The sequence below is a fragment of the Lichenostomus cassidix genome, chromosome Z (assembly GCF_008360975.1).
Source record: "Lichenostomus cassidix isolate B80296 chromosome Z, HeHo_3.0, whole genome shotgun sequence".
NCBI classification, from domain to species: Eukaryota; Metazoa; Chordata; class Aves; order Passeriformes; family Meliphagidae; genus Lichenostomus; species Lichenostomus cassidix.
The window spans coordinates 29,811,074-29,955,252 of NC_139511.1; the positions used below are offsets into that span (position 1 = coordinate 29,811,074).

The 144,179-nt window shown below is 43.1% G+C and overlaps 1 protein-coding gene and 1 long non-coding RNA gene across 5 annotated transcripts; both read right to left on the reverse strand.

Moving 5' to 3' along the window:
* Window positions 1-15,282: 15,282 nt before the first annotated feature.
* LOC146424624 (uncharacterized) lies at window positions 15,283-22,375 on the reverse strand. 2 transcript variants are annotated; one of them, XR_014846976.1, is made up of 3 exons: window positions 21,943-22,375; window positions 21,609-21,695; window positions 15,283-15,359 (listed from the first exon to the last, which is right to left on the reverse strand). It is a non-coding gene; the product is annotated as an uncharacterized LOC146424624 (long non-coding RNA). The 2 variants fall into 2 exon arrangements; XR_014846977.1 differs by having other exon boundaries at window positions 21,888-22,375.
* Window positions 22,376-34,581: 12,206 nt separating this feature from the next.
* On the reverse strand, window positions 34,582-112,065 carry TRABD2A (TraB domain containing 2A). 3 transcript variants are annotated; one of them, XM_085042167.1, is made up of 7 exons: window positions 111,694-112,058; window positions 103,499-104,059; window positions 61,753-61,899; window positions 59,431-59,605; window positions 46,105-46,195; window positions 38,878-39,123; window positions 34,582-35,402 (listed from the first exon to the last, which is right to left on the reverse strand). In XM_085042167.1, the coding sequence occupies exons 1-7, from the start codon at window positions 111,814-111,816 to the stop codon at window positions 35,222-35,224; spliced, it is 1,524 nt and encodes a 507-aa protein (XP_084898293.1). In that variant the 5' UTR covers window positions 111,817-112,058; the 3' UTR covers window positions 34,582-35,221. The 3 variants fall into 3 exon arrangements, with proteins under 3 accessions (XP_084898293.1, XP_084898294.1, XP_084898295.1); XM_085042168.1 differs by lacking the exon at window positions 61,753-61,899 and having other exon boundaries at window positions 111,694-112,065; XM_085042169.1 differs by lacking the exon at window positions 38,878-39,123 and having other exon boundaries at window positions 111,694-112,065.
* Window positions 112,066-144,179: the final 32,114 nt, after the last annotated feature.

Below are 144,179 nucleotides of genomic sequence, written 5' to 3' on the forward strand. Positions count from 1 at the left end.
TAGTGGCTTAAAAATCAGAAATCAAGGCATCATTAGGCATTTATTGTTGTATATTACTTCAGATACATTGTTCAAAAAATGTTACTGTTTTTATAAATATGAAGAACTACATAATAGACATAAAATGTGTAGAAATAAATATTTACACTTAAATTACGCAGATGAAATCTCAGCTTCTACTAAGTCAGCAGTAAAATCTTGTCAATTGTAACACAGCTAAGACTTTGTGCATGGCAATGCAGCATCAAGTATTTTGACACAATAAGTATATGTTTAGAAGACACTGGCATTTTAAAGGAACCAAGGAGAATCCTTTTTCAAATAAACCTAAGTATTTAATTTCCTAAATATCACTAAAATATTTTGATACTTGATATCTGTAAAAATCTGCCTGACAGCATGTGCAATCAAACAGCGTAACCAATACCTTCGTGAACATCCTTGGTTTTTGTGAATATGCTCAAAAACTTCAATTGGGCCAGGATCTCTGCTCAAGACAAGCACTAAAGCAGCTGAGGAAGACTTGTCTTTATTCAGAGGTCCAAATCCAGCCTGGAGATTCTCTATGAATTGTTTTCCAAGATTCATTATTACAAACTCAGCAAGTGTGGAGGTGATCAGAGGAAATAATGGTACAGCCCTATACAAATGCAGAAAAGATTAGCAAACTGTACCTTAGTAGCAAATCCATTGCTTATTGAACAATACCTGACAAAATCAGATGCGCCCTATTTTTTCATCATGATACAAAGAGAAAAATAATCAAGAATTAAAAGCAAAAATCAATTATCTAGGATACTAATTAATAAATTTAGCATGTCTAGAAACCAGTGCCTCAGTATATACACAAGCAAAAGAAAGAGCTCTCTTCAATCTACTAATTCAAATAATATTATCTTTAACTGTCAATGCTTCAAGAAATTGAGGTCAGCTTCTAAAAGCTGAGATGTTGTCTTTTTCATGTGCTATCACAGGGTGGAACTACAAAAAAGCAGTCTTCTCAAGTAGTTTCACTGAAGCCACTGTTCCCACTACATTCACAAATATGGACTGTAAATGGCACGGTACAACTCGAAAAAGCCTGTAAAAAGCAGAAAGAACAGACAGAAACTACCCTTCAAATCTATGTTCCTCCACAACAGCTATGAATCCATAAGCTAGTCTGTGTCTACCTTACACCTGCCTTGAATTGGCTCATAGAGAGCCATGCCCTCACTTTTTCAGGACTCGTATTTCATGATTAGTTTCACAGAGAAGTACTGGAATTTTGGAACAGGTAGAATTCAAAAGGAACCATAACTTTTCTGCAATAAAGAACTTTACCACAATTAACTTCTGACACTTGATCAGTCTCAAGTCTCAGGAAGCTTTCGTCACATTTTTCTTTCTTTCTTCCTCAAGTTGCTCCATAGGAAAGGATCCCTAATCACAGTGTCCCCATTCTGGATGAACATGAATTCAGAAGAATCCTACATATGAAACTACCATTTTCTGTGCCATGATTGTCTAGTCCATACCATATCAATAATACCACATCTAGGTCATAAATATGACACAGATAAAAGAAACAGAGTTTTTGTGCTTCTAAGATAAAAGCCCTTGGAACTTCAAAGTGAACACACATATTTTGTTGCATTCACTGGGAACGCACTACAAGGATTAAAACAGTAATCAGAAGCCACGTACTGTATAAAAAGAAGTAAATAAGTCTTTGACCCTTCTCTGGGTCTCTTTGAAGTCTCTTTGACCCTTCTAGAGGATTGATCTAGGTAATGTCTTGAATCTCTTCTAACCTCAGTGCATCTGTGATAACAAATAGATCCTTTGCAGACTGACAGCCATGCCCATGTCACTGCTGGAGAAAGTTTTGTGTGTGTGTGTCTAGAGGTTACTACAGCATGCCTGATCAAATCAGGGCACAAACACTGACATGGTCTGAGTTTGGTAGAAGAAACAGGTAAGTGATGGAAGAAGGGAGGAGAAGCACTCCACAAACTGTTCTGCATTGCTTCTGTGGAGGTGGAAGAGGAATCTCAAACTGCACCAGCCAAGTGTGCGACAAGATCCCAGGCAGAGGACACAGAGAAATTTGCTTTAGGAAACAACTTACAGACAGAGCTGAGATGTTGTCTTTGAAATTGTTCAAAAATGCATCCAATGAAATGAGACACTGCCACTATTAAAAATCTACTTTTAAAACAGTGGCTTGAAAATCAGAGAAGGATCTTTCAAATCTGTCTTCCAGTTTCTTTTGTTACGTACTTTAATGAAGATGGGACTACAAATCCCATCCTTTTACATTTCATTCAGTGCACTTCATCTCAGTCATACCATGTAAATCAGATGGTGTCTTCAAGCCATGGCACATCCAGTTACACAAGGCATTGCTCTTGAGTAAAGAGAATAGCCAGTGAAAATCAAATAAAGAGAATTACAAATAAAAGGTTAGGAAGCATACGACTTTCAACAGGCAAAATAGAAGCCTATAAAACAAAGAGCATTATGAATAACATTCTATTTCCAAAAAGAATTTGAAAACAATATTTAAGTTAACTTCTCAAGTGAAGATACCATTTAAGCATGCCTAGAAATATGTTCTTAAGTTCCACTCAGATGTTGAAGTACTAATCTGAGTGTATTTTCCTCAGGCTGGACTCAGGCCTGCAAATGGCAAGTAACTTAAAATCATGCATGCCTTAGAGGATACTTTATCCTGGAAAAATACTCATTGTGGTCATACATATCAATATTTTCAAGTCTAAAGTCTAGAAAATTACTTTTCTCCCATGCCTACAAATACCACTGTAAACACTAGATATCTAATGTTAGACAGTTGTCTTTAACCCAAGCCTATTGCAAGGTAACCCAAGTCACCAGTCCCCTGGAGGCAGAATTCCATATGCCATTCCATATATCTAAATCCTTCTCTTTAGGGTTTCAAGGCACAGCATAAAGGTAGAGAGGAATTTGTCAGGAGCTCAGAAAGACCTCTGCAAACATTGTGTGGAGAGTTTGACTTTGCAGTGTTAGGAAAAGCTTCTCCAGACTACTGTTCCTTTCAAAAGTCTTAGTAGTTTTACTAAATAGGTCAAAGAAGAACAGATTAGTTTTAGATGAGTTCAGTAACTTAATTACAGCAAAATCCTTGAGTCATTCAGTAGACTATGTGAAACCATGATTCTTGATTTCATGTGCTAGATCACAGTCTAAACTAAAGATATCATAAGCCCCCCGTTCTCACTAGTGACAGCCTTATCTTTTCTCTGGAAGTGTATTAGATGCCAAACTCATACAAGAGCACTAGGGAGGCAAGATGGCAAGAAAAATAGTTTGTTTTAAAGTGGGGATAGCTTCAAGGCTGCATATTCTTATTTTTGTTTTGATGGTGATAAATCGCTACCTCACCAGAGGGGGAAAAAAGTGAAATATTAGGGAAAACAAGAGCAGAAGAACCTGGTCCCTTCAGGGAGTTATCATGTGACCTTTAAGAAAACTTATTTCATCAAATATTGCATGATTCTTAGCTTAAATTCATTCACCTCTCACTAAAAATGACCTGATTTCAAAAGATGATGAATAGTAATAAGTCATGGCAAAAGATGGTATGAGGAACTTGCAGAATTTCTGTCAGTGAAGTTTGCTAGTAGCATCTTAAGCAAATGCCTGTAGGGAGAGATCTAGGCATCTCAAACTCAGCTTTGGAACAGAAGGGGATGGGTACTCTAGGTCCAAGAGCATTTTCTAAGATTTATTTAAGCATCTTGACCTTAAAATACAATTTACATATATATATATATGTGTGTGTGTGTATATATATATATATATATACACTTGGAAAGAGAAGGAATTTTTATTTGTCACCTAAACTAAGACTTAATACAGAATATGCACTTGGAGCAAAGCATGAACATTTTTCCAGCTTCAATGACCTCATTAGTTTCTCATGATACATGTACAAATAGAATGAATGCTCATGTGAGGTATAGAACAAATAAGTTTGGCTTACATTTTGGGGTAAATTCATAAGATTCATGCTAATCCCATCTTCAAAGGAAATATTTTTAACATTTTTTCTAGAAATATTCTAGTTTGTAAGCATGGAAATTTTAGAGCAATTCAATAATATACTATCTTGGGGCATATAAAACATAGGTAATGCAAAATGCTATTTTCTTAGAAGAGATACCAAACAAACCTGCTAAAAATACTTCAAAGAAAAACTGATACACAGGATTTGTCTCTGGCAAACTTGCAATTCCAAAATGCATGACAGATCCTTGAGCGGTGACAACCCAGTGTTTTTTACCAGCAGCACTCATTTTCTACAACGTTCCTTCTGTCTCTTTTAGCCTTGTACTAATGTAAAAGAAGTATGTTTTTCACAATATTTTTTGCAGTTTTTCTGTAAATAGGAACTGAACACTGGAAAAAACTTTCTCCTCTCAAGGCTGAAGTGGTCAAGGACAGCTGGTCGTGTCACCTGCTATGTAAATGTTAACTCATGCTGAAGGAGAACTGACTCCACTTAAATTTCTCTCTCTCTCTTCTGTTCACCACAGGCAGAAACTCAGGATGTAGTCTGAGTTGGGCATCATGCACTTCTAAAACAAGGAAATAAACATAAAAACCCAGAGGACTCAGCAGCATTGTGTGCTTGAGAGCTGCAGAAGTTAATACCAAGAAAAGGTAGTAGCTAACATTTACTCTACAGGCACTATGCCAGCAGATCATGTAAACTGATTTCATTATCAAAAATCCTGAAGAATTCTACTTCTGAAGAACCCAAAAGTATGTAATATGTTGTGAAGGTTTTAAAAGTAATCAGCTGATGACCTTTACTTAAACAAAGTAATTTCTCAGCTCTGTTTTCTGAGTGGTGTGGAGATACCAAAGTTTTTTCAACTACTGAGGGACTAAATTCTCAAAACGTCAATTAAATGATGCCATACCACAGAAGCTGAGGAATGCCTTTTATGAAGAAATCTACATGGAACATGTGCAAATGTAAGTTATTTTCTGAGAATGGGGAAGGTACTCAATTCTTCAAGGCTCCCTTATTTAAAGAACGATAGAATGGCCTGGGTTGGAAGTGACCTTAAAAATCACCCAGTTTCAACCCCCCTGCCAAGGCCAGGAATCTGTTAGATCAGGCTGATCAAAGCCCCATCCAACCTGGCCTTGAGAGGGCAACTCCCAGGGATCCACAGCTTCTCTGGGAAACTTGTGCCAGTGACTCAACACCCTCACAGTAAAGAATTTCTTCCTAATATCTAGTCAAAGCCTACTCACTCTCAGTTCAAAACCATTACTCCTTGTCCTGTCACTGCTGAAACCCCACTGTAGAAGGTCATCAGTTTCATCAGGTAGTATCTACTTAGTGAAGGCACATTGGTCATCAACAATTACCTAATTTTTTTTTTTTTGTGCACTTGCATAGTTTCCAAGTGCATCTGCTCCATGATGGGTCCAGAAATACAGGTAAGATTTACTGGCCTGTAGTTCCCCATTCCATCCTTACATACCTTTGTTCTATTGTGGGTTAGGTTTTCCCTTTTCCAGTCAATGGGAACATCACCAGACTGCCACATCTTCTCAAATATGGTGGACAGCATCTTAGTCACTTCTTCTGCCATTTTCTTCAGGATCCATGGATGCAGCTCATCAACTCCTGTTGACTGGTGCACCTTCAGGTTCCTTAGATGGTCTCAAAACTGATCTTCTCCTGCAGCAGGTGGTTCTTCAGTGCCTTTATCTTCTGTGCCTTCTGCAGCTTGGGCAATGTGGCTGGAGAACTCAACGGTGGAGGCTGAATCAAAACATTCAGGGAGTACCCCGACCTTCTACATGTTTCTCATAAGCAGGTCTCCTGTTTCCTTCCAGAGAGGGCACATATTGTCCCTAGTCTTCCTTAAATCACCAAAGTACCTATAAAACATTTTATTGTTGCTCTTGATGTCCATGGCAAGCTTTAATTTTATCAGGGCTTTGGCTTTCCTAACCTGATCCCCGGCTGCTCAGACAGTATCTTCATATTTTTCTCAGGCCATTGTCCTTGTTTCAACCCTCTGTGTGCTTCCTTTTCATGTTTGAGTTTGCCCAGGATCTCCTCTTTCATTTGCATAGGCCTCATGATGTTTTCCTCCTTATTGGGATACATCGATCCTGAGCTTGGAGAAGGTGATCCTTGGCTATCAGCCAGCTTTCACTGGTCACCCTTCCCTCCAGGGAGTTATCCCATGGCACTTGACTAAGCAGATCCCTGAGGAGGTCAAAATCTGCTCTCCTGAACTCCAGGGTAAGGAGCTTGCTGTACACCTTCCTCACTGCCCTGAGAATCTCAAACTCCACCATTTCAAGGTCACTGCAGCCCAGCCAGCCCTTGGGCTTCACATTCCCAACCAGCTTCTGCTTGTTGGTGAGAACAAGGTCCCGCATAACACCACTCCTTGTTGGCTTCTCTGCCACTTGGAGAAAGAAGTTATTGTGTTCCAGAAACATCATGGATCGCTTATGAACTGCTGAGTTGTCCCTTGAACAGCTGTTGGGATGGTTCCAGTCCCCCAGGGGGATCAAAGCTTGTGAATGTGAGGCTGCTCCTATCTGTCTATGGAGGGACTTGTGTGCTTGGTGTTCCTGGTCAGGCAGCCTGTAGCAAGACCTTGCTATGATGTCGCCTGTCCCTGCCCTCCCTTTAATCCAGGCCCGTAATCTCCTCAGTGTTGAGGTGCGGCAGCCTGAGCAGGCTGATCCCGAGCCCCAGAGTCCAACAGTAAATGCTGTCCAGTCCCCCGATGAGGAGGAAGATGTGCTTTCCTGGGACTCTGCAGAGGCCGAGGTCTGAGCCACCACACGCCTCCCCCGGAAAGTTTTCTGTTAGTTTACTGGTTTAAAGTTCTGCTACCCCGCCTTTCCCCTCCCCTGTTGCCACCCCCTGCTAGAACCTTCTGTTGCTGCTGCTCCCCCATTGGTTGTTCTGTAACCCCTCCCCTGCTGAGTCTGATTTGCTCCTCCGCTTGCCCGTCAACTCTGTACCGGAGCCCATTGGCTCCGCCCCTGCTGTTCCACCCCTGGAAACCCCGTGTGTGTGTTTAAAACCCCCTGTTGCCCTGTGTGCTTGCTTTTGGTGCCTCGTGAGTGCTCAGGGCAAGACCTCTGTGCCTTGTCCTGGGTTCCTTACAGCTCCAAGCACCTCGCGGGTCACCTGACGCTCACGCTGCTGCCTCCCCCAATAAACCAGAGCTTTGGGAACCTGCGGCTCTCTGGGACTTTCTTTATTCTCGGGGGCCAGAAGCCAGTTACTCTCTCCCCGCTCTTGGGCTCACTCCTTGATCACGGACCGATGGCGGATTGACCTGGGGTCAACTGAGCTGGCCGGAGAGGCGGAGTAGGAGAGCAGGGCAGGCCAAAGCCAGGCCTTTGGTAAGGTCCGCAGGGCCTTCTAGGGGCCACGAAAGATCCCTACTACTACACCTCAGCTATTCCCAGGCAGAGCTCCATCCACTCCAGCAAGTCCTTGACAGAACAGAGAGCAACACTTCCTCTGCAGAAATAATCCCATCCAGGAGAAACATGAATCCAAAAATCAGCACATCAATCACTTATTCTGATTTCTGTCCCAGGAACTGCAAGTATGTCTCCTGACTTGATTGCTGCAGTACATTGATCATTTCTTCATTGTCCAGAGTGTTTCTCTGAAAATGTTTCTGAAAATTTTGTCTTCAATGGCCTGATTTTTGTACTTTTTTTGTCAGCATTGGTGCACACAATTATTTGAATCCTTTGATCTTCAAGCTCTACCGATGCACAACATCACTAGGGAAGATTTTTATTTCTATTGGTTGCTCTGACACTTGTGATCCTTGTTTTCCTTTCCTTCAATTCATGGCTCCAGCAAGTCTCACTTTACCCTAACAAAACTACAACAGATTATTTTCTGTTTGTGCACCTCTTAAGTGTCATAAAGGGATCACAGTGCAGAGTCTCACACCTTCCTAACTTGCTACTTCGATCTGGTGCTGTTGCAGGGCTCAAACTCAGCCCCATTAGAGGCTTAATTTGACAGAGCTGTCAATCCTTGACGGCTACAAAAGCACTGCACCTACTCCTTATTAGGAATTCTACAGATAGAGCAGAAGCCATTCTCCTAATGCCTGAACATAAAAACTTCCAACACTTGCCATAATGGGAGTGTCTATCTCCCAAAATAGACTCTTCATGTGCTGCATTCAGTACACTTTCATGTTCAGGTTCTTGAAGCCTGAATCTTACAAAAGACCTGCCTAATGTCTTTTCCATCATCTCTGCTGCTGCATAGTCTGTGGCCCTTTTCCCACAGTTTCTTCATTCAGCAACACGGTTTCCCAACATGGGCACACTTCCTGCAGCATAGGAAGCCTTTTCCCTCTGTTCCAGTCCCAGCAAGAGGCCTTAGGCACTTGTGGAAGGCAGCATCTACCCACCAGAGCTCTGAGTGGATACCAGCTCAGGTGCCACAGGTACCCCAGCAGCTGCTGGACACCACTGAGGACACATGTGCCTTTCTGAGCCAAGATGCTGAGCCCCATTCTGTGCAGCCTGCTCTGCAAACTGCCACGTTTGTTGGCTGCCTCTCAGCTCTTCCTCTGTTAGCTGGCCTCTCTCACCACCGTTTGTACAAAGTGCCTCAAATAAAGAACAGCCTGGCAAGCAGCAACTCTGAACTACATCCTTCATATGCATGCAAAATTTATGTCAATTGTGCTAAAAATTACACAGCATCAACAATAAAATTAAAAAGCAGTTACAATTCCATTTTAAAGAAAGTTAGAAATACACAGCATTGAGAATCAATCATAGCAATGGCATAGGAACAACCAATATGCAACATTTCTCAGAGTTACAAATTAAAAAGTGGCTTATGGACTACAGTTTGGCATAAATGGTCTGTAAAACCTTCACACAGAATGGATTTCAAAGAGTAAACCTCATGACAGGAACTTCTTTCCACTAGATTTAAATTTTCTGAGTAAAATAGATTTCATGGAATAAATAGGGGATTATGGCACTCATATACTGAAATTACCTAATCAAGTATTTTAGCATGGTTGATCTAGAACTTTTTTTATGTTTCCAAAAGAAATTATTCTTCTGAAAAGTACTTAGATAGGCAAGGCAAACTGTCCTGGGTAATCATAACAAATTCTTCTTACATGCTACACCATTTATGTTTTTGAAGTCTCTGGCTGATACTCTACATTTTAGATTCCAACAACATTTTGGGAGGAAGTACTTTTCTGCTATACCACTGCCAGTTCAAGTTATTAGATTAGAATGCTCATTTATAGAAGTCAGTCTTAGTTCAGAGAGGATTTTTCTTTTCTTTTTGCTGACTGCTGTGGTACAGGGAGAGGTCAGACATTAGGCACTCAAAAATTCTGGTCACGAAACTATTTTCATCTCTCCCCAGGGAAGTAGGTGAAGACAATGCAATGGACAAGAAGTTTCTTAGTGATGGTTTACAGGAAGAAACCAGAAATTTGATGTGATTTGTGTCTTCTGGATGCCATCTGCTGGGTAGGCAGGGAGAGTGCGGATTCTCTGTGGCCTGTCCAATAGATAACACCAGGAAAGGGATGCCATCATGTACTGTTTCTCTGCAGGTATGTCAGTATGCTTACTGCTGCTTCCAAAATTCTTCATTCTTCAGCTTTCATATGCCTGGCTTCTGTAGTTTCTCTTCCTCTGCCTCTTTGTCCTTCTCAGAAGGTCTTAAAAGTCTGTCACCTTTTTCTCTCACTGTAGTCGCGTCTACAAGATTGAGGATTGTCATCGTAATTAAAATCAAACAGCACTGCTATGTTGTCTTAAAATTAATATCCTTCCACCAAGACAGTTTCCAGAATCACAGTCTTAGGCTCTATTGTTTTCTCATTATTTCCCCATTATATGTTTGATAAAGCAGCAGTCTTTGTGTATAAAGCAGCAGTTTTCTTTCCCGCTACCTGCTCCCTGCTTCTTACTTTGCTGATTCAGATGGGGGCTATCCCCCCACTGATAAGGCCCTTAAACTGTATTTTCTCTTCAGTATCACACCTTTCTGTAGATGCCTATCTTATAAGGCATGTGTAAATCTTTGAGATTATTTTTTTTTCTAAAATAAAGCATTTTATGTCTAGAACATCAAGAAAAATGTGTCAGATTAATAGAGTGAGTCTTCATATTTATTAGCCAGTGATAATTACCTTGAGTTCCTTGTTTCACATTACCTCACAAACTGAGACCTCTTCTGTACAAAAAGCAGTTATCAGTCCTTGGGGGTCTTCCCTCCAACTTTTTTAGACTGCACCTCTGGTCTTGTCTCTTACACAAGTGATTACTCTAGCTTGTTCCATTGAGGGCTATTGAGAAGAGCTTGAAAGTCCCTGAACTTTTCATTTGGTTAAGCTATTGACAGCAGCCAATACTTTTGAAGAATTTGGACCATTTAAGGATGAGACCAGCAGTGTACTCTTCTCCAGATTACTCTGGAGAAGAATCATTAGAAAAGTAAAATATTAACTACAGTACAACATTAGGGACCAAGATCATAATTTTATTGCTCATTTAAAGGGTTGCTTGTTTTGCACCTTCTTACAAAGTATTTGCCTACAATTATATACACATGCCCTCAGAGATATGTAAAAATAGATCTGATTTTAAGGGGACTCCTTTGAATTTTTGCCTCTTTTTTCCTCCTGAGTTTTTCCCTTTTTGAATTTTCATGTGAAGAGATGCATGTTTGGACTTTCCTGCTCCTTTTTTTCCTTCAACTAACACTATTTCTTACAAGGTAAAGTAAGCTAAATTGGCTGCACCATTACGCTTCAGCCTTTCCAACTGATTAGTAATCATTCCTCTGATGATGCCAGAAAATGATTCATTTTTGACTATGAAGCTAGGTCACCCTTCTGAAATACTTATTTACCTATTGAGTTCTCATTAAAAGCATGCTCTCAATATTCTGTTCAGACCTGACATATCAGTGCACTCATCAGAAATCCTAGACAGTGGTCTTTTCAGTTATAGAGCAAAAGTAATATCCTTCCCTTTTCAAATGAAATAAAGAAAAGATGAATAAAAGACACTTACTAGAATTTTGCTTTTCCTTTTTCCAAAATAAGTATCTTGATTTCCATGCAAAATGCTATCTGCTACAATAAAATCTGGTATTTCTATTTCTCTTACTTTAGGTCTGATAGTTGCCTATCTAATGCTTCATTTTCAAGGGTATTACAGGGTTCCACAGAATGAAGAATATTTCTCTTTCAAGAATAAATACCTCTATTACAATTTACAGGGAAGATTGTACATACATTTGATTACCACTTGCAACAAAGTGTACAAATGTATGTACCACTTGTATATGCATTTGATTACCACTTGACAAAGTGGCCACAAAAATTTGTATTAATGGTATAAATACATTATAAGACCTATGGAAGATAGATTAAAAAAACTTTGAAAATAATTGCAAACTATTAAAAAGAAAAAGGACCAAAAAATTCAGGACCCCTCCTTCAAATTCACAAAAACCCCTAACACATTCTCACAGTTTCCATTTTATGTCCATAAGTCATGAAATCAGAAGGACTTATAATGTAGCTTTCATATTAAGTGGGTATTGTTCATGGATCACCTTCAGCGTGAAAAGGTTCTGAAAGAAGCCAAAGACACAAAGGCATGGGAGCTTTCAAATGTCCATAAAAAGAGAATTTAGACTGAAAATGAGAAGAGATTCTGAAATACTTGAATAGAAGGACGGTCACCAAAACCCTTCTGATTGTACAAAAGATTAGGGAAACTGAAATAACCTCCTGACTTTGATACAAATAACCACCACAGATAACAGCTTCTCATAAAAATAGTCATATGGGTATGTAGCCTTCTCAGTTTGCTTTTTTTTAAACAAAGCAGAGCTCCTGGGAAGGATGTGTGCTCTGTATTGTATATCAAACCTGCGGATATAGAGCTATGCAGCATCCCTTGTTGGACTGCAACTCCAAGTCAAGCCATCCAGTCTGCACAGCTGCCTGGGCTCTTGGTCCCAGAATTCAGTATGGGATTCTAACATTTCCAGTAAATTACAACTGTCTTCTTCAATTTCAGGGTACCACAGATTATCTTGAGTGTCAGGAATAACACAATTTGTTTCCATGTCAGCCAGATCTTCATAGAGCCTATCAGCTTCTTCTGTTCCAGCTTGTTCTGTTCTGAGTGTAAATTATCTGAATAAAATAAAACTGTGGAAAAACTATATAAAGAAGCAGAGTTCCAAAACATACTATAGTCTACTGGTTCATATTTTCAAAACTGGAAATATAGAAACACACTTATGAATATATTGATTTTTATGTGCCAAAACTTCATGCTTAAAATAAATGCCTAATTTTTCCAGTGTGCTTACACCCTTATCTCAATTTTCAGTTTAGTTTTTCAGCTCATTTAAAGCTCCAGTCCCTTTTCAATATAGGCTAAAAGATGCAATCAACTTACTCTAATTACAAGTAAATTGTGTTTCATGCTTCATTTTCTGTCAAATCACTCTCACAATGATGATATATTTCAGTTATTCTACCTCTTAGCTCATATATATACATACTTATTTGCATGCCAAATTAATTCTTCCTAACTGGCAACCCCTACAATCTTCTGGGACTAGATAATACTTAGTAGAAAGGAATTCCCCCCAAAAGTCTTGAGTTTCCAATTACAGAAGTCAAACAAAGCACAATAAAACTTTTGCTTATCAGAGAAGTGTAGAATGGAGAAACATCTTTGTGAGGCATGATTGTCTCTGAAACCTCTTCTGATAAATAGAGAAGTGACCTGATCATTTTAATGACAATGACTGGCTTAAATTTCTTTTAATTCCTTAAATTAATTTTCAGCATAATTCTTTTGCTGAAATTTATTTTTTTAAAAAAATTCTTTCTGGGCTGGAGTTTGTCTCTAGTGTGAAACTAATGGTGTCAGTGACAGATTCCTTTCCTGTCTGTTCCCTTGGAATTGAATGATCAAAATGTTATGTTTAATTTACCCTCCTACGGGACCTGAAAAGGGACAGAGAGGATAATTAGTGCTCTCTGTTATTATATCATTAATATATATCTGTTAACTCTTGACTGCCATGGGACCTCACTAGTCTATCCAATAAATCTCACTAAAGGGAGAATAAACAAATTTGGCCACCTATTCTATAATTAAGATGTAAAAGGTGCCTGTCAAAGCAGACTTCAAAGAAAAAAATGTGGATTTTAATGTTGTTTTGTTACTGCTTTTGTGAGAAAGGGCTGAATGAGCTTACAGTGCAGCTCCAGAAACAGGTGCTAAGGAAGAAATGGCATATGTTAGAATAAGTAAAAGCTGACAGGAAGCTGGGACATTTTCAGTCAGCATTGCTGCTGAAGATGCACTGTCAAATCCTTGCCATTGCTGCTACAAACATATTGCTATTAACAGCTCAAAAGCATTAACAACTTCCTGTACTGAAAAACAGATCAGCTACTTCTGTGACAAACAGATTAAATTTCTGCTTGTCATTTAAATTTTCAGAATTTTTAACAGGTCCTCTTAAGTCTTTAGACCTCAAGAGCTGCAGGGATTACAGTGTTGTAGGTAGTTCAGGCTATTCACAAAGGGAGCCTTGCTTTTTGACAGTCTGAGATCACAGCTGGGCAAAACTCAACTTGACTAATACAGTAATTTCATAATATGTGCTGAAAAATAATTTCCCTGCTAAATGTAAAGAGACATGGAGGACAGGGGGGTGATTTGTGACAGCCAGCATGGCTTCATCAAGGGCAAGTCCTGCCTGATCAGCCTAATGGCCTTTTATGATGGAGTGACTTCATCAGTGGACAAGGGAAGGGCTACAGATGTCACTTATCTGAATTTCTGTAGAGCCTTTGACACAGTCCCCCACAACATTCTTCTCTCTGAGCTGCAGAGAGATGGATTTGATGGGTAGACTGAGAAATTGGTTGGACAATTGCACCCAGACGGTAGTTGGTCAAATGCTCAGAGTCCTGATGGACATCAGTGACAAGTGATGACCCTCAGGGGTCTGTGCTGGGACCACTTAATATCTTAGTTAGTGACATAGACGAAGGGATTGAGTGTACCCTCAATAAATTTGCTGATGGCACCATGCTGAGTAGTGAGGTTGAAATTCTTGAAGCACAGGATGCCATCCAGGGCGATCTGGATGCTCAGCTAGTCATCCTGAAGCATTCTCTTCTCCAGGTTGAAGAATCCCAATTGCCTTAGCCTTTCCTCACAGAAGAGATGTTCTATCCCTCACCAGAGCAGAGCAGAGGGGCAGAATCCCCTCCCTTCCCTGCTGCCCACACTGCTCTGGATGCAGCCCAGGACACGTTTGGCTCTCTGGGCTGGCAGTGCACATAGCTGGGTCATGTCCAGCCTCTCACCCACCAGCACCCCAAGTCCTTCTCACAGGGCTGCTCTTGATCTGTTCATCCCCAGCTTGAATTCATACTGGGAGCTGCCCCAACCCAGATGCTACACCCTCAATTTGGTTTTATTAAACCTCATGAGATTTCCACTGCCCACTTCTCTTTACCTAGTAAATTACTGATTTTTTTGTCTCAAAGCTGTTCACTTGAAACAAGGAACATAATCTTCATTGTTGTTTTGTTGTTTAACTTTCTGGAACCTCTGAAGGTTCACTATGCAACAGGATGTAGTTGTACATCAAAGGAATAGCATCTACAGATCTAGTCATGCTGCAGACATCTAGGTAAGAATTTTATTCACATCCTTATGCTATAAACCTTAAGAGAAAAACCTATTGGGTCGGTAAAAAAACCAACAAACCAACCATCAAACCAACCCAACTTCTCCCCACAAAAAACGCCAACCAACCAAAAAACACAAAACCACAAAACCAAAACCAACCCAAGAAAAAAGCCCCAACCAACCAACCAGAAAAAAAAAAAAAGAAAAAACAAACCAAATCCCCTAGCCCACAAAACCCACTAAGCATGAAAACAGGGTGAATATGAAAGAACTACATAAGTCAATTAAGGACAGCTAGGAAGAAAAAAAATCAAGTCTTCATGATATTTTACATAGAATCTCAAAAAGTGGGTAAATAATTAAATCAGGCAAGTCATTTTTAACTATCAGTCTAAATCATAGATAGTCTCAAGATGACCACATTTCCTCAGTATTTCTTTTATTGTCTAGTTTAAGGTCCAAGTAAATCAAGGCAAGATATTTTACAATCCAAACTGCTCCAACTGTTTTCTATAATCTAGCAATCACAAACAAATCACACTTCAAAAAGACTTTTGACTTTCAGGGAAGTCCAAAGCAGCTAAATTCTGAAAGAAAAACAACAACAAAAAAATTCAAACTAAATACGTAGGGTTTCTTCACTGCTACAGTTCATTATTTTGCCATCAGGGTTGACAAAAAAGAAAAAAATAGCAGGGGCAAGAGGACTTGGCAAATCTTGAGAAGCTCACCAATGACCGATTTTCACTAGCTCCATAAAGGCAGATGCTGTGTGCTGCTATTTCCTTTTAGCTATGTTCTTTGGGCTCCTCAGAATGTCACTTCTTGTTTATTTTATACCAACATGTTTTTATGGGTAGGTATTTGCTGTTTGGATTATGGAGTGAATATACTTTGGGAGGAAGAGGATGGTTGTATTGCAGAAAAAAGTATTGATAATAAAAGCCAGTTTACAGCTCAGCAGAGGAGGCTGTAGTGGTTCAGTTGAACTGTCAGGGCTAAGCCTGGATGTGAATTAAATGTGGATAGTTTTATTTCTATCACTGCTAGTAAGTTGCCTGACAGATAATATACTACAAATATAACCTAAAATAAATTTTAATGACAGACTATGAGGGTGTGATGGAGCACCACATTAAAAAAGATACTGGCAATAATTTTTAAAACTTTGACATATAACAGGCTCTGAGGTAAAAAAAAAGATCTATGAGATACCCCAATTTTGTGCTCAGCTGTGAAACTTTAAGATCAACACATGTTAAACTAGAACTGAAATTTCATTTGTTGTATTGCAGTTTAATACCAATTTGACCAAAACTTCTGTGAGGTGCCACTAGCTCAGCCTGTAGACAATCTGCACAGCCTCATGTCAGAGCTAAGAGAGGAGACAGAATGGCTAAGAAGAATCAGGGACTCAGATGTTCCCCTGAACAGGTTAACTGGTGGAACCACATTCTACCACCCCTGAGATAAGTGCACCATCTGGCTGCATCACAGAAAGCAAAGGATCCTTCACCCTCTCAACATCCTGCAGAAAGAGGGCACCTAATACATGGTTGGGGAATGTCATAAGATTTCTTCTCAGGGTGGCAGGTGAGTCCCCTCCTGGCCTATCTCACCTGCCCAGGTGCCATTAAACAATAGGTATGAGGGTTTGTCCTAGGTTACAATAGAGATGTATTTAGTATTCTGTCACCACAAGCTGTGGGGCATTAGCTGTTATCTCCTGCTATGACTTACCCCTGATAACAGTCAATGGGCCATCAAGACCCCACCGGATGACTCATGGACTTATCTCATCCTATTGTGAGATGCTCCACCCAGGAGGGAGGAGCCAGGTGTTCCCACCTGGATATAACCTGGCCTTGGAACTGCCTAGTTAGCCCTGTCTGCTGGATTCCCAGAGCACAAGAGCTACCACTGGACCTTCAGCTGGAGACCAGACCTTCCACAGGATCACTGCTTCGACTGAACTACTTCAGTTGGACTGCTACTACCACCCTAACAGGGTATCAGGTTATATCCGACTTTGTCAGTATTTTTTCTTTGTATTATTTGACTTATTTTTAATTTTTCCTATTAATTTTAATATTGACTTGTGATCTCCTACTGGTTTGTTTTCAAACCAATACAGGCTGTGGAACTTGAGGGCCTGGCACATGGTAATCTGGATGATTGCCTGGATGCTTCTGGCTTGTATGGGCATATACTTCATTGGGTAAAAAATGGGCTGGGTGGCTTAATAATGAACTCAGCAATCCTGGGTTAAAAGTTGGATTTAATGATCTTAGAGGTCTTTTCCAACCTTATGAATCTATGTTTCTATAAATGAAGCTGAGAAATGTCTATAAAATAACTTGCTTCAGGTATGTTTTCTTCTTTTGAGTTTGGTCGCTATTTCCACTTTACCTTTTTTTTTTTTTACTTTTGATGTATCCTAAAATCATCTTTGGCCACATGATGCCCAGGCCTTTGTCTTGAACAGTCAGACTAATTTAAGTAGGTAATACAGGTAAAAACAGTTAAAGTAAAATGCATGAACAGAGATAGTCACTGTCCATGAGAGCACTGCTCTGTGTATGCCAGCGCTGATTTTCTTATTCTATGATGTTATGCTTTCCTAAGAGTTGTAAACAAATACAAACTCCTGATTACAACAGTGTCACACTTTTCTTGTTCTGTTCTCTCTAGTTCTACTATCCAGAAATACGGACAACTTCAGCTTATAAGATTGCTAATTAGTGTTTGAAGAATCAATGTCTGCTAATTTTGAAAGACCCCACTGTTTAATGTATACTCTTTGCGATATTTTGTCTCTGAAAGTTTTCACCAAACACAGATATATACACATACCACCTAACAGATAAACAGCTCTGAAATTAACATCAGATGGAACTCCCTGTGCCAAGAGGAAATCTTGCTACTCCCTGTGATGGACCACAAGGAGTGAAGAAGGCTCTCCACTACAGAAAGAATCATTTGGTTCAAATCAAATGGAGAATCAAATGGAATCATTTGGTTCAATCAAGTGATTGTGTAGCAGGTGAATACTATCAAAAAGACAAATCCCATTATGAGCACAGCAGTATTCTGATACTCTCTACATTTTAATTAATCACTCAATTTGTGAAAGAGGAACTTACAAAAGTTGACACAAACTATGCCTTTATCAACTGATAGCTGTATAAGCAAAAGTGAATATACAACATAGAGCCAATAAAGAATAAGGCTGTAAGGCTTAAAAAAAACAACAGAAGACTGCCAAAGACTATAGGTATCTGAAACATGGTATTTCAGTAAGAAAATAATACTTTTCTTGTTATTTCTGCATTAAAAATTATTTCTTTGACCTCCCAGAATTTCACTTCACAGAGTCCTTGTTTGACGTAAGGGTTTTCTTCAAACTGTTGCCTTACAAATACTACAAAATGATACTAGTAGTAATCAGTTTAATTTCCACCCACTGACCATGCAAAACAGAAAGCAAAAGCAGGCGGATAATGGTATGTACTTTTGAATGAGGAATAAATACTGGTTTAAAAGTGTTTTGTACAGTATTTTTCTGCAGAGTACCATTTGAAAAATGTCTGAACGGTATTCTAAGTAAGTTTGCTGATGATACTAAATTGGGAGGACCTGTTGACTCCCTCAAAGGCAGAGAGAGCCTGAAGGGAGACCTGGACAAATCAGAGGGCTGGGCAATCACCAACCATATGAAGTTTAACCAGAGGAAGTGCCAGATTCTGCACCTAAAATGGAGCAGTCCTGAATGTATGGACAGCCTGGGGAATGAGACACTGGAGAGCAGTGCTGCAGAAAGGGAGCTGGGGGAGGGTCCCCCTGGTTGCACAGCATTGCCAGCCAGGCAAGGGAGGGGATTGTCCTGCTCTGTTCTGCACTGGGGCAGCCTCAGCTCCAGTGCTGGAGACAGCTCTGGGTGACACAACATAAAAAAAGACATGAAGCCATTACAGACCATCCAAAGAAGGGCTGCAGAAATGGTGAAGGGCCTTGAGGGGAAGCCATATGAGGAGCAGCTGAGGTCACTTGGTCTGTTCAGCCTGGAGAAGAGGAGACTGAAAGAAGACCTTATTGCATTTACACATTTCTCATGAGGGGAAGAAGAGGGGCAGACATTGATCTCTTCTCTGTGGTGACAGTGACAGGAGCCGAGGGAATGGCCTGAAGTTTTGTCACGGAAGGTTTAGCTTGGAGGTCAGGAAAAGGTTCTTCATCCAGAGGATGGCTGGGCACAGGAACAGGCTCCCAGGGAAGTGATCAGAACATCAAGCCTGTCTAGTTTGAGAAGCCCTTGGGCAATCCTGTCAGACACATGGTGTGAATCGTGGGGTGTCCTGCACAGGGCTTGAGTTGAACTCAATAATCCTTGTGCTTCCCTTCCAGCTCAGGATATTCTATGATATTATGATTTTAAGTATTATACGAATTTTTGATGTACGTAAGTACAAAGGAATACATCTTTGTAACTTTAGCTTTCCTGAAAGTAATAACCTGCTGTGAAATCAGTGAAATTATTTCAATATCAATATGAATAAATTCATCAAAGCAGCACTATGTCCCAGATTGAGGCAAACCACTGAACAATCCTTCAGATTCCTTTTTTAGGAACTTATGCATTAGGTTTTTCAACTGTTTTATCGTAGGAACTTATTCAGCTTCAGAAAAAGGAGGAGTAACCAGGATGCCCAAAACAAAAGAGTGGTTTTTACAGATTTTCAAGAACCTAGCAGTTACGCATGGCCAGGATGGATATCTTGTGGTAAAAGATAACATACAGCCATGCACTTGAAGGCTGTTATTAAGAACTTGAAGTCTAGTAATAGAGATTGCTCTTGGGAATAATTACCATATGGAGCAGCAGGGAGGAAAGTTTTATGGATAGATACTTTATCATCACAGGTAATATATCAGATGGATTATATGCAGAACAAAGTTATTGCACTGAGTGAATTCCACTGTTTCCATTATTACAAAATTCTATTATCGAACAGACTAACTTTATGATAGAGTGGCAAACTTGTGAAGCCTATGGACAGGTGTGGGTATTTGCAGTCTATGCAATAGTGACGTTTTCTGGGAAAATTAAAAAAAAAACCAAAAATGCACTATACTTAAGTAGAACCCAATCTGTCAGTTAAGAGATGCCTAAAAAGTTGAGTGCAATCCCTATTTATATCCTTTTGTGTTGCTGCAGAGGTTAAGAACTGCACTGATCTGAGCATCAATGAGAATTACTTCAGCAAAAGGGGACTTAAAGTGTTGAGCATGACAAGCCATGGGAATGGGATGCACAGATACAGAGCAAAGATAGATCTGAGAAGAGTTCTATGCCCAAAAACATCCTAAGCTTGAGTTCAAATGCTCACATGTACAAGTGTGATGTTTCTTCCTAATATGTGAGACTAGTTTTTACAACTACAGTTTGGCAACTTTAGTCTGAATGAAATCATAAACTTAAGCTGAAGGTATTTACAAACTGTTCATCTAAGTGACAGCAATGATGCAGGTATTGATGTCTGGATAAATACATACCTCTATGTAAGACCAGAATGTTTTAAATTATCTATTTAAAGGTACAGCTAGCAAAAGTTAGCAGTTGCAAGCTCACAATCTTTGATTACCCTGCACTAATCCCATTTTGTTCATGCTGCAAGCCAGTGCCATACTCATGGGTACAAACTATCACCCTAAATGGGTACAAATGGTCATGAACTATAAATACAAACTTTCTAGAACAGCTGCATCCAAGAAAAATGCAGCAGTGCATTAATTGAACAATAACAAAAAAACATAGCTAAATCCATGTAATATTTGGGGTTATAACCACACTTAGATATGCCCCCAAGTAATCATAAACATATGCACGCTGGGATAAACCCATTCCCATTACATGGTTATAGACCCAAGTCCAACTAGTAATGTGCCTATTTTTGCCATTGAAAAGTGTTGGCAGAGTTGGTGCCTACAGAAATGAAACACACTGTTACGTAGGGTGGGTTTGTTCATGAAGAAACTCTGCACCTTTTTTGTCAACAGCCCAGTAACAATGCCTCTGACATGTCTGTCAATATTTATGAAATGAAGAAATACATTATAAGGCCATTTCCTTACAGAGCGTATAAAACAGCTTTCTTAGGGGTTATCCAAGTTTCAACAGATGCAGCCAGCAAGAAACATTTGTTTAGTTAATGAATAAAAAATAAAACCTGCATATTTCTAATTATATTATTAAAGCTTCCAAAGAATAGTAAAATAAGGCTCCTTGTAATTTTCATTTATTTGATTCCTTCAAAGTACAGAGGAGTAAAATCTACAGGCCTATGAAGCCTATAATCACTGTCAGACATAGGAGAAAACCAAGTAGGCTATTATTACTCAGAGGATAGTTCTGTAATACCTTCCTTATTAGGAATCAAATATTATCCAGTACTGTACAAGAACAAATAACCTTGAACACCTGAGCCCTTTTTTAGTGGTGCTCACACACATAATTTTACTAGCCCTTCCCTAGAACAGCTTGTACATAATTAGATCACCATAGGTGTGGCCTGAATGAAGCTTGCAATGCTGTTTTTGAGCAACGCTGGACATTAGTGGCATTAACCACAATCCCAGGTTTGTTATTGTCTACCTCTGCTTGGAAGACCCACTAAGGGGGGAAAAATCTGTGAGTTTCAGTGGAGTAAACACAACTAGAGAAAAAGTTTATTTTTAAAGCATTTATGTGATGTTCTTTAATGCAGCACAGAAGATGAGCTAGTTTTGATTTTCCTGAAAAAGAAGGCCAAATATTTGAAGAGTTGCCATAGGCCTACCTGTCTAAAATGTGTGCCAGCTTGTGGTGGGTTGACCCTGGCTGGATGCCAGACGTCCACCAAAGCTGCTCTATCACTTCCACTCCTCTATGGGACAAGGGAGTTAAAAATATAACAAAAAGCTCATGAGTTGAGATAAGGACAGGGAGAGATCACTTAGCAATTATTGTCAGGGAAGGAGCAGACTTGGCTTGGGGAAATTAGCTTAATATATTACCAGTCAAATCAGAGTAGAGTAATGAGAAATTAAACCAAAATCTTAAAACACCTTCACCTCACCTTTCCCTTCTTCCCAAGCTCAGCTTTTCTCACAAATTCTCTACCTCCTTCACACCACACCAGTGCTGCAGATGGACAGGGAATGGTGGCTGTGATCAATTCATCACACATTGTTTCTGCTGCTCTTTCCTTCTCAGGGGAAGAATTTCTCACACTCTTCACCTTCTCCAGCATGAAGCGTCTCCCATGGGAGACAGTCCTCCACAAACTTCTCCAGTGTGGGTCCTTCCCAAAGGCTGTAGTTCTTAATGAACTTTTCCAATGTGAGTCCGTTCCATGGGCGCAGTCCTCCGGGAAAAGGCTGCTCCAGGGTGAGTCCCCAGCAGGGTCACAAGTGCTGTCAACAAACCTGCTCCAGCATAGGCTCTTCTCTCCATGGGGCCACAGGTCCTGCCAGGAGCCTGCTTCAGCATCCAAGCAGCCACAGACTCCTCTGGGCATCCACCTGCCCTGCGCAGGGTTCTCCACAAGATGTAGGTGGATTTCTTCCAACAGCTCTTTTGCAAGGTCTCTGGATTCCAATGATAGATTGTGACATAAAAACAGTAGTGCAACTAAGAAACTGTGATACCAAAGCTCTTAACAGAACAAACAGAAAATGCCAGAGCTTTGAGCCAGTGACATCCAATTACCTTGTCCAGGTGTCTGAGCTGGGAACCTCCAGGTTGCCCAGTAATGTTTTCCAGTATGACAAAGACCCATGTCACTGAGTTTGTGTTACATATTTTGAATGTCAAGCAGTGCTAGTTACAAGAGCTGCTAGCCAATAAATACAATTTACCAAGACAGAGCTACACTTTTAGAAATATGTATTTTTAAAATAGGTTGAAGGAGGCTGTGTTCAAATGTCTCCAAAGCCAATACAGTATATTGCTGTCAGAGCACATCCTACATTATGTCTTTGCCCAATGTGATACTGCTTGTGGAGACTTTCATTTGAAAACAGTTCAGCTATTTCCAAAGACATACAAAGTTAGCAAGAGTCTGGTTAAAAATGAATGAGGACATAGTTCTTCATATGGGAACAAGTAGATCTGTGGAAACACTTGCCAAAGCACACTGCAAATGCTATTACAAGGGTCTGAGGGGAGATGGAAGAAGTTCATGGAACAGAAATCTGTAAGACTTTACCAAGTACACAGAAATTACATCTGGTTCAGAAAAAAGTGCCAAAGACAAGAGCTGTTGGCAGCTGGGAAAGTATTCAAACCCAGGCCTTCCTATGCTCCTGTGTATTCAATGTCCTTACCATAAAAGCAGTTTTGGGAGTAGCTGCAGAAGCTTTCCAGGTTTCTGCACCACACAGGGCTACCAAGAGCAGAACAGTACATTCCCTGCCCTTTCTACTTCTTACACAGCACTTCAATAATGTTTTAGTTTCAGTACCCTAGGCACAGACAGGTGGTACAAATTTCTGAGCAGGCTTCTTTATCCACTCCTCAACCCCTGAATACAGACAAAAAAGCTTAACTTGTCGGTTGAAAAAAACAGACTCTGAAGGGATCTATAATGTTACAGATGAGAGATACATTTAATCAGTCATAATAACTTTCACCATAAAAATAACATGCCTAATTATTGTACAAGGCTGTACCCCAGAGAGTACTGTTTCAGAAACTGAGATTCCCAGTGGTGAACACTGTAACTATAAGCAGAATCACAGAATGGTTCAGGTTGGAAAGGACCACCATGGATCACCCCGCTCAACCTACCTGCTCAAGCACAGTCAGCCCAGAGCACTTGGTGCAGGATTGCAACCAGATGGCTCTTGAATATCTGCAGTGAAGGAGACTCCACACCCTCTCTGGATGATCTGGATGATCTGCACGTGCACAGTCACCTGCATAGTAAAGATATTCTTCCTCAGTTCAGCTGGAACTTCCTGTGCATCAGTTTCTGCCCAGTGCCTCTTGTCCTATTGCATGACACCACCAAGAACATGGTTTCTTGCATCCTCCTGACACCCTTCCTTCAGGTACTTACAGGTCCTCTCTCAGTCATCTCTTCCCGCGGTTGAACAGGCTCAGCTTCCTCAGCCTTTCCTTGTAAGAGAGATACTCCAGTCCCTTAATCATCTAACCTACGTTAGCAAGTACAGAAAAGTTCCCACTAGGCAGCACCAAGTCATCCTCACTCAGATCATGATAAGGAGTATTCCTCAAGGGAGTCTCTATCACAGTTTTGAAAGAACCATTCCGACATTTGCCCTGAATTTTTAAGTCTGTAAATGAAGCAGATTCAACTGCAGATCTTTAAAGTATTATTAAATATTTCAACATTCAAGGGTTCCACATCTACAACTTGCCGTCCCTTCCTTATTCAGTCTTGTAGTTCTGTGTTATGCATAAATCTCAAAGCACTTGGTTTGTGTGTTTGGGAAACATACAAACCAGATTTTCTCTGAGCTTGCTGGTATTATTGACAGCACTAAATAGCTCCTTATTCATATATCTGTCAGCTGTGCTGCTCTCTCTCACAGAAGGATATCAGGGAGAGGTTCTTAGACATAATTACTTACAAATGAAACATATATTATCTGTTAAAGAAGAAAATAACAACACTTTGGCAACTTCAAATCTAAAACTTTAAATGTCTGTATAATATCTTTCTTCATAGCTGTACTGGGTTTTGCTTAATAGTGTTGATTTTCTACATAGTAGCTTGTATGCTTCTATGTTTTGGGTCTGTGCTAAAAATAGAGTGGATGACATACATGTGTTTTAGATACTGTTGAACAGTAATTGAACAACATAAATCCTATTATGTTTCTCATGGTGCTCAGCCAGTGAGCAGGAGGGGAGTGCACAAAAGGCTGGGAGAGGACACAGCTGGACAGCTGACCAAAACAATATTCCATATCATATGGCATCATGTTCAGCATATAAAGCTGAGGAGGAAAAAAAAAGAAGGGGCCAGGGGCATTTGGAGTTATGGCATTTGTCTTCCCAAGTAATCAGTACATGTGAAAAAACCCTGCCTTCCTGGAGATGGCTGAACATCTGTCTGTTGAAGCTTTGTTTGCACGCACAGTTTTCACTTTACCTACCAAACTGTCTTTGTCTCAATGCACAAATTTTGTCACTTTCACCCTTCCAACTCTCACCCCACCTCACTGCAGGGGACTGAGCAAGTGGCAGTCTGGCTCAGCTGCCTGCCAGGACAAACCCACAACAATACTTCAAACACTCTTGCAGTCAAACTTTGCAGTAGTTAAATGTCCAATCTATTTTCTCTCTTGAAACAGATAAAGTCTATGGCTGCAGATTTTTCTAACTCAGTCTGACTACAGAGAAGCCACACACAGCCCAATCCAAAGAAAGAAATTACCTGGAGAGATTTCTCTGAAGTCAGAGATCCTTGACAAAGAGGTCATTGTTTTTACCTCACTAAGGACCTCTCTCTGTGAGCAAAATTAATCAAAATAGTAAGCAAAAAGTACGCACTATGTAGATATGTTTTGCTTGCTAATTGCCAGACATTCAGGCCTTGAGCATTTCTGACAGAGAGCATGGATTTATCATCCAGACAGTCTGTGTTTGAAATGCTCTATAGCATTAAGAATCAAGATGCAGCATATTGATTCTACTGGAAGAATAACTGATATAAAAACCAAGAGTGATATAAATCCCAAAAGGAAGAGCAGCAAATTCAAAGAAACACAGCTGATACTTTTTGTCAGCACATCAGGAAGAAAGGGATTTTCCTCAAGAAAGGAAGTAGGACTGGAAGTGGCTTTCTCTCACAGGTGAAGAGGTAGAAATAGCATAGGATCTCCTACAGCAGGGTGATAGGTATGCAGCCAGCCTGATGTTTACTTAACGGTTATTGGATGGAATTCAGAACTCCTGTGGTTTGATTTTCTCTGAAAGAGTCATGATTAAAGCACTTTGAAGGATTTGGATATGGCTAAGACTTCAAGGTATCCCTCAAAAGAACAAGAGCAGTCATCTGTCTGGGGTTCGGAGGAACTGGCTGCCAGGACTGTATGTCCACTGGCCATTGATTCTTCCAAATACATGATATTGTATAGAGCTGAATATGGTGAGATAGACTTCTCATCCTTCATACAGATGATGACTCTAATGGTTTTATTCTCTAAGTGTACTTTTTTCTCACATAATTTTATCAGTCCCATCCTAGCACTTACATATATATTTAAGAATGTAACACCCCTATGTGGGAAGGAAGCATTCCTAGGCCCATTCTTAAGAAAAGAGACAGCAAGGCACAAATAGAGTAAAACTACTCATCTAAAATAGGTAAATAATGCCTGGTTGAGCAGACATTCGAACAAGGTACTTCAATTACTTCAATTTACCACTTCAATGTTTTAACCTCTTTTTTTTTTTTTTTTTTTTTTTTTGCTTTAGAGAGTACAAGATGACAGACAATAGACAAATACATTAATGGCAAAAGGAAGGGTAAGAACAATCTCGGTTCTCTATTGGATGTGGAAAGGAATTTAGTGACCTCAGACGGGGCGAAGGTGAATGTATTTAACGCCTTCTTTGCCTCAGTCTTTATTGGAAAGACAGTTTGTCCTCAGGACAACCGTCCTCCTGCACCAGTAGATGGTGACAGGGAGCAGGATGGTCCCCCTGTTATCCAGGAGGAAGCAGTCAGAGAACTGCTGAGCTGACTGGATGCTCAAAATTCTGTGGGGCCAGATGGGATCAATCTCAGGGTGATGAGGGAGCTGGCAGAAGAGCTTGCAAAGCTGCTCTCCATTACTTATGAACAATACTGGCTCACTGGTGAGGTTCCAGATGACTGCAAGCTGGCCAGTGTGACGCCCATTTACAAGAAGGATAAGAAGGAGGATCCTGGAAATTATAGCCCAGTCAGTCCAACCTTGGTACCCGGTAAGGTAACAGTTCATTTTGAGTGCCATAACACAGCACTTACAGGATGGCAGGGAATTAGACCCAGCCAGCATGGGATTAGGAGGGGTAGGTCATGTTTGACCAACCTAATCTCCTTCTATGACCAGGTGACCAGCCTGGTGGATGCAGGAAAGGCTGTAGATGTGGCGTATTTGGACTTCAGCAAGGCCTTTGGCACTGTTTCCCACAGCAAACTCCTGGAAAAGCTGGCAGCTCATGGCTTGGACAGGTGCATTCTTTGTTGGGTTAAGAACTGGCTGCACAGCCAGCCCCAGAGAGTGGAGGTGAGTGGTGCCACATCCAGCTGGGGGCTGCTCACTAGTGGTGTTCCCCAAGGAACTGTGCTGTGGCTGGTTTCCTTTAATATTTGTATTGACAACATGGATGAGGGTATTGAATCTACTATTAATAAATTTGCAGATGACACTAAGCTGGGAGCGTGTGTCAATCTGTTGGAAGGCAGGAGGTCTCTGCAGAGACACTTGGAACAATTGGATAGATGGGCAGAGTACAGTAAGGTGAAGTTTAACAAGGCCAAGTGCCGAGTCCTGCATTTTGGCCACAACTGTCCCCTGCAATGCTATAGGCTGGGGACAGTGTGGCTGGACAGTGCCCGGGCAGAAAGGGACCTGGGGGTGCTTGTTGACAGCAGCTGAGCATGAGCCAGGAGTGTGCTCAGGTGGCCAAGAAGGCCAATGGCATCCTGGCCTGTATTAGAAATAGTGTGACCAGCAGAACCAGGGAAGTCATTCTTCCCCTGTAGTCAACACTGGTGAGGCTGCACCTCAAGTACTGTGTCCAGTTCTGGGCTCCTCAGTTCAGGAAGGACATTGAGACACTTGAACATGCCCAAAGGACAAGGCTGGTGAAGGGTTTGGAACACAAGCCCTGTGAGGAATGACTGAGGGAGCTGGGGTTGTTTAGCCTGGGGAAAAGAAGACTCAGAGGAGATGTTATCACTCTCTACAACTACCTGAAAGGTGGTTGTAGTCAGGTGGGGTTTAGTCTCTTTTTCCAGGCAGCAACTGACAGAACAAGAGGACACAGTCTCAGGCTGCGCCAAGAGAAATTTAAGTTGGATGTTAGGAAAGAGTTTTTTACTGAAAGAGTGATAAAGTTCTGGAATCATCTGCCCGGGGAGGTGGTGGAGTCACCATCCCTGGATGTGTTTAAATAAAGATTGGACGTGGCACTCAGTGCCATGGTTTAGTTGACAAGGTGTTAGTTGAGGTGGTGTCAGTTAGGGCATGGGTTGGACTTAGTGATCTTGAAGTTCTCTTCCAACCAGGTGACTCTGTGATTCAGAGCACAAAGGCAGAAAACAGTGAGGATATACTGGAGGATAAGTAACACCCCTGCCACATCCAGTTAGAGCATGCGTATTTCCACCCTGGCTCGTACTGCTTCATATAGAGGTAACAAAAAACAATGGCAATTTTAAGAAGGCAGGTAAGAGTTTCCTTTCAAATCACCATTCAGACAGGACTAGCCAGATATGAACAGTGGTGAGAAGGATAAGAAGGCACAACCACTAGGTAAAATGAGGCAGAAATATATTTGAACTGCTGACTGAAATAACTCTGAAATAGGAAGCCTATAGCTTTGTACCCAGGGTAGTGTTTCTAAAGCCTCAAGCCTGATCCTTTTTGCATGATGAGTATCAGCTTCTGCAGTACATGGGCAGCATCTAGTGTTAACTGAGGCATACTGCATATTCTGGCATCTCTGTGAACGGCTGAATACCTGGATTACTGACAATCAATGACTATACAAGAGTTTCCATGAAAACCAACTCTTCTCACCTCAGGTCAGATGATGTATCCCAGAGAACAGACAGGCATTACCACAAAAGGCATGGTGTATTTGCTTCCTTTTTCTCAGTGCCTGACTGCTTTAGTGGTCAGTTCTGTCGGTGTCCATTTTAAACTTTGTAATAAACAGTTCAGAACCTTGAGAAAGCAGGCTAAAGGTAGAGCATCAATTCAGATGTGATGTTTTCTAGACAAAGAAGTTTCTAATCCACATGAGTATCCCTGTATCTGCTCAGGGAGCCACCCAGCAGCCATGCTTCCAGCAAGCCATAGATAGTTCACAAGCCACAAGAAAGCTAGAAATAGAAACACTGTCATTGGCTTCCACTGGGCTCAGTGCAAGGTGCTGGTGACTGCTGCTGCATCAGGAGCTCAGACAAGCTATTAGCTCCACGTGTCATGCTAGGCCTCTTGATAGCATCACCTGCAGTTTTTCATTCCATGCTGGACTTTTAAAGACAGGAATAAAGTTATGTTTCCTGGGACATACATGGAGCTGGTTTCAGCAAAGGAAGCTTTAAGGTGTGAGTTTGATACTCTTTTTATCCCAGCCTGTATTCTTGCTGTGCCTCAAATCCAAGATGCCAATAAAAACAAATCACTTGTCTTTTTGCCATTCTACTGAGAAAATTGTGTTGCAATCTTGCGTTGCAAGTATGTGAAAGTACGAGCATCTGTCCAATTAGGGTTAATCAAGGATGTATTCAGTGCAAAAGGGAAAATAAATGAAAGGGGAAGTGATCAGCAAGAACACATGAAGACAAACCTGACAGACAATAAATAAGAATGACACCAAGGATTAAAGTTTTCTAGTTACTAATTGGTGGATGATTGAAAGAAACTCCCAAGCCCAGCTTTGGAGATGGCCACCTTTGGAACTGGTAAGAAAGAGGAAAAAAGAGGATTGTGAGGATTTGTGATGTTCACAGGGAGAGGTGTGAGTGACTAAGCAAAATGTACACAAGAATGTTTAGTGGAAGGGGACTGTGGAGAAACAAGGAGAGAGAGTAGGGAGGAAGTGGTATACAAGGGACTGGTTTACTGGTTGGTACACTTGTCTGAACACACCCTGATCACTGAAGTTGGTCCTATCCTCTCGTTAAATGTTTTCTTAAATATAGAAGGTAGTGGTCGTAGCCACCAGCCATCATAAGAAGAAAAATGAGCATCCTGAAAAACAGTAACTGCAAGGGAGAACAATAAAGGTGAGGGGCTCAACTCCAGCTGCTGGAGTGAGACCTCTAGTCACAGGCACAGTCACATGGCATCAGTTGCCATGGGGCAGAAGCAGCTCTGTGCCTTCTGACAGCATGAGTGTGGGTTGTACTTCACCAGCAAACCTCAAGCTGTATCAGTCAGCAAGCAGAAGGTGCTGAGTCTGAGCAGAGGCACCAAGCAGGCAGAGGAGCAGTGCTGGTAACCGAGGGGACCTGTGATTGTATGGGTCCTGTGAGATCAGCATGGGAGCTCTGATCTGTTAACTGGATGAAATGGTGAGTAGGAGACTTGTGAAGCATGTCAAAGGGTTCGGGATTCAGTGGGAGTGGTAGAATGGATTCAGGATTCAGTGGGATAGATAGAGGGGTGGGCCATGCCAGTACAAGCCACAACTATGTGAGCTTATGAACTGAGGCAGGGTGGGGGAGTGCCTGCACTTTCAGTAATGAACTTCCATCTTTGCCAGATGAAGAGGAGGAGAGGATTTGACTGTCTGTGCTTGTGTTTTACGTGTGCAGCACCCTGTGTGTGTGGCTGGCCGTGCAGTGTCCTCTGTCTGTGAGACACATACTCAGCTGTGCTATCGGTTGATTCTGCAAATGGGAAAGCAGAAGCCACATCCATCAGTCTGGGACACAGACATCTGGAGAGATTTCTGGGTCCATGGACCAGGTTCCAGCTGCCAGGCAGGACAAATTGCCAGGACCTGGAGCTGCTGGAGGCGGTGGCCACTTGTAACACTGCTCAACCATGTGTCTGTGCATTTCAAACCTGAGTTCTAACTCACCTCTTGATCTCCCAATTTGAAGGCTGGCCTCATAATACCAGAGGATATACAATTCTCTGAAACCTCTTTCACCCTTTTTTGCTAGTCCACCAGTCAGTCTGGACTGAATCCTAGTTCTTTTGGATATGAGGAGTCATGCAGTAGCAGATTCCCCAGAGAGGTCTGGCAGACCATGTGCAGCAAGGCAGAGATGCCACAGAGACTTCTAATGCATTATGATTTTCCACGTAAAGAACAGAAACAGACACCTCTGGTTGTACAGCACACTTACTCTGCATTTAAAAAAAAAAATAAAAAAAAATCAGAACTAAGAGGTCAAGAAATGAAGTTGCCAAATTGCAAACATGAAGAAATTTCAAAACAAATTACTAGAGAAAACAGACTACAGAAAACAGATAACAAATTCAGTAAAGCACTAGGTATTTGAAGAATATTCACCTTCTTTTTAGCAGCTGGAACTGAAATTTTGGAAAGGGTTTTTTTTTTGTCCATTTTCAAGCTGTAAACCAATCTCTGTACTCTACTTCATCACTGACATCATGATTCCTGGGCAAATTATTGTGTGTTTATTCCCAGTGGTACACCTAAACACTCCATGGATTATTAGTTCCCTTCCTGCTGACTAGGTGATGAATCGTTGAGACACTGTTTGTCAGCTCTTCTGCAAACTGTTCTACTTACCTAATTTCCTTTATCTCTATCGAGTTCTTGGGCTCAAAAAGAGGTGGTGTTTTCAGAATTCCCAACACAACTGATTTTCCTCAAATTTCAGTCTTACCATGGAAAGCAACTCCAATATTACAGCTTTATGTCCCAAGCAGATAATGGACAACTACACCCGCAATAGTCAAGAAATAAACAATGTAGTGAATCCTGCTGAGTGCAGTACTTTTATTTTATATAAGCTTCCCCACATCCAGACAATTTAAGCATCAAGCTTGAAAAAACTTGAGCAAGCTTGAAGAGGGTCTTCTGCCAGCCCATGATCCTTCAGCAAAATATGAATGGATGCTAGGCAACCTTTGGTGATTTCTGTTGCAAAGACTCCGTTATTTTCTTGTATGACCATTAACATAAACAAACTTCACCAGAGCAACACTGGCCCAAGTCACTGTCTAGAGAATAACTTCCTTTGCAAAGCACTAATATCATTATTATATTCTAGTTCCATAGGTAGCAGTGCAAGGTGCTAGAGGAAGGTACACAACACTGCAAAAAACCCAAGTAGCGTTGTGTGGCGTTTAAGAGGCTGGCACTCATGCTGTGGGGAAAGCAGCCTGTGCACATGCATGTCTCCCAAGAACCCAGGTACAGGATGCTGATACAGCAATTAAGTTCCCCGGCATGGATGGGGTGTTGGCACAGCAGCAAAGAGCTTGGAAACATTAAGTCCCCAAGGCAGAGGGCTGCTGTACTTGTGTTGCATATGTTTTTTGCCTTCTGTTCCAGGGCAAGATTCTTTTTGGTTACAGCATTTCTGCTCCAGTACTTTTAATGGCCTTTGTCCATTTTACCACTTAGGTATGTGTCTCCAATATACTTGGAGCAGTATTGGCAAATAATTATCAAGTTTGCTGCAACAGTCCAGCACAAAACTTGATGTGCTTTCCACGTGGAACGGAGGTCCAAACCCACCACTGGAAGGCATCAGACAATGGCCTTACCTGCTACCAAGCTCTGGGATGGGCCAAGTGAGTTTATACTTATAACATTCCACTGTGTTAAAATCAGACATACAAAATGCATTTCCTGGGATGACTTAAAAAGCCAGGTGGACAATCACAATATTGTAAGGTGCAACTGCATGCGGATGCATATTTATTGCAAAGCAACTTGAAGACAGTGGCTTTTTTTATTCTACTGCTAATTTGAACACAATCAAAATATCTGATTATTACCCGTTCTTTAGAAAAGGCCACCTCCACAGAGAGGATGTCTCCCTAGTCAGCTTTTCAAAGGGAGTTAAGCGGCCACCAGGAGGAGCTCTGCTTCCAAATCCCCTCCAGCGGAGAGCTGAAAACAGGTCTTATCTCAGACCTACTGCCTTTGAGCAAAAAGGCAGTAGCTCTGCTCCGTTTTTTTCTTGAGACTCCAGAAGCAGTTCATCCACTGGGTGTCCACGTGTAGAAAGCTGGTCCCTTGACCTCATGCTGGTACTACCCAGCTGCTACTGGTAGTGGGAAGCAGAGAGGACAATCAGCAATGAGTGGTCTGGAAGAAGAAGTGAGGGATTGGAACTACTAGTTTAGTTCATAGGTATCAACCCAAGTGCATACGACCCTCAAAAATATCTTTATTTGATTACTTTGCAGAAAGACCTCCAGGATGCAGCCTCCTGGATTGTAGGCACACAATCCATCACAAAGTACATTTCTATTTCTTTGACAGTCAGGCACTCGAAAACAGGCTACAAAATGAGTTACACCACCAGAACTCAATTATCCTCAGTGCTACTTCAGGTCTCTGTTATTTCTGAAAGTTTTATAACCATTCTTTCCTCAAGCCAACCTAAGAAAAACACTCATGGTTGTTTCACTCCTCTCAGTTACCCTCACAGAGATGAAGCTCAGGAGCAATCATGGAGGAGAAAACAAAGGGAAAAGCCAGCCTAGGGCTATTTTAACAGCAGCCTTGTAATGGAGAAAAGAAATGAAAACGCTGCTTCAACCACTTTCTCCCTGTGCTTGCAGTGTTCTTTGGATCTGTGCCACACTTGATCATGCAATTCTTAAGGACACAGGACAGTGGGGGGAGAAGTGATACCAAGGCATTGTTTAGCAACTGCAGGACACACTTCGGTGCAACATTTCTGGTGGCCAGATGTGCTGGTAAATACACAAGTATGTATGTGAGGATGATGAGACACCAGAACAGGCTGCTCAGAGAAGCTGTAGATGGCCCATCCCTGGAAATGTTCAAAGATGGGGCTTTGAGCAACCTTGTCTAGTGGAAGGTGTCCCAGCCCACAGCAAGGGAGGTGGAATGAGATGATCTTTAAAATCCCTTCCAAACGAAACCATTCTATAATTCTATGTGCCCAGTTTGTCAGGCCTGCAGTGCATTTTTGTAAGTCATCTATATTTCATAAAATCTGCTCCCTTCAGGTCACATTCAGGTCAAGGAAAACAACCTCCAGGCCCACCAGGAATATTACCAGTGAAAGATCAGCCAGAGAGAGAGACATCATCAGGCTGGCTGCTGTGAAAGCCAAGGAAGCCAGAATGCATTCAGGTACTTGAGGTCTTGCAGTACTCCATATAAGAAGGAATATACAATGAAATGGTGCTGTCTTTTACTCCAGTCTGTATCTATTTCATTCCCCACAATGCTGCTGCTAACTGCAATACTTAGCCTCTCCCTTCTCTGTTTTCCTCACCAAATGGAGTATGTGTTAAGGTTCAGTCCTTCTGGAAGATGGACTGAAATTTGAGACCAAGAGATGAAAAGCCTATTAGGAAAACAGTAACCTTTGTTGTTCCTCCTCCAATGTGCTGTAGAAGGCTATGAAAAAGAAGTACTTTTTCCAGGCAATGGAAAAAGCAGTGAAGCATGTGTAAACGCACAGGAAGGGAAACCTGAAGGTTTGCTGTCTCATTGGGGCAGCTGACTGCTATGTTTCCAGGTTAATAAGCTCAACATAGTGGGTCGAAGTACATCCATGGATGAAACTTACGAGACCTTCCCAAGCAATGAAACCCCCCTTAAGAGAGAAGGAGGGATATTGCTCATGAATTGAGTAAATGTGATCACAAGAGGATGTCCTGTACAAATACAGAAAATTCATCACCACTTCCAAGCTTCTTACATTCAACAGTCAATAACACATCTCAGGGAGACAGGAAGGGCTTAAAACAATTTGGAAAGTCTGAGCAATGAACTCAGTAGAAAGGATTGAAAGGACTTCCTAGAATTAAGTCTAATTGTGCAAATCACCTCTTGAGAACTTATTTTGGAAGACTTCAACAGTATGATTTGTGAAATTGCCTCAATTTTTTTTTTTTAATGTACATTACTTTGCACTTATGACACTTGTCTGGCCATTGGAGATTCAGGGGTACCCATCTTAAATAGCACCAAACAGACAGCAGAAACATTCTGTTCGGAAGTCTTCACTGTTTTATTCCATTGTAGGTGCTGTCATGAACCTTTATATGTAATCTGGAGCCCTAACAAGCAAGAATTAAAAGCATTACCGGTAGAGACATAAAATACCAACCTCCCTTTCCCAACTGTGCTTATATGATCAAAATATTCTGTTCTAATAAACAAGTCAGTGGTGTGTAAATCTTCTTACAAGGCACTGAAGGTGAAAAAGATGTAATTTAGTTGGGCTCAAACAGCTAAACAACAGCTATGTTATAGCAACATTATAATCTCCCCAAAGCATTATGGGATAACACAAAATCATTCTTCTGCAAGAGAAGGATAAATAACACTTTCATTAAAATATCTTCTCCTGTATTGGGCAGGTCAAACCAGTTAATAGTGTTAATGATCCAGACGCAGGAAAAGGAGGCAGTTTAAGAGCATCCCAGAGAACGGGTGTCCCACTCATAGTCTTCTATTTCTGTTTTTGCATAAGTTTCTTTTTCGATTTTTAAGGCAAGAGTCCTGCAGCTTGGATCCCCCTGTGTTTCAATGAAACATTATCACATGCACAGTCAAAGTCAGTAGTGGAAGGAAGAGAGAATGGGAAAGCTGGTGAGCACTGCTGGTGTCTGTGTGAGTGTGACTGGACCGTCTGTGGCCCCGGGGCTGGGGCTCCACTGTGATGTAGCCATTAATGATGCGGATCCGGGGAGGAGGGTCGGTGGCACTGCAAGGGAAGAGAAGAACATCAGTCCTGGCCCAGCCCACAACTGCCCAACATCCACAGAGCAGGAGGTGGTCAGCCTCTGTGTCCCGCTGTCATTTTTGTGGGTCCACAGGAATGGTCTCTTGTACAAGTTACACTCTCACCAAAAGTCTGTGCCTCCTAAATGGCAGACTGCTGTCTTGTCCCTTCCTCACAGTGTGGGCAGCTCCCACACCAACCCACAAGGATGAGGGTGCTGCCCAGCCAAACTGTGAAGCAGACTTGAGGGGGGACAGCAAAGAGACTGAGGAGGGTGATGACAACACCAAAATACTTGCCCTGTCTCAAGTCTCAAGTTGTTCAGGTGGGTAAGACGACCATATACCTAGCCCCTTTCAGCTAAGCAGAAAATACACAAGAAAAAACAAGTGCTGTTGGCAGAGGAGTGTCACTGCAGTGGCACTTTCTGAGCACAACTTGAGAGAGGGACTTGTTTTCGGAGTACATCTTCAGCCATGCTTTGTGCATCTCAGTGTGGACTCACCTTATTACTGTACTGTATTATCTCTTCCACAGGTCAGGAATTAAAATGAGTTTACATGAGGTACTTTAAACAGAGGAAGAGTGGCTTCCAGAAACACCTCCTAGATCACCACATTCCAGCGTATCTCCCAGGGGTAGTGAGTACTCTGATATGGTGATGAACAATAACTGAATGAGAGTGTACCCGAGCTCAGCTCCCATTATGGAAATATGTGATGGAGGAGAGAAATTTGTGTGCTCCAGGCTGCTAACACCAACTGAGCTGAACTGGGGGAGATCACACACCACAGGAGGTCAAGAGTCACAAGGGTCAGATACTACACAGGTTGTTGTTCTCTTTGGCAATGGACTGAAAGCAATGCTTGACACCACAGCTGTAAGACTGACAAACCCCCCAGAGCTGCTTGGTGCTGTGTAGAACCTGAGGACACATTTGGACAAAACTAAAAGCAAGTCCACCTGGCAAATACAAAAACAGTGTAATTTCTTCTGCACCCAATCCCCAGCTGCTGTGCACCATTCTTGTCTTATTTCAGCCCACTAAGCAAAAATGCTTTGGGAAATTGAAGGCATTTAGTATCCTTTTTAAAAGCACTTCACTCTTCCTTACCCAAGAGGCTCCCCAGAAGATCTGAACAATAACCAGAGAGAAGCCAGCTGGCAGCACATCAAGGAAATACAGCTGGCAGCTGATGCATACAGGGGCATCAACCAAGGCCAATCTGACAAGCCCACTACAGCACTATTAAATCACTTGAGCCACACCTTTCACATTTCAGGCTTACAGGAGGAATCATAAAATTATTTAGGTTGGAAAAGACCTTTAAGGTCATCCAGCCCATCTGTAAACCTGGAAGCTGTGAATGGCCCATCCATAAAGAAACCTGACAGCTTTACCTGTGCCTGCGCACCCCGAGGAATGGCTAGAGCAAAGGCTGAGGCTCCCAGTCAGACATGCACTGCCCACAAGCGAGCTTCAGGCCAGACGTGCTGGATTTCCTTGGCAAGAGAGGCGCCACGAGGTGGGGCTGTCAGCCCAGCGCGGGTGATGCGGCAGAGGGAGCACAGACAGCCCAGCTTTACAGCAGCTCAGTGTGGCTGGTGCCTGCAGGACAGCTGCCTGCCCTCAGCAGAAGAGCACAGCAATCTTCCAGGCATCGTTTGTCTTTCCCAGCACTGCCATGCAACAGCTCCATCTCCAGATGTCTAAGCTCTTCCCTGCTACCAAGGACTTGCTGCTACAAAGCATCTGTCACCTAGCACTAGGTAAGTTTCCAGTGCAAAGGATGACTTAAATAACAGTGGAAGGAGACATAAAATGATGAAAAGGAAAGCAGCAGTTGTTGCTCCTATATTTATGCAGTAGCTTCCTAGGCTGCCATCACTTGCTTTTCTTTTGCCTCACTGCCTGGCAGTACTTGAAATCTAGTATGCAGCACTAATGGACCTTCAATTCAGACACAGCAGCACATCTTCCCATCTTCCCTTGTCTCCTGAAGACACTGATACTGCAAGTGCACAGGGATCTTACAGCCAGTGCCCACTGACTTCCCTGCACTTTGTGGGAACAACTGCATGTGAAACACTGAACATGGCACTGTGGAGGCACGGTGGGAGATTAAGATAGACATTCCTTAGCATTTCAGCTAAACAGACTATCAACAGAAACTTCAAAAATCCATTCACAATCAGCTAGTTTCAACTACATTAATAGAAAATAAATGATAGACTAAGAGAGAAAATCAAGTGTGATCAATATAGGATTTGTTACATTGGTGAATCTTGGCCTGTGTGTAGGTTTGTCAATGGACATGTTACACAAGCATTTGTCTTTCTTCATCTCCCTAACACTTTTACTTGAATGTTGAAGGAAGGAGCAGAGAAGGGAGTCTGGTCTAAAAAGTCTGAAAATGGCTGAATGCCTCAAACATAGCAACAACTGCTGCAGTCACTTGCAGCCAGCCTGAGCCATGTGTCACTCACAGCAGTGGTACAACTGAGATCCAGAGACGATATAGGAAAAGCATAGGGAGAACCCTGCTATACTCAGTAACTTGGTGAGCAGGAAGAAATATTCTTCAGAGGGGAAAAAAGCCAAAGAATGTACATGCTTCATTTCAAGAACTATCAGACTTTTCTCCATCACCCCAACCTGTCTGGTTGTTTCTGGTATCACAAAACTTTAATGCCTCTGAGTATTGCAGAGATACAATCAGACACACAAAGTACAAAAGAAAGCAGATTCGGGCATATGTATTATCTGACAGGAGGGACACATTAAGGTGTATATAATCAGTAACTGGCCCAAGTAGAAGTGAGAGAGAAATTGGCTTTTTAAATTTTTTTTAGCAGGCTATAGGTCTTGTAGGTAGGTAAGCTTTTCTGGATGAAAAGTAAGGGCTATGTGTGAACCTCTGCTCCGCAACACACTAATTTTTTAATATAAACTCTGTCATCCATTAGGCTGTCATGCTTTTTCATTCTGGAAGAACACAGAGACTGAAAACACTGCATGAATATTGCCCAAGTGCAAGGACATATGCCAGGAATGACAGTTTCCTCATATGCGGCAGCTCTTGGATAATGGTCCAAGGCTTTGATCAGTACCATCTACCACTGGACACAGCCTTCTATGTCAGAGAGGACTGCAGTATGCTCACAATCCCTCAAGCTCAAATGCAGAATGATCTAGACAAGGCCTCCACTTGTTTTATACCTAATTTTCCACAAATATAACTAGGCAAAGAAAAAAAAAGGCAAGCTTTTTTTGCCACTGAAAGCACAAGAAGCCTTGTCTAAATGTTTCAGAAAGAATCACAGCAGTGGAGAAGGTCGGATCCTGTCCACAGGATGTATCTACCCCTGTAGAAGTCTGAGGGACTGCATTAAACCGTTTAAGTTAAAGTCCAGTTTGCATGACAAGCCATCTTCCCCCTCCCCAGCCATTAGCTACCTTTCTTCAAGGCGAACCCAGAGGTCGTTAAATTGTCGCAGTCTTTGCTTCTTCTGCTGCTTTTTCTTCTTCTTTTTGTACTTCCTGTCTACTTTCATGAGCATATCAGTGCTGTCAGGGAATAGCAGGTGAGGCAGGAACTCATCCTCTTCCTCCTCCTTCTGGGGGTGCAGTGGGAGCTCATGGGACACAACATAGGGGCTGTGTGATGATGAAAAGGCTAACAAGGCTTTGGGAGATTTTTGGCTGGAAAAAAGAGGGAACACAGACAACATTTGAAAGGGCTTTGAGGCAAAATCCTGATACAGATGCTATCAAGGCACATACTTATAAAATAGGTATTTCTCCCTGACATATTGGCTGGATGCTCATTTCTCTCTCTTATATTCCTGTTCCCTCTTCCTTAAGTCAATATTGATTTTGTGATCAAAATAGTGCTTTTTAAGCAAAAAATCTTTGGAAAAGAGGCAGTCTGGATCTGAGGAAAGAATGCAGTCTGGCTAAGGGTGGAATAACTCTTGGTAATAAGCTTACTTATCTAGAAAGAGACAAAAATGGAATCACTTCTAAGTAAGAGGAGGTCAAACCACACTCCTCTAGCCTGATATGCTGCAGAACACAGACCAGATTATTCCTTTCAGCATTTCCTGCCCAGAGCAAAGTAACTTGGGGGACAACAGGAAGGGGCAGACAAAACAACTAACGCATACCAGCTGATGAAGCCATTTCTGGATCAGCAATTCTCACTGATGGAAAAGGTAAGAAACAAGCTAGTCCACAGATCGTGGTCATGGCTACAGAAACACATCTTGAAAATGACCGTCTTTGAAGGGAACAGCTCAATGTACCATTAACAGTAACTTGGACCCAGAGAAGGCTAAGGTTCCCAATGACTTCTATATCTCAGTGTTCAACGGCAAGCATTCCAGCCAAGCTGCCCAAGTCAGGAATGCAAACGCAGAGACTGGGAGTATGAAGATCCTAAGTGCAATGTAGGGGAGGATCAGGTTTGAGACCATCTAAAGAGCCTGAATATATGCAAATGCATGGAGCCTGATGAGATTCATCTGTGGGTTCTAAGGGAGCTGGCTGATAAGTTGCTAAGCCACTACCCGTAATTTTTGAAAACCTGTGGCATTCAGGTAAAGTTCCCAAAACCTGGCAAAAGGGAAATACAACCCCCATTTTTAAAAAGGAGAAAGTAAAATCCCACCTCCATGTCAGGCAAGATCATGGAGCAGATTCTACTGAAAAGTCAGACACATGCTAAGACACACGGAAAACAAAGAGCTGATTGGTAACAACAAACATGGCTTTATCAAGGCCAAAAAAAGCCTGTTCAATTTGCTGATCTCTGACAGGGCTGCAGCATTGATGGATACAGCAAATCAACTCCCATCATCTGCCTGGACTTAAGGAAAGAGTTTGACTCTGTCCCACACAACATCCTTGTCTCCAAATTGAATAGACATAGATTTGATGGATGGTTGGCTCAATGGATAAAGAACTGACTGGATGGCCACACACAAAGAATTGTAGTCAACAACTGCTTGGCCACATGAAAACCAGTGAGGAGTGGTGTCCCTCAGCAGTCAGTACTGGGACTATCACTGTTTAAAGTATCTCTCAGTGACACTGACAGTGGGACCAAGGGCACCCTCAGCAAGTCTGCCACTGACACCAAGATCTGTGGGGCAGTCAATACACTGGAGGGAAGGGATGCCATCCAGAGGGATCTGGACAGGCTGGAGAGGTGGGGCTGTGCAAACCCCATGAAGTTCAACAAGGCCAAGTGCAAAGTCCTGCACCTGGGCCAGGACAACCCCAGACACACCTACAGGTTGGGTGGAGAAGTGATTGAGAACAGCCCTGCTGAGGACTTGGGGGTGATGGTTGATAGAAAACACAACATGATCCAGCAATGTGCACTCGCACCCAGAAAGCCAATGGAATCCTGCACTGCCTCCAAAGCAGTGTGGCCAGCAGGGCCAGGGAGGGGATTCTGCCCCTCTGCTCCAGTGAGACCCACCTGGAACACTGCATCCAGCTCTGGGGTCCCAGCATAAGGACATGGAGATGTTGGAGCAAGTCCAGAGGAGGCCTAAACATCGATAAGAGGACTGGAGCACCTTCCCTCTGAAGACAGGCTGAGGAAGTTGGGGCCATTCAGCCTAGAGAAGAGAAGATTGTGTGGAGACCTCACAGCAACCTTCCAATATCTGAAGGAGGCCTACAGGAAAGGTGGAGAGGGACTCTGAGTCAGGAACTGTGGTGACAGGACAAGGAGTAACAAATACAAATCGAAGAAGGGGTGAAATTAGGCTAAGTATTGGGAGGTAATTCTTTCCTGTGAGGGTGGTGAGACACTGGAACAGGTTGTCCAGGGAGGTTGTGGATGCCCCAACCCCGACCAAAGCCAGGTTGGATAAGGCCTTGAGCAAGGCCCTCCAGTGGGAGGTGTTCCTGCCCATGGCAGGGAGATTAGAACTAGATGATCTTTAAGGTCCTTTCCAACCTCTTAACATTCTATGATCCTATTATTAAGGAATCCTTTGGGCCATCTACTCTGCATCAACTGAAAGCAGATTAGTTTTGGCAGCACCAAACTGACTCTCTTCTCATTTTCTCTTTGATGAAGCCAGATGGTACAAAGCAGTGAAAGCACAGCTTTTATAAAACATTGTGTCAGGGAACATGTCTGACACAAAGAGACCAGAGCTCAACGCACTATTGTGGCACTGGCTTCTGGTGTTGATCTGCAAAAGGGTGTAATACTGTCCTGCCACTCAGATAAGGAACACCAAGGAACATGAAATGGTGGTCTTAACGGGTTTTAAGGACAAGTATGGAGGTCCATATGAAGGAAAGGAAACTGAGAAATTGGATCTTTCCAATAAGCAGAGCTGGGTTTTGCACACATTTATAGCAAGTAAATGAGGGAGTGGGAGTCAGGCCTTAGCATTCCAGCTGCCTGGATCCTGTACTAGGCTGGCAGCAGTATTGGAAATTTCAAAGGAGCTCCAGCAAGTGAGATACATCACTGAGACTTTGTGCATGTACAAACTGTCTCACAAGGCAAATTTTGGAAAACCTATGTAGAGCTCCCAGAAAAAGCTCTAAGGGCTATGATTACTCAGCTTCCTGTGAAGGTGACAAAGTGAAAAAAAAACAACTAATAATCATCTCCATGCCGATTACTGAAGCTCTGTTTCCTTATTCTTAGAGTAAGCAACATCTCATCTATCCTCTAAGGCAGGCAGTCTGCCATTCACTCATAGCTTTGCCAGTCCACATTTCTCATTGTTTGGAACAAAGCAATTTTCCCTCTTTTTTATAAGCCTCTTGGACAAACCCACAAACTCAATCCACTCTGTGTATACACAGAACCTAACAGGAATATCTGACTGATCTTCATGACTACTTCATAAAGAGAAGAGATGCAACAGTTTTCTGTAACAAGGCAAAATTGGAGAGTGGCTTGGGCTGAAATTCAGAAAGGTAACAGAAAACCACAGTCCACTGAGCAGAAGCCTGCCTTTATCCAATGAAACTTTCCCAGAACTGTGTTCTTTTTTCAGCTTCCAACAGCATGAAAAGAAGGAGGTCTGGCAGGAGACATGTTTCAGCATGGATGCAGTTTTCAAGCTAGCTTATTACTGTATGCACACTGATGACAAGTAGAGAGTAGTTCCTGGAGAAGGAGAAATGAAGTTGTGTACTGTAACATGGAGAGAGAAGGTGGAAAACAAAGATAATTCATCTTATTTGCTGCAAGGAAAATCAGACTGATCACCTGGTGAAGTTTATTTGAGTGTGACTGCTGCAGAATGGGCCTTGGGGTATCAATCTCTTTCAAAATCATTGTGGTGTCACACTCTGTCACACTTTATCACCTCTGAACTGTCATGACCCTTCAGCTCTCCTTCTCAGCTGCTTCACATCACGCACTGTTTTACTCCACCTCACAGAGTGATCCCCCATTAGCTGTCTCCAGTGACCTGATGTAATCTGTTTGAAAGTCTTCCATCTATGATCCCCTTTTCCACCATTTCTCTTCACTCTTCACTGTTTTAGTTCCTTAACTAAGCCACAGAGTAGGCAGCACCGCTGCCCTGTAGATTAAAGTGCCATGCTGCCTGCAGCCTTCCCTACTGAACCCGTGGCCATGCCATGCTCAGCATTGCTTCAGTTAGAGGATGACCTGCATCCTGCATGGCCAAACATTTTTTCTGATAGATGCGGCCTCAGCACATTGATACATGAAACTTCCTTTGCAACACTTCCTGCAGACAATCCTTCCAGAGACCAACTGATCAAGCACTGGAAAAGGCACACAGATGCAAAAGTCCTTCATCCCCCAGGCCGATTCCCTCCCCCCATACAGCAGCCAAGGCAGAGCCAGGAAGCAACTTAATTATGACTGTCATTGTGTTGAATATTTTACAATATATAACTGCATTCCAAAATCAGGTAGAGTAAAAGACCAAAGCAAGTCAGAAGGAGCTTGATTGAACTTGTGGTACTATTTCTAAACTGTCCTCTGAAATACTGCCTGCTTGAGCAACTCTTTTGCCCTCCCTGCTTCAGAGACACCAGAGAGAAGGAACCTTTCTGTCCCCAGCTAGAGGCATTTATCCCATTTGCTCTAAAGATAGGCAGTGCACCTCAGGCAGCCCTGCCTGCTACGTGAAAATGAGCACAATGATCCTACATCCTTCTTGGTTCCTACACACAGACACCTAAAAGATGCCTCACAAGGGAGGTATTTTTGTTTAGCCAGAGCACAGGACACAGCAGACTGTGCTGCTACTGGAAAACATCATGTTGCAGGGAAAGGAGACTATTGCAGACTTCCTCCTTCTTGTGTTTTTGGACTTTTCAGCTAATATCCCTACTGTGTCTGATGCCAGAGCAGTCATTTGAATTCTCTGTCTCAGTCCAGCCACTTCCCATTTTTATCTTGGCTCAATTATGAACAGTGAAATAGTCCACAGGTACTGACTGGACTGTGCAGCACTATATAGGACAATAGCTGGATACAATTCCACACTTATGTGGTCTACACTGGGTTTACTGTCACAGGCTGCACTGCTATTTGCTCCTTGAACAAGTCCAGCGGAGCAATCAAGTGGTATCTTCCATCCAATCTCTAAGACTCTGACATACTCTTTCCACAGGTCTTTCCCTCACCCTAAATACCCTTTTCCTTTCCTCCACATTTTTCTTGAAACGTACTTCATATTTTTAAATCTTTTTCCAAGTCATCAAAAAAAAATTAACAGCAAAGTGCCATTTTCTTATTCAGCTTTAATATCAAGACTCTAGGAAAGATGTTCTACATTTCTAAGGTAGAGATCTATCTAAGATGTATCTTTCTAAGTCCTAATAAGAGGCTTAAGATGCAACTGATGCCAAACTGGGAGCTTCCAAAGGCACCACAGGCAGTACAATGAACTCCCAATATGTAGTTGGGAAACTGGGTGCCCAGGTACTCCAAATATCTTTGATACCAATCTATCTGATAAGTGAAAATCTATCCCTCCTTTCTTCAGTTGTCCGCCCTTGATTTCCTTACAGCTACGTCTTTAAAGAGCAGCATCAGATCTTGTTTATGCTCAAGTACCTACTAAGCTATCTTTCTTTAAGCTTTAAGAAACTGCTACAGCTGGTTTTAGGAATACCTTAGCTAAGAATGGAAAAGCAACATGAAAATATCAGTGCAGGATGTTTTGGGGTTTGTTTGGGTTTTTTTTTTCTTCATCCCTGTGAAAACACTGACACACTGGATTTTATACCACAACTCAAGTGTATAGAATCATTAACTTTTATGCTTAAGTACAGGGGGCTTCTCGTTGTCAGGCTACCTGCCTACTGGTAGAAACAGGGTAAGGGGCTGGCATTCATATAATCATGGGGACAAGTCTTGGATCAGTTTTTTTTCAGCGCATATGGAGTTAATAATGTATGTCCATGTCAAGAATCATCATGAAAACATGATGATTTAAATGATGACCTGCCAGAATTTCAATCTCATGGCTCCAGATAACAGCAAAGGCGGTTTAAAGAGAAAGATGAAGCAACCAGAGTATGAGAAAAAGAACTCACACCACACCTGTGGAGCCTCTGGCACAGACTAAGACTCTACATTGTGCCCTCTGCACAAATCCTACCAAATGGTGATAGTCCTGCCTGAGAGTCCTAAATCAGAAATGTGGGGAAGGAGGAACAGAGCTGTAAACAGAGGAGGACAGTATGCCTGGCACAGAAGATAAAAGGGAACCAGTACCATGACTGGGACCAATATTCAATTTTCTCCATTGTGGTCTTTTACCAGTGAAAAGTGAGTATATCTGACAGATACATGTTTGGTAATAGTCTGGAGAAGAGGAAGGCAAGGATTGCAAACCCTAAGCCGGTGGCAAGAATTCCGGGAAGAGGTGAGTCAAAGCACAAATAATTCTTGGTAGAGAGTGGAGGTGAAGATTATCTGGAATTCTGTAGTTACTGAAACCATGGAGGTAGATAAAAACATCCAGTGAGAGATAAAAAGAGGTAGGAAGGGTATATCCCAAAGGACAGCTGCAGAATGAACCAGAACAACAAGTACCTTAGCTTAAAAATGCAGAAGAAAGAGGGGACATGAGAGCAATCCGTCATGGAGACAGCTTGGAAAGAGGCGAGGTGGACTCTAGGCAATCAGATTGCAGGGTGGGATAGAGTAAACAGAACGGATAAAAAGTAGGAGAGTAAAATAAGGGGATTATTAAATGGCAGGGCAGTCAAGCATAAAAGAGAGGAAAGCAAAACCTGGAAGCCTATGCGGTACAGGACAGCATCCAGATCTGATGAACCAAGCGTGCATACTCTGTAGCTGTTAATTTAAGAGTTAAAAACTTACAAGGGCGGAAATATTATTAACAACAAAAAAACCCCAAGACCCCCAAAAAAACACCACAAACCTAACAACAACAAACCAACCAAACATACACCCCCCCAACCAAAAAAAAAAACCCAAAACCAAACAAGTAATAAAAAAACCCCAAACAAACCAAAACCACATGGAATCCCCCTTCCAAACTAGCTCACAGAAGAGAAAAGCAAACTGTTAGGAAGGAGAGAAAGAGCCTACCTCACAGTTAATTATAATTTCAGCTGCCATTACTACTTCATAGCTGTTTACAAACCCATCCCCCAATGACTGCTCAGCTAGGAAGAAGCATGCATTACTTGTTGATGGCTTGTCCAGCTGGAGTGTGCTCTACCTCGTACCCTTCTCTCCTCAAAACATCAATCACTGTGTTGTTGCCCATGAAGTGACCTGCAGTTAAAAGAAAAATTACATCAGAACTCACCAAGCACATAGAAAGAGGGAGAAGAATAACAAAATCCTTCCTCATCACAGGAGGTGTGCCACACTCAAGGCAGGCAGGGCTTTATCACTCCCCACCAGCATGCACCAGAAATGCAGGATCCCTAATGAGTGATGGCTGAACTTTCCCAACGTCACTTCAATTACTACATTCTGCCTTTCTAAAATGCAGATATGATTGCAATCACTGTGGTCCCACAGGTTGCTGTATAATGGGCTGCCCAGGGAGGTGGTGGAGTCACCATCCATGGAAGTGTTTAAGGAAAGACTGAATCAATCACTTATTGCCATGGTCTAGCTGGCAGGGTAGTGATTGGTCAAAGGCTGGACCTTATGAACTCAGAGGTCTTTCTCAACTTAATTGACTCTGTGATTATCAGGCCCTTGTGGATTACTTGGTGGAATAAGAGATGAAGTTTGGTCACTCCAAGAGTAGCACGGACTACAGCTGGTGGTGATGCAAAGAAGGTCAGAATCCAGTCACATTTTTACATTCTCCGGAATTATAAAGACACAGAACTCAATATCACAAAAAATTTTTAAATTATTAAGAATCATCCAACTGCAGAGAAGAGAAAATAACTCTGAAAGCCAATGACTTAGATCAACCTCTTTCATTTCTTCATTATATGCCACCGGGGACATAAAGTTGACTTCAGTCATGTTGATAAAAGGACTTAGTTTTAGAAGGACTTAGATAGTTCTGCCCTAATCCTGTGATTTACATCTCCTCGCCATTCTCAGACAGATGTGGTGGCTGGTAAGATCATATTTTGGCATCATAATGAATGAGTGACTACTCAAAGGCTGCAGGAGCTTTCCTGAAGCACTGTATGCTCAGCTCACAGAATGCCTTCCACCATCACCATAATGCATCTCTAGACCAGACTGCTGAGAAGCAACAGAGCAAACAAAGAGAGAACAAAAACCTTGCACAGGCCCTCATAGATCCAGCTTTCATGAAACATTTCTTCATTTAACAGCCTACATTAATTAAAATTGGCCTTGAGCAAATTACTCACTAGAATGATGCCTTGCTTCTGTAAATGTACACAGTGCTAAAACTAGTAAGTAACTCCAGAAAAAAACCTGTTTTCTGATAATATCGTTCATAAATACATGACAACGGAACCAACAGAATGGTTCTAGTAGCCAGGAAAAGCAAAAAGTTATAAAGAGAATTCTAACAGTGCTAAAATATCAGGAGACTGAAAAAGGGATTTGTGACGTTTCATTCCAAAAGGGGTTGAATGAATTGGAGAACAAAAATTCGACTTTTTCATGCCACAACAGCAAACTGCTCATGATGTACCAGCTTAAGGCATGATGGATCGTATCATTTGAGCAGAGAGATTTATCAAGATGAACTTTCCCCCAAAGCCTAAGAGTACAAACCGATCTAGCTCAAATGAAACCTTTCAATCAAACACTGCAATGCACACCCACTGGGCACCATATTTTCTCACATAGCAATTGCATTTTGCCCCACCTCATCAGCTTAAATTTTGTCTTCAGAAGAAGCAAAGCTTATGTACCATTATGCTGACCTAACCTAATACTGTGGGTATCTGTTGCTTCCTGATGGCTCAGCTCCAGGTATAGTTAACCAAGAATTCCTTCATGTCAGCAAAAAGACCAGATGCAGCAGCAAATGGCAATTACTGTAATTAAATATTGCAATTGAGTAAAATTAGCTACTGTAAAACAAACACTAGGTATATAAGACACCAGACCTAGTTTCTATCTGTCACCTTTAACACAGAGGACAGGTATGTGCAAAGGGAAGTGGAAAGGGATTTGCTCCTCCTTCCCTACCTCCACACAGGAGAGGAAAGGCTGTTTCCCAAGGGTGATCCATTCCTTGCAACTGACAGTGAGGTAGGACTACTTAGACTTGTAGAAAAGAGCCTCTCAATGGACAAGGACAGGGCCAGTGTATAATGCAAGTTCAGACGAGGCATTCACCTCATGCAAGCAATGATGCATGAGCCGAATCCCATTTTCAGAAGTGAAAAGCAGTGCCAAGGCTCTGAACTCATATTTTCCTAATCCAAACCCTTCAGGAGGAAAGGGACAAGGCATAAAGATAAGCAATCTATAGGGCAGTGTATGGTCCTAAAGTAATTTCCCTCATGCTAGTTTAAGAGCTAACAGTTTCATGCATTTCAAGAGTGAGTTACTGAATAGCTGCTCACACCAGACCATTAAACACACTACTCCTCCATCAATCTTTAGTCATCCTTGCTCACAGCAGTGATTTAGAGTGGAATGTAGGAAATCACTGTAGCACATGGATGAATCCCATTTCAATCAGTCAACCTGCTTGAGTGATTTTCTGTAGCTGGGTTCTTTTTTTTTAATTTAATGCAGTGTCATAACAATATCTTTTTTACCACAGTCATGTGTACATACTTTCACAGAGTGCCTTTGCTCATTGTTGCCAAGGCAATGAGTTACGCTGTGAAAGAAAAATGTAAAATGTGAAATGCAAGTGAAAGAAAAATGATCTGCTAATATTGTGCAAAAGACGACAGACCAAATGAATAACTATGTGTAAAACAGATGCATTCAAATACAAACAGACATGTGATATTAGATTGTTCACAAGACATGATCAATCAGGAGCCACTCAGGCTAGGCACATAAAGGTTTAGGTGATGAAGTATTTACTATCCAAAACGCGGGCCATTCGTGCTCCATGAGACAGACTATTTGTGGCTCGGAGGATCTACAGGTTTAACTGAGTGAGATGCAAAATTAAGAAAGGCTGAAGGGTGAGGGTTTGAGGTACAGGACTCCACCAGGAGCCTCTTTAGAGTCAGGACTTTTGTCTCATTTCTGGGAAGCACCACAAAAACCACTCGGTGTATGAGAGATCAGATTGACAAAACAGTAAGAAACACGAGAAAGGTTCACTCTCCAAGGTTTAAGATCAAGCAGTTATTGCTGCAAGGAAGACTTAGATGAAAGTCACGTGACAAGGAACAGTCCTCTTTCACCTGTTTTCTATTTTAGCCTAACACACTTGAATGCCCCGCAAAAGAAAGGCCCTGGGCCCTGTCCCATCAGAAAGCCTGCTCTTTTCTTTCTGTATACAGCCCTGCATTATCCTCACACCACTAGGTGAAGAGATGCCTCCAAGAGGTCAATTTACTCTGGCAGGGGGTGGGGAGCCATGAATCTTTATTCTTCTGTGTTCACGCTAAAAGAGAAACTAAGAAGCTGTTGTGTGCACCAGCTCAGCCATGCACTCTACTGGAGAGTAAATAAGACCCGGGCCTTTAATCTGCACTGAAAGGAGATGGCATGCAGGGACCACAACAAGCAATATGCTCAGAGAACAACGCTGTTCGACCAACATGCATTTGCAGAGTTGGCCACACATTGTGTGCTGCTGACCTTCCTCAGTAGCCATACCCAGTCCTGCAGAACATGGGCTACTACTGCTGCCCTGAAACCTGTGTCTCCTGCTTGCAGCTTTTACTGCCAGGGCATGCAGAGCTGCTTCCACACCCATGCCAGTTTAGATAAGTTTTATCTAGATAACTGTGGGCTTCAGCAGAGTTTGTTGAACCCAAATTTGAGCAATTGTGAGTGTGAAACATTTCTGTATCTAGCAAAAGGAACGAGGAGATATTGCAAAACAAAGGTTCTGTTTCTGTTACTGAATTTTAATTTTTCACAGAAACCAGGTCTGTAAGACTCATGAAAACTACACTCCTTTCTGAATTTCAATAAAATCAACTATTCCAAGCAGATAAATAAAGTTCTTTGACCTCTTAGAGTCACGTAAAAGGAAACCCCCAAGCGTACATAATTCTGTGTTTTCTTTAGTAGAAAGATGGCACTTTCCATCCACCCCAGAAGCATGTCAAGACCTCATCCATTTACAAACATCCCAAGACAGTGAATCACTGGACATACATATAAAGACACCAAACTGTTTGTTAGGAAACCTGATCTGGACTCCTGACTTCCAAGATGTTGTGGGAACAACTGAAGCACAGGATTATAGCACTGCAACCACAAAATGGCACAAATTAGTCCAGCCACTAGGGACATCATAAAGCTGGTTGTTTATTTGAACTGCAAACACTCAAACGGACTTTTGCTGCCAGAAACTCTATGCGTCACTGAAACAAACACTTTCAAGAATGTTTTAGAGGTACTGATCTTACAGTTATTTAGAAACTTCCTGGAAATGCCTATGGCAATTACAATCTGCTTTCATTCTTTGTAACTTCACCTTCAACATAAAAACAGTTACACTTTTAAAGTACACACTGGGTTGCAGAACTAGGAGTAATTTTAACCCATCTAGTACACTTATGGAGGAAAAAAAGCTAGACAAAATATTTATTATGATCCAAAGCAAAAGAAGGAAAGCAGGTCATGTGATCAATTATGTTACAAATCCGTTTCCTTCACATACTTGCTTTCTGTACACACTTTCCAAGATGAAGACACTGTTTCCAAGCATGAACACCGTACACCCAGATGTAGTGAACTTGCACCTCACTTCCCCCAGAATCATGAGGAGGAAGGTTTGCACAGTTACATTAGATAATCCAAGCAACATGCAGAAAACAGGGATCAGTTGTAGAGTGGCCGGAATTCCAAATTTGCCATTTAAGTTAAAACGGTTTATCAAATGTGAAACATTTAATACTAAATCCAGTAAAATCTTGCTTCTCACAGTATTTCCAGAAAAGTCCAGGTACCAGAACAGAAACCAAAGGACAAAGAGTGTGGTACTCTCACAAATTTAGTAGTGCAAGGAGAAGGACATGACAAAAATTGAAGGCGATGATGTGGCCCCAGTGATACTGTAAGTCAACACAAAGAATCCCTGAATTCACATTAGGTGTAGAAGTACAAGGATGTTGTATTTACAGTATTTCTGCATACTTGCAGGTCAAATCCCATGCAAACAGCCGTCCCATGCCCTCCAGTCTTTTTCAGACTGCAGACTTCCAAACAATCCTTCCTGTGATTACCTACAGGATGAAATATTAATGAATTTTTACTCCATAAACTTTGAACACAAGGTTTTATTCTACTGAAACCATGGGTAAGTGTTTGTCCACAAAAACATGACTTCCTGGAACTCCTTTATTAGTACAAAATCTTAGTGGATCATACTTCACCACTCTCAAACCAAACAGGAAAACTGGTGGGCACAACTGTAGAACAGTGGTGTTCTCTGTGCCCTAAATAGTACCTTCCCTAGACACAAAAATACTTAAAGAGAGTGCCTTAAACTTCAATTCACTCAGGAGGAAAAAAAAATAAGCTTCCATTTCATCAAAAGTGATGCGGTTTGCTAATCAGCTCACCTACAAAACTTCCCAAAGTAGTTGATGATGAATGCCTTGCACAATATGGAAAAATAGTCTAGTGCCATGGAAAACAAACATATGAAATTACAATTTGCATGAGCCAAAATGAAGGCATTTTTCTTGTGGAAGATGAGGAGATACTCATCCACCCACTTCTGTTGAACATTCTCTTAAGTATAAGACCTGAGTACTTTTTATGTTGGGGATTCCCATTTTTACCCTTGGACAAAGTCAAACATCGTGACAATCTCCTCCAAAAACTGAAACTAGAAAAAGCTTTTTCACTGATTATAAGCCCAAATTTATGGCTAAATTAACATGAAAGTTTAAAAGCCCATATTGCTTGTTTTGTAAAAAACTGAGTTAAGAGAAACAGCTTACATTCAGGCAGGCTTAGCCATTGGGTCTCCATTTACTGAGAGTTTTCCACTGCTAAAGCCTTAGGTCATTAGATGAGAAGACCCTCACGTAGCCAGCATGATGTTACCAGCAGAGGAAGGAATTACCAAAGTCATAACTGAGCTACAGTACTCACAGCCACCTCTGCCTTTGGATCTGCTCCCATTACACACCACTCCTTCCTTTCCAGGAAAAACCTTATTAAGGACTTGAAATTCCCCTAGCACAAAACACACATTACATGATTAAAGTTTTCCTACTTTATCTGCCCAGTAAAGGCAGTAATGAGTAAACCCAGCACTGATAAGAAGACTGTCAGTACCTGAGCAGAAACAGCACAGTTTTTCAGCCTGGCTGATTTTGACAGCTGCACTAATGTATTAGAACAGAGGTTACTGTCTCTAATGGAGAAATGCAAAGCTTTTCTCATTTCTAGTGTCAGAGATGTCAGGAGCAGTGCCCTTCATGTGAACCCTGGGGCCTTGGATGTGGGTCCTGCCTCCACACAACATTATCTTTCCCCTTCAGGGGTTGTTGCTCTAATAAACCCTGTCATTAGCATTCTGAAGACTCAAAGAGGCTGCTAAGGAAAACAGTCTCAAAGCTGCTGGGTTGTATCTGGCATTCTCAGATTACAGAGGTACAGGCACACCTTCAGGCACTCAGCCGTTCCTCCCACCCAAGGAAGCTAAAATGATGCTGCATTCCACAGACAGAAGCATGCAGGCAATCAGCAAGCCCTTTGAGCCCAGAGAGAAGTGAGGTGGCCCCACAAGACTCATTTAATCTGCTTTTAAAATCTGTTTCATCACTATGTTGTCTTCCTGCCCCTTCCCCCCACCATTTTTTTGACCTCTTCCAGGATCCCCAGATGTTCACCTTCTTACGGACTTTTCATGAACTTCCTCATTACACATTTAAAATATTTTACATAAGGCATAGGTAAATTTACATTCCCTGTAAATCAGCCCATATCTCCAGTTCCAAATGAACTAATGGCAGGTTCAAATTTTCCATGGTGGATTCTGAATTCCTACTGAATTTCAAAGTGGTATCACATTTCCCTGGGCAACTTTCATATTCCCATGGTAGGTTTTTGTTTGGCTTTTTTTACAGGTCTAAACACCATGCAAGCTGGACAGAGACATCATAGACTTAGCACTCTTGACTACTTCTTATACCCACTGCTGACAGGCCATTTCTCCCATCTTTTCTTACCCAGAGGCAATAAACCTTGTTCCTTTTCCATAATTTCTCATCTAAAAATGCCCGATGGAACAAAATTTCAAGAAGTTACAGTGAACAGCTCTACATGGAAACAGTACCACCTAACATGCCAGTCAGACTCAGCACAACTCCACTTTCCCCTGAAAGTTTTGGGGTTTGTTTTTTGGATTTTTTTTGGTTGGTTGGTTGCTTGGTTGGAGTTTTTTTCCATTTTTCTTTTTTTTTTTTCTTTTTATGATATAAGGATTGATGGAAAAGGGTTTAGACATGTCTACGGATCCAACACATGTGGCACCTAAAGCTGACACAAAATTGACCTCACATCACAAGGATTGCCTCAAAACCTAGAGAAGCTGGAGGAAGCCATTTGGTGGACTACAGCAGACTAGGGTAACCATTGGTGGTAACACATTCTCTCTGGGGAAAAAAAACAGTCAGTCCCTGGAGGTTTGACTCCATACGGTCTGACTAATGCCAAATAAACACATTTGTTGTTTCCTTTAGTAATTAGAAGAAATGGTAGCTGAAGAAGTTCTCACCAACATCCTTTTTTTCTTTGTGTTAATGGTGGCTTTAAGGTATAGTGAATCAACATTCACTATACCTTAAAGCCTCAGAAAGATAGTTTTTTCAGGAGCAACAAGGAAAAATAGCTCTGAGAGAAAAAGGAATTTTCCAGTATTCACAAGATTAAGAGGACCAGCTTCTGAGGTTGTCAAATCAGCCAGCCTCTCTCACTGAAGTCAGTAATTTCTTCCACAGGGATATAAGGAATCTTAGATCCCTCTGTACTTCTTATTCATGAACTGGAACTTTGGAGTTTCTCAACTGTTCAAAGAGGCAGGAGAGACTAGAGGGAATTTAAACTTGGCTCCTAGAAACCTGGCTTCACCTGAGGCCTTGTCTGTCAAAATAAAGTCAGGATCTCAAGACACTACGCAAAAAAACTCAGCACTTTTTTTCCTGTTATTCTTCAGCCCCTTCAACAGAAACCATAAGTAAGGTAAAGGAATAAAATGGAATAGAAGGACCATGCTGAAGAAAAGCCCATCTAGAATTGAATCTGGTTAGAAACATCAAGGGGAACATGGAATGCCTACACTGGCATATCAGCGCTAAAACATAGTGCTAAAACATAGATAAATGTCATCTAAGTGCTGAAGGGGGCAGAAGACCTGATGACAAAGAATGTGGAGAAGGCTAAATGCCTTTGTTACTTTCTTTAGTGGTCAAACTAGCCTTCAGGAATCTCAGGTTTCTATGACTACGGAGAAAGTCTAGGGTGAAGAAGGTTCACTACGGGTGGAGAAGGATCAGGTTAAGGAACATTCAAATGGACCAGCCATGCACAAGTCCCTATAGGATACAACTAGAGGAATTGTGTCAGCTTGCTAAATTACACTAGAGGCTACTCTTGATTACCTTTAAAAGGTCGTGGCAACTGGGGAAGGTCCCCGAGCACTGAAAGAAAGCAAGTATCATTCTTATCTTCAAAAAAGGCAAGAAGAAGAATCTGGGGGACTACAAACACAGCCACACCTCTGTTCCTGGGGAAGGTGGTGGGGCCAATTTTCCTGGAAACCATTTCCAGATGTGTCAGAGATAAGCAAATGGTTGGGAGTGGTCAGTTCGACTTATGATAAGGGAAACTTGGTTCATAAAGTTCAGCAAATCAAGTTCTGCACCTGAGCAGGAATAGCTCCAGGCACCATGATAGGCTGGGCACCAAGTGGCTGAAGAGCAGTTTGGGAGTAAAAGATATGGTGTCCTGGTGGTCATCAAGGAGACCTTAAGCCAGCAATGTGTCCTTGTGGCAAAGGCAGCCAATGGCCTCCCGGGCTGTGTGAGGAGAAGTGTTGTCAGCAGATTGAGGGGGTGATCCTTCCCTGCTCCTCCACCCTGGTGAGATACATCTGGGTCCAGTGTCTAGCTCTGAGCTTCCTGGTTCTAAAGAGATGTACTGGAGAGAGTGCAGCAAAGGGCCACTAAGATGATGAACAATTCAAGCATGTGTCATACTAGGAGAGGCTGAGACTATTCAGCCTGAAGAGAAGGCTCAGGGGGTATAACTTGTGCATAAATACTTGATAGCAGGTTGCAAAATAGATGGAGCAGAACTTTTCTCAGTGGTGTCCCATGAAAAGACGAGAAGCAATGGACAAAAATTGATATACACAAAGTTCCACTTAAACAGAAGTATCTTCAGTGGTTAAACACTAGCATGCATTACCTAGAGTTTCTGGAGTCTTCATCCTTGCCCATACTTCAGTTCTAGGAAAGTCCTAGGAAAGCTGGTCTGTGTGATCCTGCTCTGAGCAGAAGGATGAACATGACAATCTCCAGAGCTGCCTATCAGTATCAATTATCCCTTGATTGTGGGAAGGTTCAGCCAGCACGCAGCACACTTGTAAAACCTGGACAAGTGGTAAAACTCTCCACAGCATGGTAGGAGAATGCAACCCTCTCCGTGTCAGTGCTCCCTTACTAGACAAACCAGAAATGTGTGGCATTACCTATCTGGCTGCCTGTGGAATCACATGCATGATCACTTGCATTGGCTTAGCATGCAGACCCTGAATGCGCCACTCAAGGATTCAGAGAAATTAAAAATGCATATAGGAGGAAGACTGCTGGTAAAAGATTATAGCTGGCTTTGCTTCACAAGTCCCACCACTGGCAACAGAGAGTAGGCCTGGCTTGTAACCCTGGTGCTGCCAAACAAAAAGGCCTGTCCACAATTAAGATAAAATCCTTACTGAACACAGTGGAATGCTGCTGGCATTGCCAACTCTCTCTTCCCATGCTTTCCTCTAATTCCCTCAAACAGACTTATTTTGGCTTGAAACTTTCTTTGATTGCACTCTGGCCAGAAGCAAAGTGGTTTTGATCTTTTAAGCAAAAATCTGTGATTTTTTAGTTCTCCACTTTGGTGCAAATTACTTCCAAACAAAAACAGTTCCAGAAATAAGCTCTGACTGTGAAACAGTTTTGACAGAATATAGAGGGAACTTGCCTAATTGATTAAAAAAGGCATAAAATGTGCTGAATCTAATGATCAAATATATTACGGCACAAATTACCACATGTAATTGCAAGTAAGAAGTCAACATCTATAGCCATGCAGCCAAATCAGACCTGGAAAGAGAGAAGACTTCTTTTGCACAATGTTTTACACATCTCTAAATCCTACCAATCCAGTTAGAATATAAAATAAATCAGTATCTTCTGATTTTCCTTCATTTAAAGTAAAAATTCCAGGAGTAATTGTAATAACAAGATAAGGTATATGTAAGCACCCAACCACCCACAAACCATGATCTTGTTTGCATATAATTCATGATAAAACTTGTTTATTCAATGGTGTTTAGTTAATGGAAATAATTGATATTTCCTTACAAAAAGCCTAGCTGTTTTTAAAATAAACACAGGGTGAAAAAATCTGGAAAGAAAACAATTTAAAGTCTTCCCTCCCCTTCTAACTGGGACGCCCTTAAACATCCTACTACCATTTTAAAACAACCTTATCCTGCAGTTTATAAGCCACTGCTAGGACATATTTTCTTCAGTGGTGGTCAGAAGAGGGCAAACCACACAAAATTATTTACTTCCATTCCTACAGCATTTCTTTTTCCTCTCTATTCCTACTACTCATTCTAACCTGCCTTGTGTGAGCACTTTCCTGGAACCTTTTTTAAGTAATTAATAGCAGTACGATTCCAAGCAATGCTTAAAACTGATCACAAGATATTTGTTCATCTTCACTGCTTGCTGGCATAAAAATAACTCTTCCACCTAATTATCTATCACATACAGCAATCTGCATAAGCAAAAGACTAAATTAGCTTGCTGGAAAACAATGAAAGACTGCATTTATAATTGCAATATGCACTCAGGAAATCTCAGAAATCTTTAGAAATTGATCTGTTTTCTGCAATATATCCTGTGATGCTACTTCTCATTTAGACACTTAATAAGAAACAAATGGAACAAAGAAAACAAACAAACAAAGAAAAAAAGAAACACCAAAAATCCTCATGCATTCAAACAAGGGCGTAATCAAGAAATGTGCTGCTGAATGTGGGAGGCTGGCACTACCTTTTGAAAAGAACTATTTGGAAGAGCAGATGAGAACAGAGGACAGACTGGTATCAAAGCCAGAGGGTAATTAGAGACAATTTCAAAATCAGTCCAAGGTCCCCGGAGAAGACAGGGAAGCTGTCTGGGTTCAAAAGTATGATGAAAAAGCATGAGAAGAGCACACCAGGTTCTTGGAGATCAAGCCATGTGCATAAACTACAGATCAAGAGTTCATTTAGGCCCAAGGCTCCTGGCAGTGCTGCAGTACAGAAATGCTGGCAATCAAGACACAGAAAAGGGGGAACTGGGAAAATAAAAGGAAAGAGAAAAACAAGATTCCAGGAAGTCTGGGAAAGGATTTTAGGACAGTCATGAAGTTGAGAACAAGAGAGATTAAGAAGGACAGGGAACTGTCCTGGTCTTGCAGTGCTTCTGGGCTCTGGGGAAATGCTGTGTGCACACCAATGACAATGAAGACAGTCTGGGGCAGAAGGGCAGGAACAGAAGGAAAGAAACAGGAGGGGAAACAAATGACACAAAACCATCGAAAGACATGTGATGTGCAGCTCTTGGGATGCAGAGTGTGAGCAAGGAGGGAAGAAGCTCTCTCCTCTCAAAGGATCCTGCTCTTGGGACATGACAGACCCAGAGCAACATGATGCATTCACACGTGTCCACTTACACGGGCTGCTCATCACTCAAGGTGTGATGCAGCAACCAAAGCCCAAATATTTGCAACTGGTCTCCTGACAGAAGAGTAGCTACCTGCAACAGACACAACCTGGATTTGGGGCTGGCATATGCTTCCGTCAGAAACATCAGTGCAGCAGGTACAAATGTGGTCAGAACATCAGAAGTGGAGTAAAAGCCCTGGCCTTAGCCTACAGAAAGACATGACCAGAATCTACACGAGGGCCTGCTTCACCATTCTTTGTGACAGTGAGTTGCACAGAGCAGTGATACTGCAGAAAGATTGCTGGTTACAATCTTCACACACACATCTGAACAAACACGGTCAGCCACTTTTCCTGATGTCCCAGCTCTCACACACTGGGCCCTTGTTATGCTAAGTTTGTAACCACAACTTCTTGCTGCAAGTAAAGAAATTCTCACAAACTTTGAAGACAAATGCTTTTAGTGTTTAAGTAAGTATTTTCCTTGCCTCATCTAGATCTTCCATCCTCACTAAAGCAATATGCACTGAGACTGAAAAACCACACATGGATACTGACACCAGTCTCAGTTTTCCCCCTTTCCCAAAGACCATATGGCTCATGGTGGAGGGGATGTGATAGTTCTCTGGGAATCAGCACCTGTCTTTTCTAACGCTGGTCCTAATTTCTTCCTTTCCCTGGAGCTAGAACAAAGAATAGCAAATATGGGAGTCATGGCAAAACAATCCTGTTCATACCCTCCATCCAGCCCTAGTTTGAAGTGTAGATGTTAACCTTATTGAGCTGAATGAGCTGCTGGATGTGCCTGTAGAGTCCTGCTGGCTGCTAAGAGGCAGAAAATGGAGTAGGTTTTCCCCAGCTGGGCGCACTGCACTGCTTCAAAATAGTAGCAGACACAACTTCCTTGAGGAAGCACAGTGAAAGAGGTAAGGAGCTACAGGAGGAAGAGAAGGGTGAAATTGTGCCTTGCTTCTTCCCATGCATTTATTGAGTCCCTTAGATTCATACAATATGGCATGTTCTTCTTTTGAATGTATCCTTGAAAGGTTAATTCAAGCACTGGTGCAACCTCTGATGTGCTGCCTTTAATCTCAGCTCCCTATTCCTCCTATCCTTTTGCAGTGGTTGTCCCGACAATAAATACATGTGCATGTCAGTGAGCTGTTCCTTCTGTGTATGCACTGCAGTTGACTCAGTATCTTTGGCTCTGAATATAACAAATACGTGTGTAATTCACAGATATTATAGTAAGCACATGCACTGTGAGCTCTTTGAGCACTGAAGAAAAACAGTCTCCTACACTGAAAAGGTTTTCCTACTAGAGTACAACTATTAGAGAAAAGCTGAATTCTGTGTCCACCACTGTAAAATACTGACCCACTCTTTAAACTGACGCAAGCATTTCCAAAGAGCTTCTAAAGGACACGGGAAGGATGAATTCAGGTTGAATGGCACCTCAGTCACATACCAGCTCCAAATGCAAAGAAGAAACTCTTGTCAGGGTGCTCCTCCAGCAGGTCCTTCACCCTCCTGCCCATTCGCTCATTTCGCTTGTAGATGAGCTCCTGGCGGAAGTAGCTGTCTATCTCTTGGGCAGTAATGCGTTCATGGGCTGGAAGTGTAGCATTAATGAAATTGGGGACCTACGGTAGAAAAAAAAAGTCTCCATGAAGGGAGAATTTATGTCACAGGCAGCCATCACGCACAGGCATTTTTGCTCCACACAGATTGTGGCCACTGCCTCATCCCTCAAGGCACAACCAGTAGGACAAAACCCAAAGCAAGCTAAAAAAATACTTAGCAAACTTCTAATAATCCATGGTGCTCAATTTTTTTCAATGTATCATTTCACAAGCTGGTCAGATGTTTTTTTTTTTTTTACTTCAAAGTCAACAAATACTATCAGTTTTCCACACTGAAGATCCTAAATACTCATTGCTTGGCTGAAGAAAATATTTGCCCCCAGCTGCCTTTAGCTACATATCTCTTTCTTAAACTGCCATAGGTATGACATAACTATAATGATAATTACGCTCTTCTAAGAGAATTTGACTAGTATCAGAGCCCTCAGGCTGCCAAAGAATAACTCTGCAATTTGAACTAGTTAAAAAAAAAAAAAAAACTCATAACTTTTCAAAAGAAAGAGGGCTAGATTTTGTCAGGAAAGAAAGCATTACCACCTCCAGTTGCCCTGTCCTGACGGTGTCTTTTAAAATGCTGGCTTCCTCCCCTGGGGTCGCAGAAAAGCTGTGGCTGCACACTACCCTGACTTCTTGCCAGTGGAGAGAAACGTGGGTCTGCAGTCGCAGCAATCCTGGCTTCTTGACAAATAGCTTTAGGCATTCAGTTACAGGGAGTGTTAACTGAAGGGCCTGCAAGTGGTGGTTTCTGGAGTGCTGAGCCACCAACAAGCCAGGTGCTTTCCCTTGCAAGGCTGCAGCAGATGAAAAGACTTTGAAGACACTCAGAGACTATTATGAACTCTTTCCAAAGGGTAGCTAGCCCACAGGTCTACTGCTGAGCAAGTTCTGCTTAAAACATAAACTGACTCTGTTGCAAACTGTTAGTATTTAGCTCTGCAGCCAAGGAGAGTGCCCTGAAGTGGAGCCCCTCACCTTAAAATAAAGGACAGCTGTTCCCTTGGCAACATGCAGGTCTCAGAAAGAGTTGCTCTCTCCAAGGACCTAGGGGAAACGTCTGCTGTTTGTAACATCTCCACAGGATAGTAATGCAGCATGCTCTTACAATGCTAGCCTCCTCCTCTGAGAAATCCTTTGAAATCTGTGCATGGGGTGCATGGTGTAACAGCTAGGCAGTATTAATGACGAGGATGCCTGCACCTGCGGGCGGGTGGGTGTGTGGGACAGGAAGGCAGCAACACACGCGCAAAGCTCGGCATCAGAGAAGCAAGGGTTAGTGTGACGCTGCAGCTCTACACCATACATATCAAAAGGCTATAGGAAAATGGGTATTCAGCAAGGAAAGCCCAGGTATCAACACCGCCTTTACAGCACTCTAAGGATAGAGTCTGTGTTTTCACTGATGTGCACAAATTGCTAGGCAATACCTCACAGACAAAAACAGAGACGCCTGATGTCTCAGCCTGAGGTTAGTTAATCTAACAGCCCAAATAGGCCAAAGAAGTCCCTGCTGGGCATTTTCTCATCGTTTAAAGATCAGTGGTACATTCCATTGTGCTGCTTAGGAAACCATCTCCATAAACCCAAGTCTCTGAGGTCTCAGAAGGTCTCTTTTCCTTCACATTCAGTCTAAATCTATCTTTTCTTAGTTTCCCTCCATTTCTCTTCTTTGGGCCCTGTCCACAGCACACAATCGTATTGATAGAGGACATTAAAAAGCTTGTAACTTGCCCAGCCTTACACAAGCGTCCAAGTCACGAGTGCATTTCTCTGTTGCTATTTGCACAAGACAGCCTGCTGTAGCTCTCTGTTGGTTTTAAGTTTGCTCATACCTAAGCTAGCGTAACTCCACAGGATCCTTAAGAAAGTAAATTATTAACTCATAGAACTTTGATGCTAAAGCGAACATGGCACTCACTCAAAAGGGAAAGCCAGGTGCACCTTTGCTGCTTATGTGCAAGAGAGGGGTTGAGGGGGTGCAGACTCCTGGAACAGGAGGCTCAAGAAAGCAGATGTGCCGGGGAGCCAGCAACATGCCCCTGGCCCTCATCCATAAAGGGCCTGCCTGAGGAGAGATGAGCACAAGCGTGACAGGGGTTAGCACTACAGGGACATGTGCGTAGTACAAGGGCTGTGGTGGCAAGACTCACTTGAGAAGTGTCATGGTTGAAGATGATGGAGCTGAGGTCCCCACAGTTGTAATGCTTGATAAGGTCTTCTGTCGTATAAGGGATCTGGAAACTGCCTGCTCGGAGGCTCTCCTGCTGCAAGAGAGTCTGATTCAAAGCAAAGACCACCTGAGGGAGGGGGAGAGGGAGGAAAAGACAGAGTTCCTGGTAAGTTCTCTTTTCGTCCCATGACAAGGTCACAGACACACACAGGCACCTGCTGAGGGCTCTCTGAAGCTGCTCCTGCTCTAAGCACACCAGTCAAGACATCACCAACCTGTGCCTCCTACAGCTCCACAGGTACTCACTCACACCTTGGATCCTGCCTGCTGAGGGAATGGACTCACCACATTTAACTCCATGGCGTTTTGCCTGTGATGTGATCAATACAGAAGATACAAAGGGGGCAGGCTGAAGCAGGGGTAATCTTGCTTCCTTAGATGACAGTTTCCCTGACCACCACAGAGCCCTAGGACTTGACAGGCTCCTATCCCTCAGTCACCTACCTAAATTAAGCACGGCTTATCCTTGTTTGCCCTTCCTTCCTCATCTGCAAGAACAGTCATGGGCTGCTGTTTCCTGCCTTGTGTCTCCTCTCAGATACCGCATCTATTTCAGGCAGGAATGGGTCTCTGGAGCAGGCCAGGGGAGACTGGTGGCCCTTGGGTACGGGGGGGTGGGTGCTGCCCACCCTGCAGCTGCTCAGCATTCACTCTCTCCCAGCTGACTGCCTCTGCAGGCAGGTCGCTGACGGCATTCCTTTGTCCTCAGCCTTCCCCTGGGAATGCAAACACTCCCATCCCCTTTGCCTCAGGCTCTCTGGCCACCACAGCTCCTACCCCAAGGGACCTTTCTGTTGACGGGAAAGGGAGAAGATCACCGTCCAGATGTGGCTGCCTCCCCATCTCCATCACAGCAGGGCTCTCCCAAGGTAGTGGCCTCAGGGCCTGACCCAGACAGGGCTGCTGATCCAGCTGCTCCCAGCTGCGGGAAGTGCACAGCCCATGAGCCCCACTCAACAGGGACAAGAGAGCACTTTGGAGCAACAGGTGTCTCTGAAGCCAAACAGACGATGCAGAATCTCTGTACCTCTCCCTAGCTGCTCCAGGCACTGCAGCTGGCAGCCACCAAGCCCCAGAAAGGCAGGGAGCCAAGGAAAGACTTGGGGTAGAAAGTCCCCAGGCTGAATATAGGATGTCCGTGGGCTCCTTTGGTGGGGTGTGGAGATGGACAGTCCCCTTGCAGGGAGCAGTCCTCTGGCAGCACCTGGCAAGTAAAACACTACCACCTCTCCTGACGACAGTGCTCATGCTACCACTGCTTTTCACAGCAAAACTGGACAACTGTAACAAGCTTTCTTACTACCTACTGGTTTATTATTTTTATTTTTAAAGGAAACAAGATAAGATCTATTGCTTCGAAATTTTTCAAAAATTACTCTTGAGAGTGTTATTTTCTAAGCTCTGGTTACCCTCTCTGTAATTAACTCCCCCTGGATATTTGCCTCAAACACCATCAAAGGCACTCTGGAACTGAAAGGACTTGCCAACACTATGAAACTCACACATGGGTAAGCATACTCTTAATGTGCTGAGATTACGTGAACCAAATTTTGGGATTACAGAGCAGGTGTGGAAACAAACAGGTGCAATTCCCCTCCCACAGCACAACCATCTTTCTTCTACAGAAAGGTGCAAATTCCACCAGACTTGAAATCATGCTGCCCCCACTACAGCTAGACTTACCTCTTTGAATCCAAATCACTGTGTACATAGCACAATATGAAAGCACATAATTTAGAATTAGTTCTGAGGGGGTGAATGACAACATTCACTCCCACCTCATGCTTTTAAAAAAGTTCTTTAAAAAAGGGAAAGAACTCACTTTGTTGATACAAACTGCACTGAATCAAAATAATAACTCCAGGCGGACACTCAGGTAAGTGCCGTCAAACTGAGCAGTGGCCATCTTGTAAAGGAGCTCTGTTAGATTTTAAAGTAAATTGAACAACCAAATTGAAACCATTTGATATCTGGGCAAAAGTTTGCATGCAGGCTGGGGTTTATCATACTCCAAAGCCATCCTTTTCCGTTTGTTTAGCTTCAGAGAATTCCTAGTGGATGCTTATGACCATCCAACATTCACTGAGAGACAAGCCAAATCCATGCTGAAAATACAGGATTTCTGCAGCCATGACTTCTAGGTCATGCCAGGAAAATGTCATATGCACAATCAGTCCAGCCAAAAGCACTTCCATGAGAAAGGCCTATTTTAAAGCTACTTGACACCATTGGCTTGACAATTTACCATTAAAGGACTTTCCAGACTTTGAAGCAATGACCAGACTGTCCCCATTCACAGAGCAGGCAGGAAATGTGGCAGCCTCCCGAGCTGGTCAGGTAGCTCTGCCTCAATGTAGACTAAGCACATCAAAGAGTCTTTTCAATCTTTACTGTTTGATTTTCATCCAAACACAAACCAGCGGAGGGTAACAGGCTTCTGGGGAGAAAACACCAGCCTGCTGCGTGACACGTGAGAAAAAAGCCAATCTTCCCCTTGCTGCTGTACCTCTGCAGCCTGTACTCCTGCTGTCACTTGCTCTGCATGCTACCCTCAACTCCACACAGATCTCTTCCCTCCTCCCTTGCAATGTGCTTCAGGTGGAATAGATTCAGTCTCTCCCCCAAACAGATCAGGCCTGGACTGTAGCAGCCAGGCCAAGACACACAGGCATCTATCTTCCTTCCTCATGCCCACCCACTGGCCATAAGAAACTAACACACAGCAAGCTGCAAAGAGCTACATAAATCTGCCCCAAAAGCACAGCATAAATTTCAATGATGATCTACAGTTAGGGGGAATCACTGCACACATTTCACAGGAATAGAGACAACTCACCCCCTCTTCCTCCATATCTCTAATCTTACTGCTGGAATGACACAAAACTGCCTTGGTGAGGCAGCTTTGGCAGCTCTATGGCATTTGCTAGAGTATATCTTTCTGGTTGGAGGTGTGATGTCGCTGTTGAGAAGCTAGCAGAGTAATGAAAGCACCAGTTCTCAGTGGCAAGAAGGAATGACCTTTATTGTTTTGATTTCATCACATATATAGAGTTCTCAAAAGCCACCCAGATTGGTCAGTCAGAAGCCTTCCCCCAGGCCTGATTGGCCAGGCCTGCACTGTCCAAGTTCTGGGACACTGTTCCAACAACATCCAAACTTTATCTTTATTTATAAAACACAAGAAAATTTCTCATGGGAAAAACCTGTGCTAGCCACAGTGTGAGAGCTGATATTGGACATATGAAGAAATTTCAGGATGGCAGCAGCTGAAGGGCTTGCCTGCCCAAATAGGAAAGCACAAAAGACCCTTCACAATGAGGTTGTCTATGTTTCACCTCAAGGATCAAAGTGTCTCAGGACTGCCCAGGACTCCTACACCATTACTGTCACAGGACTGCCCAGGACTCCTACACCATTGCTGTCTGGGCTTAGAGCATCCAGCAGCTTGCTGTGGACTCCATGGCCCAGTCAGTGGTTTGTGTGGCACTGCATGGGCTGCTTTTCTTTGGCATGAAGGGCTACAGAGAACTGTTCCCTGACAGGTGAGACTTCCTCATAAGCAACATCTTTCCCCACTCAGCTCCGGAGGTGCATCCTGTAACTGTACATATTTCATAAGGGAGAAGTCATACAAGAACCACCCAAAGTCCCCCACCCAGAGAGTGGGCTTCCACCTTGGCACTGTGAGGGACAGAGGTGGTCTCAGCACCTTTGAGGACAGCAGCAGCAGTTCAAGTCCTTCTGCACCAGAAGCAAGAAAAGTCAAGATACCACACAGAGGCAGAAATCAGAAGAGCATCTTGACAATTAGCCTTCCCTAATGAGTTACAGTAGTTCATGCATCAGGCTTTGCACAGCTGGAGCACAGAAAATGCTATTGTCAAAAATACTCTCCACATCAGCTGATCTGAAGAGAATGGTGGCATCTGCCAGAGGGGAATGATGGCACACACCTACTGAACAACTACACAGCATCACAGTTTGCCATCAGCATGAGTGTACAGCCTCACCAAGCAATGCACGAGTTCCTCTCAATTTCTGTATCACTCCTACCTTCTTGGGGGAATTGAAATTCTGCTGCAGAAAGAGAAGGAGATGTGGGGGTAAAGGGGAAGGAACTGTTTGCAATATCAGATGTTGCTTAAAGCTCTGCCCTAGTGAGAAGGTTATCTTCGGTAAATAGTAATGGATAAACACTGTCAGGGTCTCAAGAAAAGGCAGGATTCCTGAATCTACTGCTCTTAAAGGATTCAATTTACTGAGATGGGCCTTGCTCTGAAGTTGATAACTCATTATCTGTCTTTACTTCTCAAAGAAAACATCAGACTAGGTGCAAAGTGATACTTAAGGAAGACCACAGCCATTAACCTCTGCAAATTGTATCCCAGTCTTGTTTAGCAGATGTGAAAAGCTGAAGAAAGTCAACAGACCATGAGAAGCAGGGAGCAGACCAGCAGCTGGTCTGAAATTGGTACATTTGCTAGGCACAAATGTTGCTTGCCTTCCTAAATCCCTGTTCGAACCTGCAGTCCTTTCACTGCTTGTAATTCCAAACAGTTAAGAAAAAAGAAAATATGGAAAGGTTAAAAAAAAAATTCAATTTTGCTTAGAAATCAACTCTAAGAATTTGGGTTGATCTGAGCTCCTTCAGCAGGTGGTACAGAAAGTATGCATCTTTCTTGCGGGTATCTCTTGTGTTGCACTATTTTACTACTTCCTAGATCTTTCCTGTGCTGGAATCCACAGAATTCACTCTAAAGTCATCCTCCTTGCAAAACTATTCTTCCTTATTTCACACACCCCCTCCAGCAACTCTATCCTACTCTGCTCCGTTAAGTGCATTCATACTAGCATCAAAGCATCTCCTGAAAAGAAGTATTTGGAGAACAAAAGTAACAAGTTTATTAGAAAGCGATTTTTTTTTATCTCCCACCTCCCATTTTCACTGTGATCTGTTTTCCCCCAACCCTCTCCCTTTTTGTGCTGTGGAAAAAATCGATTAAGCTCTCTAGTATACATATTGCTGCAAACCCTCCTCTTGGAGATTTCTTCAGCTGTCAGGAGACACTTGTCCCTTTTGCTAGCATTGTCGGGGCAGCCTGCTAGGCTAAGGGGGTGGGGGAAAGGGAGTTAGAGCCTGGCAGATGCCTTTTTTGTCAAAGACAAAAGACCCCCTGCCATCCTCTCCACTTTTCAGTACTTTCATCCACATTGGATCAAAGTGCTATTCTGCATATGAAAGGAACCTGGCATTATTCGCCTCAAATTAGCCTATCGCCATCCCGCTAGCCTCCAAGTCTTCCCAACAAAAGCGCTCACATCTGTTCCATCATTTGCCTCATCTTCTGGGTTTTTGTTTTTTTTTCTTTCTGCTCTGTTTTTGAGGGCCATTCAGCCCCTTGAATTATAGTCTGGGGAGCATCTTCCTTGCTCTGGGATCGCTCAGCCGGACAATTTGCTTTTAATTGTCTTAAGGAATCATGGGCTGCTTTTGCGTCCTTCCCAGAGACTAACTGCATCCATTACAGCTTCCATTCAACCTCTTCAACCAATTCTTTCCCTTTTTCTTCTCCTTCTCAAAAGCATGTTTCTCTCCCTGCTCTTCACCTGGAGGAGACCATTGCTTCTCTGGGCCAATGAACACTATTGCCCCAAATCAAAGCGGGCCTTAAATCAAAAGCATCATGACTATCAAAGTCAATAATCCTCCTTTGTCATGGTAATGATCCAGCAGGCCAAGTGTTGAGAAGAAAGCAGAATTTCTTGCTCCAGTGTGATGCAGCTCCTTAGAAGTCTAGTGAGCCTTCTACACGAAGCTGTGACTGGAAATGTCAGAGCTTGGAAACCTGACCCCACCTGCCATGAGGAGCCCAGCCTGCACCTACCTGCCTGCACACACAAGTGGGAGAAGTCTGCTTTTGGCATGGGCTGAAAATGGCAAAAGGAGGTTTAACCCACCATCTGCAGCCTTCAGAGCAGTCTAAGTCACTTTCAGAGCTGTTGCTTTTGTAATGAAGAGGGCAAAACGAAACAAATTCCCAAACCCGGACTACTTCTGTGGGAAAGATTGCCTTGAAGCCATTAGCAGAGACAGGTTACGTGAGAGACTCACCCAAGAAATGAACAGTAAAAGTCAATGAAACAAAAGGAAATGGAGACTACTTTAGGTTGCCTATGAGCTACATGTTTCCCATGGGCTCCATATTATTTATATTTGGGGTTTTTTCTCAAAAGCCAGCATTTCAAGTAGAGGGAGCACCTCTTCTCTAGCAGGATCATCCAAGTCACTTAGATGATGTCCAGTTTGCCTCAAGTCAGACACAAAGATGCTGACACAGGCCAAGGCAGTGAAGACTTTGATCTCTGTCTCTGCAGACAACAAACTCACACTAACAACATCTTATACCAGGTTCTTGCAGTGTGTCTTTCCAGAACCAAACAAAAGACACTGAAAGTTTTACCTGGAATTTAAATGGGAATACACAAACCTTTGTCAGCTAGGAGCTGTAAAAATGAGCCTTTAGAAGCAATGAATGAATTTTTCATTCTCTTTTTGCAGGAGGATGGTTCATAATATTTAATCAGAGGAACACTACTTATAGCACTGCTGGAAGAAGTGCAGCCCTTTTACTTGTAATAGACTGCACTAATACACAGCCTTTTGTCTGAGTAATTTACACTGATTTACACTGTAAAATGTAACTTTTTTTTTCCACTGACAGCAGCAGAAATAAATGCCCCTCTATGTGCTGAATGTGGAATAAGACCAGCAATGGGATACATTGTTCCTGTTTCTCAGAGTGGCTTACAGTTCACATCTGGACACCTCCAAGACCTTGCTGGAACTTGCTACCATCTTTCTATAAGACCAATTAGGCTAATTATGTAGCTATGAACCTGTTGCTGCACTCATTCTGAGAACTCTCCATCTGAGCTTACTGGGATTCCTCCCTGTGCTGCAGGAATCCCCCAAGCTTTCCTGAAATGCATTCTTGTACAGAAAATCTTTGAACTGGTGATCCAAATTTGCACGTTACTAGAGAAGGATTAAACTTTAAAAAAAAATTCTCTCTGTTAAAGATTTTGTAAATATTAGCAAAGTTTGTTTCTAAAACCTTCACTACATACTAGATGTCAAATCTTCACTAGGTACACATTTTTACGTTAAGAAGCAGAACTAGGACTAGCCCTTTGTCTAATTTCAGGTTTCTACAGTCCTGAAGCAAAGTTGAAGGCAAAGAAAATCCGCCCTGCTTTCAACCCACTACACTTAGAATTCCTAGCTGTCTCCTACTCACCATTTCTTCAGTTACCAAAGTCCATCTTCAAAATTAGATTTGGGAATAACGATCCAAATGAAAAGGAATTACTAACAATCCTGATTTCTCTTGGAATGTGCCCACTTTCCAATTTACAGAACTGTCTAACCACTACACTAGTAGCAAGCGTTTCTTTTGCCCCGTATTTATTTCACAAGACACTGGACAGAACCATCTCAAGATTGTATTAAAGGACTAATCAAGTTGCAAAACAAAACCCTGAAACTAGGGTTTCTTGGGCTAAGACTAGTTATACTATATCTGCAACTGATGTTTTGGTTGGCATTTTGTTTGCTCGTTTGTTTTAAATAATCTTCTACTAAAATAGTTGGTTTGGTCCTCTTCCTCTTCCTCCTTCCTTTCCCCTGGATACTCTTAAATATAGTTGAAACAAAACTTAAATGCTGAGGTTAATAAAACCAACTTTTTTTTTAACCTTTTTAATATCTGTACAGGAAAATTATCTTAGGAAATTATTTTGCTTTTCAACTGTAGAAAGCATGTAAAAAATGTAGAAATGATGACATTCACTGTGTTTGCGACTGTAAGAATTAAGATAGTAAAACAGATGAAGTCCACCTACCTTTCACAGCTTCAAGAACAACATTTAGAAGAACTTTTTATCTTCCTAACCCACAATTACTGAAACTAAACAAAGCTGGTATTGATGACCTGGGATTTAGCTGCCATGTTTTCTCACTCCGTGTTCACATATGCTCTCTGGAGTGATGCTAGATGAAAGAAAAATTCTTACAATTCCTGCTTGCCTTCAGCATTTGTTTTATTTGTCCTCTCTACCACAGGCCATGTGTAGCTTAGTACTAAACTCAACAACAGTTTGGAAGATTGCTAAAAGCAACACGCCTTAGAAATGTAAAGTACTGAACATTCTCTCACCAGGGCTCGTACTGGTGGAATGGAATACTTTTTTGGTGGAATGGAATAATTCAGAACACAAATTTTTAATTGGCTGGAATCCTTCCCCCTCTTTCTGCAAAACTGATGTACGTTAATTGCATAATTTCTGTAAGTGTGAGCAAATCAAGACTATAAGATTGCTAGAGTAAACAACCTAACCTGGCAACATCATGAACAGGCCCAGACAGTAATTATATGTCTTCTGGTAACCATGCCACACTGTCTTTGGATTTTCTTGAATTTCTGCCAGCATGGAAAGCATGTTCCATATAAAACACTCAGCACTGATAAAACATTTTTCCACTCAATAGAACAATTAGGCCAGGACTTTGGCTGCTGTTCCAAACAGAACAACAATTTTGAACCAGTGTTTATGTTGTAGGCAACTAGAAGCATCTTTAAGAGAAGGTTCTGGCTTCCCAGTGGAGCACAGCAGAGCACCAGATGACCCTTTCCATGTATATATATTTACATTATATTTATATGTTGTTATATATTGTTCAACTTGCCAAGAAAAACCTCAAAGAAGAACTGCTGGAATGGGCCCTAGCTGGTTTCAGGCACATCAAATGCTGGAAGTTATCAGTGCAAAAGCTTTACAGGAGGAATAGCTGACAAAATTTTCAAATAGTGAGGTACAGGCCTAAATCTGTGTTCTTCATAGTAACTGAGAGCTCAGCCACATAGGAAAAATAGCACATCCCAAGGTATGATTGGAATTTACAAGCCACCAGCTGTGCAGTAAGAACCCCTGAGATTATATTCTTGGAAAGAGTCACCTGGATCCACTGCCAGATGGCACCTCCACTCACCTCGCTGTCTGTCCACATCAGGACATGACCAGTGGTCCCAACTTAGCCAATACACCAAACTGCCTTTGTGAAAAAATCTAAAATATTCTGATTTTCAGACCCAGGAAAACCTATCTGCTGCCAATGCAATCAGGAAACTGCTGAGGGTTTGGCACTTCTGAATGAAAGGCTAGAAAAGTATCTGGGGGTGTTGGGGGGGTATTGTTTTGTTTTTCTCTTTGTTTTGTCCTAGAAAAGGATTGTTGCATGCCAACAAGGACCCCTCAGGAATTTCAAGTGGCTCTCTAAATTCAACTGACTTGCAAGAAATCTCATATCAGGTAAGCTGTTACTGGCAAAACACGGGAGATTTTAACCTGCGGACTTCTGAGCCAGTTTCAACGCATCCAGAGCCAGAAGAAAAGATTCTTATTTTCTTCTGCTAGCCCTTAGACTTGTCCACTGTACTACAAGCCTTCATTATTCAAATTCCCTCACTGCCTACATTTAAAAATAAAAGTGTTAAATCATCAAAATGTAACTGCAGTCCATCAGGATATGAAGTCAGAAGGATACTAACTCAAATTGGATAACAGAAGCTTTGTTAAAGGTATCCTCAATTACTACCATTTGGAATGGAACAAACAACCAACCAAACCAAACCAAACAAAAACAACAACAAAAACAAAACAAAAAAACAAACCAAACCAAAAACAAAACCCTGAAAAAGTTATCTCAAAATTTTGTGAGGCAAAAAAGCCGTAAAAATATCTCTGAACTCAAACCTTTCAGACCAACTGTACCGAAATTTCTTAATCACCTCAATGAACACCTCAATGAGCCCTAGATAGTCCAATCATTTTTTTAAAGGCCAGGGCTGGTCACCTTTCCCAGAGCAGTTCCAGCACATAGTCACACACACTTACTGTCAGGGTAAGTGTCCAGGATAAACACTTGCTCGAGGATCCCTGAGAAAAGCAGAGCTTTCTGCCAAGAGCTCAGAATTTTCACAAAGTCACCATGATTACATAAGTCTGACTGCCCAGATTAAAGTGGCCCAAGATAAGCAGGCAGGCTCTGGGGTGTGATGAAATGAACAGAAACAAGAACAAAGCATGTCAAGATTTATCTTATGGGCATGTTACACTTTGGCCTCAGAAGTGAATAAGTGGGTAGTTTTCCCAGGATAGACAGGGCAATGCTTTTCAGAAATTACGTGAAAAAGCCACAGTGCAACTATAATCAACCAACCAGTTACTCTATGTATGGAAAAATCCAAGAATATATTGACTTATGATCTGCAACTTTCAGCACCAAAGCAAAAAGCTCAGGTGCAAAAGATTGTAAAGGTATAATGGGATTTGAATAATCTTTCTCCAAATCCAATTTTGGAAATAATAATATTGTACAACAGCAGCTGCTTAGTGAGTAGTTGCTAAAACTGTGACAGAAACAGAACAATAAGCAGGTAATCAGGGAAAAATAATTCAAGAGGCTGAAATATTCACCCTGTCCAAGCTAGGTAAATTCTGACAAGCTGTACTTATAGACTAATGGGATCTTCCCCAGTCATTCCCAAGTGATTAAATTCCACTTTTTGAACAACAAACCCTCAAGAAGGTCTGTACAGCACAGGCATGAGACTTGTACTACAAAAAGCCTACTCTTAGAACTTGCATTTGAATGTGAACACAACACATACAAAGTCCTGGGTTAAATTTCACTTCTGTTATGCACCCCAAAGATCTGCTGAAGTGTGCCTCCCTCCTGCATCATTACATTGCTAGCAGTGTGCACCTTCTCAGTGTCAGGCAATACCTACTGGAGCTCCTCACATGTCCCTTTGGGTAAAATCTGAGATGCAGGTCCACAAGCCTCATGTCTATGTAGTCCTGTGACACTGGATTAAGGATAAAGGGTTCAGACATTATCTCACTCTGGATTGTGACACAGAACAAGTAACATAAGGCAGGTACCCAGCCCTTGCAATATTCTACATATCCCACACCAGAATGTTTCCACAGGGTTTTTAATATATTCACGTACACTAAAAGATTAAAACACTCCTCCCAAACCCATATGCAAGGAAAATAAAGTTGGCATTGAGAAACTTGTGTCAAAATCCATCAGACAAAAGAAGGAAACACTTATAAACATGAACTCCTACAAATTCTTCATTTGATCACCTCAGGGAAAATGCCATCCTGTTGGTATTTCTGACTCATCCGTAAACTTTCTAACTACCAACAATTTCTGACACAGTCGCCCCCTAAGAATAGGACCTGTGGTGTCTGCTAGCCAGTGAGATGTGATTCCCAGGCAGGGAATCTTTTCCCAATCATCACCAGCAAGGGCCCTATGGACTAGGCTGTGTCACAGCTCATGGGCAGCTCAGTCCAGCCCTTCTCCAGGACTACACACACCAGCATGCCACAACACACAGTGCACCCTAATGCTGCAGTGTTCTTACACTACACTGCTTTCTGTCAGGAGCCTGTTTCCAAAGTTGTGCTCATCTGCCCTTCAAAGCAACCCTAACTCCAAACTTCCTTTCTAGCAGCTACACTTTTCTCAGATGCATTGGGTTGCTTTTTTACTTGAGCCCACATTTGGGAGCTTTTCTGCCTCCTTACACATGAGCAGGACAGGGAATTCACCGAATACAGAAATGTCAGTATTACTTCTTGCCTAATTTTTTCAGACACAGCAGTGTATCAGCTGGGAAGAAAAGCCCACAAGAGCTCTGCTGCTATAGGAATCTTCCTAGACATTGCCCTAAGAACACTCATCCAAAACTACTCATCAACCAAAACCAGACTTGTGTTGCTCCCAACCACGCCTATTTTTCAGGTTCTGCACCATTCAAGATTAAATAAAACTAAACAGAAACCTAACAGGACAACAGAAATTCCTGGTTCAGATCATCATATTTATTATGTTGTTAAACATAATTGATGCTAAAAAGTAAATTCGCATCAAACATCTTGTTAGGAAACCTTACATAGAATAACATCTGTTTGTGACAGATAAAACCAGGAAAGAAACCACCATCCCTCAGAACTGCGTTTAGAACTCTCTCATAAATCCTAAAAAACCTCAGAAATGTGGCTGCCAGAACCTGCTGAGATGTTTGCAATTAATGTAAAAAGGAAATTTAAGTTTGTGAAGCAGTTTCAGAAGCCACTGGATGCTTTGTTCACCAGCCCCACTGTGATCTCTGTGAGCCCAAACTACTGTGAGTGCATACATGAATTTCAAGCATGGAGGACATTAAAGCCTTTGCTCATGTGCATGCACACCAGTCTTCAAAGATTCAGCCATAACCAGCTACAGACTTCCAGCTGAACAGTGCTGAAAATTAGGTGTAACACTTGCTAGTGTCTCACTTCATTGTTTCTACTCACCTTCTTGCATTCAAAATTAGGATTTCACACTATACGAGCACATTGAGCCAGTTCTGATACATTGGCTGAAGCCTTTCTTCCTGCTCCACAGACAGGAGCTCTATATAAATTCCTTCCTTTTCTATTCCAATCCCCCTCTTCCAGGCTTAGTCTTCCCCTTCTGCTTGTTTGTGACCTGATGCCATCCACTTTGACTGTATGACTATCCAAATAAGCCACCAAGTTGATAAAAGTGACACTGGCTGGAGACCTGCCAAGTCCAGTCAGAGCTCAAGCAATTCAATATTCCCAGTTTTCTACTGCTCCAAAGGTAGGAAGAAGGGTAAGAGTACACTCCTGATGGTCACATGCTAAGTGCTGTCACATTTGCTTTTTATAATCAGGCTCTCCTACCTCCTGGATGCAACAGCAAAAGGTGTCAATATTTCAGCATGAAATTGGAGTTGCGGCGCTGATGTATCAGATTCTCCTGACACAGCAGTATTGATTCTCTGCCTGAGGACAAGAACCACTGCGGAAGGAAGTGCTTGCACAGCCCTCCATAAATGGTGAGAAGTGAGACCAGAGGGAAACAACTCACTCCCTTGGTATGTCCTCTGGTCAGCATCAAAACCTAGTACCAAGCCCAGAACCCCAATCCGCTGCAGCCTCTACTGCAAGCCCCCCTGTAAAATTGCTTCCCAGAGACCTTTCAGATGAAGTGGACAGCACTGCTACCTAAGAACAGTCCTCCTTGCCTTGTTTACAACAGGACAGTGAAAGCTTACAAGCACAAAAATAGTAGCCCCACTGGTCAAAAGGCGCAAACCTGAGTCATACACCAGGCTCACAGTCAGCATGTCCAACTGCATACACATTCCTGAACAGTTCACATCGGGTAAAGCAAAACTTGAAGGCTGTACACCCTAGCAATTAGCTCCTTCATTCTCTGTTCTTGGCTAGGGAATCCAGCCATGCCAGCAATGGGATGTGACACTTCTCTCAAGTCCTCTTTTTGTAAGAAGGACAGTCAGATAAATATCAACCCAAATTATAAATGTGTTTCCAGCCTGTCTGCTAGAGATACCCAGCCTCTGCTGGGAATATATCACCCATCTGCAGAGGCCCTGAGAAAATACTTTATGACCCTTATTTTTCATCCAGGATGGAACATACAGACAATTTTGCTTATGTTTCAGTTAATCCAACCCCATGTTTTCAGTTTACTCAGCAATCATATAGTCCATATAGTCCTCCAGAGGGCCTCCAAATTTTATCAGCACAATTTATCTTGAATGGCTTCACGAAACTCAAAAGACACTGGGCCAGCCTTCAGTACACTGTTGCAAAGATGTATTAGGTGCTGCTCAGTGTTGATTTAAATTGTGGTCATACAGAGGAGTCATCCAGGGACACCAGGCAGTCATACATGAAATGACTACACATTTTGAAAACCATCATCAAAAATCAGACCCAAGCAATCATGAAATAAAAATAAATCATACTTTAGGCCTATCATAATTTTTTTCTGTGCTGCTGGAATTGTTGCAACAGCACCACACAAAATGGTCTGTAATTCTCCACCAGCAGAAAAGCTTCATTCAATCTAATTTCAAAATTGCTGAAAAACTGATTTTGATGTAAGTGGTGACACTTTTGACCTTTGTAACATTTGAAAATTGTTTTATTCAACTTTCTACTTAAAAATTTCCAAGGACATGGCTTTTATCTTGTTAAAAACTATTACGACATTTGCCTAGTTCAGTTTCCTTGGATATAATTTGTTTTCCATGAAAGTTCAAAAAGGCTGCCTAGCAGTTTGTAGTATCCTGTGCTGGTCCCTTCAGAAGCTTTGGCTGTGTGTGCCTGCTTCTGCTCATTTTGAAATGGTTAGTTTTACCAGGTATCCTCTCACCCTCCCTTCATCAGTAACTTTCTGACTAAACCAGTGTCAGTTCTATTCTTTTCCAGATGGTCCATAACAGCACAGTTTTTTAACAAAAGCGTTTGCTTACTTCAGCTTTTCTGCCATGCTCAGATACTTCAAGGCTGTTCTTTCAAGTGCCTCTCTCTTTTCATTTTCCTCTCCTACCTCTGCAGTTTTCGCTCCCCTGCTGCAAAATGGTGCAATGAATATTTGTGCATGATGAGGGACTTTGTATCAGTGCAAACCTGCTGGGAGACAGTTCTCAAAAAAAACCGGTCACAAGAAAAAACATTTAGAACATTTACTGCTTCTGTCCATTCCATTTTCTTACTGCACTCATGAACTTCGTGGCTTTTTCCACCCTAGAAGCAAATTCCTAATTTAACAAGTCAAGGGAAAAAAATGCTAAATGAGCACCAATATGTACAGTCAATTTCCCTCATCTGGAAGGGAACATAAACTACAGAGCATTAGCTGCATCAGTTACTGTTTTGCCTAAACCCAGAAAGTCTTCTGAAACTTTTATCCTAGTTTTGAATGGCAGCTGGACATTTACAGGTTACTAGAGGGAGCGGGAGCGGCAGTAGAAAGAAGTTCCACAGTCTTCTTCTGTAGAAAGATTTTTACAGTCTTTTAAATTCTTAACTGCTGACACAAGAAAATACCTCTGCTTTTGTCACGAGGGCCTTCATCCTCAGCCCTGTTTTCTTTAAAAACCAAGCATGCGGTGTCTTTCAAAGGTGTTGGCAAGCACTACAGCTAACACACAAAAGAAGCCTTGCAGAAAGCACACACTCTGGAGAGGGGAAAAAAACCCACAGCCAACAAACAGCCCAAGTGCTACCATCAGGTTCCCTTTTCACAGAGTGACCAGATGGATGCACCAAGGCTTTTGCAACAGCTCACCAGGAACTACCAGAAACTCGGACCATGGGCTGGCAACTGGCACTAAAGCTTCTAACTGCAAAAGCCCTCCTCTGCAGATGTGAAATATCACGATCTCAGACACACTGCTAGAGATGTTTAGGATAGAGCTTCCAAAACATTTGCTGCTTCTCTTTCCATACAGCAGTGCACACCAAACATGGACTTTAGTTAGAGTTCACAAAGCACCCTGTGCTACTGGGTACAGCTGTACCATGGCTTAGGGACTCTGCAGTCACACGTGGCTTGTGACTTGTGCAGCACTGCAGAATGTCAGACACTGCGAGCTGAGCGCTGCGTTCAGGATCACTGCACAAACAGGCACAGCTGAATGAACTAAAACACCATAATCCTTCCACATTTCATTTTATTCTTCATACATTTTGACATTATTTAATCAGTGTTTCCTATCCAGCAAATGCTTTTGGGATTTACTACATTAGTGGAATAAATGCACAGTTACAATTCATTTGTAACATTTCTGACAAATTTGGGTCTGAAGCCTGTCATTACTCTTGAGCTTCCAAACCAAAAGGCCTGAAATCAAAGGACTTTTTAGACATAAAAACAGGCAGTATGTTTAAGCAAGCTAATTTATGAGGTCTTCCCAGGATAGGGGCTCTCACTGCAAACTGAATGTGCCTTTCTGTAATAGGCTAAGGAGCTAAAAATATCAAAATTGATTGTGAACTCCTGGGTCTCTATCTCAGTACATGAAGATTTATTATGACAAATTTTGGTGGGTTTTCTTTATTTTTTTTCCATTTTTGGTCAATGGTGTTTTTAATTCCAAGGTCAAAAAGGTCATTAGAACTTCCTCTTTGGAGATAGAGCAGTATTTCACAACAGTTATGGTAAAATGAAGGGATAATCTCAGGTGGATCAAATCAAAATGTGAGGAAAAAAAAATCAAGATCAATACAAAAATAAACATGAGGAATTATTGGGAAGGTAACCATACCATCACAGGATCTGTGGGTGGCAGGGCATTAGAAAATTTGTGAATAAAAAACGTGATGTTTTTACTAAAGCAGTTTCCAATAGTGTAATATGTAAAAACTGGGAAGTAATTAAGATGTCCTATCCAGTCCTGTCAAGGCCTCTGCCAGTCCCTTGCATCCTGTTTTGTATACTGCTGAGACAGAAACAAATTCAGAGGAGACTGTTCAGAGGTTTGGAAACATAAGCTACACGAAAGGATGAAGAAATTTGCTTAATCAGTCCAGGACAAGAGAAGCCTGAGGAAAGAGACAGGCATCACCACAGCTCATCCAGCCTACAGAAGGCAGTTACCAAACAAAAAGGTCAGCAGACTATGGTCCACAGCCTGGGGACAAGAAGAAGATGTCAATTCAGCTTGCAACAGCAAGTGTTTTAGGTACAAAGGGAAGCCAAGATGGGAGGGAAAGAAGGAGGGATGGATCCCCCTGGTCCCCCTGTACAGTCTCCAGCACTGCATTTAAGACACCATTACCTTGATTTCCATGGATCATTTTGGTGTATTTCTACCTTGGGACAAGAAAACAAACTCAATTTGTGCAGACTTGGCAAGTCTTTTTAGCTGTCATAACCAAATGCTCTCACACTGTAAGTCCTGCTTCTTCAGGTGAGAAGACAGCAACTAGAGACAGACACTCTATCAGGAAAAGCTTAGCAGAGTTGGGCACAAAGCACACCTGGTCCTCCAGCCACTGAGCTCCCACCACACCTTGCAGCTCCCTGTGAGCCACATGAATGTTTTCCCTGCTAGTCACGAGGTTAAGGCTCCTGATTGTCTCCTGCCTTGAGGGCCCCAGTGGGCAGGGCATGCCTAGATGCAGCCTGTTATTGTTTTCTACTGTACATTTCCTTGTTGCAACACACACATGGTTTTTCCAGCCTTTAATGCTTAACTTATCATGTGCTTACCATCCTTGTCAGGCTATATTCTTAAGGAAAGGACTTTAAAAAATGGCTCATTTCAGAAAGCAAAGAAAGTAGAATATTACATACTACCTGTAGTCAGATAAAAACAAGGCATAAAGGAAACAAGCTCTGTTTTTATAAGCCATACTAGAATGCATGGACAAAACCAAGTAAGGTGCCTCAAACTGTCATTTCCTATAACCGTAGTATAAATTGAATCATCCAGGTCCATCTCCATTTTGAACTGGCATAACACTTGGGGATTCTAGCTTTTCAAAATGTTTGTTGCCTTATTTTCCCAGTAAAATCTCAGAAACATTCCCCATCTTCTAGGTCTAGCTACTTTGCCCGGAACTTTCCTGCTTCAAGTGATACCATAATAGAAGATCTTTCCAGCCCTGAAAAAGTGATCACAGAAATCACAGAAATTGAAAGGTTGCTCCAACCTCTAAGCTCTTTTGCATATTTGTGTCTCCCTGTTAAAAAGTTTTCAGCTGCTGCTGTAACACTGTGCTGGTTTGGGCTGGGGTAGTTAATTTTATTCACAGCATCAAGTATGGGGCTGTGTTTTGGGTTTGTGCTGCACACTGGGTTGATTGTATAGAGATGTTTTAGTTGCTGCTGAGCAGGGCTTGCACAGAGCCAAGGTTCTTTCTGCTTTTCATAATGACAGGCTGGTGAGGAAGCTGGGGGTAGCTGGAAGGATGGGAGGAGACACATCCAGGACAGGTGACCCAAACCAGCCAAAGGGATATTTCAGACCATGTACTCAGTATTTAAAGCTGGGGAGAAGAAGGAGGGGACATTTGGAGTGAAGGCAGTCCCCAAGTCACCATGAGGGGTGAAGGGGCTCTGCTGTCCTGGAGGTACAAAACACCTGCCTGCCCATGGGAAGTCATGAATGAGTGTGTGGCTTTTCTTTCCCTTTTAAACTGTCTTTATCTCAACTCATGTGTTTTCTACCTTTTCCCATTCCAATTCTCTCCCCAATGCTGCTTATGTGGGAGTTGGCAAGCCACTGCCTGGGGCTTGGTTGCTGGCTGGGATTGAACCACAATAAATACAAACCTGAAACTGGCTAAAAACCAAATATTGTATGCACAATAATTAAGAGCCACTTAGAGCAGTGAAAATAAATGCATGCAGAGAGAAAGTCAGTGATCAAAATAATAGACTAATCTTCCCCAAAGATTAATTTCTGAGAAGACAGACTATAGAAAAGCACTCTCTCCCTCGTAATTTTGTTAAACTCAGCAAACCCACAAAATCTGAAATGTTTCTGTTTGTTACATGACAGAATAATTCATCTTGGAGATTGTTTACATAGTGGTGGTTATAATTTTCTCTGAATCATGAGACCTGATGACAATAAAAATATCCACATCATATGAGCTCAGTAGCAGTCTGCAAAACAGCTCAGTCAAGAACTTTAATAACTGACAACTGCAAGCACGTAATTGGTCCTTCAATTTCAATGTTATTTAATTAATTAAATCAGTCAGTTTATCTCATAAACCTACTTAATATACCAAGTATCACTGTTGAATTAGCTTAATTAATTTAGTAACTGAACAGAAATCGTTCATGCATACCCACAGAGCTCAGAGGCCACTCAACTTGTTCCTATAGCACAGACATATTCTCTCACTTTCAGCAACCTTTTCTGGTTGCTAGAAATATGTATTAACTTGTGGGTCCCATCCACAAGTCTTTATGCCAGAGGGCAAAAGGCCACAAAAATCACACTGCAATAGTAAGACTGAAAAAGAGAGTTCTGATTCCCCAGTACGCCAATCCTTCTTGACAAGTCATGTCTGCCAAACCCTATCCCTCAACTCCCTGTCCTTCTCAGATCCCCTTCACACATCTGACCTCCCATCACACTGCTGCTTCAGCTTAGCATGCTCACACACACACACACGCACACCCACTTGAACAGGAATGTGTATCACAGAAATCACAGAATCAGCTAGGTTGGAAAACACCTTTGAGATCACGAAGTCCAGCCTGGGACCCAACCAGATCATGGCACTAAGTGCCATATCCAGTCTTTCCTTAAACACCTCCAGGGATGGTGACTCCACCACCTCCCTGGGCAGCCCATTCCAATGTCTGATCCTCCTTTCTGTGAAGAAACTTCTCCTAACGTCCAACCTAATACAATTCACATGTAGAGAGTTCTAGTCTTTTCCTACTACCTTACACTACCAATAACTTGAAAGCCCAGGAGAAATCTGCATAGAACAGCTGGATCTTTTAATGACTGCCAAGATAGCAAGCAAACACGCACTCTTGGAAATGCTGGGCAGAAGGAAATCAAAGCTATTAGAATTTCAGAACAAGCCCAGCCAGCTTTCTGAAAATCATGCTGATGTTTTTCAAAACTGGCTCTCCAAAGAGAATCAACATATTAATAAGTTCCTGTATATAAAACTCTGCATTTAAAAATCCTGTGCCTCTTTTAGCCCAGTTCAAAATCAGTGGGAGTCAGTACTCCTAAAATAAAATTTCACTTTTACATACAAATATAAAGAGATAACAATTTAAAAATTTTGGAGAAACAAAAAGTTAAGACCAAGTTCCTCTAGGTCTCCTGTTGTCATGAAAGTAAAGTCACACTGCAATTCAAAACAGAGATCTTTCTGAAACCTAGAAAATTCCAGTAGAAAAAGAAACCTTTCCTGCACACTTTTAGTTGTACCTCTGAAAGCCATACCTGAAAAGACATGATTCCTTGGCCTGTGGCTATGAACAGTCCAGTGGGGAGAGAGAATAAGCATCAGGGCTGTGCTGAAGGACAGTTTAAGCTACAGAATGCAAGGACATGACTTGTCTTCCCCAAGCCAGTCTTCTTCCTGTTTTATTTCCTGTTATGAACAATGCTATATAGTAACAAAAAGTGTAAGTTGTATGTGCAAATAGTTCAAATCTCCCTTGACCTGAGTTACACCATGCCCACGTTTTCAAAAAGCAAAAAAAGCCACCACCCAAGATCTCTGAAAGATGTTTGTTTGCACCTATCGTTGTGTATCCTGCCATCTTTGCTGCAAGCATAATCTATGGAAAAGATACCCAGCAAAGCACTTGGAAAGTAAGGCACAACCTCCACTCTGCTCTAGACCAGAAAGTATCCTGATGCTTTTCCTCTGAATTCCTGTTACATAGCAACACAGCTGAGAGCACAGCCAAACCAGCAAGAAGCAGTCTTCTCACCTCCAGCAATCCGAGCTGTTACATTGCACTAACAGCTGGAAAAATCACTTGTTCACAGACCCTTCTGCAGTGACACTGATGAGTCACAACACAGGCAAAGTAATGGTGAGGAGACTCAGATCTAACATCTTACAAACTGTGTCACTGCAAAGAAATAGGACCCTTTAAATAGCTCTTCCAAACAACCAGAATTGTGCAGATTTTGGGTTATCCCAACAAAGATGTTTAGATGCAGACTCAGATACAGGAGTCCAAATAACATTGGGATTAATTGTTCCTGTAACCCACTTGACACTTTTCAAAATCTGCTTCAGCCAATAGATATTTACTTATCCGGCAAACATCACATCCAGGAGCAAAGCGGTGCTCTTTACACTGCAAGAAGCCTACAGGAAATTGTACATCATGCCCTGTGCTAAACATAAACCCATCAACATGACACATAGGCTTGAACCAAAAGTTGCCATAACCCAGCATAACTCGTTTAACCATGAGACAAAGCACTCAAGAGACAAAGCTCTCAAGAACATTATCTTCAGGCCACATAGCAGCATCTGCCAACACCCCCTCTCCCCCTGTCTAAAGCGAAGTCTTCTTACCCTCCTGCTGTTTTTTAACAAGCTCATTGGTGACAGAAGTGTGAAATGCTGTTCTGGTCTCCAAAATAATTCAACTTACACTCACTAGGGTCCGCAAAGTAAGGAAATCCAGACACAACACCTATCCTCCCCTCCACAAAAGTATGTAAAGTCACTGGTGCAACACTATCCTCTGAGGTAATTATGTTTTAGAATATAATCTCAAACATGACCGTGTAATTCCTGCTGGAGAAATAAAGATCTATTAAGAGGCAAAACACAAAACACCCAGCTATTGCTGGGTCTCTGCAATACTGGGCCTAATGAAATTCGTGCTAAAATTAAAACCAACATGAATTAACAAAATCCACATTCACTAAATCCTTTAACAGGAATAATTGTAAACAAAAGCAGCATCACCTGAGATCGAGAGACATATTAACAGATCAGTGGAGAGAGTAAGCAAAACAACCCTATTCTTCTGGTATTTGCTTCTCTCCTAGGTAGTTATTCGGCTGTCACTTACAGGACAGAATTTGTACCCATCCAGAAAAGTGTATCTGTTGTAATCCTGATGCCTGCTTTCTACATATTTGCTAAAAAGACATTCTTAGCTCCTGAAAGAAAATATTTGAAATGTAATTTATTAACACAGCTGCATGTGAAAACATGCAGGTTTTCACTGCATGTGAAAAACCTAGACTTCCTGGGGGACTAAATCCACCTTCATTCAAAGCAGCCAGACTACCTCACAGGTCTCCTCAGTCTGCTTTGCAGTAACAACCCAGTTCCATCCACCTCCCTAAAAGGCTACTGAAATGGCTTATTACTAATAAGGAAACTGGATTCTCAGGCTAGGAAAGGATCAGTTTCTCAGTACTCCTCAAACAGCAGAAGAACCTAGAGTGTGGCTATACCATGTGGCCAGGCTGTATTTTTTTAGGAAAGCCAACAACAGAAGCAGCATGCTACCATCCCTGTTCCTGTAAATTCTTTTGCTACTGCTATTTCCAACTACTGGAACAGCGTATTCATTGCAACATCTCCATGACAGCTCCATACAGCATTGTTAATCCGAATGTTATACAAGGAACAGAAGGCACAGTAAAGGCAGAAAGGCAATGGTAGGTCTGGGAATTAAAGCCAGATCTTCCTATTATAATCCTCAGCCCAGAGATACCAGGTTGTTTTTCCATCACATATTATCACACAGCATCCTTCAATGGAAAAGGATGTTTTTGACAAAAAAAAACAAACAAAAAACCCAAGCAAAACCCAAACCCACATAAAAGTCACAGTATTGTCTCTTTCTAACCATCATCAAAATCACATTAACATGTTCGCAGTTGTTTTTCAAACTTAGGACTCCCTGGCCATTTCACAAAACTTTTGGTAGAAGAGAGTTCACCTCAGATCCACAGAGCAAATCCAGTCAAAGCCCTCTGCATAACTGGCAATGTGGAATTGCGGTGCTGTCACAGAGCTGGCCCAGGACACAGGGCATAGGTGAGATGTGGATGGCACTACACCACCTACTCACCCTGTACAAGATATCTAGAAGCCTGCAGGAGCACAACAGCATCTCCTTCCCCTGTAGCACACAGGACCTGTTTGCAAAAACTTGCCTCCAGCCACCACTTGCTAGTGAGGCTCTCCATCTCATTCTCCTGAATATCAAAGCCTGCTCCCACTGCAGACCTTGTCTTGCTCATCTGCTGCTGCACTGCATGCCAGCTACCTAGTGAAATACTACACTGCCTGCCTCTAGCAGACAAAATAAAAGCCAGAAAACAGTGACCTTAAAGGATACAAAACCTCGAGAACATTTGAGGCAAACATTACTAATTCAGCTGACCTGATTAACATGCTTTGACCTTTTGGAACAGGTGACACTGTTAATCAGCAGGTCCAGATCAGCAGACACAAAAATCACATTACAAGGAAGATGGCTGAATGGAAGCTTCTCTTGTCTAACATACAGTTCCAAACAAGTCCCTTCTCCTGTGCTCTCTTCCCATTTCTAGGGAAATTATCTACTTCCACTTTGAAAGATTAATAGAGACAGCAGATAAATAAGGCTGTTAACGTGTCTCATTCTCCTGCAGAAGAGACAATGATCTTTCTAAAAAGTACACTACTGCTAAGAGTATATCTAGCTCCTCCTCTCATGCTTTGTTCCTTCCTTATTCCTGACTACAATTTTCTGCATGTATTTTCCACTATTCTGTGCCTGTCACCACTGGACCCTTCTCTGGTTTGTAAGCCACTGAGGCGTATATCTTCTATATACCTGTTTTCTGAGTAATCCAACCCCTAGATTTAGGAATTACAAGCTACAATTATAATTCCTAGTTTTTAGAGTTAAGCAGTGAATGCAAAATTGACATTAGTGAGTGAAGCTGCACTGGGACAGTGGGAACTGCTATGTTCAATCTCTGTCCAGGAGTTTAATGTTTCACTGCTCACTGGAAACAATGTAAGTGAATAAAAATTGTCTTGTTGTGCAATTTTCTGTTGTAAACTGCTAGCATAGGAGAGGGTAACTGATCTACAAAGCATAACTGCAGTGTCCCTTGCAATCTCCAATTAGATGGAGCACAGAACTACAAATTAAATTCAATAGAGTCTACCACGTAGCAGGCTGCCCATCAGGGACAGATTTACTTGTTGTTTCAGCACAAAGCAAATAAATGAAATGGTAAGAAATACTTTTGTCAGCCACACAGGAAGAGGGCTCTCTGCTATCATAGGCTACATCACTAATAATTACTGATGCAGCACTGGGGCACCTTTGGCACATTTCTCCAGACAACTTGCTGTACAGCATTTTAAGACCGCAGTCAAATAGAAACCATAATGGGCTACCATCCAGTGAGGCTCATCCATGCCTCTCAACATGCCAACCTGTCTGCTTCTACCCAACACAAGCCTTCTTGATGCACTGAGTCTATGAAGCCCTGCCTAGCCACAGATCAGCAAAGGGATTCACGACTGGCAAAGCCATGTGGTGTGTGCTCACTGTTTCACCAGGACAAGTTGTGAGACTCTCCACAAGGTACCTCAAAAGTCTTGGACAGCTAAAACCTGAAATAATACATGAAAAGTGGTGGAGAACATCAAGAATCACCCTCCTAAGCTGTACCCCGTGTCTTTAATTCTGCAGTTAAGCATTGCTTTCTGTAGTTGCCACTCCATTTGCCACATGAAGTGATGTGCAACAAGTGACTCACCCCTACATCTCAGTGGCAGAGGCTGGTGCAACAATAGCCACCTTGAAAAGCCTTAGAGCCAAATTCTGCAAGGTTACACACTGCTTGAAAATCAGACAAAAACAGTATGAGCACATACATATGAACTGTAAACACTTAAGAGCAGCCAGACCTCTACGGGACATGGTAAGTGTCTGCCACTGGCATAGGTTGGAGCAGTAGAGGGGAAAGCAGTGATGCCAACACTAGGAGCTGCTCCATTGTGCTACTTATCATGCACTCTCTGTCACTTACTCTATGACTGCAGCATCTCTCAGACTTAATAGTCTCTGTGCTTGAGAAATCTGACTTCAGCCCTCTCCACTCCTGCACCAACCATTTCACAACCCATTTTCCCACAGCTGCTCATGCTGTGCAGTTTTGAAGCCTAAACTAGAAATCCCTTTGCTGTTTGACTCATGCTGGGACAGAGTTGCTTACTATGACAGTTCTGCCACTACTAAATAAGATGGCATGTGACTGAAGATAAGATCATCCTCCTGGTAGAAGCTGAAGCTGAGAAATGGATTGGCTTCAGTCACCACTATCTGAGCCCTGGAGACTTTACCAGATTTTCATCCCTCTGAGTCTTAGCAACAAGATAGTACCTTAATTTTTCCCTGCTACTCTTATTAGAAGTCATAGCAGAGATAAGGGATAACTGCTTCTACTTAAATCTGTCTGAGGCAAGTACAGTTTCTGCCTTCATTAAAACTAAATGCAGCACAGCTTTCAGAAAAGTGCTTTCCCAACAGTATTAACTCTCAGCTATGAAAGCCTGTCAATAAAATCCTCTGCTGAAACCCGCTGTGGCCAAGATAAAGTTCTTGTTATCAGCTAACTAGCATGCAATTACTCTCCTCTAGGACTGAAGGGGATGGAAGAAAGCATCCTGGCCAGGGCAAATGTTATTAGAACCAGAGTAAGCTATCTACAGGATGTTTGAAAACCTCACATAATACTTACAATACCTAATGTGAATACTCATACATTGGTGAATCTCCAGGCTTCCATTATATGACCTACAGCCAGACACTGGATGACAAATTGCCTAATTTCTAGGAGTGCTAGGCTGGATTAAAACATAGTGGGAACAGAGAACAAACAGAAATTCAATCAAACCAGCAGCGCCAATGCACACACTTAAGCTCTGACAGTGTAGAGGCAGGCATTTGCAAGCAGCGATGCTGGGGCTGAAGAAGATCATGGTCAATTCGGTATGAGATCCCAGCTTTAAAGCAGATGTTCTTCCTCATTCAGCAGTACTGCACCTCTGCCTGGCATGGGTGACAGGGGAAAAAAAAAGAGGGGAGAAAGAGAGGCAAGAAAAAGGCTCTGGACAGAAGCACTGCATTGTGTCCTGTGTGGACAGTGGGGCAACACAGAGAGCCTCTGGCTCACTGAAAATCCTTGTGAAAGGCAGGTGAGCATATAAAACCAGGAACCTCAGCTGGGGAGAAAGTCACTGAGAAAATGCAACAGCACTAGAGCCACTGTCTTGTTGCCAGCCTTGAAACAGGTCACATCTTTGCTTCTCTACCAGGTAGAAGACGACAAGTATCTGTGCAGCTCTCACCACCATACCCTGGGAAGCTCTTTAGCCTTCTGTGGAATGGCAACTGTCTATGTACTGCATGTGCCCTGGTGAATTGCATCACCTGCCCATCCTCCGGCCTCCGTTTCCCAGCTGGAGGGAAGAGCATTCCTTTTTACTTTACAAGGGACCATCAGCGAGTGGAAACCTAAGTCTTATCCTGCCCCTCCCTGCACCTCTGGCTGTACAACCCGCAGAGCATGCAGATGTACAAATCCAGCCAGGAATGCAGTCCTGCCTGGAGGATATTTTCTACACAGTGTGTAGCCAAATGCTGGCAGTCAGACTGGCAGGGGCCTGGGCTTCCTTCTTGGTCATCTCCTGGCAGGCTGGACCACCTGGTGCATGCACGCCGAGGGCAGGAGCACAGTGAGGAGATCTGGTGTCCCGAGCCCTGCAGCCATCTGCCTGGACATCACACATGCTGCTCATGATGCTGGAGGAGGAAACCTTCAGCACACACCAGCTTCCAGGAGGCTTGTGGCCACTCCAGCAAGGAGCTGGGGCAGCACTGCTTTTGCAGGGCTGATGCCTGTCACCCAACAGTCAGGAAGGTTTGCTTAATGGTTGCCTTTGTTTTTTAACATGAAGCAAAAGTGCTTGCTTGATTACAGTCAGAGCTCAGGCACTCCAGTGGTTTGCATTAGACCTATCCAACTGTGAATCACAGTGTATATTCCAGGAAAAAACAAATGAAAGGAAAAAACCAAACCAAACCAAAACAACAAAGCTCTGGCCAAGTGTTGATGTTAAACTGTAGAAAGGAGCCAGGCAGGAATGCAGTTAAAACTCAGTTCTAGCTCTGCCCCTCTGTGCTTACTCCAGAAAAGAGCATGAGCCCTGAATTTGGCAGGGGGGAAGAAAAAGGAATTCTGCTCATCCTGAAGAGGAAAAGGACTGAATTTCTGATGCCTGTGGGGTTCAGAGGCAGCAGAGAAAGTAACAGCAGCAGGATTATACAGAGCATCTCAGTACCAGGGTGCCAGGCAAGCCAGACCTGACTGAGAGTTTCTAGAAACTAGGCCCTGGATATGGGACAAAAGGAGGAATGACCACCTGCAGTAGAAAATGGGAGTAACTCAAATCACAATCCTTTTATCTCTCCGCTTCTCCAGCTACACACACTCCTTGGGATTTGTTATTGCTGTAAATACAACCATGTGAGCACAAAGTAATGTTTCGTTTAACTTCTGCATCAGCAGTAACATCTGCCCTAAACCACACTGTTGTTAAGATGGGGAAAGAAGAAGAAAACCCAGCTCAAGGGAAAGCAGAGCTGAACATGAGTGTTTCTTTCAATGCTGTGTTGAAGCTCTTGACCATTCTGTCTCTAGATCACATGGCAAATGCCCTTACTTCGTGAGGTCAAGCGCAGGGCAGCAGTTCTTCAGACCTGCTTGAACCAACAGGCTCTCAAGAGATCCCCAGCATCTATATTAAGGGCAAGAAAAGAAAAGCATGCAGCACATGGGATCACAACTGTGTAAACCAGGCAGATAACACTGCATCACCACCACTCCACTGCAATGCCTGAGAACTTGCTTTATGCCAGCATACAGTCCTGCAATCCCTTCCAAACCAAAGCCACCAGCACTGAATTCACCACAGAGCCTGCAGGCTCGCTCCTTCAGACAGGTACAGCTGGTAGAAGGATACATAGAAGCACCAATTATGGATGAGCATATATCTCCTAAAGACAATGATATATGGAAACACTAGTTTCTCCTGTCTCACAGTCACACAAACTCTAATTCATTTAGGTTCCTGAGCTAACAAAAGACAAAATTCCTCTAAATTTTAGATGTCTGCTTAGCTGCATGTGCACTACTGTACATGGTAAATAGAACATGAAACCAGTGCCAAGGACTTCCCCCTGTGAGCCCATGATCTCTGGAAGTTACAAAAACATTATGCTCTGGCAACCATGGTCAGTGGGCTGCCTGCTCCACAGGCAACCTGTCTTCCCTAATCCCCCACAACATGCAGCAGATACACTCAAGAGAGGTCATCAAAACATCCTAATAGCCTTGAAATACTACATGTTAGAAATCTGCCTGAACAAGGCAATGTCTTTGAAGAGGTTTCCAATCCTTGCTTAGCATGGGGAGGACAGAAGAGATATCCCCACCTAACTACAATGCAGTCTCTAACAGTGACCACACAATGACATTTTGGAAACAGATTTGCAATACAAGTAATGAGCTCCAAATATTCCTTTAGTCATCTGGAAATGTTACCTTTTATCGTCAAACTGGACAAGCCTAAAATAAAACCCAAATTTAAGGCAAAAGAAGCTAGATTACTCCCAGAGAATTCATTACAGTGCTACTGTGTAGACATGCTGTAGCTTCCTCAGACAGCATGAACCTCAGCTGGGGAGGAAATACTGAGTGTATGAACAAGAGAAGTGAGTGAATTCAGCTATGCACCATCACCACTAGTGCCACAATTTCCCACCTCTATGCATCACAGGGTCCCTGACACTGCTGCTGTCCCAATACCTGCCAGAAAACACTGCTCTGGTGACCAACTCAAGCCATCTTAAAAACAACATTTAGGAGAGTGTCTAGTATTCCAGGACAGTCTTAAGTTAAGGGGACTTGGAAATACAGGTGCTTTTTAAATCATTCTCTATTGGTCTAGTGCTCCCTGTGCTCAGTGCTACGCATCAATGACAAGGTGGGGCTATTATTGCTTACCAAAATCCCAGCCCTCAACTTGACAAGACAGGTTATGGCAAGGGATTTTTGTGGATATGAGGGGAGCAGTGTCACAGCAGATGCTCACAGGGCACTCTGTCTACCTGCCTGCATCCCCGCACCTGCCACACTCTGGGGGCATTCCCCTACCCCGTGCCAGACAGAAACAGGGCCTTCACAGTGTCCTGGAACAGATGTAACTACTGAGGTTAAGGCAGCGCCTTAGTGTGATGAAGGTAACTTTGAAACCTAGTGGCTCATTCTTGACTAACCTGCGCAGGAACATGACTTCCAGGCAGCATTATGGCTTTAAGGTCCCACTTAAAGCTACAGAGGTAAACAGAGCCCAGAAGAGGTGGCGCCTGCTCCTTAAGGATCTTCCTCTGCAGGCATTGCAGTACTGAATGCAGACCTACATGTCTTTTGGTTCCTTTCACACTTACACATACACACACAGCTGATGCCTGAGAGTATTTGGAACAGGCTAGCAAAGGCCTCCAGTACCTCAAGATTCCCCTTTTTGGTGCTCGTTTCAATGCTCCTAAAAGTTCGGCCCATTTGCAGAGGATGTGCAGCAGAAAGCACACAGCTTTGACCTGCACTTGCCTCCCCATTCTTCCCTGCTGAAATCAAAAGTACCTCTGTTTTAGAAAAATTTCTTGACCTATGTCTCACTATAAGAAAACTGTGTGGCTTCACATTAGCATACGGACAGTTACTGGCCAGATAGATCAAAATGTACATTGACACCACGCACAAATCAGCACCTACCTAGAAATAGTTTCTGTTTCAGAGACTTATTTGGTGGCAACTTAAAGTCTAAATGAAGGCAATTGAGCTCTTTTCCCATACACATCCAGCTCTTCAATGCTCTCTTAAGTGCTGACATGGTCTAGGCAGCATTCCCACACTAGGATCCTAAGAAGCTGTCTCCCCTACTCCTACCACTCACCTGAGGACTGCAAGTTCCCTCTCAGCTGAGCTACTGAGCTTGGCAGTCGTGTTAGCTAGTATCTTCCAAGCCTGCTGCAGCATCAGCATATTCCAGATGAGGCCTCCAGTCTTGCTAGCTTGACCTGCTGGCTTTGCTGTAGACATACAGCCTTGCACTGAACAGCACTAGACGAGCCCTGCTTTTCAGGTGACTCAGCTCTGCTCCCACAGCTGACCAATTGTTTACATCCCCTCCAACTGCAGAATCCCCATGCTTGTGCCCACAATTAGGCAGTATTTTTATCACTGACAAAGCCACTGGGTAATGCAGGGCCAGGAAGAGACACCTTCAGTACTTTACAAGTTTTTTTTAGCTTTGCTACTTTTGTTTTGGCTGGTAGAGGATAACTCCCCATGAGCAGCTATTTCACAAGAATGTACAAATACTCTGGGGCTATTTACAACAAACTGCTTTGTCTGGTGTGTACTCCTATATCAGAGTATCACCAGGAACAAAGTCAAAAGCCTTCAAGTGCAGGTGTAATTATGTCACCAATTATTGCCAAAAATCATACTCACATTAATAAATTGTCTGACAAGGACAGTTTTCCATTCAGGGAAAATTGGCCAGTATCATACTGCCTTCTCTCAGTTCTGCATCAGCTACATAGCTTATCAGACTTTTTGTGCTCTCACCAAACTGAACTTCTGGTAGTCTGGCAAGCTGTTCCCTCATTGTCATAGAATAATGCTATTACAGTAGCTTTTTTCCACTCCCCTGTATTTTTTCAAGCATTATTAACGTTTCAAAGAGCTCCTTGTCTTAGTCTCTAAAAATTATGGACTGTAAGTTAACCATTGTTTTGAACATTTAAAAGCAGTGACATTTAACATTTTTCCTAATTACTGGAAGCAATTTGTCACTAGAGCAGAAAATACTCTGTTATGACCAAGTCAAGAATACAGAGTCTTCTCCTTTCCAAATATCACAAAATAATTACTGATTATTTCTGCCACTGCTTTTTCAGTATGCTTCTTCACTTCTGGTCAGTATGGAGCCTACTCCACTGCTAGGATTTCAGGAATCCCTGATGCTTTCTTATTATTCAAGTCTGCTGCCCAAAAGTTCTTCCCTGGTACCCTTCAGCTCCCCCATCAATTGTCTGCCTTTACTTGCAGATTACTTGTCAATGTTGCTTGCTCTCTTTTTCCATTCATTGTATTTTGGGGTTTTTGCTGCTTTAATCTCCTTTGTCAACCAAACCAGCTTTCTTTTAAACTAAAAACTTTGCCTTTGCATATGCAGAATTGTGGTTTCTCAGGGACCTAATAAGGATTCTTGAACAGCTCCCAATTATCATTCCCATTTTTATGCTTAAGTTCTTCCTTTTACTTTATTTGGCCTATAATTCTTTACTGTTTTGGAACACTGAACCCCCTTGGAGCAGCAATCATACATACAATTGGTTGGGACTATATATTCTCTTTTCACATAAAAACAAAGTTTGGTCATGATTACTTGTACCTAAGCAAACATCCTTTTCAGTTCAGTGATTAATTCGTTTTTTACTAACCTGGATGAGGTCTCAAATTGCAATATTCCAAGACAGCATCAATACTTTCTAGACACTGTTATTCACCTATGTGTTTTAGGTTAATAGACTTCTAGGAGTGCTGTGAAAACATACTGAAGTACCTAAATGGAAGTATATTTTTTCTCTTGTTCTCCTCTGGGGGAGTTCCAAGGAGATGTTCACCTAGGCACTGTGAAATACTGATAACAGGGACTTCTATCCCCTTCATTACTGCTGATCAGCTACAACCTTAAGCTTTCCATGTCTTCTTCTTTTGACTTACCAACAGCTTCAAAGAAAATAAAAAGCTGTCACCTTCTCTTCCTTCTCTATTTCATCCTTCCTAGAAAATATAGCTGTAGCTACTTTATTTTTGAACATTCCAAAAATGCAGCTTATCCCATGGGATTCCAGCTGTGATGATAGCCCATTTATCTTTATAAACAGGCCTTATAAATCCACACTGGGGTGAAGCTTGGGATCAAATTACCTTAGCCTAACAAATTACTGTACACTGGCTGAGCAGCAGAAACAGTACAGCAGCTTAGACTTAGGCTGTATGGTATATTTTTTCAGCAGAAATGCCTCCATTAGAAGCTTCCAACCACTCCTGACATTCTACAGGACCAAACCTATACACAGACTGCTGTGAAACTGGAAATGCAGTGGCCAGCACAAGACTGAAAGGTACATTACCTGTGTACTTTACCCCCTCTGGTCTCAAGGAGAGTATAGATATAGCTCATCTCAGGACAACTGCAACTACTTGAAAACAGAAATTTCAGCCCTAAAATTTCTAGAGACCATTTTGCCAAATATACCAACAGTCACAGGATTTCAGTTCCTTTCTCAAAGAGCTACAGAGGAATTTGGTACGTCTGCACTTTAGAGGATACCCTGAAACTCCAGGGGCAGGAATTTCCTCAGGCATACATGGAAGTCAGAGGAGTTCTTGTACAATCATAGGCACTGGCTGTCACAGGTGACTCTGAGATTAGCTCATTTAGTTAGAGCTGTTATAACAGCAAGGTTGTGGGTTCAACCCCATATAAGCCATTCACTTAAGAGCTGGACTTGATGATGCTTGTGGCTCTCCTCCAACTCAGAATATTCTGTAATCTGGAAATTGTGGCTCTGTAATCAGGTCATCAAACTGCTACACACTGCCAGCAGACTGGGCTGTTTTGGCCAGGATAAGGCAGGAGCTTGAAAACTGAACGGAACAGCAGCAAATCTTTCTGTCTAGCAGGGGCTAAGGGATGCCTTTCCTGCTGAGACAGCCCTGGTCAAGCAGGCTAGCAACCATAGAATTCCCAAAGCTACATAGCCCTGAGTGCAATGTCTAGTGAAAGATCTGGGAGAGTCAGCTTTGTGCTGATCCTGTGTAACTAAGCTGCTTTAGCCTTCTTTACCACAGGATTCTGACATAACTTACCTGCCCTTCAGAAGGCAGAGGGGTAAAAAAGGTGGAAAGAGAACAGTGGATTTTGAGCATCTGAGTGTTTTAGGCAGATCCGCTTTGCAAAACAAGTCCAAACCAACACTACAACCTGCTTTTCACCCTGGTTCTTTAGGTCTGTGCAGGAGCCAGGAAACAAAAGTTTGCAGTTAAGAGACACAGGAAGATGTTTACAAAAATGTCTTGATGGAGGTTCAGATTTTCTCAGCACTTAAAATCTTTACGCAGTTAATCGAGTATCAACAAAGGTAAAACTTTTACCTGACAAACTGAAATTTTGGCCTACACTGAATCAGGGGAACTGAGGATTGTAGTGTCAGTACCAGAGTCCTGAACAACAGTTCGTGCTGGGATACATCCATCAGCACACTGGCGCAGTGCTGCAGCTCTCCTGCTAGGTTAGAGCATCTGGTGTTATTCATACAATATGATCCCACGAGAAACCCAAACACTTCCTCTGTTTCCTCTTCCACCCAAACAGAAGTGAAAAAAGGCTTGAGTGGGCTCCCCACTCAGCCAAGTGGATCACCCCATGAAACTCATGTCCATGGTGGGGGTAGGATGGCTTATCCTGTGTGACATCCCAATGAGCCAAAAAGTGCCTCTTCTGAAAGGTGGAGGGGCTAACTCTACATGGGGTGCTCTCAAGACAGCAACAAGGCACAATATTCTCCCTATAAGCCATGTCTTAGTGGGGTCTCTCCCTACAGTTTTTCCAAGTGGCCAGTGGGACCATACCTTCCTACCTGATGTACCCAGCACAGGCAGCCAGAACCTCAGTTTTTACCTTGGAGAGAATGGGATAATGCTTTCTCTCTGGATTGAGTAGCACCTGGAAGCACTGATTTGCAGAAAATTCAGCCAGATTTTTTGTGTAGTTACAAACCCAGTAAATTTAAGGTTTTGACAGCCTGACGGTCCTAAAATATGTATAAATATTTTTCTCACATGGTGCTGTTTGGGGAACATGGGGGGAGTGGGACACTGATAAATTATAAGTAATACACATAGAAATTAAGGGTTTGAGTGAGTACGATGCAAATCAGTCTCTAACACTAGGTTTGCTAACGATCACACTCAGAAAGAAAAAGAGGTCACACAAAACCACATAAAATCTCTCATTAAAAAAAATAAAATATTATTTGCTAGAACATTGTTGCAATGCATTTACCAGACTTGACTTCATGGCAGTCAAGTCAGTGCATCTACTTTTGTCCAAGATTAATCTGAGTTCTGGGCGAAGCTAACAATCCTGCTAATCTTATTAAGAACAAAGAGACTGAGAAATGTACAAGGCCAGCTACCTAAATCTTCCCTCACACAGTTACAGGACAGGATTGACATCACAGTTAATTGTGGGCTAAACACTGTTACACATTCCACATAAATTGACAGGACTGTTCTCAAGGTTATCCATGGATAAACCTTCCTAAACCTCTCCCTGGTTTCAGACTACACAGCCAACTGCTCCCCAAATCTTTGTGACCTTGTCACATGTGACTTTTGCATGCTCGAGAAAGATAAGCATTGTGAAAAGGGAGAAAATGTGGGCATCTGAATGCTCCAGCAGGGACACTGCCAAGCTTAGTTCAGCTGACCCATTCCAGTTCAGCTTCCAAGCCCATCTCAGTTACATCTTGGGAACAACCTTTCCACATCTGCCCAGTGAGGCAGAAGCCCACAACCTACAGAGCAACTCTTCCACCCACAGCTGCCCTCAATTCAAGCTGTCAGGGGCTGAGGAATGACTTGAGCCAGAGATGGCACTTGAGACATGTATGAGATTCCCTGGTGTGACTATCCTTCACCCATCTGCCTAATCCCTTTGAAACTGTTCACACACCTTCTTGTCTGAGCATCTTTCATCCAGGCATGCTGGAAATGGATGATGTCTTGTGTGGATGTGCATGTAGCTGCTAAGCTTGCTGGATGGTAAGAATTTTACTGAGGAACCCAATCTTTTCTTTGTTATCAAAAGAGAATGAGGAATTGTTCCTACTGTTTCCTTTTTACCTTAGGTCAGATAAAGAAACAGTCACCTTAAAACTACATTCAGCCTCATTGTACTTGCAATTAATCTTTCAAATTATCTAATAAAAGCCTTCATGAAGAATACTGCAAATAACTATAGGATACAGAAATTTCAAGTAAACAAGATAATGGAAACCATACCCTTTCCAAAAATCTTGATAGCATTTTGGAAGTTTTCTGGGTGATACTGATGACAATAGCATCAATGAATAGTTTTCTCAAGAGAGGGTATGGCAGCACAAATTTAGAGAAATACAAAACCAACACATCACAGACTGAAGACACAGGGAACAGAAACAGTACTTAGAAGACCTAAAAATGTAAATGCAGATGAGAAAGAACACCTAAATTGGCTTGCAGTTCACCTGGACTAGGGAGCAGACAGGAACTGTACTACCAACAACAGTAACACTCTTTCTCCCCTGGGAAGCAATGAGATTAAAAAGGACTTTGAAACCCCCAAAAATGAACTCTCAGAAAACCACCATGCCTGGAAGAACCACAGCCAAACACAGATGCATAAACAAGGAAGGAGAAGGACAGCGACAATACCACTGCACCAAGCACACACACAACTGCCATGTCACCAGACAAATGCTGCCAGGCCTGGGAAGAGCTGAGTGAATAGTTAACACACGGAAAATGTGCACTGCTGAGACAGGTTCAAGAACTAGAACATTGAAGGAGAAACTGATTACAGCTGTTATACTCACACAAGTACTGAGAGTTGATAGCAGAGGCTCTTTCAGTGGAATACAAATCCTCACAAAATCAAACAGGTGAAAACTAAAGCTGGGCTGTATTTTTGGTCTGAATCCAATAATGAAAACTACAAATCAGTCTTCAGAACCACTGCTGTGCGTCAGAAACACTGTCAGTTGGGATTTAGGAGCCAACATGGATGCCCGTTGACCTTGAAATCCAGTCTGGGCCAAAAGTGCCATCTCACCAGTACTGCACAGGAAGGTGATAGGAGAGCAGTCCAGTTCTTAGGATGGAAATGAAGCTATCTTCTAGAACTTGTGCAGTCATGTGCCTTTAAGGTGTCCAGAGCACCCAGCGATGAGTGCTCTCAGAGCAGTGCACACATTTCATTGCCCAGCCCTGGCTCACTGAGTAAAAAGGAAAAAGCATTGGCTCATTCACACTGGAACACTGGGAGCTAGACACAGGCAAGGAGCCATCCATGGGAGCATCAAGGACAGACAAAGCCATGTTTGCCACCTGACATCTTCGGTTTCTGCTGTGCAATATGCTGAGATAAGGACATTTTTAATGGGAAAATCCAGCTAGCTGATAGGCAGAGTGCAAGGAGCCAAGTTCACAGCCTGGGATTTCACAGCTCTACTGCAGATCCAGGCTGTTTGAAACTAACTCCCTGCCCTTCTGAATGCAGAAACAACATATAGCCACTGAATGCCACTTCTACTCTCACTGAGGGAAGAACCCTGAAATCCCCAGGTAGTTAAGAAGATCTTAATCAAACTCTAATTATGACAATTGAAATGCAAAGCCTTAGTTATTTTGGTTCCCACCAGCCAGCCCATTCCCCATCCCTGATGTCTAGACATGGAGGCTGCAGGTGTGTTTACACACAAACTGAAAACAAAAACAAATCTAGCTCACAGACTCCAGCAGCCAAAGATGCAAATGGGATCAATTCAGTTGTTCAAGCTTCAGTTCATGTGCACAAAACCCTGATGTTCCCATCACCTGAGGAGAGAAGGATGTTCCTAACAAGTAAGTCTTGAAGTTAAACCCTTGGGGCAACAGCAGCAATCAGGTTACCACAAGCAGTGTCCCATTCAACTTACTTAGCAATAAAATGGTCTGCTCTTCTGTCAGCTCTTCCAACAAGGAACTGTTCTTTGCTTTGCCCCAAATTTGGAACTCAACTAGAGACTCTAATCTACACTTTGCAGATCTTGTACTATGTGCCTTTCCTTGCTTTTTCTTTCTTTGAGATTCTCCATTACTGTCACTGTCAAAGATGAGCCTGAACCAAGGTCTTACAAATGGAAACACTGCCAGATCCAGCCTCATAATCCCAGAAATAAAAGACGATTATTATAAGGGACCAACCAAGCACAGCAAAAGCTTGCTTTACTTGAAACAACGAAGACTAGACAAATCTAATCAATTTCATATTGTATATTTGTGACTAATTTCATGCCATCACTTCTAACTTCTTAAGAATGGGGAAAAAACCAAACCAACCAACAAACCACGTAACACATGCAACAAGGCAATGGCGTCTTTGCTTCCTACACTCCCCACATATACAGGCTTTTCCTAAATAATAATTTTATACAAGGGGTTATCAAGGGTGGCCCTTTCATCCAAGTGGGAACACAGATTAGGCAGCAAAAATGAAGCTGCGGTTACATCAGAAGGGCTGTAGAAGGAGGAGTCTACAGCTCTCACAGTCATGTTAGTGATCCAGAACTTGGAAGTCCTGGAAACCCTCTAGAGAAAAGAAAGAATCTCTCAGCACTTTGCTGCTTGCCAAGGATGTTTTTTGAGTAAAACTGTAAACAAATAATGTCTTAATTAATACAAAACTATCATTACAGAAAACTTTGCTTCCTATCTGCAATGAGCTGTAGAGGGAGTGCCTGAAAGATGCAAATGACAAGACTTTCAAAGAGCCAGTCCCCATTTGGAGCCAGGATTTCATGATCAGTCAGCCCTTAGTGGCTCCCCGCTTCCTATTGCCTGCCAAGCAGCTTTGAAGACTACTTTTGAATATGTAGCAATGTATTCAGATGCTCAGGTAGGAAGAATGCTGTGACAAGGACCACAGGAAAGCCACCTGGGGAAACAATTCTCAAATCAAGAACAGGTAACAGTAGGTAGAGTCTTCTACCAAGTGCCCCAGTACTGGAGAAACCAAACTGGCCACGGTCTTGGCTAGAAGTGGTGATGGCTGTACAGTATTTATATGCTTAACCATTGGTTCACGCAAAAGCCAAACATAAGTTTAAATTTCTTGTGTTCAAGCTGAGACCAGTTTGTGAGGAATACAGCCTGGATACCACCTTACTGTACTAAAGCAAGGGCATGGAACAGCACGGGACAAGGGCTGCTCGATTTCTGAGCCAATACTCAACTGACGCTCATGACGCTGCTGAAGGCAACACCAAAGCTGCACAGGTTTTGGGATGAGTCCCTAATGCCCCAATACAGCAAACAGGTAAGCATGTGCACAGCTGGAAAGGAGCAGCTGGGAGGACTGTCTCCATGCTGGAAGTTAGCAGTGGCAGGTTGTATAGCTACAAAGCCTTTTATCTTCTAGAAGCCCAGATGCATCTAGGAATGAGAGCTGCATGCAGGGTATCACAACAGGAGAGGCACTGCCCATCAAAGAAGGCAGAGTGGGAGAACAAGTGTAAGACAAGCTAGCATGGAAACAGCATGAAAGAGGAAAAATAAACACCACAGCCCTGCACAGAGACAAACTGATCTTTCCATACTCCTGAAGTTGCACAGAACTTGGAACAAGAGAGAGGGATTGAGAAGGCAGTACACTATTTCACAGATTGAGTACACATCATTGTGTACTGAACAGAAATTATACTTTTATGATTTGGCAGTGTGGGCAGCCAGCCTGGGCTAAGCAAGAACAGAGAGATTTGGCAGGTAAAATAAGAAAGTCATAAACCAAAAGTCTTTGAAACAAAAAGCCAAGGAAAAAGAGCCCCTTGACAGGCAGTGTTGGCTGTTGTACATGCAGGGGTTGTTTTTTCCATTTTTTACTGTTCTCTCTTCACAAGGACAAGAAAGTTGCTAATTTGGGTTTGTCTGCATTTTGAAGTTACTGAGCATTGTGCAACCCCAGGGAGACAACAATAAACTGTTCCAGACCTTCACCTGCAAATAACATACACCAACAAAGCCTTGTTCAATAGAATGGATCAAACAAGAGACTTCGCTAATACCAATGTATTGCTTGGAAGCGGCGTGGGAGTCTGCCTTACCAGGTAGTAAATCATTTTGGTTGTGAAAGAAAGAGCAAGCCCTATGCAGAAACAAACTGAAAACACTGAATTTGCTCCTCTTCTAAGCATAGAATTTCTCTGTAATTTTGCTGTAAGGAAGAAAAGGTCTCTCCAGATGATATCCAGAGGGACCAGGACAAGCTTGACAAGTAGGCCCATGGCAATCTCATGCAGTTCAACAAGACTAAGTGCCAGGAGCTGCACCTGCGAGAGAGCAACCCCTGGTATCAATCCAAGCTGGGGACGAACAGATGGAGAGTGTCCCTGTGAGAAAGACCTGGGCTGCTGGTGGGTGAGAGGCTGGACATGACCCAGCCATGTGCACTGCCAGCCCAGAAAGCCAAATGTGTCCTGGGCTGCATCCAGAGCAGTGTGGGCAGCAGGGAAGGGAGGGGATTCTGCCCCTCTGCTCTGCTCTGCTCTGGTGAGACCCACCTGGAACTCTGCATCAGCACTGGGGTCCCAGCACAAGAAGGGCATGGACCTGTTGGGAGAGAGTTCAGAGGAGAGACACCAGGATAGATTAGAAGAAAGCAGTACCTCTCCTATGAGAAAAGGCTGAGAGAATTGGGATTATTCAGCCTGGAAAAGGATTTGGGGTGACCTGCAAATGCTCCTTCCAGCATGGGAAGGAAGCCTACAAGAAAGACTTTTTACAAGGGCATGTAGTCACAGGACAAAGGGGGATGGCTTCAAAGTGAAGGAAAGTAGGTTTAGACTAGATATTAGGAAGAAATTCTTTACTGTGAGAGTGGTTAGGCACTGAAACAGGTTTCCCAGGGAAACCATGGATGCCCCATCTCTGAAAGTGTTTCAGGACAGGCTGGATGGGGCTGCGAGTAAGCTGGTCTAGTAAAAGGTGTCCCTGCTCATGGCTGAGGGGATGGAACTAGGTGATCTTTGAGGTCCCTTCCAATCCAGGCTGTTCTGTGACTCTATGATATTTCTTGCACAGTATTAGACTATTCCTTATGGTTTTCTGCTCTGTTTTACCCAACATAAATTTCTAAGTCATGCCTGTGTGTTCGCTTGTTTAAAAAGCAGTCACAGAAGCTGTCCAATACTGGGGGTTTCCACACAGCAGCACACCAAAGTAAATAACTTTCAAAGAGCCTATTTCAAAGTCTTTGTTTGGCTTATATTAAACACGTAATTAACTCTACTGCCTGAACAAACTGACAAGAAAGCACTGAAATCAAAGACTTACAGAATTGCCAACCATGAGAGTTAACAAGTCAGTTTCTGAAACAGCCATGAAATTGGCTTAGAAGCATAAAAATCCTGTTTTCCTTTTCCTTGAGCTGCCTGTACTGGAAATCTAGTAGTGGGCAGGAATGGAGGTGTGAATTTGCAGTGCAGTAGCTTCTCCAGACCTGCACCCTCAAGGGACAGTGCACTCCTTCTGCTGGAGTGAGCAGGCATGGGAGGAGCCATAGCCACACCATACACATGCACACCTCCACTCACTCCAGGGCAACCATGGGCTGTGACTTTTCCCAACTAGAGGCAAGTTGCTCCTGCAGTTTTTGTCACTCTGGCCCTTTCAGCAGGCTGGGCAATTGTGGACATGTCAGCTCTGTGTCCCGTGCCCATGCAGCTTCTTGGATCACTTGGTATTTATCTCATCTGCAAAACAGCATGGCAACAGCTGCTCTTTAAAGAAAGCTTCGAAGACTTAAAGAGACCTAAAGAGTCTACATTTGCATGAGATTAGCAAGGACATGATTTGCAATCAACATTTATCAGTCTCCCTACCACTTTCTTACAAATGGAGAAGAACACACATTCCCCACCATGCACACACTTCTATAATGACAAACCAAAGGGGCAATGTCAGCAAAAGATAAAGGTGGGCAATAATATTTATAAATCCTCAACCAGATAAGAGATGGAAAAGAAGTGACTTCTCAGCCTATTCCTAGGTTAGCTGTGAGCAAACAGCATAAGGATTCAAATCACAGTGTCAAGCAAAAGACCAGAGATGCAAATGAGGTTGCCCAGCTCCAAACAAGGGAAGAGAGAAGTGCAGAAGCCTGTAGTCAAGGACTGCTCAAGTGAAGCAGCCTGGCCTGTTGTGCTATACCCTGCACCAGGGTCCCCCCACCAATGCTGGGGTACAATGGGGTAGCAGAACTTCAGACATTTGTCCCGAACTGCCGATCCTGCCCTTGCTGGGCTGCACTCCCCTTCTGCTCTTTCCCTTCCAAACTCTGTATCAGTGACAGGACAGGTTTAAGGATGCAGGGGAGAGAGCCAAGCACCAGTCAAAACTCCCCAGCCCTGTGACTAAAAGTCCTCCCACCTTGTACTACCAGGGCACACTGCAAAGTGCAGGTTGTACCTATTCCTAAGCAAATGCCAGGTCCACTGCCCAAACTAGCACCTCCCTGCAGCAAAGGTACCCCACATCAGAGAGCAACGTTATGCCTGTGATCCCACTGGGCAGAGACAACAACAGACACTGCTGCCTGGTGTATTTCGTTCAGAGAGGAACACCTCATCCAACACACAGACAACATAGAGGTCACTCGCTGCGTGAACAGCAGTGCTGAACTCCAGCAGGTTTGCAAGCACAAAGGCACTTGCACAAGGACCTGTATTAGACTGTGAAGCTCCCTGGAGAAAGCTGTGCTGTGCTGACCCTCACCTGATAATCAAGAAAGAGAAAAAATACCCCAGAAAACAAGAAAAATACTTTTCCCAGTGTGGAAAATGGGCCCCTATTTCTGAAGACATCGAGGTATCCACTGTGATATTTTCCAACCAGCACTTACTTTTCACCTGCTTTCCCCAAGTAATCAATTTTCTTTTTAACTTGCTATTACAAAATCAATTTTGGAGACACTTAGCCCCAGCCTGTTCTGGGCTCCTGCAGGGCAGCTCGGTCAGGGTCAGAGAGCACACATTCCAGGGTCTGATGTCTCTGAGGGTGGAACATGCCCAAGGAAGAGAACAGGGTTTTCCCCAGCCGAAGCCCAAATGAATTCACTCTTTGGCCTGATCTCCTATGCTAGCAAACTCTCCTGAGGATATGGGCGAAGGCATGGGCTGCAGGGAGCAGACATGAGTTTCTGGGTAGAAAGCACTTACCCCATGCCCCAGCCCGTGCTCTTGCTGCTGTGATATCCACCTGAGCAGCCAGCCTGGCACCCTGCACACCACTCCGCCTCACCTGGGAGAAGTTCAGCCCATTGAGCGGGTGGCACTGCTCTTCTACTTTCTCCACAGCCCCTGTTTGCTTCCTCAGCCGCTCCGCTTCCTGGGCCAGGAAAAGATCCAGGACGGGCACGCCTCGTGACTTGATGTCCACCTCTGTCAGAGAGTTCACCATCAGCATCACCCAGACGGGCCTCTTCCGCTCCCAGTTGCCAGCAATGGCGTTGAAGAGGTAGTCTGCATACAGCCCTTTGCCCCGCTGGTCTGGGGTCATCCAGGATGGCATCATGAGCTTGACATACTCCAGGTGCCGCTTCAGCCGGCGGTAGATGTCACGGGGCAAGACATCTTGGAGGTTCTCCCCCTGTGGCAGGAGCTGGCAGCTGGTGAGAGCTGAGATGGTGTAGGGATCAGTGAGGTCCAGCTCAAAGTACACGATGTGGCTCTGCTGGAAAGCTTTCTTGGAGTTCTCTGGGATAAAATCCCAGACACGCGTGTATGGGACATGGATGGTGCCAAAGAAATAAGATGGGGGATCCCGCTTGATTGTCCACAGGAAGGAGTTCAGCTCATTTTGCTGGGAGAGAGGGAGACACAGCTGAGTAAGTATACACATTCACACCAGGCCACTGCAGCAGAGGGCTTAAGGAAAATATGATGCTAAGCCAGCAGGTTACCTGGCTGAGCAGCTTGCCAGCATGGACTTTTCCTAAAGTGACTTTGCTCACACAGAGTCCTCTTTGACCATCATTTTTCTCAGGTCTTGAGGTAAAAATTAATTTTAATTAAAGAAAAACGTAAGAAGATTGGCTTTGGCTTTCTTTTCCTGAAAGGTAACACTGTATCTTCCCAACAATAATACCACCTGATACATCACCCGGGTATGGACCAAAAGCAGCAGCAGAGCACAGCCCTAGCACACCACGATCCAGGAATGACATTTACCCAACTTGTGCCTTTTGTGATGTCAAAAATTGGCATCACTTTGCTGAAGTAGTGCAGCATAACAGCATTTCTCTCACTTTCACCTCTCACTTCAGCACAGCAATGTACCTTTCATCAAAGAAATTGCTGTGACAGTCAGAAAGTGGTGCAGCATCTTGGGTGAACTTTCTACTTTGAGTATGCTGGTTTTGGTTGGGGTGGAGTCAATTTTCTTCACAGTGGCTGGTAGGGGGCTGCACTTGGATTTATGCTGAAAGTGGTGCTGATAATATGGAGATGTCTTTGTTATTGCTAAGCAGGGCTTACACAGAGCCAAGGCCTTTTCTCCCTGTTGTATTGATTGCCAGCAAGGTGCACAAGATACTGGGAGAGGAGACAGCCAGGACAGCTGACTCTAACTGACCAAAGTCAGTTCCATACTGTTCCATACAGTTCCAAATATTCCATACCATATGGCATCAGGCTCAGCACAAAAAGCCAGGGGAAGATTAAGGCAGGGCTTGAGCGAGAGGAGAGGGGACATTCAGAATGATGGGGTTAGTCTTCTAAAGTCACTGCTGTGTGTGATGGAGCCCTGCTTTCCTGGAGATGGCTGAACACCTAACTGCCCCTGGGAAGTGGTGAATTAATTCCTTGTTTTGCTTTGCTTGTGTGCGTGACTTTTGCTTTAGCCATTATATTTAGCCTTACCTCAACCCCAGACTGCTCCCACTTTTACCCTTCCAGTGCTCTCTTGCATCCTATGGAATGGGGATTTAATGAGTGTGGTGCTTGGTAGACAGCTGGGGTTAAACAACAACAGCAAGACACCACGAAAATGAGGGATATCACAAGAAAATGAAGAGCAAAACACAGCTGACAGGTAGACCTGCTGGAGCAGGCAGAAATACAGTTTTGCATACACCAGGCAGACACACAGTCAAGACGCCTCACAGCCCAGTACTCTTTTTTGAGCAGCAGAGAAGAGCGTGCAATACCTTGGAAAATAAGGGAACCAAATTCACAGGCCAGACTTGGCCTGTAGTTGCACAGTAGGCACTTGTAAACACAAAGGACAAAAAAGCTTTTTTTTTTTAATTAGCTTTTAAAATCTATCAAAACCCACAGCCACCAGGAAACCAGTTTTACATTTATTCCTGCTAGAAAATATACCTCACAGCATCACCTGGAATACCTCAATATAGGATTGTGGTGTTCCTGCAGGACAGAAGAGCAGATCGCACAAAATGGATCATGCTTGAATCCTTCCAACTCAGTTTACACCAGCAGCAGGCACAACCTTCATCACCCTGTGGCACCCCACTGGTGCAGCAGTACTTACTGGAGCAGTGGACACAAATGGTGCCTGTCTGCACAGACAGGAAGAGGTGGCCTTTGCATGTCTAAGTAAAAGAACAGGCTTCCAGATGCACTCAAACATCTGGTCAGTCTTGAGCCAGCAGATAACTCTAACCTCAATCCTGAGGCTAACTGTGCATGTGTGCTGATCTAAGAAGGCTGACTGAATGCCAAATACAGAACAGGCTGCTTGGAGGAATTTATTGGAAGTACACTGCCTATAAATTTCTGACACTAATGACTCAGGGTCAGAAAGGTTAATCTTAGAGACTGCTCTGCAATGGATCATCTCAGACAACCTTCTCCAGCAGCTCTGAACATCAAAACTAAGCCACAGATCAGGCAGTGCTTCAGCAAAGTGCTACCACCAGTCATCCACTTTACCTGCATGGGATGTAGAATATAGAATATCCTGAGCTGAAACAGACACATGGGGTCACTGAAGCCCAACTCCTGGAGCAGCAAGGAGAGCCCCAAGAGTTGCACCATGTGCCCAAGAGCATTGTACAAAGCAAATATATTCCAAAAGGCTCTTCAGACTGTTCTGCAGCATGTCAAAAGCATATCTGAAGGATGCTTCAGACTCTGGAAACATCATTCTACAGCTCCATATCCTATAGAACAGTCCTGGAATACACACCTGAGTTACAGAGCATAAAAACTCTCCTGAAGACCATGGGAAGAAGGGAGAACAAACATGAAGAGCACCAGGGGCTAAAGAAGATACAGGGCAACAGGTGAACAAAAATCTAATAGAGACCTGGGAAGAATGCAGGAGAATGAATATGCGAAGTAAAACAAGAGGGAAAACGTGACGGGGCTCTCCCCTGACATTAATCAGAAGAGAAAAATGAAAGCACATGCCACTGTGGTGAGTAATGAACTGGAAGCAGTGGTCAGGAAAAAGGAAGGACCAGAAGCTCTGCTTTCTATCTACTACCAATATAAAGACAGAAGATGCACCTGGGACAGGCATGGGGTTAGGAGGTCAATACTCCTTTCCTTTACACAAGTCTTATCATGTTGTGGGAGTGCACAAAACCAGCTACAATTGCAAAGAATTGCACAGAACAAGTGGTCACCAGTCAGCTTAAAACTTCAATTCATCTCCTCAACAAACCCAGCCAGAAGGCTCAAGCCCAAATGACTGGTACCAGGCTTTAACATGATCATCAGCACTGCTCTGGACTACTGCACACAGCCCAGGTAGAAAGGTTTTTAGCATTATACTCTGTTCTCTTTTTTTCTTTCTCTGCATATCCCCCGAATTTTTATAATAAGATACTGAAAGCAGAGTAATACTTCCAGCTACCAGTGGTGCCTCTGAAGAAACAACACAGGCCATCAGGCACAGAGCACATAAAGTCTCCCTTTAAAGAGCCTGCAGTACAGGGTAAAGAAAGCAGGCTGAGATATAGCAAAAATTTGCACACAGTCCCCAAGACAGAGATGTTACACAGCAGAGCAGCTGAGCACTCTTGTTGGCACTTTGCATGTCAAAAGTAGCAACCATGAACTTGGGAAATCACCCCAAGCACCACTCACATCTGCCTTCACAGAAAGGTTGGAGCCAGCATGAGAGGACAGAGAAACCTCCGTTTCCATCCAGACCCTGCAGAATCAGTTTCTCGGCACCAGCAGCTGGTAATCATCACCAAGTAATGGTACAAGGGAAGCGCACAAAGCTCACTCTCCCTCCAAAAGGCAGCACTATAGCTGCTCCAGACACTCTTCTGGCATCTTATTTTCCTTGTCAAAAGTGGACACTGGAGTCCCAGTACAGCTCTGTCTCTGTGTCAGACCGCTGCAAACAGCCTGCTACTGCTCTGTGCTAGAGGGGAAGGGTAAAGCCCTTGGTGTCCTGAGCAGGTCTGCTTCCCCTGCTGTACCTTTCTGCTGTACTCTCACCTCCCTGCCCACCTCCTGGAGCTCTCGCATGCCTCCCTGCAGCTTCAGAGAGGGAGAAGCAAGGATATAATCTCTCCCCAGTACCATGAAAGGGAAGCTGTTAAAGAGTGCTCTAGGTGGCCACAAGACAGCACAGGAGCAGTGCTGTGGCATGCTCAGCATCACACCGTACACCATCCCTGCAGCGCCTCACATCCCTGAGAGAATGCAGTAGACAAAAACGATACAGCCCAAATTTCCTTTGCAGTAGGATCCTTTAACACAACTGTTACAACAAAAAAGGTGGTTTAAAACAAACAAATTACAGTCAAAATGTTGTCCTGGAGGCTTATGGCAGCTGGGCAGTACAGCTTCAGGAATTTCAGCTCCAGCAGTGTTAACAACAAAAAGGGTCATGAATAGAAAAAGATGCACAGATGCACATTTCTGTGTCCACTCTACAATTTACAGGTGGTACTCAAAGCATTACTCACACGGGAAAAACTCTTAGCAGTGGGAAAGAGCAGGAGTCGCACAAGACAACACAGGTCTTCCAACTTCTTGCCACACCAAGGTCCCAGGCATCATCAGGCCAAGGTATTTCTGAATGCTCAGCACTATGGCATGGTGCCTTCTCCTCTGCCTCACCACAGGATGCAAACTGTAGTCTTCAAATACACTAATACCTACTGCATTTGTCAGACGTCATGCATCACTTTAAGTGAGACAGCAATGATTCTTCTGGAGGAGAAGTGCCAAAGCAAATCAGAGAAAATGTCATCTTTTTTTTTTTTCTCCAGAGAAACTTGCTCAAATTGGGCTGAATGATGAACTAACAAGAATAAAATTATTGCAAACACCCAGAAAATCATTAAGAAAAACACCACGAGGAACAAAGAATTCATCTAGTGGCAGCACTCCAAATATCTGGAAGAGCATGAAAGTATAAAAACCTAAAAGAAAAAATAAAGATGGAAGGCTCTGGTGGTATGGGGAATGAAGGCTCAGAAGGAAAGGCAAGCTGATTTCCAGAGACAGAGGAACTGGATGGGAACTCCAGACATGGACAACCTATACTTGGTCTGCTTCCATCTACACGGGTTCTGCTTCCTTCCACTGTCTGTCTCATCTATGTAGACTATAGATTTCAAAGCACAAAGTTTATAACTCACTGTGCAGGTAGGTGCCCTCTGTGGCTTCATTGTCTTTCATCCTTTGGCCTCATAGCAACACGTACCAAACCCAGAACTGCCCAGAACTTCAGCCCAGAATTGCACTGTTTCTCAATCCACAATATTCTCTTGCCTTTTTTTCATTGCTTGCTACAGAAGCCAAAGTACATGGCATGCAATATTTCACCCAGGCAGGCAGCCCTATAACTCTCCCTATATGGCTTTCTCCCTCTCTTATCTATCCTGGTGTCATATCTTGTCATGTTCCTTTATACCTAATTGAGGCAAATTGTGCCTTTACTCACCATGTTAAGTGCCCATGCAGTTATGGTAATGCACACAAAAATGCTAGTCACATTTTTAACAGTATTTCTGTTGAGCTTCTGCCCACCTGCATTACTGACACTCTCAAACTCAGCCTAAGACTTTAAGCAGAACTCACTTGAGGATAAACACCGCACTGGCTACAGCTACTGAAAGAACACATCCAGTGTGCCAGAAATGAAAATAAAGTTTTTAACTAAAAAAACATAGATTAAGGACAGATGACTTGCTCTGCTGAAGGCATATATAGGAAAACTATATGGGGAAAAGTAGCCATAGAAATTAATTGGCCCTCTATCAGGAACAACACGTCATAAAATACTAACCAACTACAATTACAAGCATTCCACAATTAATCCCCGAATTCTGGCTTTGATTTTTTCCAATACACTCCAATGTTAAGCAAAAAGAGAGCAGTACCAGACCACATTACTTAGTATCTGGAATACAACCCAAATAGATTCCAGTACACTTTATTTTAAATTAACTGTTTTCACCGTCTTTCTTTTTCTCCCTAGAATGATGAGGCCCATTATTGGTTGTAGCTTTAACTATAATTTGGAGTGATGATGAGAAAACCTTCTGAAGTACTGTAGTCCTTAAAATAGCTGTTTCTGTCTTTCAGGCAATAACACACATGTTTCTTTCATGACACGAATTTATGCAACCTGACAAAAAGAGAAAAGTTATACCTGTAGTGTGAGAGAGGTAAGACAAAGAACCCTATGAAGAAATAAAATAAATAAAATCATCCCTGGTGATGCAGGAGCAAGACAGTATATTTTTCCTAAGGAGATGATGTAAATATTCATAAGGATAAACTCAATAGCTTTGTAAATAAGGCAGACACTGCCATTCCTAGACAGTGTGGTTACTACCACTGCCCTAATGACCCTAGGAAACAGCCTGCCAATTCCAGAACTACAGGTGGTCTCACAATTTAATGACACAGTAATCAGCAGATAATGAGCTATCATTAACACATTTCACCTCCAGCTTTGCTAGTAACCGGCACAAATCCAGTCAATTGTTCCTGAGAAAAACTTCCTGCGTGTCCCACCAAATCTGCGAAGTTACCCATTTCCACAGGTGTAACTTCTGCTCAGCCTGTCCTCTTTGTCCTTACTCTCACTTACCCCTTGCCGTAGTTTCACACCAGCCCACAGGCTTCTGCATCTCATGCCCTCAAGGAGAAAGGGACACCCACTCCAAAGGCTTGACCTGGCTTTATGGCAGCATCACAGCTGGCCACCTACACATCCACTTGAAAAAGTGGTTCCAGGCACAAGCAAATTGTAAAGACACCATCCCACAATGTAGGGCCAAGTGCTGTTTAACTCAGGCTCAGTCAGACATCTCCAGTGAAGCACATGTAGCCTGGCATATGACTGATTCCCTAATGCCCTAAATCCTAGAAGAAGGTATCCTGGGAAACCAGCATGCTCAACTACAGGCAGGAAGGCCCCAAGACCAAGGGCCACACGTAAATGCACAAGCAGGTGAGAGAGAGGAGTAAAGTCACATAGCAGACCTTCTTCAATTGCAAAACCTTCTCACACCTACCCTGCAGTGAGCCTGTTGGGGCTTTGGCACCACACCAGTGCAGCAGGTCTGCACTTACTGCTAAGGACTTCCAGTTTCCTTAAGAGCTGTGCTGGTGGAGTTAACCCTGCTTGGGAGGGAAGGTGAAGTGATGCATACTTGGTACACATCTCCCAGAACCACATCAGGTTCAAGCAGATGCCAACAGAAAGCACAGATGGCCTGTTAACACAAAGTAAGCTCAAGGAGGCTTTTCCTACGTGATTTTTTTATACTTTTATCTCAGAAGCTTCAACGAGAACGACTTTTTCTGACTTTTCACAGAAATGACAGACACCCTGTTCAAAAGCTTCACACTGGCCTTAACATCACCCCCAATCTGCAGCAGGAGTCCTCTGCTGCGCCAGCCACCCACCAGAGCTAGGTCAGGGCATGCTGCTACTCGCTACTGCAGTCAAGCTGATAAGTTTAGGGGACGAGCAAAACCTGTGACGACGTGTTAACCGCGTTTTCACGCCAGATGGCCATTTGCTGGTCCGAACCTGATTCCGCACGCTCAGTGCTCAGCTGTGGCACTAGACGGTACCCCTGCACGGGGTCCTGGCTAAGAGTCAGTCCCGGCCAGTCTGCCTTCTGGCGACCAGCGCAGCTCGTCCTACTCAGCGGAGGCTAAAGGTCCTGCTGGGGTTCACCCGGGGGTCATGCTCTTCCGTCAGCACCCAGGGATGGGTGCAGGGTCCCAGCACCCTGCCGCACAGAGTCGGCAAGGCACCGTGCCGCTCCCGAGCGCTTGCCGCCCGAGCCCCACGCACCGCGCCCGCCTGACACGAGACTGAGCCGCGGCCGGGGCGACCCGCACACCGCCCCTCCCGTCACCGCACCCCGAGGGGGCCCCCGCGCCCCCCGCGCTGCTGGGCGGGGCGGACGGCAGCGCACCGCGGGCAGGAGAGCACCCCGGGCGGGAGGGCACCGCGGGGCAGGAGGGCACCGCGGCGGCGCTTACCTTTCTGCGGAGCGGGCAGGCGGCGGTGCGGCCGTGCCGGGCTGTGGCCAGCAGGAGGAGGGAGCCTTGCAGCAGCAGCAGTAGCAGCAGCAGGAGGAGGCACAGCCCGCCGGGGCGCACCATCCCCGCGCTGCGCGCAGCCTGCGGACCGCGTCCCCCTGCGGTTTCTGTTTTGCCCCCCCACCTTTCCCTGCTTCCGCACCTCCCGTTTTACTTCTTTTTTTTTTTTTTTTTTTTTTTTAATTGGACTTCTTTTGCCTCTTTTTCTTCTCCCTCCCTTTTAGTTTTGTTTTTTTTTTTCTTTTTGGCCGTCCCACTGAATCCCGCAGCCCTCGAAGGAGTAGCCCCGTCCCCCGGCCAAGCCCTCCAGTCGCTGCCCCCTCCTCTTAAAAGGTCCCGTGCGGGGCGGGGGGAGGAAGGGGAGGGCACGGGGCTCGTCGCACCGGGGGCGGGCGATGGGGCGGCAGCGGGGGGGTCCTGCAGCCGCCGGCTGGGCAGTGCCACGCAGAGCCCTGCCTCGGCCCCGGGGTGCTGCGGCGGCTGCGCCCCCCGTCCCGCCGGACCCGCAGGGAGCGCAGCACCCGCCGCTGCCCGCCCCGGGCCTGCCCGCTTGTCTCTGCCCTTCCCGCTGCTCTCCTGAAGTGAATATAAATGGAATGTTGTGATTCTTCACACGCCTTTTTATTTCCCGTCGGCTTGTGCTGTTTTGACTCCTTGTTTCATGGGTGTCCGTTCCAAAGTTGTGTGTCCGGCGTGCTTTCCGCAAGCAGTGTTCACAGCATCACCGAGTACTTTGAGTTGGAAGGACCCACGAGGATCGTTGTGTCCAGCTCTTCAGTAAATAGCCTATACAGGGATCGAACCTGTGGCCTTGGTGTTATTAGTTCCGTGCAGTAAGTGTGATCCTTTTATCATCAAAAATACACTGTAGAATGCATCACCATCTCTAACAGGGAAAGTCAGCCATTCCTGTCGAGGAGGCTGGTATTTAAATCCTCACAAAAGTACACCTTGCTGTTAAGCACAGTCTTTAAAATATTGAGAAAAGACAGAAATACACCTGGTTTTAATCCAGTGCAAATTAAAAGAATGAGCTGTTACAGCTCTCAAAAATATTCAATAGGCTCCTCCTGATAATTTTGTTATGGCATGTGCAATTAATTCACATATACCAAGGCTGTTAACACTTTTAAGACTTTAGCTCAGTAAACCTTTAAATTTAGAATGCTAGCAATGTGTGGCTCACTAAGGTGTATGGTGCTATTGCATGGAACACTCCCTCCTGCATCATCCATAATTGTTTTAATTAAGTACTTTCCAACAACAAAGCCAAAATCTATTGAAGCCTTAAATAAAAAGACAATAGAGGTCAAATGAGAGGGAAAAGGCTATGCCACTCTATGAAGCTGTATCTGTTTGTGTAAGTAGGAGAACAAGATGTTGCTTTTATGCAGCTCATTCTCCACAACACATATTTCCATCTTTTCTCAGTATTGTTATGTAGAAGATGTTATCTTTTAAAATAGTATCTATTATTAATATATGCTATTATATTAGCAATATATATTATATTATTAGTAATATATACTATTTGGTAATAGTATTTTTACCATTTCTATCTTAGTAGTGACCATTATGCTCACTGTCCTGTGGGGCTGAATGAGGTTTCTTCTGGTTTGTTGATTTTTTTTAATTGCTGGTGGTCCTGACCTACCCTTGGGCTGAGTACACAGACTGAACAAAGATGGTCTTAAAAGACCACTATAATTTCTTTATTACTGTGGACCATTCCTTCCAAAGCTGTGTATGTGCAAATACAATGCACAAAGCAACCAAGGCAAATGTTTCTGGCTGTTTGCAGACTCAGATAGTCATTGTCTCTTTAGCTTTTCCCATCTTCTTACTTCTAAACACGTCTTTTTCTACTCCAGAGAACCAGATATCTGTCCTCAAGGTTAAATTCTGGTTCAGAGTAAATGGCAAACTTCCCATCAACTCAAAGAAAGAAAATGTGCCATTCTTTACTTTTGTCTAGTTTTTTGGTGCAAAGTAACTGTCTCCAGAACAAGGTAGGCAGAGCCAAAACCCTTCATTTTTTTGCCTTTTGTTATCTGCGTTACTGTATTTCTGAATATTGTGGATTTTGATGAGGAGAATTATACTCAGGTAGTACATGAAGTGCATCTTCTATTGTTAGGTCATGCCAGCCATTTAGAGCAAAGGACATTATATGACCAAAGACATGGCATTTATGCAATGAATAGTAGTCTTTGTCCCTAACTATTACTATTTTTTGTTTTTCCAGCAGGGAACAACACTACTAGCATTTTGCCAGCAATTCAACAACCAGAGCAAGAAATGCAAATGGTACCTCTTTCTTCCTCATTCTCCCAAAAAAAAAGAACCCTGATTCAACACTGGGGGTTCAAATTGTGAGGTAGCTCACCAGTCACAGATGGTTAAATAGGTTTTCTGAACATCATTCTTAGCAGCCCAGCGTAAAACATAGTAACAACATTTTCTTTGCTCTGGAATGCAGTAAGCCAGACACACATTTGGTCATATGTATGTCTGGGCACAAAAGCCAGATAGCATTCATACAATACCTAAATCAATCTCTAGAGAATAAGAATAAATTTTTCATGGCAGAGAGATGTTCTGCCAGACTGATTCGGTACCTTCTGTGTGACCATTTGGTTTGCTTTTTGTTTTAAAGTAGAAAAATACGTAACAGTGCTTTCTGAAACACAGCTTGCAGGCCTACAGGCAATGCAGATTAACATGCTGCTTGGCCTTATTTTTGAATTGGTGGGAAATGCATTCTTTGTGCTGAATTGCAAATGAAAAAAAGAAGAACAAGAAAGGGCAAAGGCAACGTCTGAAAGAGAGTTGCAAGGTAATTTTTACTTGCACTGCGACATTTCGGTAGAAAGCCACACCCGAGTTCTATTAATAGAAATCTAAGTGATAAACCCAACATTTTTATTTAATAAATTTCTATCTGCAGTATGTCCAGGATTTGTTTATCCCAGTCCCTTGCAAAATTGTTTTAATAAGACTTCAGAACATCCTTACGCCTAAGCATGTGCTTCTGTACACTGTACAGAAAGGGTAAACAAGCATGCACTTAAATGCTCTTCTGGATCAGGGCCTTAGACCACAGAGAGCCTGTGGCCTGAGTTGTCTAGTTGGTACTTAATTCAAGGTAACTGAAGGAGCTGTGTCTCTAACAGCAGCAGGCTTTGAGCAGCTAGTTGAAGCAGCTGTCTTGCACAGGCAGTTGCTCACACTCACATCTCAAGATTTAGGTGTGCCTACAGGTGGGGCCAGAAAGTGACCTGGGCTGTGTATAAAAACATGCTACTTTTTTTTTTTTTTTCCCCCCCCATCAGCTGATGCTTAACATCAGTTTGTTTCGAGGCTGTAAGAGTTGTTCTGTGGAAATGGCTGAGAGGCTGTCAGAGGCACAAGTCTCCTCAAGTGGGTGTTACTGCTGACAGATCTGCAGAGCATCACACTCCAAAACTCCTGCACATGCTAATGGGCATGCATCCATGTGTACATGTGACACAGTACACATATGCCTGAGGGACCTCCAGATTGTGCATGTGCCTTTGTTACCTGACATTAATCTGCAATGGGAAACAAAGCCATCTCATACAGCCAAACACAGTGAACCTTGAGTGAAAGAAGATGCCACAAAAGAGATTTGCTCAGAGTTCAGGACAATTAAATTCACAGTCCTTTAACAGGCAGGTCAGCTCTGATTCACCCACTGTTGAACATGAATTCAAAATAGATTTTAAAGACCCTGAAAATTAAGCAGGAGTATTTCTCATAATTTAAAATTATGAAACAGATATAATAAAGCAAATAATAAAGGACAACAACTCTTCAAACAACTCTTCATCAAGTTGAGAAAAAGTACTCTTATCTGCATTTGAAAGGAAGTTTGCTTAGAAGGATTGATGTGGACTTCAGAGATTCACAAACACAGAGTTCCAATTATGCCTCCAAATAAAAAAGGGTTAGTGAACTTTGTAGTATGTTACTGTATGAAAGTGTTAGGTCAGCTGGAAGGGAAATATGGGGAATATATTACAAAGTGAAGTGGTTACATGTAATTATCAAGCATAGTTAGCCAAAAGCCAAAAATAAAGAGAAAAGAGTGGAATTCTGTTCTCCAAATGCATCTTAATAATGGTAATCTCAATTTGAATGGAGAGAGAAAGCGAAACAAAAATAAATCTCTTAGACCTTGAAAGGAGGGGAAGAGAAAGTACATGACTATAACAGGGAGCTCTGAATTGTGCTAGGCCCCAGCACTTTTGAAATAAAGGAGAGAATCATGTGAAGCCAGGCTGGAAGGAGTTTAAGGACAGCTTACAAACCACTTTCTTCAGTCTGAAGGTATTTTTTGTAAGAGTGCAATCAAAACTCAAACTATTTAAAATGTGAGAATAAAGTGCTAACAAAATAGTAAAAAGTAGTGTGAGCTAGTCAGTAATTTGTAAAGTTAGGAGAAAAAATGCAAAGGATTGTAAATAATTAGTATGATTAATACATAATTTTATTACATTCAGTAAACAATGATTTAGTACTCTGTGGGTACTGTAGCCCCACTGCTAGCCTATACGTACTTGGCCCTCAGCCCCACTGGCAGAAAAACAGCTGCTTAGGCCTTGGAAAGGAAGGATGCAACAGTCCTTCTCTTTGCACTTCCTTGTCAAGCCTTTCCCTGGGTTGGAGGAAAGATGCAGGAGAAATCCGTCCTGAAAACTCGGGTGAACTCTAGTCCTGTGCACATAAACTTCCATCTGGGAAACAGCTGGAAAGTCTGGGCCCCTCAGGAAGGCTCTAAAATTTCTAAAACCTTTAGTTTATATAGGTGTATTTCTGATGTCTTCTAGGAAATATCAGGACAACTTTGCTTCTGACCAACTGGAGGAAATCTAAACCATGTAGATGTGCATTGAATTCAGTTTATGCATTAAATTAGCTCTTTTTTTTCAGGATGTCTTTTGGGGAGAAAAGCTATCCTCATTTTTTAGCAACTATAATTAAGGATTTTCCGTGAAGAGGAGAGGCATTTTCCAAGAGGTAACACTTATTTTCTCCTGGGTTTGTAGCTTGCTCTAAAAAATATGAGCAAGGATGTCAATGTTGAAGACAAAATGTAAACAACACTAACAAAATAAGCAAATAAGCAACATTACAAAATATTGTCTTGACAGTAAGGTACCTTTTTTTTTTTTTGTAAAACCAGATAAATACGTGATGGATGCTCCCTGTATTTACTAAGGCAGTAACAAAGCAACAGAGTGCATCATGGGAGTGAAGCTCCAGCACAAGGGAAACCTTTTTTTTGGTTTTTTCAGGATGTTGACTTCAGTGGGGTGAAATTTTTCTTTGGGGTGGTGAAGGTCAGATCAGGCATTTGTGGCAGCACAGAAATGCCATGTATTTTCCAACCCATTCAGACCTGCCTTCTGAGAAGCACTTGAATGTGTCCTTGCTTGACAGTGAGCCACTGTTTATCCTGCTGGGTTATTTGCTATACAGACTTGCACAGCTAATGGCTGTCCATGCCTCAAGGCGTTTAAAGCTCAGATCTTGTGAAGATTTACATAGGCAGTTTGCTTCACTAACTGCAAAATGTCCCAGGAAAAATAAAGAAACAGCATAGTGAGAAAGTTTCATGCAATTCTGCATTAGCCTTCAGCTCTCTCATGAGACCACATAGCTGGATATGAGCCTGTTAGCGATTATCCTTTACTTGACTGTAAAGATTCTTGTTTCTTGTCAGCCCATCAAGAGTGGCAGAGTTGAAAGTAAGTTTTTCTTCTAGCTCTGTTTTCATGGGTAATTCTCTTTTAGTCAGCACTTGTTTTGCTTTCTGTCAGCTGGGAATTTTCTTTTTCCCCACAAAATACTGAAGAAAATGCCTACACATCTTCATCAGGATTAAAAGGGATAAATTAAAAAGAGTCAATAAATGTTCTTTCTACTTATTCCAAGAAATGGCACGACTCTGCCTCTGCAATTCTTAGTGCTGAATTTATTTGCTGAAACAGTATTTTGGGGTGGGAAGTGGGCTGCCTTTAATCACGACTGCTGTACCTCGCTTTACTACGCAGGTGATCTTGAGGAGCTGAAACATTGTCCAGCCCTTATCAGGCACCGTGAACATTTCTGCTGGAAATGCTGTGTAACTTTCTCAGCCAGTCTGGATCTGATTTGCACTTTCTCCACTGACAGCTCTGTCCAGGATTCCAGTGACCACAGGATTACTCCCTAAATCCTGTGTTAAAGATGTGCTACAAACACAGGCCAAATTACCTCCTCTGTGCCCACTATGATGACATAAAACAAATTTTTTCATCGTTGTGGTGTCTTTCAAGTAAGTGAGTTGCCAGGGACATGAAAGCAGCAGGACCATGTTCCCCCAAACCAGGAGGGTTTTGGAAGCATGCTTAACTTGAAGCAGATGGACAGTACCACAGCTGAACCTCAAGTTTTCCCCTTGAGGCTGAAATCTGGTCCAACACTCTGTTGTGCAGAAAACAAACCCAAACCAGAATAATCAAAGGAAGCTGAACCCTCCACTGGTCTATATGTTTAATACTGAATACATGTAAAAACATTTAGGAGGGAAGTTCCAGGGGAAACAGTTCTTTCTTAAGCATACCTCCTCACCTTGAGAAGATTAAAGACCTGGTACTGAGCCATATGTACCAAACCATTAGCAAGACAACCCATTCTTACCCAGACTCCAGGCACATGCATGAAGCTACTCCACCCTGTTTATTTGCCTTCCAGTGGTGGACAGGACTCCTACTTAATTACCATGACTATCTGCAACTATTTTAAACCACAGCCTCATTTTTCAAGCTTCAGAGTCATTTGCTAGAATTAGCTTTGACATTTCATGAGGCCTGTAGCCTTCCCTCAGACAGACAGGGAAGCTTAACCCATTGCTAGATAATGCAAGATCCAAAGCAGGACTTCTGTGAATCTCCCTGGTCACTTCATCTCCGTACCTGAGAAGCAGTCAAGCTAGCTGCTACACCTCTGTTCTCCCTGGGCCATGGGGTCAGCTGTTATCAGTAACAGAAGCCCGCAGGCTCATCTCATCTGCTTTCCTGAATTCTCACACAAAGGGTGAGAGCTACTTTGCCAGCTCGGGCTGCACAGGATTGCAGCCCAGGTCCACGCTCATGCACCTATGGGATCTGGACAAGATACTGTGCAGAGGGGGTTTTAAACAGTACTCAACATGGACTCCAGTCTTCTTTCTCTGCAGACAGAGGGATTTGGGATGTACTGTTCTTTGCCTCTCCTCTTCTGCTGATCCATAAAGACATTCTGACCAGAAGATGGCATTCTGATTTCTATGGGTTCATCCTAAAGCATAGCACTGTACTTTTCCTAGGATGGTCTCTTTCCCCATATCCATCTTCATGAGATACTCCCCATGTGGAATGCTTCAGGCCTCAATATCTGTCAGACATTATGAACCATCTGCGCTTGGGTTCTTCTGCTCAATAGCTGCCAACATCCCAGGCAATAACAGGGCAATGTCTAGACTACACATGAAGAGCGCAGACTGGTACTGAGCATTCCGTGCCTTTACAAGTCAGCTCTCACAGCTCTGCACAGAAGTCAAGAGTGCCATATGCTCAAATAAAATAGGCTAGGTTAGGCACAGGAAACAAGCTTGACTAGTTCTACTACAAGAAATAAGGGAGGCACTACTTTTTTCTGGACTCTAATTTCCTGGTCCTGTTTGACTGATTTATAAATGCCAAACCTTTCAGTATAGGGGATTTAAAAATGTTACAGATAGCATTTTAAATCCAGTTAAAGGGTGTTTCTTTCCTCTGCTGTCTTCTTGATTGTGCCTCCTTCTATTATCAAGCAATGGGATAATAAAGCAAGAATAATCAGTATTTAGATTTGTAAGTCTGTCTCTGCACAGATGCAGTAATGAGATGCAATCATGCAACTGAAGTAGACAGAAAATGTTTTAACATCAATACAGATATTGTGTCCTAAAGATTTGAAGATCTGGGGGAGAAGTAACATCAAAGACAATAGCATTTCCTGTCTAAAAGTTTATTAAAACATTTTCGGATGAATGCCAAGTCTTGTGGTGTATATCCTGGTCATTGTCAAGTCAGAAGAACAGATAGATGAGGAAGTTAAGGCAGGAAGAGGCTGTGTTATTTCTCTAAATGTTTGACAGTGAATTAATTGTTGAAACTGAACAAAACTTTCATCAGTGCTTGGCTGGGCCTCTAAAAGTTGTACAGAGACTGGAAACCTGGTCAGATGATTCTCTACTCCAGCCTGGACATGGTGTTTGCCTGGATGAGAATCCAGACAAATGCACTCTAGCAGAATCTCTGTTCTTGGTGAGGAAAGGGGAAAGAGCCCAACATTCTGTATTTTGGGACTGGGGCACAAGAGTTTTTCTGCACGTCACAAAATCTATGGTGCCAGAGCTTGGCTTTGCTCACTGCCTGTTTTACTCCCTGATCACTCTGCATACCAGCTCAGCAGCCTTGCTGCATCTGCTGCTCCTCCAGTCTTTGCATTGCCATCTTGACCTGGCAGGGCTTGTGATTTTGGGCTCTTGCCTTGCAGGCACAGCAAAATCACTAGTGCCAGGCATGGGGCCCCCTGAAGTGATTCTGCACTGGTAGGGTTTAGCTGCAGGCTGACCAAATGGAAGTGGTGTCAGAGCATCAGTTACATATGAAAGGGATTTTCCTTACAGTAAGCTTACATAAAGTCAACTTTTCCATCTAAGATAATCACTTAAAAAACCATCATCACTTAAAGAATAGACCTCTGATGGGGGGGTGGCAGGTAGAGCACAGAGGGTGAGGCCACTGTCTCGGGCGGGGAGCTGGGAAGATGCCACCACTCTGGATTTGATGCTGAATCCTAGGTGTGTCAGCATAGCAAAAGGTGGCTGTGTCCTGCGACATCCTCCGTGGAGAATTCATCTACATGGTGATGATGCTAGAATCACAATTGTTACTGTTTCGTGGTAACAATTCCATGTGCAAAATGTCATCCTGCAAGGAAACTCCCTCCAATTTCTCATCAGGACAAGCTAATATGCCTATAAAGGAGATGTAGTGTGCCAGGACATACTCTTCCTGTGCTGGTACAGGACATGTCCTTGTCAGTTCTAAAAATGGCGTTCAGGCTGTAACCCTAAACGAAAGGAGGAGACTTCACTTCCTCAAGAAGTATGCCTCCAGGCACCCATAAATTACACAGAGACTCCCAGTAAAGATTGGAGGATTGACTAGTTTTTTTCCTGGGCAGCCTGGGCCATTGTTGATTCATGACACTTACTCAGAAGTGCTCTTTCAGCATATTTGCATGAGACAGCAGCAGTGTGGGGATCCTTACAAATACTAAAAGCACCACAGGACCTCACCTAAGCAAACAAGGTGTTAAATTCTTGGCTAGACCCCAGTGGAGGAAACCAGATAATTTACACCCCACTTCCTGGGTTTCTCCCCATCACTCCTGGGGACACAATTATACCTTGTCACTCCTTGCCTGGGATCCTTCTGGCTTTAATGCACCCTTTTTGCTCACCAGCACCTACCCAGAGATCACTTTATTGACACAGTCCAGCAGATTTCAATGGGATTGCTCTCTCTGATTCCCTTCAAGGAAGTTTCCAATGGAGGGATGTGACTAGCACAGGTCTTTCTCGTGAGAACATTTTGCTGTGTTTTATAAACAAAGATAAAGTTTGGATATTTTTGCAAACAGGGTCTCAAGATTTGGGCAGTTCAGGCCTGGCCAATTAGGCCTAGGGAGAGGTTTTTGACTGACCAATCTGGGTGACCTGTGAAAAGTCTATATATATGGAAATCAAAATAATAAAGTCTCTCTTTTCTTGCCTGAGAACCTGGGTTTCTACTTCTCTGCTAGCGGCTCAACAGCGACAGAGGGATGGAGACCTAGTTTGGGTTTGCCCCTTGTCTTCTAATTTTAAGGCAGTGCTTGACACCCCAGCATAGGGTCTAGTCTCCAGAAGCATTTACACAATAATTTTTCCTACCCGTCTGTCCTCACACACCTGTTTTGGCTTCCACAGGCAGATCTTGTTGCATGTAGTGAAAAACTAGGAGAATGAATATTTGCAAACTGCCTGCTGTGTCAAAAGGGTCTTACCACCTTTGGGGATTGGTCACCTCACTGACCAACAGAAGACACCCTGTGAAAGAATGGATCATATTTTTATAGTTTGTGTTTTCAGAGAAGTTGAGGCATAAAGTTCAACAGCCATGTGTTTGAGTTTGCTTGGAAGTATACAGTGGTTTAGGGTCCTTGATACACGTTGGGATGAATATCAAATAAACATGTAGTGTGCTAAGACAACAAAGCTAGTTCAAAGGCTGCTAGGGCTGCACAACGCCATATGGTAGCCTATGCAGGGATCAGTTTGTGTGGGATGTCCAGGAATCACAGTGCTAAAGCAGCTGTGCTACTGTTGGATCTGTCTCAGTGATCCATGCCCTGTTGTGGTGGACAGGGTCCTGGGGGCATCCTGAGGGAGAATGAAAAATCTCCTGAAGTGAAGCACTGTAATCAAGCATCTTGATACATCTGTGGCAGCCACCACTGTCACAATCATTATCAAGTGCTGGTGTAAGCAAAACCAGGAGTTTAGAACTGACACTTCTAACAGAAAAAAAAATTGCTGATTATATAATTATATAACTATGTAACAACTATAGAACTATACAACTAACTGTATAACTTCAAAAAACATATAGTTACATGTGATAACTATAGTACAAAAAACTTCCAGTCTCACTAAAAACTGTGGCTGCACCTTTGCAAGCATGAGTAGCACAGATGAGTTCTGCAGAAGTCAATTGCCACCAAAGCCACTGGAGACATGGGACATCCATGCTGCAGTAGTCTGCTCAGCAGTAAAAGGGCTTTTCTTCAGTCAAAGTCACCACACCGACATGAGCACATTTGCTTGTCTTCAAGCCATAAAAACTTGGCTAACTCTGGACACAGCTATCTTAAAGGTAGTCTGTAAGTAAAAAACAATGAGAACATAGCATCCAAGGGTTTTACTGTGCCACCAGTTATGCACAGGCCAGGTTGATCCTGGCACCAGACTTCCAAACTAATTCTGCTGTAGCATCAAAAGAGTGAAAACCGCTGCAAAATGGCATTGATATCTCACATACCTGGTGCTCTGAGACCAAATTCACTTTTGTATCAGCTTCAGAAATGTCATGTCTTAAATAGTTTGCACTGTTTTTCCCAGTGCCTGTGTTCTTCCTCAAGAGAAGATTATTGGTGCTGGCAAAGATGCCAGAAGCTCTCAGAGAGCCAAGGCTGATTTCCACAGACAGCAAACCATCTCAGCAGTAATGTTGCTCTTCTGCATTAGCAGTGCTGCATGCTCAGAACCATAGTTTAGGTTTCAAACCAGGCAGTCACTGGAAAATTCTCCCTATGTCTACCAGTACACTGAGAGAATTAATCAGTCAACATTAGGGCTGGATTTGGGTGTGATCTCTGAAAACTGCCCCCAAATGAAGCACAGTGAGAACTATCTCTGAGGCCTGGGTTACAACATTCCATTTTTTATTCCCACCTAGCCAGTTGCTGGACATTTTATCATTACTTTTTCTTTAGAGCAGTCAAAGGCATACTTTCCAAATCCATACAGTCTATCACACTGCTGCTTCTTACCCACAGACTGCAAGCATCTGGAGCGTATTTCCCCCACACAGTGGAAGAAAAATATTCTTGCTGGCTTTTTATTTTATTTATACCACAGAATTACTTAGTTCTGAAACAAAACTGACCAAATATTTGCCTGTGTTTCAAGTTTAGTAGATTGTAAAAGGTTTTTCATCTGCTAATTATTCAGAAACATTTCCAGTTCTGTTTCTCTTCTACTTTTATGCAATTTATTAGATCTGAGCTGGGCATGTTTTCAGCAATCTCACTTTTGTCAGTTACAAGTCAAACTGCCCCAAGGCATAAAGGACAGAAGCAAAAGGGAGATGTCACAGAGTTTTTGTAGGAGAAAAAATTGGAATGCATTGCTTCTTTTATTCCCTAGGACAACATTGCATAACCACCTCACACAGTAAGTTGTGTTGCCTAGTGCATTGGCCTCTGGAACTGTCTTAGACCTAAACGACCCCATATCAACTTTCCAGGGCCTCATTTTCCCATGGTTGTGAAATGTGGGTACTTGTTAACGTGCTTCTGTGTCTGCTTACTCTTGTCTGCCCAAGAGTCAGCACTGCTACTAACACATTCTCATGGCTAAAACATTCCACTGCCATATGCCACTGAGCTGGTGAGCTCTGTTCCCAGAACATGGTGGAACACATTAGACTGGTCTGAAGAGATACCCTCACTCACTGTCACAGAATCATTCCCAAGGTCCAGCAAAGCCACACTGAGACAGTTGCCCAGGACTGAGTCTGGCTGACTTTTGAGTATCTCCGGGGAGGGAGAGCCACCACTTCCCTGGCCAGTCTGCACCAGTCCTTGGTCACTCTCACAGTAAAGAAATGTTTCCTGGTATTCAGAGGAAACCTCCTGTGTTTCAGTTTGTGCCCATTCCCTCTGGTCCCATTATTCAGCATCACTGAGAAGAGATTAGCTCAAACATATTTGCACTCTTTCTTCAGGTATTTAAACACATTTATGAAATCCATGCTCTTCTCCCCATTTGTGTTTTTCTGCTGGTTTCTTTTTCTGCAGAAAGACCTTTATTCCAGATGGCATGATACAAATAAAACAGCTCATGCATAATACCTGACCCACAGCCTTCAATGAGAAGATTTCCTTTCTCATGTAGACATCTGTAATCTCACGCAGGGGATGCCTACAGAAAAGGGGATTCATCTGCTAGGCCAGCCAGCTGCTCAGTGACTGCTCTGCTCCTACCAGGATTAAAAGACAGCCTGCAAAGCACTTACCCACAGTCATACTAGGAAGTTTGAACTACTGTGCTAACAAGCTACCCTTGAGTTGCAGAGGGAAGATCATTTAACAGGCTGATGGCTGTGAATTTAAACTGTGTGGCAGATCCCCTCTGTCAGCTATAATAGCCACAGAGTCCCACAAGGCTGCTAAAGCAAGCCTTCATCTTTCGCTGTCTTAGACACAGAGTTTTACCAGTACTGCCTGTGCAGAAATACTCTACATCCATTGCTCTCAGAGCAGCATAAAAAAGCTAGAGCATGACATGATCTCAGCTGAGGATTTGGTTGCTGGCTATCCAGATGTGGCACATCACCAGCAGTTAGAATCAGAAACATGTCTGTCACTTTCTAACTTTGCACCTGCTGCCTGTATCATGTCTGGGTGGTCACATCTGCCTGAAAACCTCACACCAACATGCTGCTATGACTTCCCATGATGATGCAATGTAGGTGTGAGTGAGACAGATTTTCATTTTCTCCATTCAAGCTCTGTTTGGAGACCTTCTGCTTAAGTGATGCTGGCTGAATCCTTCATTAATTGGTGGAAGGGCAATACAGGCCTTAGGTATAGGCTAGTTTTGCAGTACTGAGGGATACTGTGGTTGCTGCAACAGATAAACAATCGTAAGCCAGGCCACATCCCCTTGCACACCACATTAAAAAACTAAACCATGAGAGCCTTCTTCATTATCATCATGAATGTCTGAACTTCCAGAGGTCAATATAGAAGCAGACAGAAGACCAATAACTGCACATGCGAGTGTCTGTAGGAATTGGGCAGTATGAATCAATGAGGAATGGTGGTGACCAGTGTAAATGCAATCAGGGATTAGGAAGACAGAAAATGGGACTTCAGCTTCAAAGAACAAACTCTAGTGTCACAACTGCATTTGAATCAATGTGCTTTAAAAACTAAAACAGAAGACACACAAAAATATTAAAATCTCTGCTATAGAACCCAAACACCATCCCAGTATTCCCGCTGAGATCCCAAAGCAGTTTCTGGAAGACTTCATGACATGTTTCATTTATGGTTTTGGTGATGGCAGTCACAGATACAATTATTTTTGCCAAGGACATATGTGTACCCATATTTTTGCGATGTGGGCTTTCATTTTCCTATCCATATTCAACCTAATAATTGCACCATGTAAGAAAAACAATTGCAAAAACATCAACAGTGGAACTAAAATGTGGAGCTGAAAAGAAGGAGGGGCAGGGTGAACAACTCTCAATGTGCCATGTAGTTTCTCTTTTCCTACTGCTTGGCTATCTAGCCCTATCAAGCTCAAATCAATCAACTGACATCTGATGTGTTTTGCAGATGGATAAGCAATGATGCATATCTGATGCAAAGATGTTTCAGCTTGGATTTGCTGGCTATCTAGCAATCAGACTGAATCCTGATGTTGATCATTCACAGATGTTGCAAAAAAGAAAGGAATTCCTCCATCCACTGTAAATAAATTTATGCATTTTACTTTTGGTCAGCCACAGCAGCAGTCTTCTATGAAAACTGAAGTGTGACTGTCAGCTAGGATGGTGGGGTTTTTGCAGTTGGCTGTGTTGTAGGTGTTGCTCCTATGAAAGGAAGACCCCTAAAGATTTCTTAAGCACGTGAAACTTTGTTTTAGCTGTTCAAAACACGCTTTCATCTATCAGCCAATACTGAGAGCTGTGTTTGAAATCAAAGTCACAGCTGCTTAACTGGCTCGTTCATTCAGTGGGGAGGTTCAGCCAGCCTATCAAGGAGCACGTTCATGGGGCTATGTGGGCAAGCTACAGCTACAGTCAGGGTGTGACAAACCATCAGCCTGACAGCACTGAAATCTTTAGCTTAGCACTTATCTGCGCCATCAGTTCCAGTTCCTGAACAAATCATGGAATAGAAATGAAAATATCAAATAGAAAATAAGTACAGGTGGAATTTGTTTCCTATGTTTTTGAGTAGTTGATGAATCAAGTTTTCACTTGTTTTTTTCCATGATCACAGCTCTTATCAGAGCCTGCTCTATGAAAACTGTGTCACCAAGAACTCTGGGCTTTTTACCTGTTACCTATTTACCTCCATGGTACCTATCAAATCCTGAACAAAAAAAACTTCTGAAGATAGAAAAAACTTCATCAAAATTATTTGCCTGTGGCAGGCAACCGTGATACTCACTAGCTACAGGGATGCTGACTGCCTCCAGAGCCTCAGAGGTCATGCGTTGTACACCACTCGCTCGCTCCAAGTGGTAGGCTGATGGCCTTCCCTGCTCCCACAGTACTCACACAGCAGAACTGGAGGATGTAAATTTAACCTTGTCCTGCCTGACTTGTAAGGCTTGAAAGCACGCTGACTTGGTCCTCACTGTGATGGCCAGTGTGTTAATCAGAGAAGTGATCTGTCTTGCCCTTTCTCTTTCAAACATTCAGTATATCACTTATAGACAAATACTTCTCTAAGACAAATCTGCTCTTCCTGACACAGCCAGTCATAGCCAAAGGCCACCACTGAGAGAAGTTTATGCTAGTCTCTGGCCCTGCACAACCTACATTCATGCTACCATATAGAAATCAAACATTGAAGAGAACTTTCATCAAGGACCAAGTTATATGAGGTTTTTACCCTGAAATTCTTAATAGTATTTGAACACTTTTTGATCATCAGACTTCACCTGTCCATCACAGAGATGTACCAGAGGACAAGGTAAAGTACTCAAATTCCTTCCTTAGAGAACATACTCAATGCATGGTGATGTGCAACTAGGCCTCCAGCACTTGGTCCCTTACATGCAATTCCTGCTTTGTGATTCTATTTAGAGGTCCCCCAGCTGCCAGGCTGAAGGTATGTCTCAGCCCTGAGTGTAGCTGCACCTTCCCTACAAAGCCCCTTGGACAGGCTCTCCAAGTCCTGGCTGTGACAGTGTACCCACAGAGATAAAGATCATGGAAAGTACATGAGGAAGAGAAGGCACCTGGGACCAGAGCGATGTAGACAGGGTTTAAAATAAGAGATTTCTTAGTTCCTCTAGTTTCTATACACACCTAGGATGTCTGAGCCAGAGATGAAAACACCAAAGCCATATGTGTACTGTGTGGTGCTCTCAGCTTGACAAACCTCACAACAGTGCATTCCTGCAGTGTTATCCCCACTGGGTCCTTCCATCTTACATCACTTCTGCAAACCTCTATAGAACTCACATGGTAGGGTTTAGTGCCTGAGGAGTGTCACTTCCACAGTAAGAAATAAAATAGACCTGTTTCCAAGTTGTACCTGCAAGTACAAGGTAGCAAAAAAGTTGATGGCTTGAATGAGTCTGCAAGTCATGCATACTGCATGGCACTCTCATCCCAGGATGGACACTCTTTCACTGTCATATCTGAAAAGTACAGAGAGCCCTTTGGCTTTACCTGGCCTTGGCCCTTGTTCCCTGCAGTCCTTAATTACACAGAGTAGCCAACAAGAGTTTTCACATGCTGAAAATCTAGACATGGGTGCCTGTGATTTGCTGAGGCAGAGCTGGGAACCTCGCCCTGTGATACTGCAGTCTCACATCACTGGGTTGCTCAGGACTCCTACAACCAACCTAGGCTTCTAAACCTACATAGGGAGAGTAAGGGAACAAGGAAAAGCACCGGTTTTGCCATGTTTAAGACACAAACTGCTCACATGGGAAACTCTTTCCTGGTAGATGAGGTGCTGGCAGGTGGCAATAGCTACAGGAAGGAAGCATGGGACATGTCAGAGACCTGGGCCCTTCACAGTGCAATCAGCACATTGGCAAGAGCTGAGCGTGCAGAGACAGGCAGGCTGCTCTCATTTCCAAAGAAAGGGGGACAGAAAAGATCTTTGGAAGCCATTTTGCAGTTATGAGAGGGAGTTACTGCATCCTTACAGCGGTGTCAACTTCCCCCTAGTCCCCAGGGACACTGGGGGACATGAAGGACCACCAGCTGTCCTGAAGATGGAGCAGGTGGCAGAGACGTTGGTGCATGGGGGCAGCAACCAGGAGACAAGACCAAGCACTCAGTGGAAGATGAGAGGCTTCACATGAAGGTGAAGTTTCATAACCAGACATCTTCACACCCAAACAAGACCATAAGCCACTGCATTTGAAACAAGGTTTGTTTGTCACTTGAGCACAATATTTGCAAATGTGTCCTTCAGTGTTGCTAACCTGAATTCCAGTTTCCAAGGCAGCTAACTCACTCAGTCATACCAGAAATCACATCCCAAGGTCTCTAGAGTCCTCTAAGCATGGCCATCTGGGGAATGGGCAGGACTATGTGTGGCAACACCAACACATATCATGTGCAGAAGAATGGGCAGGGAAGGCTTTAGGCGGCGATCTCCCCCCTTTCCTTTAAATCATGAAAATATTTACTATGCAAAGGTACTAGAAGTCAAAGCATAATTTTCAGGTACACCATGGAAATATTGCTAGTGTGAGACAGCTTCACATAGGCTTGCTGAATGGTGTTTGTGGTTACAGGAAAGCATATTTGGGGAAGGAAAGCAGATATATGTCAGCAGCCTCCCTTCCCCTCTGATGTGCCGTATCATTCACCCACTGAAGGCAGAACATTTCCGAGGTGTGTATTATGTTACTGCTCCTGCGATCCCTCAAGCCCTGCATGTCCTTTTCTGTGTGACTCAAATATAGCATTCATGTTGTTGTTGTTGTTGTTGTTGTTGTTGTAACTCTCTCTTGATCACATGTTCCCCAAAGTTTTGCTGGCAGTAAGCCTGTTCCAGAGACATCTTGTCTGTCAGAGAGGGTACAGGTGCCACTCAAAGTCATAAGCAGGAGGGAGTGTTTGCCACCTGTGACATCACTTGCCATGGCAAGTTGAAACAGAGGGTCATGTACTCACTCAGCTCTCCAATTGATAACCCCTGTGTCACCAAATGTGAAGGCTCCTGGTGAGCCCCATGCATGGCACTGCAGAGCTCATTCTTCAATGAAGCCAGTTTTAGCAAAAGCTTTCTTGAAAGTAGCACCAGAAGTCACATCTCAAGCAGAGTCAGGAGAGGAAAGGGAAATGAATACTGTGCTCCCAGAGCAGGCAGCAGTACCCAGCAAAGTCATATGGTCCTCCTGGTGGCCAGAGACACAGAGTTAGTCATTCATTGCAGTTCATTAGGGCACAAGGTCTTTGCTAGCACAGACTGATAACTCAGCTGCCGCTGAAAAGCAGTGGTGCCAGCCACACTGGCTGGGCTTCAGCATGCATGCAAAATTCAGCCTGAACTGGACTGGATTATGTTCTTTTCCCAAAAGTACTTGAAAGCGGTAGAAGTCTCTTCTTTGCTCCTAATACCCTATACCATGTTTTTTTAGAACAGATCCACTCTCCCCCAGAAAATTTTAGTAAAAGTGGTTCCTCACAGGAGGAAAGGAGGAGACAGCATCCCCCTCTGCTCCGCAGCAAATACTCCAGGCATATATAGAAACAAAGCAGTGTCACTATTACTACTGCCTCTATGAAGCAGCTCAGACAAGACTAGTTCTACTCTCCTTGGATCACAAAAAGAGGAGAAAAAAATCTGAGCTGCTTATTCCATCTGGTACTGGAGGAAAGTCTGACTTCCCCCTTCCCAAACCACTATTTCAAGGACTATTTGTAAAGAAAGCTCCAAGACTATAAATCTCCCTTGAGCCTCTTGCATGCATAGCATAGCGTTCATGTTAATGTACCATGACAATCCTTTCCCTTTCCTTTTAGAAAATGAAGGGTGAAGGTGTATAAACTGGAGTTTCTGAGGTCACTGGCTTACAGGGCAAGGGATGTGACATATGCTTTACATTGCTTTAAGCTCCAGCTCTGAAGTTTGTGGGGACATTCTTGTTCATCACAAGGTTTACTCCTGCTCCACCCCCCTCTAAGTCTTTTCACTGTTATTTTGCTGGAATGCTGGACATGGGTGCAAATCAGGAGCAAAATTGTTAGAGCCAGTGAAACCATTTTCATGAATGTGAAAGCTGCGTAAACAAAAATGGCATCAGGCCTCAGAGTCTGAAAATAAACCACTACTAGTAGACAAAAAAGAAAAACAACAAAAAACAAAAAAACAACAACAAAAAAAAACCAACCAAAAAAACCCCTTTTTCTTTTCCTGAGACTACTTACCCTCTTGGTCACACAGACTAACATAATTGTAAAGCAGGAAATCATTTTAAGTGTCCTGTCCCCACTTCCCCTTCCTAGGCTTCTCAATCTCTTAACTTTCACTCACCTGTTCCCTCTCCATCTTATGATTTTCAGAAGAGCACTATATTTTCACTTCCTAAGGCTGGTAGCATTCTGTTTCTTCCACAGATAAAGATTTTTTCCCAGCTCTTCCTTTTAAGGATACACTGAAACCCTCTCAAGGTCAAGGATTAAGAAATGGGGAACATTAAGGGTCTTTCTCCACACGGGAGTATGCATTTGGGTGCTTCTAAGAGGGAGGCTGCAAGTCTCTCTTCCAGTATTTGAGGAGAACCAGTCTCAGGTATAAAAAACCCTGAAGCTCTCAGAACAGCCTTGCAGTACAGGAATTGGGAGAATATTGCTTTTCACATCAAACAGTAGCACAAGAGATCCAAAGGCAATTTCCCTACAGATGATTTTGTCTTCTCCCAGGAGCACTAGTACTTCAGGCTGGGATTTTGAGGCTAGAGCTTTTGAAAGGGCTCTTTTCCCACCTTTTCATTAAAAAGTTACAACACTGAAAGATTTATAGACTGGGGGGGTTGCTCAGTTTTAATGTGGGCTTGCCTCAGAAAGAACTAAAACCTCTTGGAGTCAGTGCTGGCTTTTTGGGGTTTTTTTCTTTTTTTGACCCAAACACAAGACAGCCTCTATTCTGGGCACATATAAGAGCACCAAGGATAGACCAGCTGGATTAAAAAAAAAGTCTTAGCAAACCCTGCAAAACAAAGAGCAGAATGATGAATGATCCATCTCTAAACAGCAGCCCATCAGTGAAGAAAGCCAACTTCAAAGTCCTGTTCTGGTGAAGCCTGTCCATCCTAGCTCACAGCAGAGCACATTGGAAAGAGCTGCTCTCAAGTCTCTCCATTAACTGTGTTTCACTTACAGAGAAATTTGCTAGATTAGGATTTGGAGTGAACCTCCGTGCATGCGTACTGTATCTACCTTGCAGTCCAAGTCAGGATCCAACCCATGTGTTACCCTGTTGCTCTGAAAATGTCTCAGGTCTGTTTTTCAGGGCATTAAACCATTCATGAATTTCTGTGACTAGGCCAACATGATGAATTTGTGACTTTTTGTAGCAAGCAAAACAGAGGCCTCCAGCTCTAATACAGCAAATAGCTCATCTAAAATAACTGCTGGAGACAACATTAAAAATATTGGGAATAAACTGGGTTTTTGCTTGTTAGATAATATCTGCGGGCAGGGAGGTTTCAAACATTACCAGGAGAGAAAGTTGCAGTTCAGAAGGGGTTTTTCTGAGGCATTCATGATAATTCCCCCACAGAAATCAGAGATTAAATTCCCTCTGAATTAAATGTGGACCGTCTTAGGCCAGCAGCAAATGGCTTATTGATGGCTTCTCTCTGGTTTGGGATCTGACAAAATGACAGCATGCTGCAGCAAAACCTGACTTGATGTTTGGCGATGAGTACTATGAACTAGAAGTTTTACTGAACAGCAAAGAGAAATTGCTGCTCCAAAGGATTCAGGCATTGATGAGCAGTCTGAAACATTCTGTTTCATAACCAAGACTATGGCCAAGTCCGGTAATACAGGAGTCTAGAAAAGGGGACTACAAAAGGTAGTAGTAGGCCTTTTGTAGCCTAGTAGTAGGCCCCAGGCCCCAGAGCTCTCTGGTGCTTGGACACTTTAGGTACTGAGGCAGACAGTAGTGACAAAATTAAATCCTGTTTTGTAAGGGGGTTCTATTAAAATTTTTAGAAACACCTTCAGCAGAAGTAGAAGAGAGAATCTCCCCAAGAGCTCTTTTGAAGTCTCAGTGCTTTCATCTGCAATCAGACCCCCCAGAACAACCTGCATGTCTGTCACAGCTGCAGGGCATTTAATCTGCACTCTTACCACAGCAGCTTGAACATTTTCTCCTCCTAGGTCCAAAAGCCAGAAGCAGTTTGTCCTGGCCCTTCCACGTGCTCTCACAGTAGAAATTTTTGGGAGGGAGATACCACACCAAAGCCCCATAGAACTTTCTACACAGACAGATTTAGAGTTTCAGTGGTGCCGGTGGGCTCTCCATAAATATCTTGCTGAGAAAGTGCCAGGTAAGGACTGGAGAGTGTCTGACTGAAGGCATTAGAGCAGTCCTTGGTCTTGTCTGTGAAAACCTCGATTTCCAGCAGATGGCACCATCCGTTTCACTGATGTTTTCTTTCTGGTTTGTGCAGCAAGCTCTGAGCCTGCAAAGCTCAGAGTTTAGTGGTTCCAGAGGCCAGCGACTGGTGTGTGAGCACAACATGCACGTGTCGGCACAGGGACATCACAGCGTTGAAAGAACGAAGGTGCAGCAGCTTTTAAGTCAGCACAGAGATGAAGAAGGTAACAGCAAGCAGTGGTCGCTGTGCTCCGTGTACCGCAGGATTGCTGCATGGACAGGGCTCTGCCCTGTGCCCTTCAAACCCACTGCTTTTCAGGTCGGTTCCTTGCCTGGAGGCACCGTGGGCTGCATCGCCCCTGCCTATGAGGGGACGAGATTACAGCCCCAGGCCACACAAGACATCATCTCTCCTGCTAGGTGGTAGAGAAATGAGTGATGCCAGCGAGGCTCTGGCAGTCCTGTTTCTCACTTCCTGGAGCTTCAGTGCCCATTCAGAGCTGACATCTCTCATCTTCCCTGAAGAGATGTTGAGTTAATAGACACACACACACATAAAAACTGTGATGGTTATTTTCCATACATATTTAAAAGTTCGGCATAGTTATTGTATCAATTTATTCAGGATATTCATAGTTGTCTAAACACACAGTGGGCTGAGAAAGATGGTTTTTTCTCTCAGAGAATAAGTTATTTCTTGCTAATTAATTACATGGGAATGGGAACATGCATTACTATTTAAGGAGAGAAAAGCCAGGCTAAGGATAACAGGAAGGCTGGTATTGTAGGGATGTGGTGCCCCAGAGAACTGGAACACCATTTTTGGCTCAGACACACGTTCTTTGTGACCTTGGGCAATGCACACAGCCTCTCTGAGGCTTCTGTCAGTGTCATTTTACACCACAGGGGTCAGAGGTGGGGGTACATGGCATGTCACAGCCTGTCTGTGTATGAGCTGATTCCCATATGCTGTGTCTAGTGCCTCCCAAGCAATTCCAACAGCCTGGCCTCAGCTCCCCTTTTATTAAGCAGGCCTAAAATTGAGAATGGCTGCAGAACATCTCCTTGTCACTGTTGAGCCACTAGCAGAGAAGAGGATTCCAGTTCTCAGTGTAGCAAGAAAAGGCGTTTATTATTTTGATTTCCATATATATATAAACTTTTCAGAGGTCACCCAGATTGGTCAGCCAGAAACCTCCCCCTAGGCCTAACTGGCCAGGCCTGAACTGTCCAAGTCTCGAGACAGTGTTTGAAAAACATCCAGACTTTATCTTTGTTTATAAAACACAGCAAAATGTTCTCACAAGAAAGACCTGTGCTAGCCACATCTCCTTACCAGTACCAGGCAAAATAAGTATACATTGGCTTTTCTCTTTACACAAAATCCAGGTCAGAGTCTCTGTCCTGCTACTTAAAATGCCCCTCAGGATTTTTTAAGAGACTAAAAAGCTCGCTTAATCAGGCAGTAAAATCTGTGAAGGCGAAAATCTAACTGTAACTGCTCAGTAGTGGAAATTTGTGACCAAAGTAGGATGTGGAATGGAGGGCAAGAAGGCCCACCTAGAAGGAGGTGTTAATTTGACTGGAAGCAGGAATAATGGAGACAGAAGGATTTCATGAAAGGAGTGTGGGTTCCCTTGGTGATAAGATAATCAACAGCCTCAGCACTGTCTTGTTGCTATCCTGGAATTGAATCCAGGAGGAGCCCAAGCTCAGGGGACACCTTTGGACAGCAGAGCTGGGCAATAGACCCACAGCTGGGCTGATATGCTCCATGCAGCCACTCTTGGGATTGGTGCTGCTGCGAGCGTTTATAAAATGTCTACTTGTGATGCAACTTTGCAGAGTCCCTGTGGAACCTCTTTTGCTGTAGTACTCTGCCATGGCTACTGTTCATTAAGTTTTTCTTCTATATTTAAACAAAAACATGTGTTTAATTTACCTCAAGATGTACCATAAAAATTCCCCATCATCTAGCATGCTAATTCCTTTTCCAATAAGTTATGTGATCTTGGCTTATCGGAAATAGAAGGCAGCAAGACTTACAGCAACTTCTGGACAAATATGCAAAATATGCATTTTATGACCAACAAGTCACCTTCATTGACTGGAAAGAACTCATGCCTCATTTTGGCTGTGTGCAGGACCATTGATAACTTCTGTAAGTACAGAAGAGTGTCTCCTCAAGTCCAGCTCTTGTCCGACTTTCTCTCTCAAACCTTGAAACTTTAAAGCCTCTCCTAGGAAGCTTTAACAGGAGAACATGACTGTCACATGACATTAATTAGTTCCCTTTCCCACCTGAGGTGATCACAAGACCTCCAAGCATATGGTCAAGATTGGTGAATACCAGACCAGGCAGCAGAGACAACATGTTTGCTCTATTTTGTTGCTGTTAAACACCCAGAAGAGTTTCATCCAGCAATAGCATTTTTCATAGAGGCTGGAGTGTAGCTGATTTATTTAAAGAACTGTGTAATCTCATTTTAAAGCCTGTGAGTGTTGATGAGTCCCAAACCTGCTCTGCTGTACTATTCAATTACCCTCACAGCCAGGTCCTTGCTGAGTCCAGTGCCTGCTTCCTGTCTGCTAAAGAAATGCACCTGACTGGAGGTAGACATCTGGCAGAAATGTGATTTTCAGGGAACAATAACATACTTTTTGAAAAATAACCTGGCTTCATCTGCCTAATTTTTGCCAATGTCCTTGGAGCAGTTACTGGCCTCCTCCACTTTATTTCTAATGGTGGAAGCTGCCTATGCATAAACAGTCCTCAGTTGGATGTATTGAATGTTTGCAGATGTCTCTGTTCTACTTTGAATCCTTCTGATAGATCCAGCAGTTAATTCTCTATTTTCACAGCTTGTGTGGAGACAGGTAAACATTTGCTGGAGCTGAGACTGCAATTTATGCAGTGCTGGTTTCCCAGAAAGTAAGGCTGATATGCTTTTTCCCCTGTCTTGTCCTGGTCCAGAAGCAGTGATCTCAGTCCTTGTACTTTTTAGGTTTGGATTTATGTCCACTCAGGGACTGGTGGCTTTTCCATTTACAGCAGCTGGTGCCAGCTGGTTACTCATACACTTTTTGAAAAGTCCTTCCGTCAACTGGCAAGGCAGACTCCTTTGTGTAGGAAACACCATTGCTCTCTAGTGGAAACCCACGCATCTCCTCTATCTACCAACCATGGATCAAAATTCCGCCTTGGATGAACAATGGTAGGCCTGAGCCCAGATCTCTGCCATGTTCCTCTCTGCTGAGGAACATAATAAGTCCCCAGATCCAGTTTGATCTTATGGTACATTCTGTAAGCAGGATATCTCTTACTGACTCAGCCCTGATGGGGGCAAGATGAGAGGCAACCAGACAGTAAGAACATTTTGGTAAATGCTGGGAATGAAATTACATTGATCCCAGCATCTCCTGTCTTCTAACAGGAGAGGTTGTATAACCTCTCTGCAGCAGCAAGCAGAACCAAAGTTTTCCCAGACCTGTGTGTCTCAAAAGGCAGAGATAACCCCTTCCACATTATGGGAGGCCTGCTGTGGGCTGTAATGTCCATCCTAATGCACCTCTGCCCCTTTGTGTCACAGCTGTGCCAAACCAATCTTCCCTAGTAATGCTCCATTTCAGGGTTATCTGTCCTTTTGTGTCCAGCAGGGCCTGTATTGCAACCCCTAAACAAGGACTTTCTGAAGAGTGAACAGCAATCAGCCCTGTGGTACTGCTGAACTTCATTTGTTGCATGGTAGTTTCAACAGGCATTGCCATTTTCTGCTCCTCATCTTTATCCCTTGCTTTGTTAAGATTATGTCACTGCTCACAGACTTCATACTAAGGACTTGTTCTTGCCTCCCTCATTTACGTGTTCCTTCAAGACCTTTCTCCTTCTGTATCCAGGGTAATTTTTCACTTGAGGGCAAAGCCTTGCCTTTTCTGTAAATCCAACAGGACTGGGTGGCCAAATTTGCTCTCACTAGCAAAGGAGAAAGGGAAATTCAGGATAGCCAGCTGCCTTTTAACCCCTGAAGAGCAACCACAATGGTACAGAAGGACTGGGCTTCCTCAAACAAGGAAAACTGGTCTGGCGCTCCCTTGAATTATACAAACTTCGTAACGATGTAGCTCCACTGGGTTGAGCTGTGATGTGCCTCAGGTGTGAGAAATAAGAAGAGACTTATCCATGCCCTTGCCTTCATCTCTCCAAAGATCATTTATGCTGTGCCACAAGCTTCCTGTCTCCTGAGTCTGCTTAATGGTGGATGAAACCCTTCTGGGCATTTAACAGCAATAAAATAGAACAAACATGTTGTCTCTGCTGCCCAGTGTGGTATTCACCAATCTTGACCATATGCTTGGAGGTCTTGTGATCACCTCAGGTGGGAAAGGGAACTAATTAATGTCATGTGACTGTCATGTTCTCCTGTTAAAGCTTCCTGGGAGAGGCTTTAAGATTTCAAGGTTTGAGAGAGCAAGACATGAGAAAATGAAAAACTAAGAACTGTCAGTTGAGTTCAGTCTTGGGATGGGACAGGCAGCAGAAAAATGGCACCAAGGAAAGCCAGCCCATCACATAAATTCAAAAGAAAGCAGTCAAAATTGAGGCCCCTTACTCATTAGTTGGTAGCAAAGGAATACAGCCTTCTAAGCATTGTTTCTTGCATGAAGTAAGGTTCCAGGAAAGGCAAGTCCAACACCAAAAAAAAAACCCAAAAAAAACCCCAAGGAACATATGGAAATCTGGAAAAATACTCTGTCAAGCAGTCTGTTGTCTGAAAGTGTAGGATCAGTACGGGATTTTTATAGGTGTTTTGCAGACAAGAAACTGAAGCATCAAGGAACAGTATGGTTGGGCCAAGATGATTCAGAGAAAACATCTATAGTCATGAAGTAATTTTAATGTTGGCTCAAAATGCCATTTTGAGATAAGGAGAAGGTTTGAGAATTGTGGAGCTATGCCAATAGAAACCATGAGAATAACTGCAAAAATCTAGCCTACAACATGTCTCCCAACACTATTTTCAGCTAATGCAGATGTTAAGATCCCATTCTTTCGTAATGTTAAGATAGTGCAGGCTTATAGTGACACTTCCTTTCTTTGGAGATGCTTTGAAATTACTGAGCCATCTGTCTGCTGCCATCTGTTGTTGCTTTGGAAATGAATTTGTCAGGTCAGTTGGAAACAGGTTTCAAATAAACCACTGCTCTGAAAGATAATGCACAATTGCAGTTGGTGGTGTTACCCTTCCGTCACAGTGCATCTGCCTCCCAGGAATTCCCAGCTGGGGCCTGATTCTTCTGTGGGGAAAACATTCTCCTTCTCCATCAGAACCATTACTGCTAATGCACATCTTCCCCTTGTGGCAGGGCACCTGGGCTTTGTATCCCACCCACGTACACTTCCATTGCCTTCTCCCCACCATCCACATGAAGGTGACACATGACCACATCTGTACTCCAACCCTGTGTGCAAAGGCCAGGCCACTCCCTCCAGCTGTCCATCCCAGGACAGCCAGACATCCACTGTCAGAGTGTCTGTGTGCATTGGAGTCTCCCTAGCTGAGGGAGATCAGAAAGGCAAATGGAAAAGCCAGAGGTGGCATAGCACCTGCCTTTTCCCACAGTATATACAGCTCTGTACTAGAGCTGAGTTACAGTTCAGCTCTGCCTGTGAGGATGCTCTCAGGATGGGGATTATCCTGTGTGAGATAATCTAAGGTGCATTATATCTGTGCCTATCAATGTAAATAAGCAACAGTAGGTTTAGATAACCTCATGCTCACAGAGGATGTGAAAATCTGCTTGGGAGTATGTGTAAGCTGAAATGGGCTCCCTCAAGGCTTCAAGTTCTGCCTCAGAGCATGGCAGCAGCAGTCACACTACCTCAGGTATTACATGAATACAAGCTTGAAGCCAAGCTCTGCACATCCTTGTTGTGTAAAGCTGCCTATACTATCCAATGCACTTGCTGTCGTGGGGCAGGACCAATTTGTGATCACAACGACACAGGAAATGTGGAACCATGTGTGAGCTAAGCCCTGAGAAACACGCCCCTTTATTGTATTTGTAGGACCATACTGAATGTTTCTTCTGTATATACATCCTTTTCATGGGTGATCTGTCCCATAGCTATTGCAGCTGTTTTCTTCTGGTGATTAGATTCACAAAAATGGTTGGCAGAAAGGGAAACTTTCTGTATTTCTTCTGGGCACAGAACAGAGTACACACAGAAAGTCTGAATTTGAAGGTAGCTTTAGGTAAATTCCTTAACAGACAGCAGCTGGTAAGTAGCCACTTCCTGGAAAATGGGTAATTGCTGGTCCTTTCTTGTCTGTTGTATCACTTCACTGTTCTGCAGAAATCCAAGACACTTGGCCTCTGCTACTCTGACAGTTCAGGAAGAGAAAGAGGAGCACTCTCTGTGCCAGCACTTCATTGTTTCCTCCCCACTTGCAGCAAGGAGACAGAAATTTTCCTTATATAGCCTTTGCCTGGATGCAGGATCTGAGCATGTGGTGGGGCTGATCAACATGGGGACATACCCCCACCTTTCTGTTTTGCACAGAAATCCTAGGCATTAAGGCATAGAAGGCCTAGGCATAATACTACCATGCCACAAATGCGGAAAGGCTATCTAAGATGATAATTTTAAAAATATTAACTGAGTATTTCCTCCAGAGCATAACAGAATTAAGCAGACAATTTCTAATGAATAATGTGAGCAGAGTATTTTCTGGAAGGACTCACTACCTGAGCTGCAGCCTGCTTCCCCAACACTGGCAGGCAAGATTCCCATGGGAGAGTCACTTTTCTACAGAAAAGTCTGGAAAGGAGACACTGTCTTTTATGAAGAATTAGAACACTTAAAACTGCAATTCTATACATTCATTTACCCTTACAGATCAAAATTCTCCGCTTCCCTCCCCCAAGTGCACACTGAGTACATGAACTGGGAAGAGAAGGAATAGGACTGAGAAGTAACAAAGGACAAAGAAGTAACAATAGGACAAAGACAGTGCTTGGCCAGGATCCCACTCAGTGGAAAACCAGAGGAGCAAAACATGCCCCAGTACCTTTCTGGTCAGTCTATAACTCTCCCCAGTGCTCTCTGCTTGCTGCTTGTGCTTTCTGCTTGCTGGTTTACACCCTATGCTCTGCAGACCAGTCCCCAACAGTTTCCATACCTGCATACTGTGCTCTTTCCAGGAATTATATGCATGTTAGTCTCAATGCTGAAGAGCCAGAGGTCACTGTACCCCCTCATTGTGTGACCTTGAAGCTTTTGGTAAAGAAAATCGATTTTACTGCTGAAAGGGGAGGTAGGCTAATTTGAAGTTGTTCCACTAGGTAGATCTTATGCTGCTGTTCTTACTCACTCAGAAGACAGTGAGTATTTATAAAACAAAAATGGGAATGCTATCCAGTTGAAGCCATTTCTTGACATAGACAAAGAGCTCACTTGTATATGCTGATGAAGCTTTGTGAGAGTGCAACAGCATCAGTTTTACACTCATTGCCAACACAAATGAGCACCTCTCTGCCTCAAACTTTATTACTCATCTCATCCTTCAAAGTGAAATAGTGTCCTTCCCCTGCGGAACATCCCTGTTCTGTTACTGAGTTGCTCTGTGTCCTCTGTGACTTGCCATGGCTCCTTCTTTCAACACACCACTCAGTTGCTTCCCTTTCAGTAAGGCTTAGCAGTGGACAAACCCATATTTAATTTGCTGTCAACAACACATGCCGATATTCGTTGATGCTTTGCCACTCCCAAACCAGTGCCCTGCCTTGCTAAGTATCACTGAATGCATTTATTGTTACTGAGTCTGGTCTTTTGTTTATATTCTTCCCCCAGGATACATCTTTAAAGCATCTTCTTTACAAGCCATTTGTAGTGTGGAAAATCCATCTTCCAGAGAAAAGCTTAAGAAGCTCTTGCGGTTTAGCTTACACAAGAGAAGACAGAGTGACTCAGTTGCAGTCACAGGCGACATACTTAGGGACCAGACTTCAGGATCTGAGGTCTTGTTAATCCAACCTGTCCCCTACAAAACCCATCCCACCCCCAAACTCCAAACCACAAGTTCTCACAGTCTCCTTCCCTGCCCTCCTCCAACCCCCCTCCCAGTAATTTTTAACATTAATTCAGGGAAAATACCTAACTGCTGTAGTGAGGCATTATAATGATGCTTCTCTCATATATAGAAGAGACTGTTTCAATGACTTTAAGACAAAACTGAATTCAGAATTTCTGAGTTGCACCCAGTCAGGCAGTAGATGAGGGCTTCCTATTGGATTTTCAAGATGCACTTTTGTGGCCTGAGCTTGTCAAGTCAAATAGACAAAAAGGTCAGTCCATTGCAGTGGCTTGATTAATGTAATCTCTACACTTTTGCCTTCAATGGCATTTGTCACCCTGGCTATGGATACCCAATGTCACAAAGCCCATTATCCTTGCACTTAGAGCTTTCTACTTTGAGCCTTCTATCTTGGCTCAGGGCAGCCCCTGTCACCAGTCCAGACTGGGGATGAACAGATCAAGAGCAGCCCTGTGAGAAGGACTTGAGGAGCTGGTGGGTGAGAGGCTGGACATGACCCAGCCATGTGCACTGCCAGCCCAGAAAGCCAAACGTGTCCTGGGCTGCATCCAGAACAGTGTGGGCAGCAGGGAAGGGAGGGGATTCTGCCCCTCTGCTTTGCTCTGCTCTGGTGAGACCCACCTGGAACTCTGCATCCAGCTCTGGGGTCCCAGCACAGGAAGGACATCAGGAGGCCACCAGCTTGTTTAGAGGGATGGAGCACCTATCCTCTGAGGAAAGGCTGAGAGAATTGGGTTTGTTCAGCCTGAAAAAGAGAAGGCTTTGGAGTGACCTAATTGTGGCCTTCCAGTACCTGAAGGGAGCCTACAAGAAAGATGGAGAGAGACTTTTTACCAGGGCATGTGGTGACATGACAAAATGGAATGTCTTCAAACTGAGAGAGAGTAGTTGTAATTGGATATTAGAAAGAATTTCTTTCCTGTGAGAGTGGTGAGGCACAGGAACACATTGCCCAGAGGAGCTGTGCATGCCCCATCCCTGGAAGTGTGTAAGGCCTCATCCAGTTTGGATGAGGCTCTGAGTAACGTGGTGTATTGAAAGATGTCCCTGCTCATAGCAGAGGGGTGGAAATTAGTCAATCTTTGAGGTCCCTTCCAACCTAGACCATTCTATGATTCTGTGATTCAGACAGTAAGCAAAAAGACTATTTTCATTGGCTAGATAATAACTAAAGAGTCCCTCATGCAAATGTGAATGAGCAGCATCAATAAGTTCAGCACAAGTATCCCAGCTCTCAAAGAGTTATCCATCTGCAGTAACACATTTTGGGAGGAATTTCAGCTGTGACACACTTTATGATAGTTTTTTCTATTCCACAATTTGCAATGTCTGTTGAAAGCCAGAGATGACAGAAATGTTGGGCTGAACAGCTCAGAGGTATAATTGGATATGAAATGAGAAATTGTTTTGATGTAAAAGAATATCTCAGCCGCATGCCCTTATATACTTACTGCGCTTTCACCCCCTCCCCAGATCTCTTTATCATTGCCTTTTATGGAAGAGCTGAATCAGAGCTCAATCTTCTTTATTGTGCTTGGGCACTGATTGCTTTGATCATGTTGAAGTGTGGTATTGCACTAATGATCGCTAAACCCACCTTTGATGTTGGTTGTGAATGTGCTGCTTTGCCAGTGGAGAGAATGTAAATGCTTTTGTTTTCTGATTATTGTCTGTCATGTTTAGAAACAACAACAGCAAGACAGGGGAAGAAAGTGTGAATACTTAATGGAATGAAAAATTCAACTGCTGCCTTGCTCCGTACGTCAACTGTCAGGCAGTTTCTGCAGAGACAAGGCTGAATGCTTGGCTCCATGCTGAATTGTGGGACAAAAGCTGAACGAAGCTAAATACAGCATTGCCCCTGGGGAGCATGGCCAGCACACTGGTGTGGAAGACCACTGCAAATGCAAAGCACATTTATTCCACTGGGGAGGGGTGAACTCAGCTCGCTGCACCCCACTCTGGGGCACTGATAGGTTTAAAAATAGTCAGGAGCTGTGGGTCTTCCCCACTGCTCCCTATCACAGCTATTCATTAGTCTGACCAAGGTCCAACTCTTTCCAAATTGTCTGTTCTGCTGTAATCTGTCTTGGCATTTACACTATGTTTAGCCCCATTGTATTCAACTGCTTTACAGTACAAGAGTCCATTTTGTGACAAGATCTGTCAACACTGAAAAATGGCATTGTTACAAGAGTACACTTTGCTTCCGTATACTTAATCCTGATAGATGAAGCTCCAGAAGGCATAGCAGCACAGTCCTCAGGTTCTGCAGAACCAGCAAAGTCTGTGCACTGTGAATGGCTGCCTAGTGTGGCTCTTTCCTTAGGTTAGTAGCCCAAGAGTTTACTGATTACATTTACAAAAGCTTCTGTTTGGCCTGAATCTGTTTCTCCCATGCCCTGTGGTTCTGGAGTCTTTATATGTTAGTCCCAAATGGCTACAAGGAGAAATGGTGCTTAGGATGTTATTTGGTGACTGTCAGCTCATGTTCTGTGCTTCATGGTCAAGCCATTCCAACAGCCTAGACAGCTAAAAATGCTCAACATCTCACCAGACCCTTGTTTATGAAATAAAAGCCCAACTTTGTGTTTGCACCGGGAGCCTGCTCCATCATCTTGTTGCAGTAGATGAGACTACTTACATTGACAGGATCATTTAAACAGTGGCATCCATTTCTGACAGGTCTCTCAAGTTAACCAAGACTCAGACTTTTCCTGCCACTACCCAGCTGTTTCTTGCAGTGGGGGAAGGATGTTTGTTACAGAATCCAACGCAGTAAGGGCACAGCAGTCAGTCTCCTTAGAGAAAGTAGAGCCTTGTCATATGAAAGCTCAGTGAAGCAACAATAACAACAAGTGAGGGATCTAGTCTGCCTGACAGCTCCGTTACACGCTGCAGTAAATTCTTTCTACACTTTTAAATGTGCTTCACCTCATTTAGTTATTTCATTTTCCTGAGTCCTGTCATATAGATTTGCCATCTCAAATAACTTATTTCAAAGCCATCTTGATGATGGGCAGTACTGGTATTCCCATATGCCTATAAATATTTAACGCTAGAAAATGGTAAGTTTTTGCTAAAGACAACTTT

What these genes read in the sequence shown, in the direction of transcription:
- TRABD2A (XM_085042167.1), bottom strand. Translation starts at nt 111,816, where the DNA reads ATGGTGCGCCCCGGCGGGCTGTGCCTCCTCCTGCTGCTGCTACTGCTG. An exon ending in ATGGGCTGAACTTCTCCCAG is followed by an intron (nt 61,900 to 103,498) that starts GTGAGGCGGAGT and finishes CCCCTCCCTCAG; the next exon opens with GTGGTCTTTGCTTTGAATCA. An exon ending in TCAACCATGACACTTCTCAA is followed by an intron (nt 59,606 to 61,752) that starts GTGAGTCTTGCC and finishes TTTCTACCGTAG; the next exon opens with GTCCCCAATTTCATTAATGC.